This window comes from Bombina bombina, unplaced genomic scaffold (genome assembly GCF_027579735.1).
Source record: "Bombina bombina isolate aBomBom1 unplaced genomic scaffold, aBomBom1.pri scaffold_772, whole genome shotgun sequence".
In the NCBI taxonomy this organism is placed as follows: domain Eukaryota; kingdom Metazoa; phylum Chordata; class Amphibia; order Anura; family Bombinatoridae; genus Bombina; species Bombina bombina.
Window position 1 is genome coordinate 40,410 of NW_026510932.1, and position 144,179 is coordinate 184,588.

Genomic DNA, 144,179 nt, shown 5'->3' on the forward strand with positions numbered 1-144,179 from the left:
TGGCCGCCCTGATGTACTCGGCGCTACAATATCACGCACCTCCCGAGCGGGAGATGCAGGTACTGACACGTGAGGCGAGTTAGTCGGCATAACTCTCCCCTCGTTATTTGGTGAATGATGTTCAATTTGTACAGATTGACTTTTATTTAAAGTAGCATCAATGCAATTAGTACATAAATTTCTATTGGGCTCCACTTTGGCTTTAGCACATATAGCACAGAGATATTCCTCTGAGTCAGACATGTTTAACACACTAGCAATTAAACCAGCAACTTGGAAATACTTTTCAAAGCAATTTACAAATAATATGAAAACGTACTGTGCCTTTAAGAAGCACAGAAAAAAAGTTATGACAGTTGAGAAATAGTAAACTTGAGAAACTATAACATCAAATTCTTTTCGGTAAAAACACAATTTTAGCAAAGGATTGCCCCCATTAGCAATGGATAACTAACCCTGAGTAGCAGAACAAATGTATAGAAAATAAACGTTTTTTATCACAGACAGTCACAATCTCACAGCTCTGCTGTGAGTGATTACCTCCCTCAAATTAGCTTTTGAAGACCCCTGAGCTCTGTAGAGACGAACCGGATCATGCAGGGAAGACAAGAGACCTCTGACTGAATTTTCTGATGCGTAGCAAAAGCGCCAAAATAGGCCCCTCCCCCTCACACACAACAGTGAGGGAGATCAGTAAACTGTCTTAAATTAAATAAAACGACTGCCAAGTGGAAAAAACAGTGCCCAAAACAATTTTTCACCCAGTACCTCAGATAATTAAACGATTTAACATGCCAGCAAAAACGTTTAACATCAAATAAATGAAATGTCATTAGAAAGCCTGTTGCTAGTCACTGCAAATTAGGCTAAAGTTTTATGCATACAGTATTATCCTAGTGAAGTGCCATTCCCCAGAATACTGAAGTGTAAATATACATACATGACAGCCTGATACCAGTTGCTACTACTGCATTAAAGGCTGAGCTTACATTATATCGGTATGGCAGAATTTTCTCAGTCAATTCCATTGTTAGAAAATAATATGCTGCTACATACCTCTTTGCAGGTTAACCTGCCCGCTGTCCCCTGATCTGAAGTTTACCTCACTCCTCAGATGGCCGAGAACAGCAATATGATCTTAACTACGCCGGCTAAAATCATACAAAAAACTCAGGTAGATTCTTCTTCAAATTCTACCAGAGAAGGAACAACACACTCTGGTGCTGTTATAAAATAACAAACTTTTGATTGAAGGTATAAAACTAAGTATAATCACCACAGTCCTCTCACACATGCTATCTATTAGTTGGGTGCAAGAGAATGACTGGGTGTGACGTAGAGGGGAGGAGCTATATAGCAGCTCTGCTGGGTGATCCTCTTGCACTTCCTGTTGGGGAGGAGTTAATATCCCAGAAGTAATGATGACCCGTGGACTGACCACACTTAACAGGAGAAAGTTCTTAAGAAAACGGTCAAACTTTATTAACATATACAACAATAGTGCGCAAAACCTATTTCTTGTCCCTTTACAAAATTTAATTTACTTAAATCCATATACTGAGGGAGACTGAGCTCTAATCTCTTATTGATGCTACGCTGGTACTAATTGATGGGATGGTGTCCCTCATTTTCCCTCCCTCCCCCCCCTTCCTTACCTTGACCGTTTAATATTATCCTCAAGGATCGTAAAGAAGTGTCTTCTAGTAAACACCTTGAGCATATTCTTTAGAAGCTTAAAGGGACACTGAACCCAAATTTTATCTTTCATGATTCAGATAGAGCATGACATTCTAATTAACTTTCTAATTTACTCCTATTATCAAATTTTCTTCATTCTCTTGGTATCTTTATTTGAAATGCAAGAATTTAAGTTTAGATGCTGGCCCATTTTTGGTGAAAAACCTGGGTTGTCCTTGCTGATTGGTGGATAAATTCATCCACCAATAAAAAACTACTGTCCACAGTACTGAACCAAAAAAAAAGCTTAGATGCATTCTTTTTCAAATAAAGATAGCAAGAGAACAAAGAAAAAATGATAACAGGAGTACATTAGAAAGTTGCTTAAAATTGCATGCTCTATATGAATCACAAAAGAAAAAAAATTGGGTTAAGTGTCCCTTTAAACATGTTGACTTTCCTGCTATAAAATGAGAAGCCACTGATTATTGTTTGGACATTCTTTATATAGTGCCAATTTTGTATTTTAAAGTTTGTTGGAGTGAGACTATTTTGTTATCTTTATTTTATTTCCTTTCTGTCTATGATCTACGAATCACACTTCCACCTATTTTATTTTCTGAATGTCAATTCTATGATGATCTAATATGAATTTTCTTCTTTGTGGATTTCCTAAATTTAAAAATAAAAAAATATATTGTTTTGTTCTCTTGGTATTCTCTGTTGAAATCTAAACCTAGGTAGGCTCATATGCTAATTTCTAAGCCCTTGAATGCCTCCTATTATCTCAGTGCATTTTGACAGTTTTTCACAGCTAGACAGCGGCTAATTCATGTGTGCCATATAGATAACATTTTGCTCACCTCCGTGGAGTTATTTATGAGTCAGCACTAATTGGCTAAAATGCTTTTATCATCAATTTTCATTTGTTCTTTTGGTATTCTTAGTTGAAAGCTAAACCTAGGAGGTTCATATGCCAATTTCTTAGACCCTGAAGGCCACCTCTGCATTTTAACAGTTTTTCACTACTAGAGGGCGTTAGTTCATGTGTTTCATATAAATAACATTGAGCTCATGAAGATGAATTTACAGTGGAGTGAGCACTGATTGGCTAAAATGCAAGTTTGTCAAAATAACTGAAATAAGGGGGGGGGGGGATCTGCTGAGGTTTAGATACAAGGTAATCACAGAGGTAAAAAGTGCATTTACAGTATATGACAGTGTTGGTTATGCAAAACTGGGGAATGGTAATAAAGGGATTATATATCTTTTTTTTTAAACAATAAACATTTTCAAATAGAGATGAGAGCTGTTTCAGCGGTTCCCCCTCATGCTTTCTAAACACGTAGGCAGATTGGCTCAGCAGATGTCAGGTACTTCCAACAGAATGCAACTGCACAGAACATTTTTTTTAAAAAAAACCCCATAAAGCTTGGGAATATATCAGGGCTATAGATGATGCCTTCAGCCAGCAACAAATAAGTTCTTGAGGATCTTTCCATTGACTAACTGTCTGAGCATAGGTGTGCTACAAATGTGTAATGCAAAACAGATAAATATATATATTTACAAATTATGCATAAATGTGTTGTAGATGATCCATTTATATAGCCTATACAGATTTTTTTTTTAAAAAAAGTATAGTTTGGCTTATTTTGAAATAACATTACGCTGATTTTCAGACTCCTAACCAAGCCACAAAGTTTTAGAAGAATACTGATGTATACCTACTCCAGCTTGCTCCTGTTTGTGTAAAGGGTCTTTTCATATGCAGAGGAAGGGGGAGTGTCTATTTACCACTTACAGTGGAGTGGGTGTTCCAGCTAATTTTTTTTTAACAGAGCTAAACTGGGAGCTTTATTAAACATTTTATACTGGATTTTAGATCAGCATCTGTTCATATTATTCTTTATAGTAGTGTCTATTACATGCAGTTATATGAAAATTGGTGTATACTGCCCCTTTAAGCCCTAAACCACTTAAAATGTTGAATTTCAGCAATTTCAAGTATCAAATACGTCAGGGCCCTTTAGTCACTCAATTTGTTTAGGCTCATATCCTTCCTAAAGTTAGAAACTAAACACTTCCATAGGAGATAGTGTTTGTCTTAAAGGCACATGTAGCTGTTCTCCTTTATAAGGCTTCACACTGGTATTTAACCTCAATATTTTTTGATTGTTTTTATAAGCCCTATTAATGAATCATATATGACATTTCACAAAGATAAGGTTATTATTCGTATTGTCCAACAACTCTTACCTAAGTCCCAAAACAAGACAAACCTGTGAATATCCAGGGTCTAGTGAGAAGTTTATATATCTACCCAAAAGAACTGAAGATTTCAGGTTTTCTGATGAACTGAGATCCCTTAAAATGCTCTTACAACTTCTTGAAAAGCTAGTAGTATATGCTAGTCTATCCCATTTCCTTACATTAAACTCCCTCCTTGACTCATTGCAATCTGAATTTCGCCCCCTTCACTCAACAGAGACAGCAACTTTTAAGGTTACCAACTACCTACTTACAGCAAAATCAAAAGGCCACTTCTCTCTACTTATCCTCCTTGATCTGTCTGCAGCCTTTGATACTGTTGACCACCCTCTTTTGCTCCATACCCTCCAATACTTCTGCATCTGTGACACAGCTCTCTCTTGGTTCTCTTCCTATCTGTCTAACCGTACCTTTAGTGTAGCCTTCTCTGGGGTATCCTCTGCCCCGTTACCATTTTCTGTTGGGGTACCACAAGGCTCTGTCCTAGGTCCCCTTCTCAATCTACACATCCTCACTAGGTTCCTTAATAAAGTCCCATGGGTTTCATTATCATTTGTATGCCGACGATACCCAAATCTACCTCTCTGCACCAGAACTATCTCCTTCCTTGCTAACCCGTGTCACTAACTGTCTCTCTCATATCTCATCTTGGATGTCCTCTCACTACCTTAAGCTAAATCTCTCCAAAACTGAGCTCCTTATTTTCCCCTTTCTAAAATCTCCATCCCCATGTCTCTATAACTGTTGACAACTCCATCATTACCCCAACCTCACATGCCCGATGTCTTGAGGTCACACTTGACTCAGATCTTTCTTTCACTCCTCACATTCAGTTCTTGGCTAAAGCCTGCCGCTTCCACCTTAAAAACATGTCTAAAAACATAATTTATGCTTACCTGATAAATTTATTTCTCTTGTAGTGTATCCAGTCCACGGATCATCCATTACTTGTGGGATATTCTCCTTCCCAACAGGAAGTTGCAAGAGGATCACCCACAGCAGAGCTGTTATATAGCTCCTCCCCTAACTGCCATATCCAGTCATTCGACCAAAACTAGCTGAGAAAGGAGAAACTATAGGGTGCAGTGGTGACTGTAGTTTAATTAAAATGTAGACCTGCCTTAAAAGGACAGGGCAGGCCGTAGACTGGATACACTACAAGGGAAATAAATTTATCAGGTAAGCATAAATTATGTTTTCTCTTGTTAAGTGTATCCAGTCCACGGATCATCCATTACTTGTGGGATACCAATACCAAAGCTAAAGTACACGGATGATGGGAGGGACAAGACAGGTACTTAAACTGAAGGAACCACTGCCTGTAGAACCTTTCTCCCAAAAATAGCCTCCGAAGAAGCAAAAGTATCAAATTTGTAAAAGGTATGAAGCGAAGACCAAGTCGCCGCTCTGCAAATCTGTTCAACAGAAGCCTCATTTTTAAAGGCCCAGGTGGAAGCCACAGCTCTAGTAGAATGAGCTGTAATTCTTTCAGGGGGCTGCTGTCCAGCAGTCTCATAGGCTAAGCGTATTACGCTCCGAAGCCAAAAAGAAAAGAGAGGTTGCCGAAGCCTTTTGACCTCTCCTCTGTCCAGAGTAAATGACAAACAGGGAAGATGTTTGACAAAACTCCTTAGTCGCTTGTAAGTAAAACTTTAAAGCACGGACTACGTCTAGATTATGTAACAGACGTTCCTTCTTTGAAGAAGGATTAGGACACAATGATGGAACAACAATCTCTTGATTGATATTCTTGTTAGAAACAACCTTAGGTAAAAACCCAGGTTTTGTACGCAGAACTACTTTATCTGTATGGAAAATCAGATAAGGAGAATCGCATTGTAAGGCCGATAACTCAGAGACTCTACTAGCCGAGGAAATAGCCATCAAAAACAGAACTTTCCAAGATAAAAGTTTGATATCAATGGAATGAAGGGGTTCAAACGGAACTCCTTGAAGAACTTTAAGAACCAAGTTTAAGCTCCATGGGGGAGCAACAGGTTTAAACACAGGCTTAATTCTAACCAAAGCCTGACAAAATGCCTGAACGTCTGGAACCTCTGCCAGACGCTTGTGCAAAAGAATAGACAGAGCAGAAATCTGTCCCTTTAAAGAACTAGCTGATAGTCCTTTTTCCAAACCCTCTTGGAGAAAAGACAATATCCTAGGAATCCTAACCTTACTCCATGAGTAATTCTTGGATTCACACCAATAAAGATATTTGCGCCATATCTTATGGTAGATTTTACTGGTGACAGGCTTTCGTGCCTGTATTAAGGTATCAATGACTGACTCTGAGAAGCCACGCTTTGATAAAATCAAGCGTTCAATCTTCAGGCAGTCAGTCTCAGAGAAATTAGATTTGGATTATTGAAAGGACCTTGTATTAGAAGGTCTTGTCTCAAAGGCAGAGTCCAAGGTGGAAAGGATGACATGTCCACTAGGTCTGCATACCAGGTCCTGCGTGGCCACGCAGGCGATATCAAGATCACCGATGCTCTCTCCTGTTTGATTCTGGCAATCAGTCGAGGGAGCAGAAGAAACGGTGGAAACACATAAGCCAGGTTGAAGAACCAAGGCGCTGCTAGAGCATCCATCAGCGTCGCCTCTGGGTCCCTGGACCTGGATCCGTAAGAAGGAAGCTTGGCGTTCTGTCGAGACGCCATGAGATCCAGCTCTGGTTTGCCCCAACGATGAATCAATTGAGCAAACACCTCCGGATGGAGTTCCCACTCCCCCGGATGAAAAGTCTGACGACTTAGAAAATCCGCCTCCCAGTTCTCTACACCTGGGATATGGATCGCTGATAGGTGGCAAGAGTGAGTCTCCACCCAGCGAATTATCTTGGACACTTCTAACATCGCTAGGGAGCTTCTGGTCCCCCCTTGATGATTGATGTAAGCCACAGTCGTGATGTTGTCCGACTGAAATCTGATGAACCTCAGTGTTGGTAACTGAGGCCAAGCTAGAAGAGCATTGAATATTGCTCTTAACTCCAGAATATTTATTGGGAGGAGTTTCTCCTCCTGAGTCCACGATCCCTGAGCCTTCAGGGAATTCCAGACTGCACCCCAACCTAGAAGGCTGGCATCTGTTGTTACAATTGTCCAATCTGGCCTGCGAAAGGTCATACCCTTGGACAGATGGACCCGAGATAGCCACCAGAGAAGAGAATATCTGGTCTCTTGATCCATATTTAGAGGGGACAAATCTGTGTAATAAAACTGACTTAGCATGCATAACTGCAGCGGTCTGAGATGTAGGCGCGCAAATGGCACTATGTCCATCGCCGCTACCATTAAGCCGATCACTTCCATGCACTGAGCCACTGACGGGCGCGGAATGGAATGAAGAAAACTGCAGGAATTTAGAAGCTTTGATAACCTGGACTCCGTCAGGTAAATTTTCATTTCTACAGAATCTATCAGAGTTCCTAGGAAGGACACTCTTGTGAGGGGAGATAGAGAACTATTTTCCTCGTTCACTTTCGAACCATGCGACCTCAGAAATGCCAATACTATGTGCGTATGAGATTTGGCAATTTGACGCCTGTATCAGGATGTCGTCTAGATAAGGGGCCACTGATATGCCCGTGGTCTTAGGACCGCCAGAAGGGACCCCAGAACCTGTGTAAAAATTCTTGGGGCTGTGGCTAACCCGAAGGGAAGAGCCACAAACTGGTAATGCCTGTCTAGAAAGGCAAACTTTAGGAACCGATGATGGTCTTTGTGAATCGGTATGTGAAGGTAAGCATCCTTCAAATCCACTGTGGTCATGAACTGACCCTCCTGGATCATAGGTAGGATGGTCCGAATAGTTTCCATTTTGAACGATGGAACTCTGAGGAACTTGTTTAAGATCTTTAGATCCAAAATTGGTCTGAAGGTTCCCTCTTTTTTGGGAACCACAAACAGATTTTAATAAAATCCCTGTCCCTGTTCCATCTGTGGAACTGGATGGATCACTCCCATTACTAGGAGGTCTTGCACACAGCGTAAGAATGCCTCTTTCTTTATCTGGTTTACAGATAATCTCGAAAGGTGAAATCTCCCTTGTGGGGGGGAAGCTTTGAAGTCCAGAAGATATCCCTGAGATATGATCTCCAACGCCCAGGGATCCTGAACATCTCTTGCCCACGCCTGGGCAAAGAGAGAAAGTCTGCCCCCTACTAGATCCGTTACCAGATAGGGGGCCGTTCCTTCATGCTGTCTTAGAGGCAGCAGCAGGTTTTCTGGCCTGCTTGCCTTTGTTCCAGGCCTGGTTAGATTTCCAGGCCGGCTTGGATTGCGCAAAAGTTCCCTCTTGTTTTGAAGCAGAGGAAGTTGATGCTGCACTTGCCTTGACGTTTCGAAAGGCACGAAAATTAGACTGTTTGGCCCTTGATTTGGCCCTGTCCTGAGGAAGGGTGTGACCCTTTCCTCCAGTAATGTCAGCAATAATTTCCTTCAAACCAGGCCCGAATAGGGTCTGCCCCTTGAAAAGAATGTTAAGTAATTTAGACTTTGAAGTCACGTCAGCTGACCAAGATTTAAGCCATAGCGCTCTATGCACCTGGATGGCGAATCCAGAATTCTTAGCCGTTAGTTTAGTCAAATGAACAATGGCATCAGAAACAAAAGAATTAGCTAGCTTAAGTGTTCTAAGCTTGTCAAGTATTTCAGTCAATGGAGTAGCTGTCTGAAAGGCCTCTTCCAGAGACTCAAACCAGAACGCCGCAGCAGCCGTGACAGGAGCAATGCATACAAGAAGCTGCAGGATAAAACCCTGTTGAATAAACATTTTCTTTAGGTAACCCTCTAATTTTTTATCCATTGGATCTGAAAAAGCACAACTGTCCTCGACAGGGATAGTGGTACGCTTTGCTTAAGTAGAAACTGCTCCCTCCACCTTAGGGACCGTCTGCCATATGTCCCGTGTGGTGGCGTCTATTGGTAACATTTTTCTAAAAATAGGAGGGGGGGGGGGGAGAAAACGGCACACCGGGTCTGTCCCACTCCTTATTAATAATTTCTGTAAACCTTTTAGGTATAGGGAAAACGTCAGTACACACCGGCACTGCATAGTATTTATCCAGTCTACACAATTTCTCTGGCACTGCAATTGTGTCACAGTCATTCAGAGCAGCTAAAACCTCTCCAAGCAACACCCGGAGGTTCTCAAGCTTAAATTTAAAAGTAGACATATCTGAATCAGGTTTCCCCGAGTCAGAGACGTCACCCACAGACTGAAGCTCTCCTTCCTCAGCTTCTGCATATTGTGACGCAGTATCAGACATGGGCCTTAAAACATCCGCGCGCTCTGTATTATGCCTAACCCCAGAGCTATCGTGCTTGCCTCTATATTCAGGCAGTCTGGCTAATACCGCTGACAGGGTATTATCCATGATCGCCGCCATGTCTTGTAAAGTAATCGCTATGGGCGTCTTTGATGTACTTGGCGCCATTCTAGCGTGAGTCCCTTGAGCGGGAGTCAAAGGATCTGACACGTGGGGGGAGTTAGTCGGCATAACTTCCCCCTCATCAGAATCTTCTGGTGATATTTCTTTTAAAGATGAAGGCTGATCTTTATTATTTAAAGTGAAATCAATACATTTAGTACACATTCTCCTATGGGGTTCCACCATGGCTTTTAAACATAATGCACAAAGAGGTTCCTCTATGTCAGACATGTTTATACAGACTAGCAATGAGACTAGCAAGCTTGGAAAACACTTTAAATCAAGTTAACAAGCAAATATAAAAAACGTTACTGTGCTTTTAAGAGAAACAAATTGTCAAAATTTGAAATAACAGTGAAAAAAGGCAGTTAAACTAACAAAATTTTTACAGTGTATGTAACAAGTTAGCAGAGTATTGCACCCACTTGCAAATGGATGATTAACCCCTTAATGCAAAAAACGGATTGACAAATGAAAAACAACGTTTTTTGAATAGTCACAATAAACTGCCACAGCTCAACTGTGGCTTTACCTTCCTCAATAAACGACTTTTGAAGCCTTTTGAGCCCTTCAGAGATGTCCTATACCATGCAGGGGACTGCTGAGGGAAGCTGGATGTCTCTGTCTGTAATTTTAAGTGCGCAACAAAGCGCTAAAATAGGCCCCTCCCACTCATACTACAACAGTGGAAAGCCTCAGGAAACTGTTTCTAGGCAAAAATCAAGCCAGCCATGTGGAAAAAACTAAGCCCCAATAAGTTTTATCACCAAATCATATATAAAAACGATTAAACATGCCAGCAAACGTTTTATATTGCATAATTATCAGAGTCTATAGCTCTCACAGTAAGCCTGTTACTAGTCGTTATTAAATCCCTGTATTTAGGCTTAACTTACAATAATCCGGTATCAGCAGCATTTTCTAGCAATTCCATCCCTAGAAAAACTTAAAACTGCACATACCTTATTGCAGGGTAACCTGCACGCTATTCTCCCACTGAAGTTACCTCACCCCTCAGACATATTTGAGAACAGCAGTGGATCTTAGTTACTTCTGCTAAGATCATAGAAAACGCAGGCAGAGAAAATAGTACAACTCCGGTACCATTTAAAAACAAACTCTTGATTGAAGAAAAAACTAACTATTTTACACCACTTTCCTCTTACTACCTCCATCTATGTTGAGGGTTGCAAGAGAATGACTGGCTATGGCAGTTAGGGGAGGAGCTATATAACAGCTCTGCTGTGGGTGATCCTCTTGCAACTTCCTGTTGGGAAGGAGAATATCCCACAAGTAATGGATGATCCGTGGACTGGATACACTTAACAAGAGAAATTAGACATTTCCCTACACAAGACGCAACAAAGATTTTAATTCACTCTCTCATCCTTTCCCGCCTAGACTACTGCAAGTCTATCCTCTCTTGTCTCCCTAGCTGCCGCCTAGCTCCTTTACAATCCAGCAAGCTTTAAAAAGGTCAATCAAGTCCACATTAAACTTATATGGCTTAGATGTAAATTGTAAGGTGATTTTTGCTTGCTCTCTGTCAGGGTATGGCTGAGTGGCATTGGATATCACATGATTTAATATCTCATTTAGCTAATATCTACTCTGAATTGATTTAGCTGCATTGTGAACAAACGCTGGAATGGGTGATATCACCCCTCCCCCTTTTGTTCTCAACTACAGACTTGTAGAACAAAAGAAATAGACAGGACTTCAAAAGAAAAACAAACATTGGTCCCAAACTATAAGAGATAATGTCACATCTAAAGAGCCTTTGATCACGGTCTCAGAAGAGAGGTAATTTATATTGAAATATTGTTGGATAGCCTTCCCAGATTGAAATCTAAAAATTAATTTAGCCTAAGAAATTCATTACTTAGATCACAGGAACGCCTGTGGATAAACAGACATGATGCGGAGAAGAACCTATTTTTACAGAGGGAAGTGACCAGTTATACTTTGATACAAATTGGTACATGCTGAGATTTCAATAAACATCCTCCACCGACAAAAGGAAAACAGAATTTATGTTTACCTGATAAATTACTTTCTCCAACGGTGTGTCCGGTCCACGGCGTCATCCTTACTTGTGGGATATTCTCCTCCCCAACAGGAAATGGCAAAGAGCCCAGCAAAGCTGGTCACATGATCCCTCCTAGGCTCCGCCTACCCCAGTCATTCGACCGACGTTAAGGAGGAATATTTGCATAGGAGAAACCATATGGTACCGTGGTGACTGTAGTTAAAGAAAATAAATTATCAGACCTGATTAAAAAAACCAGGGCGGGCCGTGGACCGGACACACCGTTGGAGAAAGTAATTTATCAGGTAAACATAAATTCTGTTTTCTCCAACATAGGTGTGTCCGGTCCACGGCGTCATCCTTACTTGTGGGAACCAATACCAAAGCTTTAGGACACGGATGAAGGGAGGGAGCAAATCAGGTCACCTAAATGGAAGGCACCACGGCTTGCAAAACCTTTCTCCCAAAAATAGCCTCAGAAGAAGCAAAAGTATCAAACTGGTAAAATTTGGTAAAAGTGTGCAGTGAAGACCAAGTCGCTGCCCTACATATCTGATCAACAGAAGCCTCGTTCTTGAAGGCCCATGTGGAAGCCACAGCCCTAGTGGAATGAGCTGTGATTCTTTCGGGAGGCTGCCGTCCGGCAGTCTCGTAAGCCAATCTGATGATGCTTTTAATCCAAAAAGAGAGAGAGGTAGAAGTTGCTTTTTGACCTCTCCTTTTACCAGAATAAACAACAAACAAGGAAGATGTTTGTCTAAAATCCTTTGTAGCATCTAAATAGAATTTTAGAGCGCGAACAACATCCAAATTGTGCAACAAACGTTCCTTCTTTGAAACTGGTTTCGGACACAGAGAAGGTACGATAATCTCCTGGTTAATGTTTTTGTTAGAAACAACTTTTGGAAGAAAACCAGGTTTAGTACGTAAAACCACCTTATCTGCATGGAACACCAGATAAGGAGGAGAACACTGCAGAGCAGATAATTCTGAAACTCTTCTAGCAGAAGAGATTGCAACTAAAAACAAAACTTTCCAAGATAATAACTTAATATCAACGGAATGTAAGGGTTCAAACGGAACCCCCTGAAGAACTGAAAGAACTAAATTGAGACTCCAAGGAGGAGTCAAAGGTTTGTAAACAGGCTTAATTCTAACCAGAGCCTGAACAAAGGCTTGAACATCTGGCACAGCTGCCAGCTTTTTGTGAAGTAACACAGACAAGGCAGAAATCTGTCCCTTCAGGGAACTTGCAGATAATCCTTTTTCCAATCCTTCTTGAAGGAAGGATAGAATCTTAGGAATCTTAACCTTGTCCCAAGGGAATCCTTTAGATTCACACCAACAGATATATTTTTTCCAAATTTTGTGGTAAATCTTTCTAGTTACAGGCTTTCTGGCCTGAACAAGAGTATCGATAACAGAATCTGAGAACCCTCGCTTCGATAAGATCAAGCGTTCAATCTCCAAGCAGTCAGCTGGAGTGAAACCAGGTTCGGATGTTCGAACGGACCCTGAACAAGAAGGTCTCGTCTCAAAGGTAGCTTCCAAGGTGGAGCCGATGACATATTCACCAGATCTGCATACCAAGTCCTGCGTGGCCACGCAGGAGCTATCAAGATCACCGACGCCCTCTCCTGATTGATCCTGGCTACCAGCCTGGGGATGAGAGGGAACGGCGGGAACACATAAGCTAGTTTGAAGGTCCAAGGTGCTACTAGTGCATCCACTAGAGCCGCCTTGGGATCCCTGGATCTGGACCCGTAGCAAGGAACTTTGAAGTTCTGACGAGAGGCCATCAGATCCATGTCTGGAATGCCCCACAGCTGAGTGACTTGGGCAAAGATTTCCGGATGGAGTTCCCACTCCCCCGGATGCAATGTCTGACGACTCAGAAAATCCGCTTCCCAATTTTCCACTCCTGGGATGTGGATAGCGGACAGGTGGCAGGAGTGAGACTCCGCCCATAGAATGATTTTGGTCACCTCTTCCATCGCTAGGGAACTCCTTGTTCCCCCCTGATGGTTGATGTACGCAACAGTTGTCATGTTGTCCGATTGAAACCGTATGAACTTGGCCCTCGCTAGCTGAGGCCAAGCCTTGAGAGCATTGAATATCGCTCTCAGTTCCAGAATATTTATCGGTAGAAGAGATTCTTCCCGAGACCAAAGACCCTGAGCTTTCAGGGATCCCCAGACCGCGCCCCAGCCCATCAGACTGGCGTCGGTCGTGACAATGACCCACTCTGGTCTGCGGAATGTCATCCCTTGTGACAGGTTGTCCAGGGACAGCCACCAACGGAGTGAGTCTCTGGTCCTCTGATTTACTTGTATCTTCGGAGACAAGTCTGTATAATCCCCATTCCACTGACTGAGCATGCACAGTTGTAATGGTCTTAGATGAATGCGCGCAAAAGGAACTATGTCCATAGCCGCTACCATCAACCCGATCACTTCCATGCACTGAGCTATGGAAGGAAGAGGAACGGAATGAAGTATCCGACAAGAGTCTAGAAGCTTTGTTTTTCTGGCCTCTGTCAGAAATATCCTCATTTCTAAGGAGTCTATTATTGTTCCCAAGAAGGGAACCCTTGTTGACGGAGATAGAGAACTCTTTTCCACGTTCACTTTCCATCCGTGAGATCTGAGAAAGGCCAGGACGATGTCCGTGTGAGCCTTTGCTTGAGGAAGGGACGACGCTTGAATCAGAATGTCGTCCAAGTAAGGTACTACAGCAATGCCCCTTGGTCTTAGCACAGCTAGAAGGGACCCTAGTACCTTTGTGAAAATCCTTGGAGCAGTGGCTAATCCGAAAGGAAGCGCCACGAACTGGTAATGCTTGTCCAGGAATGCGAACCTTAGGAACCGATGATGTTCCTTGTGGATAGGAATATGTAGATACGCATCCTTTAAATCCACCGTGGTCATGAATTGACCTTCCTGGATGGAAGGAAGAATAGTTCGAATGGTTTCCATCTTGAACGATGGAACCTTGAGAAACTTGTTTAAGATCTTGAGATCTAAGATTGGTCTGAACGTTCCCTCTTTTTTGGGAACTATGAACAGATTGGAGTAGAACCCCATCCCTTGTTCTCTTAATGGAACAGGATGAATCACTCCCATTTTTAACAGGTCTTCTACACAATGTAAGAATGCCTGTCTTTTTATGTGGTCTGAAGACAACTGAGACCTGTGGAACCTCCCCCTTGGGGGAAGTCCCTTGAATTCCAGAAGATAACCTTGGGAGACTATTTCTAGCGCCCAAGGATCCAGAACATCTCTTGCCCAAGCCTGAGCGAAGAGAGAGAGTCTGCCCCCCACCAGATCCGGACCCGGATCGGGGGCCAACATTTCATGCAGTCTTGGTAGCAGTGGCAGGTTTCTTGGCCTGCTTTCCCTTGTTCCAGCCTTGCATTGGTCTCCAAGCTGGCTTGGCTTGAGAAGTATTACCCTCTTGCTTAGAGGACGTAGCACCTCGGGCTGGTCCGTTTCTACGAAAGGGACGAAAATTAGGTTTATTTTTTGCCTTGAAAGGCCGATCCTGAGGAAGGGCGTGGCCCTTACCCCCAGTGATATCAGAGATAATCTCTTTCAAGTCAGGGCCAAACAGCGTTTTCCCCTTGAAAGGAATGTTAAGTAGCTTGTTCTTGGAAGACGCATCAGCCGACCAAGATTTCAACCAAAGCGCTCTGCGCGCCACAATAGCAAACCCAGAATTCTTAGCCGCTAACCTAGCCAATTGCAAAGTGGCGTCTAGGGTGAAAGAATTAGCCAATTTGAGAGCATTGATTCTGTCCATAATCTCCTCATAAGGAGGAGAATCACTATCGACCGCCTTTATCAGCTCATCGAACCAGAAACATGCGGCTGTAGCGACAGGGACAATGCATGCAATTGGTTGTAGAAGGTAACCCTGCTGAACAAACATCTTTTTAAGCAAACCTTCTAATTTTTTATCCATAGGATCTTTGAAAGCACAACTATCCTCTATGGGTATAGTGGTGCGTTTGTTTAAAGTGGAAACCGCTCCCTCGACCTTGGGGACTGTCTGCCATAAGTCCTTTCTGGGGTCGACCAAAGGAAACAATTTTTTAAATATGGGGGGAGGGACGAAAGGAATACCGGGCCTTTCCCATTCTTTATTAACAATGTCCGCCACCCGCTTGGGTATAGGAAAAGCTTCTGGGAGCCCCGGCACCTCTAGGAACTTGTCCATTTTACATAGCTTCTCTGGGATGACCAACTTGTCACAATCATCCAGAGTGGATAATACCTCCTTAAGCAGAATGCGGAGATGTTCCAACTTAAATTTAAATGCAATCACATCAGGTTCAGCCTGTTGAGAAATGTTCCCTGAATCAGTAATTTCTCCCTCAGACAAAACCTCCCTGGCCCCATCAGACTGGGTTAGGGGCCCTTCAGAGATATTAGTATCAGCGTTGCCATGCTCTTCAGTATCTAAAACAGAGCAGCCGCGCTTACGCTGACAAGTGTTCATTTGGGCTAAAATGTTTTTGACAGAATTATCCATTACAGCCGTTAATTGTTGCATAGTAAGGAGTATTGGCGCGCTAGATGTACTAGGGGCCTCCTGAGTGGGCAAGACTCGTGTAGACGAAGGAGGGAATGATGCAGTACCATGCTTACTCCCCTCACTTGAGGAATCATCTTGGGCATCATTGTCATTATCACATAAATCACATTTATCTAAATGAATAGGAATTCTGGCTTCCCCACATTCAGAACACAGTCTATCTGGTAGTTCAGACATGTTAAACAGGCATAAACTTGATAACAAAGTACAAAAACGTTTTAAAATAAAACCGTTACTGTCACTTTAAATTTTAAACTGAACACACTTTATTACTGCAATTGCGAAAAAACATGAAGGAATTGTACAAAATTCACCAAATTTTCACCACAGTGTCTTAAAGCCTTAAAAGTATTGCACACCAAATTTGGAAGCTTTAACCCTTAAAATAACGGAACCGGAGCCGTTTTAAACTTTAACCCCTTTACAGTCCCTGGTATCTGCTTTGCTGAGACCCAACCAAGCCCAAAGGGGAATACGATACCAAATGACGCCTTCAGAAAGTCTTTTCTAAGTATCAGAGCTCCTCACACATGCGACTGCATGCCATGCCTCTCAAAAACAAGTGCGCCACACCGGCGCGAAAATGAGGCTCTGCTTATGCTTTGGGAAAGCCCCTAAGGAATAAGGTGTCTAATACAGTGCCTGCCGATATTCTTATATCAAAATACCCAGATAAAATGATTCCTCAAGGCTAAATATGTGTTAATAATGAATCGATTTAGCCCAGAAAGGTCTACAGTCTTAATAAGCCCTTGTGAAGCCCTTATTTATGATCGTAATAAACATGGCTTACCGGATCCCATAGGGAAAATGACAGCTTCCAGCATTACATCGTCTTGTTAGAATGTGTCATACCTCAAGCAGCAAGAGACTGCATACTGTTCCCCCAACTGAAGTTAATAGCTCTCAACAGTCCTGTGTGGAACAGCCATGGATTTTAGTTACGGTTGCTAAAATCATTTTCCTCATACAAACAGAAATCTTCATCTCTTTTCTGTTTCTGAGTAAATAGTACATACCAGCACTATTTCAAAATAACAAACTCTTGATTGAATAATAAAAACTACAGTTAAACACTAAAAAACTCTAAGCCATCTCCGTGGAGATGTTGCCTGTACAACGGCAAAGAGAATGACTGGGGTAGGCGGAGCCTAGGAGGGATCATGTGACCAGCTTTGCTGGGCTCTTTGCCATTTCCTGTTGGGGAGGAGAATATCCCACAAGTAAGGATGACGCCGTGGACCGGACACACCTATGTTGGAGAAATTTAGATCTTAATAGTTTTCAAATATTTAATATGTGCCTCACACTATCAAATTTTAGGTACAAATAAATGGATAGGAGATTGTTTGTATAATATTAAATGAGAATATCTGCTAAATAAAAAATATAAATAATATAATGTTTTTATACACTCAACAAGAGATATACAGATATGCAATATTTATATTGATATGGGATAGTAGTCCAATATAGATATAATAATATGAAACAACATCTGATTGCTGATCTCAAGGTATGAATGTGATATTAAGATAACTGAAAAAGTAATTGAGTCCATGATGAAGGTATTATAATCCTTTAAAAAATTTTCATAGAAAATATGATTTTTAAACGCATTTTTAGAGTATATTCATGTTTAATCTTGAAATACTCTGAATAAATTATATTAAACGGACCATATGTAGAACATAAAATTATTAAAACTAGATTAAAAGTATATAAAAATAGGCATTTGATAAAAATATATATAAGAACTGTATAGCAGTGTTGAAAATGAAACTGCCTTGTCTGCTGCCCCCGATGGCCTAAATCCAGAATTACAACCAATAGGCATTTGGCTGTTAAAAATGGCATTTTTCCAGTAGCCAATCAGAGAAGAGGTCGTATCCAAATCTATCGAAAGATTAATAAATGGGGGAGGAGTTTGGTCTAAAAAAAACCTCCCTGCACACAGAGAAAAGAAAATGTTTTCTTAGTAACTGTTGCAATCCTGCTTGCTGCCATTTTTGTAGAGAGACCAGTGTGCGAACACAGTTTTCTGTAAGACAAATACGTTGGGACACTCTTTGTGGATAAGAGACTATCAAGATTATTTCTCTTACTAATGTGCATAATTCTTCTAAAACATATGACGATAGACATTTGGATATTAGCTGAATTCTCAAACTGGTGGTCTTGTAAAGTTAAAGCAACTGTATATTAAATCAAAGAGATATAATACTTATTAATGTTTAGAAAGAATTTTGTATTTTAATATTTTAATATCATAAATTACAGTTATTGATATATATATATATATATATATATATATATATATATATATATATATATTGAATTTGCCTTATTGTAGCTAAATAAGAGATTATTTCAGTTCAGATAAATTGGCATATCAATTGGATGTTAAAGTATTTTGTTATAGTGTCTAAGCATTGTTAAGTTAACGGTCCATACTCTGGTATTTTATTGAATGTGATTATTGTGAGTAAAGTTAATTTTAAGGGTATATCTTTTATGATCTTTGCAAAGAATATTATAACAGAATAAGCGTGTATAATTTGATTCATAATCTGGTCTCTACAATATATATTGCAATATGTATATACATTTTAACTACTTTAAAAATGTAGGAATAATTATTAATTTCAATTGTTTTGTATATACATTTTAATTGGGGGTTTGTTTTAAACAAATAAATTGTATTATAACCCTGCTATATACTGACTTTGTTAAAGAGTAAAACCTTATGTAGGGTCAGAAGCGTGCATGTAGCATTAGCAGTCTATGGCAGCAGTTTACAACAATGTTATACATTGTTGCATACACTGCTGCTATAGAGTGCTGAAAATACACATGCACTCTATAACAAATGAGATCAAACAAAGCAAAGTAAACTGGATTATTAATATTTTTTTTAAACACAATACTCCATCTAAACCATAAACACTTAATGTTACCATCTCTTTAACTATAAAAATGTTCAGTTCACATCTCTACCCAGTTTAAATGGTAGAAAATGAAAATTAGGGCCTGGATGATGGTATTTAGTAGGTATGTGCATTCAGACTCTTTGGAAGCAAACTAATGCAGAGTTGGATTTCATCTTGTGAACGTGAAACACACTGAGCTTTGTGCAAAACCAGATCTTAGTGTGTTGCACTTCTACAAGAAGAAATCCAGCTCTGAAAATAGGCAAATGCCGCTGGTGGCCACTATATTTGGCCTTCACTTGCTTCCGAATAGTCTGAATGCAGACATTTCTATTGTTTAAATATATAGATAATCCCTTTATTACCCATTCCACAAATGTTGCACAACCAACACGGTTATATTAATACACTTTTTACCTCTGTGATTACCTTGCATCTAAGCCTCTGCAAACTGCCCCCTTATCTCAGTGCTATTTACAGACTTGCATTTTAGCCAGTTACTGTTGACTCGTGAATAACTCCACAGGCGTGAGCACAATGTTATCCAATGTGTCACACATGAATGAGCAGTGTCTTGCTGTGAAAAGCTATAAAAATACACTGGGGTAAAGGCAGCCTGTAGTGGCTTAGAAACAGGGAGACATTTAGAGGTTTAAAGGATATAAAGTATATTAATACAACAATGTTGGTTGTGCAAAGCTCGGGAAAGGGTAGTAAAGGAATTATCTATCTTTTTAAACAGTAACTATTTTGGAGCCCACTCTTCCTTTAAAACATGTAAAGATGACTTGCTATTGAAATTTTACTACTTTTTTTTTTTAAGACAGAGCAAGTATAATTTCTCGATTTTACATAATTAAATGCAAAATACTTTTAAATGATAAAAAACAGGAGTGTTACATGAACCTTTAAAGCCTATTAAACTGCTCTCCCAAATAACACAAGTGACCCGTTGTGTTTAAAAGTGAAAATATTTAGTGAAAAAAATGACACTTGCATAAAATATTTCAATCAAATACATTGTCCAATAATTATTAAATAAAGGAAGTAAATAAAAAGGATAAAACAAATGACTAATTGATAATAAATAGATTACAATACTACCAGATTTATTACCTTGCACATATGACATAACGTATAGTACATTGTGTGATTTGCTCTATTGTGCAATTAATAATGGCCGACTAGTCAACACCCTGAACCATCAACATTTTTTTCCGTCTAAAATATTGCATTTTGGTATGTAACAGATTAAGTTTTGTAGTCCAGAATAAATTGTTTTGATGTTTGTACAACATTTAACATGCACCATAAAAAATATTTTCGTTTAAAGATATATATTTGATATATATTTTTTAGGCTTGGGGGAAAAAAACAAACTTAACTGATAATTTTCTTTTCTTCAGATGGAAAGAGTCCACAGCTGCATTAATTACTTTTGGGAAATAAGAACCTGGCCACCAGGAGGAGGCAAAGACACCCCAGCAATAGGCTTAAATACTCCACCCACTCCCCTCATACCCCAGTCATTCTGCCGAGGAACAAGGAACAGTAGAAGAATACCAGGGTAAAAAGGTGCCAAAAGAATAAAAAGAAGACGCCCCACAGACAAAATATGGATGGGGAGCTGTGGACTCTTTCCATCTGAAGAAAAGAAAATGATCAGGTAAGCATAATTTAAGTTTTTCTTCATAAATGGAAAGAGTCCACAGCTGCATTCATTACTTTTGGGAAAACAATACCCAAGCTATAGAGGACACTGAATGCAAAAATGGGAGGGTACCATAGGCGGCCCATTCTGAGGGCACCAGGCCTGAAAAAACAAACAAAAACAACCCAACCAAACCAACCCCGCTTTGTCTGAGCCAGGCAAAAAAACTAGAATGAAAAAGGCCCCAAGGACATTGACCCGCAGATAGTCTGAAGCCTAACTAGAAACCACAAAGTCGCCCAGCAGTCGGTCCCCACACAACCCTTACTAGTACAGTACCAAAATCCCCAAAAGAGAGAGAGGACAAGGGTTAACCAAAGGGATACCCAGAAAGGTACAGCAAGATCCAATAAAGGAAAAGCCCCCTTCAAAAGAGGTCAAGTCCACAGAGACCCGAATGGATCCTGAGAACAAGGAGACGCCGCCCAACCCACAAGGAGCAACGCGCATCCTCAAGCAGAAGAACATCTCCTAAATATCGTGCAACAGCATCGAAAAGGCAGTTGAAGACAAAATCCTCAAAATGTCAGAACTCAGAGACTGAGCAAACAGAAAAATTAGAAGTAGCAAACTCAGAAATATAAACATCCGTGTCCAGAAACCTGCTGCCATCCGTAGGAAGACACGGAGAAAACCTTATCCGTAATAAAAAAGCGGCCAAACAAAATAGCAGACTGCCCCACTCCAGGCAATCCAGACCTACACATAGATCTCTAAAGGGAAGATGTACAGAACCTCTAAAAACCAAGGTCCACTGGCACCCCAAGACCTGAGGATGAACAACAGATCTCAGATCCTACACCTAGCTGGACCAGCCCAAGCAATGGAAGATCTGAAGCAAGGGAACAGAAAAGAACCCCAAGACCGGCCCCCAAAAGGGCGGAAAAATGGCACAGTCACTTCAACCTAAGACAATCGAGTAGGCGTTAGACCCAAAGAGATCCAGCAAAGCCACTCGACTAGGTCACAATGTGGAGCCAGCAGCTCCCCAAATGGAAAGGAACAACTCAAAGAGCAGACCAATCCCCGAACCAGATAAAACATCTGTTCCAACCTCCTGAACACAGGAGAGGCCCCTGAAAAAGTAACCACACCTCCGTAAGGAGAACAATGAGCCCTCTGAAGAGGAGAGCATTGATAAACACCTGTCCAAAAGACAGGAAGTCGTAGGAAGAACCGAGGAGACAAAAGGCCACGTTACTGACAAACACGGAAATAACCCCTTAAACACCATCGTGCTAGCACACATACCAGGAGCAAAAGAGACAGCTGAGCAACCGCAAACCTTCCGTTTGCTGGGCAGGAAGCCCATGATCAGGTCACATTAGATGGCTGCCTCAAGGGAACCGTCCGTATTGTCGGTACAAGACAAGCCCCCAAAGAGCCCCGGCTCTCAGTAAATCTGGCCAAGTTGTAAAACAAAAAAGCCAGAACAAAGGCTAAGCCCAAGTATCTCGGAAACTGGAACCCTCAGGCCAGTCCTAGGATCATAATGTCCGGTAACATCCCACAGCAGGATCCACAATGAGAAAACTGAGTAAAACCCTTGACAACCGGAAGATCAGGACAAAGAGCCCGGGCCCCACAAATGTTTAGATTAAACAATCTTTCAGGAACAGAAATGCCTCGTCTGATATAAAAAAAACAGACCTCCCAGGGAAAAAAAATAATCAAGAATAACACTGATAACAAGAGCAAGAAGCCCTTGTAAGTCTCGACCCAAAGGGAAGAGACCACCCCTTGCAGGACCCCAACACTACAAAGAGCCAGGGCCAGAAAAGGACACTATAGCCAACAGGCGTCCAAGCAACATTAACATGCCTGTGCTTGAAAGTGCGGCTAATCCCCCTAAAGGCCACAAGGCACTGTTCATTTTATCAACCTCGAAAGGAGGAAAGGCTGAGTAGACCTCACCGGGGATCAAACTAGCAACCCTCGGATTGCTACAGTACAGAGTAGCCTCATAGCATTGGTATGCTGAGCTAGCTGTCCAGGTAGCCACAAGGGTAACCGTGAAGACAAGTCACCCGAATGGAGCAACATCAAGACTCCACATCACCTCAGATTCGAAGTCAGAGGGCAGTAAAACATGGGTTTGGGTGTCACCTGGATGGCAATACCTGAACCATATGAGCATAGATGCAGAGCATTCCCAACACTGGTGAAGGACCCCTAACCGGAGCCCAAAAAGACCTCACTGTCTAATGTCCTGAGAAAGGAACAACCAACTCCCGAAGGGAATCCAAGTCTCCCGAAGGCGACCCATCCACAAGGAGAAGACAATCCAAGAGGTCTCAATGAAGAAGAGAACTACTAAAGGAACAAGTCCAAAAGGAACAAATTCCTAAAGCAACACCGCCCCGACCAGTGGAAAAGAGGCACTAAACCCTCTAATTTTCCCACCACGTGGGAAGGAATACTCTAGGCTCCGATGGTATCGGGAGCAACAGAGAGTGACGCAGCAAAATTCACTGACCCAGTCACCAGAGAGACGGCTATTTAAGACTGAAACAATCCCGAGAGCTGCACGGATCCGCAAGTCCTCTTGAGAATGCTTAGCTGAAACTTGTAAAATAAATAACAAAAAAAAAAAAAAACTAAAATAAAGCAAAGAGCACTCCCGTCTGACCCGCAAGGCGTAATAGGCGCCACGTGTCTGACTAAGCCGCGAGACAGAAGATCTGAACCCAATCAGGACCAGCCTGCAACCAGGGTTATAACTGCAAAGCTGGCTAAATCCTCAGAGAGGAGAAAACAGACAAATATGGGACTAATGTGTCCCGCACAACTGCCATAGAAGCAAAACAGCGAGTATCGATCCCAGTTAGTTTTAAATTCCCGCAGAAAACATAGTATGAAAAATAAAATTGATCCTAACCGGATTAAATAAAATAACAGACAACCCGAAGTTTAACGCCCAAGAACAATAGAAGGTCCGTAGGACCAGCCTAATGGAAACCCCGTACTTTCAACAAAAACTGGGAAGAATCTCGATAACAAGACAAAGGAAATTACTTTATCCCCCCATGTCTAACAAGGTGAGCCATTCGAAGGAGGAGAATTATGAGTCCCATACCAAAGAAGGATAGGGTCCCCAAGCAGCTCAAAAACGTGTCCGAGTAAAAAACCAAGACGAGTCCGCCGGTAACGAAAGGCACAACACTCAGGAACAGTTACACCAGCAGGGAACTGTACATGCCCTCCAGAGGCCGAGAGACCTGGGGCAATCGGGCATGAGCACAATCCCAAATAAACATCTGGACTTTGTAGACGGGCAAGCACCAAAAGTATGTAGAAGGGAAAACGTGCCACAACCTCTGGGGGGAGCAATCCACCCTCCGAGAAGGGAAACACATAACTTGGGTTACCTGCATGTGTAGCAGTAGAAAACTCGCCTCCCGGAGTTCAGAGCCCCCTGAGGCGGATGGCTCGGCAGTCTCTTGAATCCCAGAGCCCGAGGAACAAGGCGCTCTAGGATGGCCTAAACAACATAACTGACTGACCTGAGTCAATGGGGCCTATTCACATTCTTCACAGGACAAAGAATCTGAATCAGAAAGTTAACCAAACTCAACATCAGTATCCTCCATAACTGGATCAAGGATACCCAAAAATAGACTATATATAAAACAATTTAAACGGCACCGGACATGCACAATGGCTGTAGGATTCAACACCTCCTATGTACCAAACACCAGCAGACTACAATTTTCCGTCGCCACACAGTCAGGAATGCGGAAATAGGAGACCAGAAAGTAAACACGCTCGGTCACAAGGTGAACCGTACAGTCCAACAAAAGCGCACCCAACTGTGAGGTCACGTCACTTCAACACATCGTTATGTTCTAAGCCCCAAGCCCAGTTAACACTACACATAAGCAGGTTGAATCACATAACAAACATGATTAAATCCCCCTTTGTTCAATAATCCCCCTTGATTCCAAGATACTAAAGGAGTCCCACTGAGACCCTGCATTTTTCATGTGAGTTTGCAGGAACAAATGAGTTACAGTACATTCATGAAGATGTAAAATGAAACGATCTTACCGGAATCTACGCTGTGGAACAGGAACACAGCCCTTCAAGTGGGACGGATAGCAGCCTCGCCTCCGCCATGGACTTGAGAGAAGCAGGCAGCAAATCGAAGTTCGACAACGCTGATTGCTTGAGGAGCTGTTAACATGAGTCGGGATGGTTTCGCAGGAAGACTCTTCCTGCATCTCCAAACTCTTATGCAAGCCCTCACAGAGACTGACAGGATTACTTAAAACTCCCGTCCCATGTCGAAGAGTACTACTCTCCATAAGAGACAAAAACAACTTCTGACACTTCTCTGCCAACCTCCTGGGACGAAAGGCAAAGAATGACTGGGGGATGAGGGGAGTGGAGGAGTATTTAAGCCTTTGACTGGGGTGTCTTTGCTTCCTCCTGGTGGTCAGGTTCTTATTTCCCAAAAGTAATGAATGAATCTGTGGACTCTTTCCATTTATGAAGAAAAAGGTTACATAAAAGCTGTTAAGTTTTACCCGAAACAAATACTGCAGTATTACTTTTGTACCTCTTACAAATATTTACTGACTAATAAGTTAATGAGTAAGATTCTTACCCATTTCCACTAAAATAACTGACAAATACAAAAAAAAAAAAAAAAAAAGTGTATCTGAAATGGGCACGTGTAATCGTATCTAGATTCTAAGCTCTTCAGAGCAAACCCCTCCTCTTACTATATCTATCTGCACCGTCAAGTTTAATATCTGAATTGTAACAACATAATGTATGTATACACCATGGCCAGCAGAATATAGTGGCACTTTATGAATAAAAGATTAAAGGGACACTGAACCCAAATTTTTTCTTTCGTGATTCAGATAAATCATGCAATTTTAAGCAACTTTCTAATTTACTCCTATTATCAATTTTTCTTCGTTCTCTTGCAATATTTATTTGATAAATAAGGCATCTAAGCTTTTTTTTTCTGGTTCAGAACTCTGGACAGCACTTTTTATTGGTGGATTAATGTATCCACCAATCAGCAAGAACAACCAAGGTTGTTCTCCAAAAATGGGCCGGCATTTAAACTTACATTCTTGCATTTAAAATAAAGATACCAAGAGAATGAAGAAAATTTGATAATAGGAGTAAATTATAGAGTTGCTTAAAATTTCATGCTCTATCTGAATCACGAAAGAAAAAATATGGGTTCAGTGTCCCTTTAAATAATTATAGAAAAAAACAACAACAAAGAAAAAAAACGAAGAAGAAAGCTGTCTGTGGTTATGGGAAATGTGCACTTATAAAAATGATCCTGAAACCTACTACTATAAATTAATACTGCTAAAAACAAGCTCTAATTACGGTTACAAAAATCATTTACATCATGTGTTGTACAGATCCACTAAAAACATGACAAATAGAGGAAACAATATAACAATAAACGCTACTTTGTGTTTTACACTCAGTAGATAAAATGACAAATAAATAAAAAACATGCAGTAGAAATGTTTGCATAGGTACAATGACCATAACACGGTAAGAAGGAAGCCTGAAAACAATTCTTGTGCATGCACCAAAAGAAGTAGCAAGGTTACAATATCTGCATCCAGTAAACTGAGAAACAATAACAAATGCTCTTTGCTAACATACTGGATGTGCCTGTTGAGTCGAGCTATTTTAGTGACAGGTATTTAGTGTAACCTCACTGATGTTTGCAAAAATAAATAAATCACATGATCTGGATTTCTGAGGTCCAATCTCCTGGCTTATTACCACCCTGTGTATTATTTAATGTTTTTTAACAGAGCTGTCCGAGCATTCACAACCGCTTTAAAAGCATCTTCACTTCCTGGTGCCAAACACTTGTCCGGATGAAGCAGTACAGCTAATTTGCGGTAGGCTTTATTCACCTCATCCCTAAAAAACAGAAAAGACAAAACTTCAAAATCTATTTTTTTCTAAGTGATTGAAGGGACACTGTAGTGGGAAAAAAAAAAAGACTTGCAAAAGGGGCTGAACGCATAATGTCCCCGCCCTGGAACCACAAGCACAGCAGCTCCTGAGATGAAAACAGCCGTTGACTGGCACGGGATATGTGAATTCCGCTGCCGATTAGCTTAACAGCCGTTTCCTGCTTAGGACTAACAGTTCTCTATGGCTCTAAAGCAGGACTTTAACCGTGTTATGTTTAAAACTAAGTATCTGTCTAGTTCTTAAAGGAAAATGGCTACTTTTGTTAACATCAACATGAAACCTGTATATAATTTTAACTGAGGTCGACACAGACACAGGTTAGGAGTGTGGGTTTGACAGCTTTGCTGAATAGTGGTCGCTATGCAAATGCCGACTTCACAAATAAATGTTTATTTGAAAGACATGTAAATGCACTACTAATATATTTATTTTAGTACATTTAAATGAAAACATAATTTATGTAAGAACTTACCTGATAAATTAATTTATTTTATATTGGCAAGAGTCCATGAGCTAGTGACGTATGGGATATACAATCCTACCAGGAGGGGCAAAGGGCAAAGTTTCCCAAACCACAAAATGCCTATAAATACACCCCTCACCACACCCACAATTCAGTTTAACGAATAGCCAAGTAGTGGGGGTAAAAAAATAGGGAGAAAAAAAAAAAAGATACAAAAAGAGGAACTGGAAATAAAATTGTGCTTTTTATACAAAAAATCATAACCACCATAAAAAGGGTGGGCCTCATGGACTCTTGCCAATATGAAATACATGAATTTATCAGGTAAGTTCTTACATAAATTATGTTTTCTTTCATGTAATTGGCAAGAGTCCATGAGCTAGTGACATATGGGATAGCAATACCCAAGATGTGGGAGACCACAGAAGAGTCACTACAATGGGAGGGATAAAATAAAAACAGCTATTTCCGCTGAAAAAATGAAAGTGCCATTATACACTCATTTTTTCTTTGCATAAATGTTTTGTAGATGATCTATTTATATAGCTCATCAAGTTTTTAGTTTTTTTAATGTATAGTTTTGCTTATTTTTAAATAACATTGCTCTGATTTTCAGACAACTAACCAAGCCCCAAAGTTTTATGTGAATACCGTTAGCTACCTTCTCCAGCTTGCTCCTGTTTGTGTAAAGGGTCTTTTCATATGCAAAAGAAGGGGGAGGGGGGGGTGTCTGATATTTCCCACTTGCAGTGGGCTTTCCAACTACCTTTTCAACAAAGCTAAACTGAGAGCTTCTAAGTAAGTTTTTAAATAGTTTTATACTGGATTTTTATATCAGTATCTGTGCATCTTATTCTTTATAGTAGTGTCTATTACATGCAATTATATGAAAATGAGTGTATACTGTCCCTTTAAATCCACAAAAAAATAAGTCTCATAAATTTCAAGAAAGAAAAAAAAAAAATCATAAGCAGAAGAATCAAACTGAAACAGCTGCCTGAAGAGCTTTTCTACCAAAGACTGCTTCAGAAGAAGCAAATACATAAAAATGGTAAAATTTAGTAAATGTATGCAAAGAGGACCAAGTTGCTGCTTTGCAAACTAATCAACCGAAGCTTCATTCTTAAAAGTCCAAGAAGTGGCGACTGATCTAGTAGAGTGAGCTGTAATTCTCTGGAGGCGGAGACTGTCCAAATAAGCCTTGTGAATCAAAAGCTTTAAGCTTTAGTAGCTTCGACATAATATTTCAAAACTCTTACAACATCCAAAGAATGTAGAGATCTTTCAAGAGTATTCTTGGGATTAGGACACAAGGAAGGAACAACAATTTCCCTACTAATGTTGTTAGAATTCACAACCTTAGAAAGACATTTAAAAGAAGTCCACAAAACAGCTTTATCTTGATGGAAAATCAGATAAGGAGACTCACAAGAGAGCGCAGACAATTTGGAAACTCTTTCCAAGAAAACAGTTTAAGAACCAAAGAATGCATAGGCTCAAAAGGAGGAGCCTGCAAAGTCTTCAAAACCAAATTAAGACTCCAAGGAGGAGAGATTGATTTAACAACAGGCTTGATACGAACCAAAGCCTGAACAAAACAGTGAATATCAGGAAGTTTAGCAATCTTTCTATCAAATAAGACAGAGCAGAGATTTTTCCCTTCAAGGTACTTGCAGACAAACCATCCTTAAAAAACTGTACAATTCTAGGAATCTTAAAAGAATGCCAAGAGAATTTATGAGAAAAAAATATAGGTTTTCCAAACCAGATAATAAATCTTCCTTGAAACAGACTTACGAGCCTGTAGCATAGTATTAATCACTGAGTCAGAGAAACCTCTTTATGACTAAGCGTTCAATTTCCATACCTTCAAATTTAGCGATTTGAGATCCTGATGGAAAAACGCCCCTTGAGACAGAAGGTCTGGCCTTAAAGGAAGTGGCCAAGGTTGGCAACTGGACATCCGCACAAGATCCACATACCAAAACCTGTGAGGCCATGCTGGTGCTATCAGAAACACTTTCGATTGTTCAAATATGATCTTGGAGATCACCCTTGGAAGAAGAACTAGAGGCGGAAAAATGTAAGCAGGTTGGTAAAACCAAGGAACTGCTAACTCATCCACCATCTCCGCCTGAGTATCTCTGGACCTAGAAAGGTACCCGGGAAGCTTCTTGTTTAGATGGGAAGCCATCAGATCTATTTCGGGGAGACCCCACATCTGTACAATCTGACAAAATACATATGGATGGAGAGATCACTCCTCTGCATGTAAAGACTGACGACTGAGATAATCTGCTTCCCAATCGTCTACACCTGGGATATGTATCGCAGAAATTAGACAGGAGTTGGATTCCGCCCAAGAAAGTATCCAAGGTACTTCTTTCATCGCTAAAGGACTGCGAGTCACCCCTTGAAGATTGACATATGCCACAATTGTGATATTGTCGTCTGAAAATGAATGAATGATTCTCTCTTTAATAGAGGCCAAGCCTGAAGAGCCCTGAAAATAGCACAGAGTTCTAAAATATTGATTGGTAACCTAGCCTCTTGAGAATTCCAAACTCCTTGTGCTGTCAGAGACCCCCAGACAGCTCCCCAACCTGTGAGACTTGCATCTGTTGAAATCACAATCCAGGAAGGATGAACAAGAGAGGCCCCTTGAAGAATCCGATGATGGTCCAACCACCAGGACAGAGAGCATTGAATGCGGGGATTTAAGAATATAAACTGTGATATCCGAGTATAATCCCTGCACTATTGATTCAGCATGCAAAGCTGCAGAGGTCTCATATGAAAACGAGCAAAGGGAATCGCGTCCGATGCTGCAGTCATGAGACCTAAAACTTCCATGCACATAGCCACTGAAGGGAATGATCGAGACTGAAGGTTTCGACAGGCAAAAACCAATTTCATTAGTCTCTTGTCTGTTAAAGACAGAGTCATGGACAATGAATCTATCTGGAAACCTAAAAAAAGGTGACCCTTGTCTGAGGAATCAAGGAACTCTTTGGTAAATTGATCCTCCAACCATGTCAATGAAGAAGCACAAGTTGATTTGTGCGAGATTCTGCTAAATGAAAAGATTGAGCCAGTACCAAGATATCGTCCAAATAAGGAAACACTGCAATATCCTGCTCTCTGAATACAGATAGGACACCGAGAACCTTTGAAAAGATTCTTGGAGCTGTTGCTAAGCCAAATGGAAGAGCAACAAATTGGTAATGCTCGTCTAGAAAAAAAGAATCTCAGAAACCGATAGTGGTCTGGATGAATCGGAATTTGAAGATACACATCCTGTATGTCTATTGAGGACATGTAATAACCTTGCTGAACAAAAGGCAGAATAGTCCTTATAGTCACTATCTTGAAAGTTGGGACCCTTATAAATTGATTCAAAAACCTCAGATCCAGAACTAGTCTGAAAGAATTTTCCTTCTGCGGGACAATGAATAGATTTTAATAAAAACCCAGACCCTGTTCCAGAATTGGAACTGGTACAATTACTCCTGAAAGCTCTAGATCTGAAAAACACTTCAGAAAGGCGTGAGCTTTCACAGGATTTGTTGGAACGTGAGAGAAAAAAAAAAATCTTCTCACAGGAGGTCTTATTCTGAAACCTATTCGATACCCCTGAGAGACAATATTCTGAATCCAATGATTCTGAACGGAACCTGCCCAAACATCTTGAAATAATGTAAATCTGCCCCCCACCAGCAGAACTGGATTGAGGGCCGCATCTTCATGCAGTCTTGGGGGTTGGCTTTGGTTTCTTTTAAGGCTTGGATTTATTCCAACTCGAGGATGGCTTCCAATTGGAGCCAGAGTCCTTAGGGGAAGGAGTGGTTTTCTGTGCTCTATTCTGACAAAAGGAACTAAACCGATTAGAAGCTTTAGATTTTCCCCTAGCCTTTTTATCTTGAGGCAAAAAACTCCCTTTGCCCCAGTAATAGTGGAAATAGAATCCAACTGGGAACCAAACAAATTATTACCCTGGAATGATAGAGATAGTAACCTAGATTTAGATACCATGTCAGCATTCCATGATTTGAGCCATAAAGCTCTTCTAGCTAAAATAGTCAAAGACATAGATTTAACATTAATCTTGATATCAAAAATAGCATCACAGATAAAATGGATTAGCATGTTGAAGCAAACAAACAATGCTATGCAAATCAGTCTTTTTCCCGTTGTGCTAAGGTATCCAACCAAAAAGTTGATGCAGCCGCAACATCAGCCATAGAAATGACAGGTCTGAGAATATAGCCAGAATGCAATAAGCTTTCCTTAGATAAGATTCAATTTTCCTATCTAAAGGATCCTTAAAAGAAGTACTATCTTTCATAGTAATGGTAGTATGTTTCGCAAGAGTAGAAATAGCCCCATCAACCTTAGGGACTTTTTCCCAAAACTCTAACTTAGCCACTGGCAAAGGATACAACTTCTTTTGTTCCTTCTTCAAGGTTTAAGAAGTACCAGGCTTAGACCATTCCTTAGCAATCACATCAGAAATAGCATCAGGAACAGGGAAAACCTCAGAAGTAATCACAGGAGGTTTATAGACAGAATTTAAACGTTTACTGGATTTGTTATTAAGAGGACCAGACTCCTCAATATCCAAAGTTATCAACACTTCTTTTAACAAAGAACGAATATACTCAATCTTAAAAAAATAAGATGATTTATCAGTGTCAATATCTGAAGTAGAATCTTCTGAGTCAGAGATCCTCATCAGAGCAGGATATATCAGTATGTTGCCGGTCATTACAAATGTCATCATTATTAAGAGAAGTTTTAAAAGACCTTTTACGTTTATCTGAAGGCGGTATAGCAGCCATAGCCTTCTGTATCGCATCAGCAATATAATTTTTCTTATCAACAGGGATATCATGTACTTTAGATGTTGAACGAACAACAGATACTGTACTAGCACTAATAGAAACCTTTTCTGCATGCAAAAGCTTATCATGACAACTGTTACACACTACAGCTGGAGATATAATCTCCACTTGCTTACAACAGATACACTTAGCTTTAGTAGAACTGTGTTCAGGTAGCATGGTTCCTACAGCAGCTTCTGAGACAGGATCAGATTTAGACATCTTGTAAAATGTAAAAGAAAAAAATAACATTTTTTTTTCTTATTTCCACATATAGCAGTTTCAGGAATGGGAACAAATGCAAATGCTAAAATTGGCAAAAAAAGCAAATAGCATAGCTCTCTGAGAATAAAGAAGGCAAGGAGCATATAGGAAGTGGGGTAAAATTAAACTACATTTTTTGGCGCCAAGAATGACGCACAACGCAAAAGGAAGTTGAGAAATTCTTTGGCGCCAACAAACATCCGGTAATGACGCAACTCGCGTCATAAACACAATTTTGCGTCAACTAAGACGCAGGAAATTATGAACTTGCATCATTACAGGAGCACATTTGCGCCATAAAAAAATTATCGCGCCAAGAATGACGCAATAAATAACAGCATTTTGCGCCTTTGCAAGCCTATACCCCAGGTAAGAAAAACTTCCTAAAACATGATTCTCAAAACGAAACTGCCAGACTGCAAAGGGAAATACACATAGACCTGACTCATGGCAAATATAAGTAAAACACATATATTTAAAACTTTATAAATAAAGCGCCAAACCATAGCTGAGAGTGTCTTAAATAATGATACATACTTACCGAAAGACACCCATCTACATATAGCAGATAGCCAAGCCAGTACTGAAAGCTATCAGCAGAGGTAATGGTATATAAGAGTATATCGTCAATCTGAAAAGGAGGTAGGAGATGAATTCCTACGACCGATAACAGAGAACCCTTGAAAAGATTTCCCGCAAGGAAAACCATAAAATCAAATAGGCGATACTCTCTTCACATCCCTCTGACAAACACTGTACTCAGAGGAATTAGGCTTCAGAATGCTTAGAAGCGCTCATCATAGAATAAATCATAAAATCTAAGCACAAACTTACTTCACCACCTCCATAGGAGGCAAAGTTTGTAAAACTGAATTGTGGGTGTCGGGTGTATTTGTAGGCATTGTGAGGTTTGGGAAACTTTGCCCCTCCTGGTAGAATTGTATATACCATACGTCACTAGCTCATGGACTCTTGCCAATTACATGAAAGAAATATGGTTTACTTTCATCTTTGTTGTCCATATTTTCTATGTATTATACTTGCTTATTATCAGTAAGCAAAATATGTTATTCACATAAATATATGTAGCAAAGTAAGATAATCTGAATAAAATATTTCAATAGGGGGTCCGAACCCCATTCCCTCAAACATCCAAATCACATTCAAACCATAAATAAGGACTACCCCCCCGGCATCCCAAGAGGAAGCTGTATCATCACAAAAAAGGGTCAGAAGATTTCAGGAAACCTTAGAATAGCCACTTGTCAACCAATCCTGCCCTAATTGTACAGTCTCTCAATACAATATATCGCCACTGATATAGATCTCCACCGATCACATAGATATAGTATATATATATATATATATATATATATTTGTGTTAAACTACAGTGGTAACATTCTCCACAGTTCTCATACAGACAATATCATAAGCATCATCAGGTTATGTCATAGACCACAGTCTCTGCAGAAACGCTATATTTTTATCAGCACAACCCCTTAGGCATCACATGATATCCCAGCAATAATCACTTGTTTATCAGGTATCTAACTCACGGAACAACTGGCGATTCAATCCGCACATACTGTATATACGTTACTTGCTTTCAATGATAATGTTCGTATTATGTATAATCTATAAGCAGCAAATGTTTACTAATACTTGCGGTTGGCTCTCACTTTCTTACAAGCCATCTCCAACAGCCAGGCTTTCGATACCGTTACAGAGTGTAAACAGCTTCACTCTTAGGGCACCATCCACAGCATCTCTATTCACGTGTGATGACGTTGGCAACACTCTGGTGTGCGTTTTGGGACTCCGTCCTTTCTTAAGGAGTCAGACTGCCGCACCGCAGGACTGTCATACTGCTATTGTGCTGATAAAGATATAGCGTTTCTGCAGAGACTGATCTATGGCATAACTTGATGATGCTTATGATAAGATTGTCTGCATGAGAACTGTGCAGAATGTTATCACAGCAGTTTAACACACACACATATACATGTGATTGGTGGAGATCTAGAACTGTGGCAACATATTGTATTGAGAGTGAATAACAAGTAGAAAAATTTCCTGATCTTTGATAATCTAATTTAAAGGGACAGTGTAGTCAAAATTAAACTTTCATGATTCAGTTAGGGGATGCAATTTTAAACAACTTTCCAATTTACTTTTATTATCAAATTTTCTTTGTTCTTTTTTGAAAGCGAAACCTAGGTAGGCTCAAACTGATTTCTAAACTGTTGCAGATCGCTTCTTAGCTCAGAGTGTTTTGACAGTTTTTCAGTTACACAGCGCTAGTTCAGTGTGTCAGATAGATAATAGTGTGCTCACTCCCTTGGAGGCATTCATGAGTCAGCACTGATTGGCTAATAAGCAAGTCTGTCAAAAGAACGGAGATAAGGGGCAGTCTGCAGAGGCTTAGATACAAGGTAATCACAGAGGTAAAATGTTTATTAATATAACAGTGTTGGTTATGCTAAACTGGGGAATGGGTTATAAATTATATTTAATTCCCAGCATACATTACAGCTAATGCCACTGTTCCTGCAATGTATAAAACCTGACAAGTGACATAACTGTCCCTTAACCTATTGTATATCCACAATTTTGTACCTGGTGGCACCGGGTTTGACCCCTAGCATATCCCAGCTGTCCTTGCTATTGCGTATCCTGCGTATAGTGTCAGCTTGCTCTTTGGTGAATCCAATGTTTATGGCAGACACAGGCCTCTTCCCACCATTTTCACATAAATCCATAATGGCAGAATAAAATGTCTAAAAAAAAATAAAATAAATGTAAAAAACAAATAAAATTGTGCTGTCCGTATATTCACAGTTTTCTTTTTATGAAGAGTAGAATTGTATCATTACTTAAGAATGTAAAGCTGAGAAGTTTTTATGACGACAATATAAAGACATAAAAAACATTCGGCTAGATTACGAGTTTTGCGGTATGAGTGAAAAAGCAGCGTTAAGGCTCTTTTTCACTACCGCTGGTATTACGAGTCTTGCAGGTTTAGGGGCACCGCACACTTTTCTGGCCGTAATGCAATGTAATTACCGCAGCTTTCAAAAAGTCCTTTTTCAATGGGACTTCTATAGCGCCGATATTAAGACTCTGCCTGGGAGGCCAAAAAGTGAGCGGTACACCCTATACCGCCAAGATCCATACAGTAAACTGAAAGTCAGTAGTTATGAGTTTTACGCTACAAAGCTGTAACAAAACTCATAACTAAAGTGCTAAAAAGTACACTAACACCCATAAATAGGTGGTTTAACACCCATAAACCACCTATTAACCCCTAAACTGAGGACCTCCCTCAAATAATAAAACAAAATTATTAACCCCTAATCTGCCACTCCAGACATCGCCGCCACTATAATAAACACATTAACCCCTAAACCGCCTTACTCCCGCATCACAAACACTAGTTAAATATTATTAACCCCTAATCTGCCGCCCCTAACATCGCCGCCACCTACCTACATTTATTAACCCCTAATCTGCCGCCCCCAACGTCGCCTCCACTATACTTAATTTATTAACCCCTAAACCTAAGTCTAACCCTAACACCCCCTAACTTAAATATAATTAAAATAAATCTAAATAAAACCTACTACTATCATTACCTAAATAATTTCTATTTAAAACTAAATACCTGTAAAATAAACCGTAAGATGGCTACAATATAACTAATAGTTACATTGTAGCTAGCTTAGGGTTTATTTTTATTTTACAGGCAAGTTTGTATTTATTTTAACTAGGTAGAATAGTTACTAAATAGTTATTAACTATTTACTAACTACCTAGCTAAAATAAATACAAATTTACCTGTAAACACCTAACCTTACACTACAATTAAATCAATTACATTAATTAAATACAATTACCTAAATTAAAAAAAAAAAAAAAACCCCACTAAAGTACACAAAATAAAAAAAGAAATTATCAGATATTTAAACTAATTCCACCTAATCTAATAGCCCTATCAAAATAAAAAAGCCCCCCTAAAATAAAAAAACCCTAGCCTAAACTAAACTACCAATAGCCCTTAAAAGGGCATTTTGTGGGACATTGCCCAAAAGAAATCAGCTCTTTTACCTGTAAAAAAAAATACAAACAACCCCCCAAAAGTAAAACCCACCACCCACACAACCAACCCCCCAAATAAAATCCTAACTAAAAAACCTAAGCTCCCCATTGCCCTGAAAAGGGCATTAGGATGGGCATTGCCCTTAAAAGGGCATTTAGCTCTTTTTCAAGTGCCCAAACCCTTAACCTAAAAATAAAACCCACACAATAAACCCTTAAAAAAGCCTAACACTAACCACTGAAGATCCACTTACAGTTTTTGAAGACCCGACATCTATCCTCAACGAAGCCGGCAGAAGTCCTCAACGAAGAGGCAGAAGTCTTCATCCAACCGGGCAGAAGTCTTCATCCATCCGGCGTGGGTCCATCTTCAAGACATCCGGCGCGGAGCATCCTCTTCAATCGACGTCTTCTGCCGAATAAGGTTTCCCTTTAAATGACGTCATCCAAGATGGCGTCCCTTGATTCCAATTGGCTGATGGATTTCTATCAGCCAATCGGAATTAAGGTTGAAAAAATCCTATTGGCTGTTGCAATCAGCCAATAGGATTGAGCTTCAATCCTATTGGCTGATCCAATCAGCCAAAATGATTGAGTTCGCATTCTATTGGCTGATTGGAACAGCCAATAGAATGTAAGCTGAATCCTATTGGCTGATTGCAACAGCCAATAGGATTTTTTCAACCTTAAATCTAAGGGACGCCATCTTGGATGATGTCATTTAAAGGGAAACCTCATTCGGAAGAAGACGTCGATTGAAGTGGATGCTCCGCGCCGGATGTCTTGAAGATGGACCCGCTCCGCGCCGGATAGATGAAGATAGAAGATGCCGTCTGGATGAAGACTTCTGCCGGCTTCGTTGAGGACAGATGTCAGGTCTTCAAAAACTGTAAGTGGATCTTCGGGGGTTAGTGTTAGGCTTTTTTAAGGGTTTATTGGGTGGGTTTTATTTTTAGATTAGGGGTTTGGGCACTTGAAAAAGATCTAAATGCCCCTTTAAGGGCAATGCCCATCCAAATGCCCTTTTCAGGGCAAAGGGGAGCTTAGGTTTTTTAGTAAGGATTTTATTTGGGGGGTTGGTTGTGTGGGTGGTGGGTTTTACTGTTGGGGGGGTTGTTTGTATTTTTTTTTACAGGTAAAAGCCGATTTCTTTGGGGCAATGCCCCGCAAAAGGCCCTTTTAAGGGCTATTGGTAACTTAGGCTAGGTTTTTTTTTTTTTTTTGGGGGGGGCGCTTTTTTTTTATTTTGATAGGGCTATTAGATTAGGTGTAATTAGTTTAAATATTTGATGATTTCTTTCTTTATTTTGTGTAATTATAGTGTTTTTTTTGTAATTTAGTTAATTGTATTTAATTAATGTAATTTATTTAATTGTAGTGTAAGGTTAGGTGTTAGTGTAAGACAGGTTAGGTTTTATTTTACAGGTATATTTGTATTAATTTTAGCTAGGTAGTTAGTAAATAGGTAATAAATATTTAGTAACTATTCTACCTAGTTAAAATAAATACAAACTTGCCTGTGAAATAAAAATAAAACCTAAGATAGCTACAATGTAACTATTAGTTATATTGTAGCTATCTTAGGGTTTATTTTACAGGTAAGTATTTAGTTTTAAATAGAATTTATTTAGTTAATAATAGTAGGTTTTATTTAGATTTATTTTAATTACATTAATGTTAGTGGGTATTAGGGTTAGGGGTTAATAAATTTAGTATAGTGGCGGCGGCAGATTAGGGGTTAATAAGTATAATGTAGGTGGTGGCGATGTTGGGGCAGCAGATTAGGGGTTAATAAGTATAATGTAGTTGTTGGGGGCGGAAGATTAGGGGTTAATAAGTGTAAGATTAGGGGTGTTTAGACTCGGGGTTCATGTTAGGGTGTTAGGTGTAAACATAAATTTAGTTTCCCCATAGGAATCAATGGGGCTGCGTTACGGAGCTTTACGCTCCTTTAATGCAGGTGTTAGACTTTTTTTCAGCCGGCTCTCCCCATTGATATCTATGGGGAAATCGTGCACGAGCACGTAAAAACAGCTTACCGCAGCGCTGGTATTGGAGTGCGGTATGGAGCTCAAATTTGCTCTACACTCACTTCTTGCCTGCTAACGACGGGTTTTTGTAAACCTGTAATACCAGCGGTGTAGAGAGGTGAGCGGTGACAATAACTTGCAAGTTAGTACCGCACCGCTCTTAATGCAAAACTCGTAAACTAGCCGATTGCTAATTGTAATACTAGATGATGCAAATACTTGAACGCGTCTCATTATTTAGCAGATATTCCCCATCACTGATACAATATTATTACATAACTCTTCGTTACAATGGACTATTAATACATTAAAGAGCAAATAAATTCACACTTCTTTTTTGTTCCTCTTTATGTGTAAGTGTTGATTTATAATCATTTTCGACAACTGGACAAAGAATGTTTGGTATAACTAAATGATATACACTGTGTAAATTTGGTATCATAATTATACAAATTGTTTTATACAGCACCAATTCATCAAGATACTTGTAAAAAATGCATGATACTACAGCTAAAGAAAGGGTTAAATTCTAAATGATACTCTTAGCTGAAGAAAATGGACTCATGTATCCATTTGTTTGTTTGCTAATATTACTTACTGCAATAATTTTTTTTGTTCTATTGTATTTAAAAGGGTCAAGTCCAAAAAAAAAAAAATATGTCATGATTCAAATAGGGCATGTCATTTTAAACAACTTTCCAATTTACTTTTATTACCAATTTTCATTTGTTCTCTTGGTATTCTTAGTTGAAAGCTAAACCTAGGAGGTTCATATACCAATTTCTTAGACCTTGAAGGCCACCTCTGCATTTTAACAGTTTTTCACTACTAGAGGGCGTTAGTTCATGTGTTTCATATAAATAACATTGAGCTCATGCAGATGAATTTACAGTGGAGTGAGCACTGATTGGCTAAAATGCAAGTCTGAAAAATATATATCAAAGCGCCAGCTTATACGGCAGGGTTCAGAATAAAACCATAAGCACTTTACAGGTTAATGAAGGTAAAAAGTTTTATTAAAAACAATCTTTTAAAACAATCTTCTAAAAACAGCTGGTGATGCGATATCTTATACAGATACCAACAATATCTGGTACACATACAGTAAAAATGATTTATGACATACAGCAAGTCATCTTACATGGATCCACATATTAACAATCACTCTGGTTTTATTTCATATGTTTTTTATATTTTGTATCGAAAACAGTTTAAGGATTATTTGATTTTTTGTTTCTGATTTTATATTGTTAATATGTGGATCCATGTAAGATGACTTGCTGTATGTCATAAATCATTTTTATTGTATGTGTACCAGATATTGTTGGTATCTGTATAAGATATCGCATCACTAGCTGTTTTTAGAAGATTGTTTTAAAAGATTGTTTTTAATAAAACTTTTTACTTTCATTAAGCTGTAAAGTGCTTATGGTTTTATTCTGAACCCTGCCGTATAAGCTGGCGCTTTGATATATATTTTTCTGATTTTCCAAAACGCTTTGACCACTAGGGGTCATTTATCAGAGCCAAGGGTTTATTAGCAGTAGGTTATGCAAAACTGGGGAATGGGTAATTAAGGGATTAATCAAATTCTGGTGTTGACTGTCCCTATAATTAGGAAAGAAGCTTGCTAGTATATACGTTAAGTATTTATGCTAAGAATTACACAAACACATTGCTATATTCTAACATCGGTTTGCTATCCTTACAATGGCTTAATTATTGCTGAATACATGTCCCTATAGCTTTGATTATTGGTTCACTATTAATAATAAATTGCATTATAATTATTTACACTATCTTATACTAATAATACATTATCCTAGAAACTGTAACAGTAAACTACAAAATAAATAAATTCTGTACCCGAGGAAGATCTTTATTGAATTGGGTCATCATTTTGGAAACGAAAATAAATAAACAAATCAGTTATACCTGAAACATTTCATTAATTCCTTCCCCACTCTGTGCCGACGTTTCAAAATAAAGAAATCCTCTGCTTTCTGCCCAAAGTCGCCCTTCACTTTCATCAACTAGGCGATGCATTGAACAGTCAATCTGCAGCGACAAAACCTTTTAATCAACAAGGTTAGAACTTTCAGCCCCAATTCATACTTCTCTCTGTACCATGTATGTCTGTTAAAAGGGTATTCTAGTTTTAAAATAAAATACACTCTATAATGAAATGGAGAATTGTAATCTTTAAAATACATACCCACTTTGATAATTGAATTACAAATCTTACACTAGAACGCCTCTTCAATATGGTTTTCATTTGCAAACCAGGGCTATTAAAGGGAATTAATACTCATATGATAAATCACTTGAAAGTCATGCAGCATAACTGTAAGAAGCTGACATGAAACAATTACATGATCATACTTTTAGCTCAAAATTTCTTCAACTCACCAAAAACAAACAAACACAGTAGCAAATGAGCATCAGCAGTGCTGAGGTCTTGCATTGCTTTACTGTGATTTCACTTAAACCTCATGAGATTTCACAGTAAACATTCTTAAACCGAATAGGAAACACATAAATTATGCTTACCTGATAATTTTCTTTTCTTCAGATGGAAAAAGAGTCCACAGCTGCATTTATTACTTTTGGGAAATAAGAACCTGGCCACCAGGATGAGGCAAAGACACCCCAGCCAAGGGCTTAAATACTCCTCCCACTCCCCTCATCCCCCAGTCATTCTGCCGAGGAACAAGGAACAGTAAAAGAAATATCAGGGTAAAAGGTGCCAGAAGAATAAAATAAGGACGCCCCACATAAAAAAAAAAAATACAGGTGGGGCTGTGAACTCTTTCCATCAGAAGAAAAGAAAATCATCAGGTAAGCATAATTTATGTTTTTCTTCTTAAATGGAAAGAGTCCACAGCTGCATTCATTACTTTTGGGAAAACAATACCCAAGCTATAGAGGACACTGAATGCCAAGACGGGAGGGTACAATAGGCGGCCCATTCTGAGAGCACCAAGCCTGAAACCACTTCCTGTTAGCAGGAGGTTAATATCCCACAAGTAAGGATAAAATCCGTGGACTAGTCATATCTTTGTAAAAGAAATTCCTGTATCCGAGAAGGATAGGATCATTTAATAACTGAAAAACATGTCTGAGTAAGACGCGAAGGCACGCCACTCTGTAAGGAAAGTCACAACACTCAGGGACAGTTACACCCGCAGGGAACTGTACAGGCCCTCCCCAAGGCGGTAGACCCGGGACAATAGTAGAGGGACAATAGCGGAAATGGAGGACGTAACATAATCTGACCGGCCAGAAGGTAAACGTATAGTCCAAGAAAAAGCACGCCCATCCATAAGGTTGCGCCACTTCCAAAGGCCTTTATGTTCTAAGCCATGAGCCCATTTAACACTACACGTAAGCAGAATGAATCACATAATAAACATGATTAAACCCCCCCCCCTGTTCAATAACCCCCCACAGGAGATATTAACCCTTGATTCCAAGATACTAAAGGAGACTCACTGAGACCCTTATGTTAAGTTAGTCCCGCAAGGTGGTAGCCTCTCGGGAAAACATTAGTTCAGCACATTCACGAAGAAAGAAAATTAAACGATCTTACCGGAATCTACGCCGTGGAACAGGAACACGGCCCTTCAAATGTGACGGATAGTAGCATCGCCTCCGCCATGGACTTGAGAGAAAAAAGCAGGCAGCAGTGCGAAGTTTCGACAACGCCGATTGCTTGAGGAGCTGTTAACATGAGTCGGGATGGTTTTGCAGAAAGACTCTTCCTGCATCTCCAGACTAACTGTCATCCAAGCCCTCACTGAGAGACTGACAGGATTACTTAAAACTTCTGTCCCATGTTAAAGAGTACTACCCTCCATAAGAGACAAATTAAATTCTTACACTTCTCTGCCAAAGGCAAAGAATGACTGGGGGATCAGGGGAGTGGGAGGAGTATTTAAGCCTTTGGCTGGGGTGTCGTTGCCTCCTCCTGGTGGCCAGTGGTGTTACAGTGGGGTGTAATATTTTCTAGTAAGCTATTTACAGCTATGCTGCATCACTTTCAAGTGCTTCAACATTTTGGTATCATGTCCCTTTAAGAAACCCATAATTAAAAAATTACAACCCCCCCAGATTATTTTATTTGAAAAGCAAGAATGTAAGTTTAGATGCCTGCCCATTTTTGGTGAAAAACCTGGGTTGTTCTTGCCGATTGGTGGATAAATTCACCCACAAATAAACAAGTGCTGTCCATGGTCCTGAACCAAAAGTTGTCTGGCTCCTTAGCTTAGATGCCTTCATTTTCAAATAAAGATAGCAAGAGAACAAAGAAAAATTGATAATAGGAGTAAATTAGAATGTTGCTGAAAATTGCATGCTCTATCTGAATCACAAAAGGAAAAATTGGGTTCAGTGTCCCTTTAATTACCAAAATACATATAGCTAAGAGAAAGAAGTGATATGATAGCAACTTTCAAGTATATTAAAAGGGCTTAGTAAAAGATGAGGCTGTGAGTATTTTACATAAAAACTAAAATTCAAGAACAAGGGGTCGTGATCTCAAGGTGAAGGGTGATTGATTTATGGGATGAAGGGTGATTGATTCATGGAATAAACTTCCACAAGAGGCAGTAATGACAAACACTGTGGTGGACTTTAAGAATGCCTGGGACAAGACAAGAAAATATTGGGCAGACTTGCTGGGCCTATGGCTCTTATCTGTTGTCAAAATTTATGTTTCTATGGGTCCCTTTAATAATGTTTAATATTAAATGCATATATTTTTTCAGCTAACAAACATTTACAGTCAGATAGTGCCAGGACTCACATGGCGCTTAGCCGAATCGTGCTACAGCCATTGTTAGTGCACAGTACCTTGAGCACGCGCTTCTTCTCCAGGTTTGCGCATGTCAGGTCTAAACTGCGCTATTCTCCTCCAATGCACTCTGTCTTCTGAGCTGCGCTATTCTACTTGACCGATGCACGCTACTGTGTGAGTACGCACATTGTAATGCGCTAATGACAAGCTGATTCTCAGCTCACTATTATCTAATCGGCTTAGCACGCTATAAAGGCCTTTTCCGCTTTGTCATATAATTTATTATGGAAATCCAAAAAGCTAGAACAAGAACCCTACAAAAATAAACTTACTAAGAAATTTACGACAATTATGACAACTTAGGATAATTGTTTACTAAGAGAATAAAATTTAAACTGGTCTCTTTATTTCTTTCTCTCAATACTCTCTCTGCCATTAACACTTAAGCGATCTTCCTCTTCCTTTTTAATTATGGTTCAAATGCAACTGTTTCTTACTACACAAAATGAAGACGCATGAACATTAGAGGCAAAGTGTCTCACTAGAAACTCTCATACCTTGTTTGCACAAACAGCAAATACAATATTCTCAATATTTCCATGAGATCCAAGCTCCTGTTTCATCTCTGCCAGCCAAGAATCAAGAGCGTCAAATGACTCCTTTAAGCCAACGTCATATACCAGTAGTGCACCCTGTGTATCCTTGTAAAACTCGTTGCGGACCTACAAGGAAAGGAAGATACCAACAAGTGTATACTGTAAGCACATATGTAGGCTATAACCATTTATTTAACACATAAAAACACAGAATGCATTCAATATAGTATTATGGGTCAGTTCGAGAAGGGATGTTCTAGATACAAGTTAATCACAGAGGTAAAATGTGTATTAATATAACAGAGTTGGTTATGCAAAACTAGGGGAATGGGTAATTAAGGGATTATCTATCTTTTTAAACACAACTTTTCAAGTAGACGGTCCCTTTAAGCACTACACAGATTCAGTAATTGAAAAATCCTATAAATCAGAGCTAAAAAGAGGTGCAAAGGCCAAGCACACAAATCAGGGTGGATAAAAATCAATGATTTAAAAAAAAAAAATCAAAAAAAAAAAATCAGATTTTTTGGATTTAAAATCGGATTTGGGACATGCACTGTCTCCAGCTCATTTTTTGGCAAATATTGTCAATATCCAGTATCAGGGTCAAAACTTAAGTGCTGAGGAAGAGGAGTTAGCTATGACATGGGTATCCAGCAATCATCCATTTGTAATGCCAACTATAATAAACTTCAAAGCTAAGGGGGAACCATTCAAGAAATATGTTTGCTGAAGATATTTTAAAGAAAGTCACACCAGTGAACTGGTGGAAGTCACTTAAGCACTTGGATTTAGAGACTGTTCAAGTAATGATTTCACTTTTAACAGCAGTAGCTTCTTCTGCAGGCGTTGAAAGAATATTCTCTTCCTTTGGACTCATTCATTCTAAATTGAGAAATCGTTTCGGACCCGATAAAGCAGGAAAGCTTGTTTTTCTTTTCCAGATTATGAACAAAGAAGAAGCTGAAGATGACGAGTGAGCTACAGAGGACAGTATTTAAGTTTTTCATGTGTAGGCTGGGCTGACAGTCTAAGTTTCTTAAAATATATATATTTTGTTTAGCCAAATTAGTTAACAAACATGGAAGTTTGTTTAAGCAAATAACATATGCTGTAATGTTATTATTTCAGTTGAATAAATCTATTTAAATTGCTATTTTTAAGGTAATGATTATTTTTCTCCGTCCTAACTACAACAGAAAAGTTGTCCAAATATGAATTATATTGATTAACCTATTAAACTGGGGATAAAAAAAACTAATATGAAAAGTTGTTCTAAAAATCTTCATCTACTTGCATATTAAAGTTATACCAGCAAGAATTAGTCTTTATATAGAAAACTATTATTTAAATCAAGCCTTACTGACTAGTGATTTAAATTGTGAATTAAATCAGTTTGATTTAAATCAAATCCACCCTGACACAAATAACAGAATTTATGGTTACCTGATAAATTTCTTTCTCCTACGGTGTATCCGGTCCACGGCTTCATCCTTACTTGTGGGATATTCTCAATCCCTACAGGAAGTGGCAAAGAGAGCATACAGCAAAGCTGTCCATATAGCTCCCCTCAGGCTCCGCCCCCCCAGTCATTCGACCGACTGTTAGGAGAAAAAGGAGAACCATAGAGTGCAGTGGTGACTGTAGTTTATAAAAATAAATTTAAACCTGACTAAAATGCCAGGGTGGGCCGTGGACCGGCTACACCGTAGGAGAAAGAAATTTAGCCAACCGGATGATTCTTTTCAGCCAGAAAGACAGAGAGGTCGCAGTCGCCTTTTGACCTCTCCTCTTACCAGAATAGACGACAAACAAGGACGAAGTTTGTCTGAAATCTTTAAGTTGCTTTTAGGTAAAACTTCAAAGCACGAACCACATCGCGATTGTGTAACAGACGTTCCTTGTTAAAAGCTGGGTTAGGACACAGAGAACGAACAACTATTTCCTGGTTAATATTCTTATTGGAAACCACTTTTGGAAGAAAACCAGGTTTGGTACGTAAAACGACCTTATCTGTATGAAACACCAGATAGGGTGAATTACACTGCAAAGAAGACAATTCAGAAACTCTTCTAGCGGAAGAGATAGCAACCAAAAACAAAACTTTCCAAGATAGTAACTTAATATCTATGGAATGTAGAGGTTCAAACGGAACCCACTGAAGAAATGAAAGAACTAGATTTAGACTGCATGGAGGAGCCACAGGTCTGTAGACAGGTTTGATTCTGACTAAAGCCTGCACAAACTCCTGAACATCTGGCATTGCTGCCAGACGTTTGTGTAACAAAACAGACAGAGCTGATATCTGTCCTTTTAAGGAACTAGCTGACAAACCTTTCTCCAATCCTTCTTGGAGAAAAGCTAAAATCCTTGGAATCCTAATCTTACTCCATGAGTAACCCATGGATTCGCACCAACAAAGATATTTCCGCCATATCTTATGGTAAATTTTCCTAGTGACAGGCTTTCTAGCCTGAATCAGGGTATCTATAACTGAATCCGAAAACCCACGCTTAGCTAGAATCAAGCGTTCAATCTCCAAGCAGTCAGTTGCAGAGAGACTAGGTTTGGATGTACGAATGGACCTTGAATTAGAAGGTCCTGCCTCAAAGGTAGCTTCCATGGTGGAACCGATGACATATTCACCAGGTCTACATACCAGGTCCTGCGTGGCCACGCAGGAGCTATCAGAATTACCGAAGCCTTCTCATGTTTGATCCTGGCTACTAGCCGTGGGAGAAGAGGAAACGGTGGAAAGACATAAGCTAGATTTAACGACCAAGGCGCTGCTAAGGCATCTACCAGTGTCGCCTTGGGATCCCTGGACCTGGACCCGTAACGTGTAACTTTGGAGTTCTGACGTGACGCCATCAGATCCAGATCTGGAATGCCCCATAGCTGGGTCAGCTGAGCAAAAACCTCCGGGTGAAGTTCCCACTCCCCCGGATGGAAAGACTGACGACTCAGATAATCCACTTCCCAGTTGTCCACTCCTGGGATGTGAATTGCTGATAGACGGCAGGAGTGATCCTCTGCCCATTTGATGATCTTGGATACCTCCCTCATCTCCAGGGAACTCTTTGTTCCTCCCTAATGATTGATGTACGCTACAGTCGTCATGTTGTCCGACTGAAATCTGATGAATTTGGCCTCCGCTAGTTGAGGCCATGCCTGGAGCGCATTGAATATCGCTCTCAATTCCAAAATGTTTATCGGGAGAAGAGATTCTTCCCGAGACCATAGACCCTGAGCCTTCAGGGACTTCCAGACCGCGCCCCAGCCTAAGAGGCTGGCGTCGTTCATGACAATGATCCACTCCGGTCTTCAGAAACTCATTCCCTGAGACAGGTGATCCTGAGACAACCACCAGAGGAGTGAGTCTCTGGTTTGCTGGTCCATCTGAATCTGGGGAGACAAATCTGCATAATCCCCATTCCATTGTTTGAGCATGCACAGTTGCAATGGTCTTAAATGAATTTGAGCAAAAGGAACCACGTCCATTGCCGCAACCATTAGTCCTATTACCTCCATGCACTGAGCTATGGAGGGCTGAGGAATGGATTGAAGAACTCGACAAGCGTTCAGAAGCTTTAACTTCCTGACCTCTGTCAGAAAGATCTTCATTTCTACGGAGTCTATTATTGTTCCCAGAAAGGGAACCCTTGTGGACGGGGACAGGGAACTTTTTTCTATGTTCACCTTCCACCCGTGAGATCTGAGAAAGGCTAAAACAATGTCTGTATGAGCCCTTGCTTTGGGAAGGGACGACGCTTGTATTAGAATGTCGTCTAGGTAAGGTGCTACTGCAATGCCCTTTGGCCTTAGCACCGCTAGAAGGGACCCTAGCACCTTTGTGAAAATTCTGGTAGCAGTGTCTAAACCGAACGGAAGAGCCACGAACTGGTAATGTTTGTCCAGAAAGGCGAACCTCAGGAACTGATGGTGATCTTTGTGGATAGGAATATGCAGGTACGCATCCTTTAAGTCCACGGTAGTCATGTATTGACCCTCCTGGATCGTTGGTAAAATTGTCCGAATGGTTTCCATTTTGAATGATGGAACTCTGAGGAATTTGTTTAGAGTTTTTAAGTCCAGAATTGGCCTGAAAGTTCCTTCTTTTTTGGGAACTACAAACAGGTTTGAGTAAAAACCCAGTCCTTGTTCCGCTGTTGGAACTGGGTGTATCACTCCCATCTTTAATAGGTCTTCTACGCAACGTAAGAATGCCTGTCTCTTTATCTGGTCTAAAGATAAGCGAGACATGTGGAACCTTCCCCTTGGAGGAAGGTCCTTGAACTCTAGAAGATACCCCTGAGAAACAATTTCTAGTGCCCAGGGGTCCAGAACATCTCTTGCCCAAGCCTGAGCAAAGAGAGAAAGTCTGCCCCCTACTAGATCCGGTCCCGGATCGGGGGCTACCCCTTCATGCTGTCTTGGTAGCTGCAGCAGGCTTCTTGGCCTGTTTGCCCTTGTTCCAGCCTTGCAATGGATTCCATGCTGGTTTGGGCTGGGATGCGTTACCCTCTTGCCTAGTGGCTGTAGAGGTGGAAGTCGGTCCGTTCCTGAAATTGCGAAAGGAACGAAAATTAGACTTATTTTTAGCCTTGAAAGGTCTATCCTGTGGAAGGGCATGGCCCTTTCCCCCAGTGATATCTGAAATAATTTCCTTCAACTCTGGCCCAAATAGGGTCTTACCCTTGAAAGGAATATTAAGTAATTTTGTTTTGGACGACACATCCGCCGACCAAGACTTTAACCAAAGCTCTCTGCGCGCCACAATTGCAAAACCAGAATTTTTCGCCGCTAATTTAGCTAACTTGAAAGCGGCGTCTGTAATGAAAGAATTAGCCAACTTCAGGGCGTGAATTCTGTCCATGACTTCATCATAAGAAGTCTCCTTTTGGAGCGAGTTTTCTAGTTCCTCAAACCAAAAAGCCGCTGCAGTGGTTACAGGAATAATGCAAGAAATTGGTTGAAGAAGAAAACCCTGTTGAACAAAGATTTTCTTAAGTAAACCTTCTAATTTTTTATCCATAGGATCTTTGAAAGCGCAAATGTCTTCTATTGGTATAGTCGTGCGCTTAGCTAGCGTTGAAACTGCCCCCTCTACCTTAGGGACCATCTGCCATGCGTCCCTTCTAGGGTCAACAATTGGGAACATTTTCTTAAATATAGGAGGGGGAACAAAGGGTACACCTGGCTTCTCCCATTCCTTAGTCACGATATCCGCCACCCTCTTAGGTATCGGAAATGCATCAGTGTGTACTGGGACCTCTAAGAATTTGTCCATTTTACACAATTTTTCAGGGATCACCAAAGGATCACAATCATCAAGTGTAGCTAGGACCTCCTTAAGTAGGGCGCCGAGGTGTTCTAGCTTAAATTTAAATGCTATGGCATCAGGCTCTGCCTGCTGAGAAACTTTCCCTGTGTCAGAAATTTCTCCCTCAGACAGGCCCTCCCTCACCGCCAAGTCAGATTGATGTGAGGGCACTACAGATAAATTATCCTCTGCGTCAACTTGCTCATTTTCTGTGTTTAAGACTGAGCAATCACGCTTCCTAGGAAAAGCTGGCAGTTTGGATAAAAATGCTGAGAGAGAATTATCCATTACTGCCGCTAACTGTTGCATAATAATCGCAATTGGTGCGTTAGATGTACTGGGCATCGCTTGCGCGGGCATAGCTGGTGTTGACACAGAAGGGGAGGATAGCGAGCTATCCTCACTACCTTCAGCTAAAGAATCATCTTGGGCTATATCTTTAAGCGTGATTGTACGGTCCTTAAGCTGTTTGGACGCTATAGCACATTTCACACATAAATTTAATGGGGGAACCACCTTGGCCTTTGAACATAAAGAACATAGGCTATCTGAAGGTTCAGACATGTTTAACAGACTTAAAAGTAACTTCAATGCAATAAAATGTATTTTTGACAAAAACGTTACTGTCTCTTTAAATAATAAAAGTGAACACTTTATTACTGAAACATCAAAAAACCATCAAAAACACATCCGATTTTTATGAAATTTTCACCAGTGTCATAATGCTTTGAAAAGGTTGCACACAAATTTTCAGACCAATTAACCCCTAAATGCCCAAACTGGAGCTAATAACAGCAGTTAACCGGTTAACACACTACAGTACTCTGCCACAGCTTGCCCTGTGGCTTTTACCTTCCTTAGGGTTATTTTGGTAAGAATATAAGCCTCCCTGGAGCCCTTCCTGATGCCTCCGGACTCCCCACGTGAAGCTGCATGAACTGGCTAGTCAAAACAAGTGCACAATTGAGGCGCAAAAATGAGGCTTCCTTCCTCTACATACCAGAGTGGAGGGGCCTTTCTGACTAGATTAGGTGTCCAACTAAGTGCCAGGCGCAAATTAATCCCCAAAAGTGTTTTAAGTTGATAAAAAAAACGCCTATTTAAGTTGAAAACTTGCTAAAAAGCAATCGATTAGCCCACAATAGTGTCAACCAGCATAAGCCCTTAAAATAAGCCATCCTTTTATTGCTGAATCTAATAACAATGGCTTACCTATCCCAGAGGGAATTTCTGACAGTCTTCTAGCATTACTGGGTCTTGTTAGAAAAATGACTGATCATACCTGAAGCAGTTAAGCCTGCAAACTGTTCCCCCCAACTGATGTTATCTGGTTTCAACAGTCCTGCGTGGGAACAGCAATGGATTTTAGTTACTGGTGCTAAAATCATAGTCCTCTTAGCAGAAATCTTCTTCACTTTCTGCTGCAGAGTAAATAGTACAAGCCGGCACTATTTTAAAATAAACTTTTGATAGAAGAAATAAAAAACTACAACTAACACCACATACTCTTTACCACTCCCGGGGAGATGCTACTAGTTAGAGCGGCAAAGAGAATGACTGGGGGGGGGGGGGGGGGGCGGAGCCTGAGGGGAGCTATATGGACAGCTTTGCTGTGTGCTCTCTTTGCCACTTCCTGTAGGGATTGAGAATATCCCACAAGTAAGGATGAAGCCGTGGACCGGATACACCAATGTAGGAGAAATAAATGTTGTATTGGAACAGAAACCAATTATATGTATATATAGAAAACTCTCAAAGAAAGCAATAGTTTATAGCCTAATGTCCCTTTAAATCGAGACAATAGCTTACAATACTCACAGATTAATAATATAGGGTTTGCATTTCTAATCAGTAAATAAAAAGATATAATCTTGGTCCCCCTGGTAATACTTACCAGTGAGACCCCCTCTCCAGAGGGGCATGGACAGAGTTATCCACTCCCCTCATTTACTATATAAGCTTGTAGTAGGACACCACCCCTTCCTCCTCCTAGTTCTGTCCAGCCTGCTAGGTGGACAGGGCTGGTATCCCACTCCGTTTCTACCTTCTGGGCTGAAAGATTTTTTCCATTTGTGCATATGGCTTACTTAGCTGCATATTTGAGCTGATGAACCTTCCAGCTGTCTGGCGCCATGGTTTCTGTGATCGCGGTCACTGATATGGCGATAGGCGGTGGGAATACCGTTCATTATGGTTTCCTTGTGGGGGACGCCATGTTACTGTGACGTCATTGGTAAGGGACGTTGCGGGGGCCGCATCTGAGTGCTATCATGATCGTGTGTGTGAATCTTTTAAAGCCTCGGCATAGCCTTAAACAGAGAGCGTTTCTCCTTCTTCCCCATGAAAGTACTGACACTTCCTTTCAGTTTTGTGAACCGGCATTGTTGAATTTTCATTCCGGTAAGTGCTATAGCACTCGTTTTTGGCACACAAGTACTTTATAAAGAAAAAGGGGATAAATTGTTTTATAAGCTTCTAGGGCTTAATATATTTCGTTATGTGTTCAGCATTAACATGGAGGATAAGAATGATTAGTCTCAGCTTCAGCTGCCTTATGTACATACTATTTATTTATTTATTTATTTATTTATGGCTGGTTATGCTTTTTTCTTAGTGATACAGCCCAGCCTATGCTCACCAGTTCCCTTTGTGCTAATCCTTGCTGGCAAGACAAGAAACTATGTAAAGTGTGTATTGGGCAGATTTATGGTGGAAGCTTTTCTGAATCACCTGATTCTGCCTCTGATGGAAAAAACGCTAGATCTGATTTTCCTATAATATTTGACACTGCAACAAAATCTGAATTCATTAAAAGGATTCGAAGTTCTCTGGGAATTGAGAAAAAACTCTCTCAGGTTTTTATCTGATTGGTTTAGTTTAAGTTTTGCACCAGACCAGTATTCCCATATTTCTGACGCTATAAAGTTTAAATATTTTTGCAAGATCTTAAAAATATGCAAGAATTTCCCCCCTGCAAAAACCCTTTGCATAACCAATTTGCTGCTCCACCTAAGGTTGATGCTGCAATCTCTAAATTATGAAAATATGATATATTTTCCATTTTTATGATGCTGGATCTTTTTTTAAAGATGTATGGAGTAGAATTTGAAAGCAATTTATCTCCATCAGGGAGTCTATTTTCATTTTAGCAGAGCTATCTACAGGCAGTATACTATTCATTGTGTGATAAGCAAGACTATCTAACTACAAACTGTATACTTTTAATTGTGTGGTAATATGTTTTAAGCACAGTTACAAAAATGTAAAATATATTTAATCTACTTTTTTGATGGAAACTTCGCTTTCTTTTCAAGGCTTTTGTTAAAGGTCTGATAATATTTATTATTACCTTATTTGTTTCTCTGTTTTAATGCTGTAGGTTTTTTCCTTGGTCTAATTTTCAACCCATGCCCTTTTTTAATCACCTGCCTTTAATTATCTAGGGTGCATTTAGGAGACACACCCTGATTGATTTTCTCCTGTTGGTACTCGATTTTAAAAAAAACAAAAAACTTTTTTTGAGTATGAAATCTTTTTTTAGTTTTTCGGTTTGTTATTTACATTGATGGGTTAGAATATATCATTTGCAGTATGTATGTCCAAGAATTAAAAAAGTTTAATATCACTAATAGCTACTTACTATTTTAATGGGGTGTATGAGGTTGATGGGATGAACACAGTTTCTGAATATTTGGTAGAATATTAGATAAAGAGACTCGCATTTCATCATCAAGCATTTTTAAGCTTCCACTTCCCATTCATATATCAAGAGCAGGAACAACAATGCACTACTCGGAGCTAGCTGCAAAAAAAACCACACTTTAACTTCTGAGTTAAGTTCAGCATATAAGCTGCCGCACTCAAAGATCTGCGAGTCCGACTGACTACTGCCCGTGCTGCAAACACACTGCTGTCCCACTCACTGACTACACATGCAGCCAGGAGCCAATATGCCGCCAATGGGAATAGTTTCAGTTCCCACAGAGCAGAACCAATAGGTTACGATGATCTGTGACCCACTAGGTATCAGTTATGTGTCAACCACGTGACATGCATAGCAGGCAGACGGAAAAGTCGGAAGCCAAAAAAAAAAAAAAAATGTAAATAAAAAATTTGTGCTGTAGCAGGGACACACCTACACACTGCTGCCGACACACTAATGTGTCACGACACACAGTTTGGAAAGCGCTGCTTTAACCGTTTAGCCTGCTATGCATTTACTGACTATTATTTTTCTAAAACTAACAATCTTTTTACCTTATCTTGCAGATTTTCAGAAAACAAAATACTTTTCTCTGACAAACTATGTACTAGTTATTTTAAGATTTTTGCTGAAATTATGGTTTGCACAGATCTGGTAAGAGGGGTCTTAAAGGGACAGTATACACTAGGGTTGCACCGATACCATTTTTTTAAGACCGAGTACAAGTACCGATACTGGTTTTCAAAATACTCACCGATACCAATTACAGATACTTTTTTTTTTTAATGTCATGCGACAGTTAACCAAGCACAATACAGACTAATTATTTAAGATTCCTTCTTTATAATTATGAATGACTGTAACTTAAAAGACATTATGAAATAATAAAACAGTTTTATTTGTCACAGAACATGTTTATAAATAAAAATATTACAATAAAATATATTAATAATAACAACAAATAACATATATAAAATCACAACCAACCAAAAGTGCAATACAGTGAAAAATAGTAAAAATAGAACAGTGCACTGTTTAATCATGGGGAACAACACTATGGGCTAAATTACATTTGACTGGTAAGTTTTACCAATGCTATGCTAAAGTCTATGGAGTTGGAAATGTGAACAAAGCATTGATAAAGCTTACCAATCAAATGTAATCTAAATCTAGTCCTATAATTGCAGGATGAGTGTTCATTGGAATTAACTTAATTTTTGCCATGAGTATTCTTCCTGCAATTATATAAGCTAACCTATGGATGTTCCTCAGAGTACAGTATGTTTTGAACATTATTGTGCAAGATGAGAACTAGCAGTAAAAAAGGCAATTTAGCAATTAGAATAATTTTTCAAAAGTTAGTGGCAAGTTCTTTTTAAGGAACAGAACAGAAGCCTCTCTGCATGTTCAGCTATAAGTCTGTTTTTGCTATCAGTAAGGAGGTTTGACTCCAAGTTGAACAGTCTTTCACTTTCCACACTACTGCATGGGGCAGAAAGTTATTTTTGGACCATTTTAGCCAGAGCTGGAAATCTGTTTATTAACTGACCAGTACTTCAGGGGTTTGTCTGAACGAGGAACAGTGATCTCTCCTACAATAATACAAATAACAGCAATTTGTATTGGCAGAACAGTAGTAAACAATTTGTAGTTTAGTCTCCACTTCAGCTTAAAATGAAATGGGAACATGTAGTTTGAAAAAACGCCACAAGATAGCATATGGGTAGGAAGTGGAGGTATCGGTTTAAGTATTGGTGCATTTGCACGAGTACAAGTACTCATGCAAATACTTGGTATCGGTACTGATACTAGTATCGGTGCAACCCTAGTATACACTCATTTTCATATAACTGCATGTAATAGATACTACTATAAAGAATAAGATGCACAGATACTGATATAAAAATCCAGTATAAAACTGTTTAAAAAGTTACTTAGAAGCTCTCAGTTTAGCTCTGTTGAAAAGGTAGCTGGAAAGCCCACTGCAAGTGGGAAATAAGATACTCCCCCCTTCTTTTGCATATGAAAAGAGCCTTTACACAAACAGGAGCAAGCTGGAGTAGGTAGCTGACGGTATTCACATAAAACTTTGAGGCTTGGTTAGGAGTCTGAAAATCAGAGCAATGTTATTTAAAAATAAGCAAAACTAAACATTGTTTAAAAAAAATAAAAAATAAATATGGGCTATATAAATAGATCCTTGCTTTTTTTTAAAAACATAAATGGTTATGCTTGACATAAATTTGGTTTAAGTGTTTGTAACACCACTAAAAAAAATGTTTATTGCACAAAACTAGTGTTTAATATATTTTGTTATTATTCTTTCTACATATTTGCTTCATGAGTACATTTTTAAGATAGCCGTCTGGTTTGTGGTCTGATCCAGAGTACATCATTTTTCTGTAATGCTATTGTAATTTTTGGTTCAGGGCATTCTTTGTTAGTCATATTATTTACAGGCCTGTCACTTTCAATAACTGGTTGCGTGTTTCAATTGCAACATTAAACTTGTTTAGGGCAAGGCTCTATTTTTCTCTTAATTTTCAGGATAAAGATTATCTGTTCCAAACTAGGGGCAAGAGGGGTGGTTTTCCTTTTCAGTTCTTCATGTTTTTTTAATCCTATTAATCTGCTCACTTGCCTCTGCTTGTAAGCAACTTTCCAACTTGGAGACATTTTGAATTAGATTTTCATTTTTGCTCTGGTATATTTCCACTCGCTAAGAATCTTTGAAATTAAATTCTAAATTTCAGTTCATAAGAATTTTTTGAATAGCTGGGGATTATATTTACCAGTATTTTGATCTGTTATTTCTAGTTCTCCCTTTTTCAGTTGTATAAAAGCAGCTCTTCTTTTGTAAATTCAGAATTTATAATCTGTCAGAAGTCTATCCTCTTAGAGCCAAATTGGTTCATTTTGCAATGACATAAGAAGTCAGTTATATATATTTGCTCAATGCAAGTTTCTGAAAACCATTCATATTTCAGGTTTTATGTTTTCAGCATGGACTTCCTTTGCAGAGTGAATGTCTTTCCAACAGATTACTACATTTACAATTTAGTTTTTGTAAGGATTGTGGACAAATGGAATCTTCTATATATGAATCTATAACTTCTAGTTTTTTTTGTCAAATTCACAATAAGAAAATTTATGCTTACCTGATAAATTTATTTCTTTTTTCACACGATGAGTCCACGGATCATCGTAATTACTATTATTCACCTCCTGAGGAGGCAAAGAGCACCACTGCAGAGCTGTTAAATAGCTCCTCCCTTCCCTCCCACTCCAGTCATTCGACCAAAGTTAGGAAGAGAAAGGAAAAGCCAAGGTACAGAGGTGTCTGAAATTTACATAACCCACAACTTGTCTACAAGAACAGGGCGGGCCGTGGACTCATTGTGTAAAAAAATAAATACATTTATCAGGTAAGCATACATTTTCTTTTTTAAAACACAAGTCGACGGATCATCTTAATTACTAATGGGATTCAATACCCAAGCTAGAGTACACAGATGATACGGGAGGGACAAGACGGGGAACCTAAACGGAAGGCACCACTGCTTGAAGAACCTTTCTCCCAAAAATAACCTCAACCGAGGCAAAATTATCAAATTTGTAGAAAAAATGAGAAGAATAAGGACAAAGTTGCAGCCTTGCAAATCTGTTCCACAGAAGCTTCATTTCTGAATGCCCATGAGGAAGCAACAGTCCTAGTGGAATGAGCCGTCACTCTCTTAGGAGGCTGTTGTCCAGCAGTTTCATATGTAAAACGTATGATACTCTTCAGCCAAAAAAATAGATAAGTAGCCGCAGCTTTCTGTTCCTTGCATTCCCCTGAGAAAACCACAAACAAAGAAGAAGACTGACGAAAGTCCTTAGTCGTCTGTAGTTAAAACTTTAACTCACACTGTAATGCTGAGAGCTCTGGCACTTCTCCGAGCAGAAGAAATAGCAACAAGAAATAGAACATTCCAAGATAACAATTTCATATCTAAGGAATGCATAGACTCAAACGCAGCCCTTTGAAAAATGTTGAAAACTAAATGCAGGCTCCATGGAGGAGTAACTGGTTTGAACACAGGCCTGATCCTGACTAAGGCCTGACAAAATGATTGTACATCTGGGACAGCCGCCAGACGTTTGTGAAACAAAATAGACAAAGCAGAGATTTGACCCTTTAGGGAACTTGACGATAAACCCTTCTCCAAACTCTCTTGGAGAAAAGACAAAATTCTAGGAAACCTAACGCTACTCCATTAGTAAGCCTTGGATTCGCACCAATAGAGATATGTATGCCATATCTTATGGAAAATCCTTTTAGTTACAGGTTTACAAGCCTGAATCATGGTCTCTATGACCGAGTCAGAAAACCCCAGCTTGGATAAAATTAAGCGTTTAATCTCCAAGCAGTCAGCTTCAGGGAAACTAGATTTGGGTGAAGGAAGGGCCCTTGAATTAGAAGGGCCTTCCGCAACTGATGTCTCCAGGGTGGCAGAGATGACATGTCCACCAGATCCGCATACCGAATCCTGCGAGGCCAAGCCGGTGCAATAAGGATCACCGATGCCCTCTCCTCCTTTATCAGAGCAATGACCCGAGGAAGAAGAGCAAACAGAGGAAATAGGTATGCTAGACTGAAGGTCCAAGGAACCGCCAGAGCATCAATCAGCTCCGCCTGGGGGTCCCTGGACCATGACCCGTATCTCTGGAGTTTGGCATTCTGTCGAGATGCCATGAGATCTAATTCTGGCTGACCCCACCTGAGAATCGGGCTGGAAAACACTTCCAGATGGAATTCCCAATCCTCCGGATGAAAGGTCTGCTTGCTCAGAAAGTCCACCTCCCAGGTGTCCCCCCCGGGATGTGGATCACCGACAGGCAACAAGAATGAGCCTCCGCCCGCTGAATTATCTTGGTTACCTCTGTCATCGCTAACGAACTCCTCGTTCCTCCCTGATGATTGATGCAAGTTCACTGAAGTTATGGTGTCCGACTGGAACCTGATAAACTGGATCGAGGCTAACTGAGGCCAGGCCAGAAGAGCATTGTAGATCGCTCTCAGCTCCAGGAAGTTTATAGGAAGAACAGACTCCGACTGAGTCCACACTCCCTGGGACATTAGGGAACCCCATACTGCTCCCCCCCCAGAAGGCTGGCGTCTGTTGACACAATTACCCAAGATGGTCTGCGAAAGCAGGTTCCCTGGGAAAGATAATCCAGAGACAACCACCACTGAAGAGAATCCCTTGTCTCCTACTCCAGTAGTATTCTAGGAGACAAATCCACATAATCTCCGCTCCATTGCCTGAACACGCAGAGATCTGAGATGGAACCGAGCAAACGGGATGATGTCCACTGCCGCTACCATCAGCCTGAATAATTCCATGCACTGAGCCACTGATGGCCGCGGAGTGGACTGAAGGGCTAAACAAGAATCCAAAATCTTTGATTTTCTGACTTCTGCCAGAAACATCTTCATTGATAGCGAATCTATCTATTAAGTTTCCGAAGAAGTAACCCTTGTCTTTGGGACTAAGGAGCTCTCACCCAAATTTACCTTCCACTCGTGAAACCACAGGAAGGATAACACCGTGTCTGTGTGGGATCTTGCTTGTTGTAAGGATGGCGCCTGGACTAGGATTTCGTCCAGATAGGGCCCCAATGCAATGCCCCTTAACCAAAGCACTGTCAACAGTGATCCCAGAACTCTGATAAAATTCTGGGGGCTGTGGCAAGACCAAAGGGAAGAGCCGCAAATCGGCAATGTTTGTCTAGTAAGGCAAACCTTAGAAACTTGTGATGATCCCTGTGAATAGGAACATGCAGATATGCGTCCTTTAATTCCAAGGTTGATATAAATTGACCCTCTTGCATCAAAGGTAGAATGGAACGAATAGTTTCCATCTGAGGACAGTAATTTGTTTAGACCTTTGAGATCTAAAATAGGTCTTAAGGCTCCCACTTATTTGGGAACCACAAACAAGATGGAATAAAGTCCCAGACCCTGGTCCTGAAACCGAACAGGAACTATCACTCCCATGCCAGAGAAGTCTCTTACGCAAAGCAAGAACACCTCTCTTCTACTGCATATAATCTTGAAAACAAAAACCTGTCCCTGGGAGAAAAAGTCCTGAACTCTATTTTGTATCCCTGGGATATTGAATCCCTCTGGATTAGGGACAGGCCTGTCATGCTGACTTTGATTCATCAGCAAGATTCTTGGATTGCTTTCCCCTAATCCAAGCTTGACTGGGTCAACAGTAAAGTTTGGACAGCTCCTGCTTGAAAGAAAGAGTTGAACCACATCCTGTGAAAGATCGAAAGGAACTAAACTATACTGACAACTGCTTTCTTATCCGGAGGGAAGGAATGACCCTTACCTCTCAAAATATCAGTGAGAATTTCCATTAAAACAGGTCCAAACAAGGTCTTTCCCTTGTAGGGAATCACAAAAAGTCTATACTCAGATGAGGCATCCGCAGACCAATATCTATCCTCAAACGCTCTGCGGTCCTGTGGCAAGTCTGACATACACCCAATCCCTGGGTACCAATGACAAGACTCCTTGATAGAGTCTGCTATCACTGGGGGAAAAAAGGGAAACCCAATTTCTCCCTAACCTTTTAATCATCCTTGTAAAGGTTACTGGACTTATTAGGACTGAATACGCCGGTGATGTCGGCGTCGTCCAGGGAAAACAAAGACCTCCTAAAGTAACAAACGGAGGTGTTCAAATTTAAACTGAAAGAAAAACACTTCAGTATCAAGCAAAGTGAGTCAGATTTTTCCCCTAAATACCACCGAAGAATCCTCCTCTTCAGGCTTCAGGGAAGAAAATTCGGAATAGCTCCTTAAACACCAATCCTCAAGTGTTTTCCCATATTATGGGAAAAACACAGACAATGTATCAGAGATCACCCCAACGATTTTAGGAAGCAATGTTAGACAAGAAAATACTAGGTGGAATTTGTGAGGAAAAAAAATGCAGGGCACTGTATGAGATGGCTATATACAAACCGTTACTGTCTCTTTAATTTTAAAGAGAAACTTTTTTATGTAAGTGGCAGTTCTCTCACAACATAGAAAAACAGATAAAATATGATTAATCAAGCAAAAGTTTTAACTTTTGTAACATATAAAGAACCGTTACTGTCTCTTCAAATAGTAAAGAGAAAATTCTTTTATTTGAGTGGCAGTTCTCTAACAACATAGGGAACAAATAAAAGATGATTAATCATGTAAAGACTTAATCTTTTTAACACATAAAAAACTGTTGCTGTCTCTTTAAATTTTAAACAGTTACTTTTTATTTTTTTATTTTACTGGGGGCAGAAATGGCTGAGAAGGAATAAGTGAATTATAAAAAAAACCTCTACACCTCAGCTAAACCCAGCTGAGGTGTACAGGGAGTGCAGAATTATTAGGCAAGTTGTATTTTTGAGGATTAATTTTATTATTGAACAACAACCATGTTCTCAATGAACCCAAAAAAACTCATTAATATCAAAGCTGAATAATTTTGGAAGTAGTTTTTAGTTTGTTTTTAGTTATAGCTATTTTAGGGGGGTATCTGTGTGTGCAGGTGACTATTACTGTGCATAATTATTAGGCAACTTAACAAAAAACAAATATATACCCATTTCAATTATTTATTTTTACCAGTGAAACCAATATAACATCTCAACATTCACAAATATACATTTCTGACATTCAAAAACAAAACAAAAACAAATCAGTGACCAATATAGCCACCTTTCTTTGCAAGGACACTCAAAAGCCTGCCATCCATGGATTCTGTCAGTGTTTTGATCTGTTCACCATCAACATTGCGTGCAGCAGTAACCACAGCCTCCCAGACACTGTTCAGAGAGGTGTACTGTTTTCCCTCCTTGTAAATCTCACATTTGATGATGGACCACAGGTTCTCAATGGGGTTCAGATCAGGTGAACAAGGAGGCCATGTCATTAGATTTCCTTCTTTTAAACCCTTTCTTGCCAGCCACGCTGTGGAGTACTTGGACGCGTGTGATGGAGCATTGTCCTGCATGAAAATCATGTTTTTCTTGAAGGATGCAGACTTCTTCCTGTACCACTGCTTGAAGAAGGTGTCTTCCAGAAACTGGCAGTAGGACTGGGAGTTGAGCTTGACTCCATCCTCAACCCGAAAAGGCCCCACAAGCTCATCTTTGATGATACCAGCCCAAACCAGTACTCCACCTCCACCTTGCTGGCGTCTGAGTCGGACTGGAGCTCTCTGCCCTTTACCAATCCAGCCACGGGCCCATCCATCTGGCCCATCAAGACTCACTCTCATTTCATCAGTCCATAAAACCTTAGAAAAATCAGTCTTGAGATATTTCTTGGCCCAGTCTTGACGTTTCAGCTTGTGTGTCTTGTTCAGTGGTGGTCGTCTTTCAGCCTTTCTTACCTTGGCCATGTCTCTGAGTATTGCACACCTTGTGCTTTTGGGCACTCCAGTGATGTTGCAGCTCTGAAATATGGCCAAACTGGTGGCAAGTGGCATCTTGGCAGCTGCACGCTTGACTTTTCTCAGTTCATGGGCAGTTATTTTGCACCTTTGTTTTTCCACATGCTTCTTGCGACCCTGTTGACTATTTTGAATGAAACGCTTGATTGTTCGATGATCACGCTTCAGAAACTTTGCAATTTTAAGAGTGCTGCATCCCTCTGCAAGATATCTCACTATTTTTGACTTTTCTGAGCCTGTCAAGTCCTTCTTTTGACCCATTTTGCCAAAGTAAAGGAAGTTGCCTAATAATTATGCACACCTGATATAGGGTGTTGATGTCATTAGACCACACCCCTTCTCATTACAGAGATGCACATCACCTAATATGCTTAATTGGTAGTAGGCTTTCGAGCCTATACAGCTTGGAGTAAGACAACATGCATAAAGAGGATGATGTGGTCAAAATACTCATTTGCCTAATAATTCTGCACTCCCTGTATGTTAGCCTTTGTGCACAAATTGAGTCAGTGGAAGCGTTTTCTAAAACGGAATCACTCTGACCTAAAGTCTTTATTAAAGAAGCAATGTAGCTAGAAACTACAGCACTGAGCTGACACCGATAAGTCAACAGATGACATACATTTAGGCATATGCTCGCTCATATCCACTTCTGTGAGCAGTAGAAATCCCACAAGGGGTGCGCTTCGCTAAATGACTAAGTGTTCACATAACCCCAAGCGCCGACATCTACCCCTGTCTTCCGATAACCGGAAGTATTAAAGAAGAAGGCGCGCAACCAATTTGGCCCCACACAAGCTCCGCCCATTGTGGGCGTTTGAATATGCAGTTCCCGGTCACCATTATTTGTTACAAAATAAGCCCCAGGGAACCATGAGCAGACTATCAGCTTCCTTATTGTCAGATAGCTGCTGGCTAAAAAGTTACCGCGTAACACCCTCACACTGAGCCTCTCTGCTCACTGTTTGAAATATGTAATCTCCAGGTCGGTTATATTAGACATGAAACCGCCGGGAGAAAAGATGTCACCTGATACATTTTAGTCCTAGTGCCTGCATATCTGTTAGGTATCAAACCCAGGTCCCCAGCATCCTAGGCAGTATTGCTAACCATTGTGCTAGGGAGACACTTCTTGCCTACAGCCCCAGTGCCTGCATCCAAGCTGCCCTGTTTGTACCCTTAATACACTAGGACATCTATCTCCTTCACAATGAGGTCTGTAAAAAATTAAAGTGCCCAAACTATTTCTGAGTTGTCACTTATACCCCCAGAAATAAGTCAGCACTTACCTCATCTTCTGCCTGGCAGCAAGGCAGTTCCCAGGTTTAGGAGGTCCTCTCCCTCCCATGGACGCCTCACTTTACCTCTTCCTATCACTAACGCAGGCAAAGAGAATGACTGGAGTGGGAGGGAAGGGAGGAGCTATTTAACAGCTCTGCTGTGGTGCTCTTTGCCTCCTCCTGCTGACCAGGAGGTGAATATCCCATTAGTAATTAAGATGATCCGTGGACTCATTGCGTCTTAAAAAAGAAATATCTATTTTTTCCAGATGTCAAGCCCTAGGATTGGATACTCTGTTTTGGGGGTTCACCCTTCTTAGATTCTTGCACCTGGGCCCTATGGTTTCTAGTTACGCCTCTGCACTGTGATATATGTTTTCTCTATTTTTCCTGATTCCTTATCTACTAGAGAATTTTTAAGGAAAAAGATAACATTATGTGTATCCTTCTCTTTTGTCATGCAGACTTTAGTTTGCTCTGGGGCACTGATTTTCAGGCCTGTTCTCTGTCTTCCCTAAGTGGGCCTTGTTTTTTGGGGCACAGGTGAAATATCAGATGATTATTTATCATGTCTGTTTCTATTCTGTTGTGGAGGCAAATTTGGGGACAAGTGCTAAGGTCGACAAACTCCCATAGATATTTCATATTTAGAGTTTTTAGTTTTAAGACTTGGCTGCTGAAAATGTCTGTAAAACTGCAGTTTAATTTTTTTGCCTTAAAGTTTCGTTTGCACTCTTGTAAACTTACAACTTTTTGTATTGTTCAATTGTTGATCTGTTTTTCCTTTTGGATGGTCCTATATATTGCTTTCATATCAGATATTCTGCTTTCTGTTGGCATTCTGCAAATAAGACTATATCTCAAGTTAATTAAAAAGTGTTGGTCTTTTTGTAAGATGCTTGTGCTCCAACACCTGAAGCTTTAGATCTCTTGGTTATGGCAATCTTTTCAAGTCTTGGTTCATACCCAATTTATTTAGAACGTTACAATTTCATTCTGGGTTCTTACTTTTCGATCCTTCTTAGTTTTGTTTTTACCCGGTCTCTCATTGAAACCATTTTCCAGAGAATATTTCAACACTAGGAGATGTTTAGAATTGTAGTTACTTTATGTGGTACTGTCAGACCTTATTATTTTACAAGGAAAGAATAATCTTGAGAACTGTTACCAATGTTGTTTCTGACATTCTTTTTTCCTTCCTTCAGTCCTGATAAGCAGGGGTATCAAATTAACTAATTTTTAACCTCTTGATTGTGATCTGTTACGTTTTATGCTAGAGGACTCAATTCCTTTTGTAGATGTTTTTTCTCTTTGTTTTGTTACAAGGTCCTCATTTTGGGTAGACATTTGTAAGGTCTACCATCTTTATTTGGTTCATTTAAGTTATTTTGTGTTCGAATAAGTTATAGAATGAGCAAGTTCCAGAGGGTTCATCATAATCTTGTCAGGTTCCTTCTGGAACTACCATCTTTGGTTTGGTTGTACAGATATTCTATATAGCTTACAGAAAATAGAGAACTTTTGTCTCTATTTTTCAAACTCTTTGTTTGCCTGTCAGCTTCTGCTAGGTTTGGTTGGAAGATTTTGTCTTCAGTTTCATCTTTATGGATTTTTTGGTATCAATATTTTTTATATCTTTCCCACCCTTTCTTTTATTCTGCTTTGTATTCTCTCACTGGTAAGTATTACCAGGGGGGCCAAGATAACTGGAAATTAACAACCAAATATAAGTAATTTCTATATCGTGGCCCATACCCTGGGTAATACTTACCAGACTCCCTCCCTTGCTTGGTTCACCTGTTATTGGCTGGACATTTCTAGGAGGAGGAAGGGGTGGTGTCCTACTACAAGCTTATATAGTAAATGAGGGGAGTGGATAACTCTGTCCACGCCCCTTTGGAGAGGGAGTCTCACTAGTATTACCCAGGGTATGGGCCAAGATATAGAAATTACTTCTATTTGGTTTTTAATTTCCAGTTTTGATTCTCTGCAAAGATTGCAACACCGTTTTAGGTAAACTATTTTGCATTGTAGTGAGAGAGACCCTGAAGCAAACAGAATACACCCACAAAATAAAAATCCTTACAGAACTATTGGTACATACTGAATTAAAGATTTCAAAACATCCCATGTGAACTTAAAGAGACAGTCAACACCAGAACTTTTGTTGTTTTAAAAATTTTGCATAACCAACACAGTTATAATTATACAAGTTTTACCTCTGTAATTACCTTGTATCTAAGCCTCTGCAGACTGCCCCCTTATTTCAGTTATTTTGACAGACTTGCATTTTAGCCAATTAGTGCTCACTCCTCTGTAAATTCACGTGCATGAGCTCAATGTTATCTATAAGAAACACAAACTAATGCCCTCTAGTTGCAAAAAACTGTCAAAATGCATTTAGATTAGAGGAGGCCTTCAAGGTCTAAGAAATTTGCATATTAACCTCATAGGTTTAGCTTTCAACTAAGAATACCAAGAGAACAAAGCAAAATTGGTGATAAAAGTAAATAGGAAAGTTGTTTAAAATTACACGCCCTATTTAAATCATGAAAGGTTTTTAAGGACTTGACTGTCCCTTTAACTCCTTCAGGACGGGGGGCAAGTGTTGAAGATGAGAACAAGGACCCCCGATGTAAACATTTGAGAAAAAAATATGAAATCATGCAATCGTCAATGCAATCACATGATCACAACGCTGGGATCAGATCATGGAGGAATGCCTACTATGCTAGGCACGCCCCCCAGTCGGAGTTTCCAGTGTCTAATAAGCAGGAGGGTGCAGGATGCCAAAAAAAGTTAGGATGTTCCATGCCTTTGTAACGGCGTTAAAGCCCAGTTCTTTTAGGGCGGCATGGAACCACCTAACCGTGTCTTGGGGTTAAAAAGACATCGAATTTTCAAAATGTCAAAGTTTCCATGCATTTTCCTGTCCCCAGTATCATGTGATAGCCATCATCCAATCACACACGTGTGTATTCTGTGAATACTTGCACATACTTATTGTATGTGTGCATATATATAAAAAAAACCCCACCAAAAACAAATAAATAAATAAATAGTGGACAATTTGGTAATGGAAGTAATTTGGAAAGCTTTTTTTTTGTTAATTGCATTCTCTGCCTGAATTCTGATTTTAAATGTTTCTTTAAAAGGGAGGATGACCTTTAATTCCTTGATGCCCTTAGGACGTTCCATGCCGTCCTAAAAGAGCTGGGCTTTAACACCCTTGGGACGCCATGAAACATCCTCACTTTTGCGGCTTTCTGCTTCCTCTCGTTATTGAAGATCCAGATGATCCAACTAGGGGACGTGCCTAGCAATGCAAACAGTTCCCCGGAAGCCAATCAGAAAAGTTGGAGTCGTGATTGCAGTGAGGATGACGTGACTTCCTGTTTTCAATCGGAACTTGGTACTGATCTTGCACCATAGCCCCCGTCCTGAAGGGGTTAAAGGGACATGTAATAATCTTTCATTCTTGATTCAGACAGAGCATTTTATGTTAAATTTCCAATGTACTTCTATTATCTAATTTGCTTTGTTCTTTTAGTATTCTTTGTTAAAAGCATACCTAGGAAGGCTAAGGAGCATTAAGCCACCAATCAGCAATCGCTATCCAGGGTGCTGAACCAAAAATGGACAGGCTCCTATGCATAAATTCCAAAAAAACAAAAATTGATAATAGGAGTAAATAAGAAAGTTGCTTAAAGGGATACTGAACCCAAATTTTTTCTTTCGCGATTCAGATAGAGTATGCAATTTTAAGCAACTTTCTAATTTACTCCTATTATAAATGTTTCTTCATTCTCTTGCTATCTTTATTTGATAAAGAAGGCATCTAAGCTATTTTTGTTTCATACCCTGGACAGCACTTGTTTATTGGTGGGTGAATTTATCCACCAATCAGCAAGAACAACCCAGGTTGTTCACCAAAAATGGGCCGGCATATAAACTTACATTCTTGCTTTTAAATAAAGATACAAAGAGAATGAAGAAAATTTAATAGGAGTAAATTAGAAAATTGCTTAAAATTGCATGCTCTATCAATCAGGAAAGAAAACATTTGGGTTCAGTGTCCCTTTGAAATTTAATTCTCTATACGAATCATGAAACAAAAAAATGGGTTTAGTATCCCTTTAAATGTGTGAGCTGCGTTGTCAGAATAAATTGATGGCTCAGCCTCTTTGAATTTAAAAGTGGAAATAGAATGCTTGAGTTCCAAACTGAAATCAAGTAACTATAGTAATATAGGTAAAGTATGAAATATTGTTTGCACTTCCCTTTAGGTGCTCGCTGCCAGCCCCGGTTCTCCCAGACCGTATAATGAAGATACAATACTGCAAAAGTGACGGCACTGTGTCACCTCCAAGGGATCAAAGCTGCTCTCGTCCTCTGAGTATCTCAACTTCCTTCACCACCAAAATAAAAAGCTTACAATAGTGCAGCAGGTTTCAAACAGTTTGGAGGTGCATTATTCTAGCCGAAACGCGTTGAGCGGTACTTTTAATAAACCTTTGAAGCTGCATCTGAAGTCACCTGTTTGACGTTTGTAATAAAGGCTGATTTTAAACTGAAATCTCGGGATTATACTCAAATTATGTGCCTACAAACGGTTTGAAATCTGCTGCACTATTGTAAGCTTTTATTTAATTTATTTTATTATTTTGGAGGTGAAGGAAGTTGAGATACTCTGAGGACGAGAGCAGCTTTGATCCCTTGGAGGTGACACAGCGCCGCCACTTTTGCTATATTGGGAAAACAAGTAACAATTCTGCAATCAAACAACTGTAGAATACATACCAGATTTTCTTTAAAGGTTCATAAAACACTTAAAAAAAAAAAAAAAAAAAAAAAAAAAAAAAAAGGAGCATATCACGTGACCCTCACAACGACAAAAGCGATCTGTTGGATCAATAGGTGGAGGTTTCACTAATAAATATAAGATGCGAGATTTATTCAGTGTCAGATGGGCAACCAAAATTTTTGGCATTATAATACTTCATAGTGTGCATTTTTTTTTTAAAAAAAGTGTTTATTTCAAGATTTGGTTGGTGGTAAAGGTCCCTTTAAAAAGACTTCTAGAATATGTTTAGTATTTTTTTTTTTTTTAGAAGAAGTTTTTTTTTTTTTAACAAATGAAACCAAAGACATACCTCATAAAAGAAGGGATGCCCAGCCATGTCAAATATATTAACTTTGATCTCTCTGTCTCTGATTTGTACTCTAAAAACAAAAAGAAAATCAACTAGTTAAGTATTTCAACATTAACATTGCAGAAAAATAAATAAATGCACTTGAGCACAAAAAAAACTAGAAGAATAAAATGTAACAAAAGATTTTGGGGCGGCATTTTTCCTTATACACTGCTAGGGGCCCTAACACAAATAATCTAAGATATTAGTATATTTACTTACATAAAGAAAACATTCGAATTATTCCTTATGCAATTGGTGCCCCTTATATTTCATTTGCCCTTGAAAACTCTCAGATCAAGATTAAAAAGGGACATAAAACCGAAATTGATTATTTGATGATTAAGATGGAGCATACAATCTTAAACAACGTTCAAGTTTACTTCTGATAAATGTTTACTTCATTCTCTTGGTATCCTTTGTTGAAAAAGAAATGCACTGCTGGGAGCTAGCTGAACACAGGAGCCAATGACAAGAGGCATATATGTGCAGTAACCAATCAGCAGATAGCTCCCAGTAGTGCATTGCTGTTCCTAAGTCTACCTAGGTATACTTTTCAAAGGCTACCAAAAGAAAACTAGGCAATTAGATAATAGAAGTAAATCGGAATGTTTCAAAATTAATGCTCTATGTTTCCCTTTAAGAGACTAAAATTAAAAGGCCATTATAGCAAAAAAAAAAAGTGATACTCTAATTAGAGCATGTAATTTTAAGACTAGTGACCCTACATTACTGTGTACTTAATACCCGCAAAGGGGTTAAACACACAGTAGAAGTACCACTCGGGACCTGCAGAGCACTGCTGGCCGGAGTGGAAACTCAGTTAATTTCGGTACAATTATGGTGTAGCATGTTTCAAATTTGATGCTAGCCTAGAGCTGCTGTTTAAGTTTATTACTTCACTTACTGTTCTACATATAATGAGTTTTCTAGGACTATACTTTATTTGGATAATTGGGAAAAAAAACCCTGTTATATATGATTCTGTTACATAGAACTAAATGAAGAATAATACAGTATATTGATATTTATAATTGTTTTAAGTAGGGATGCACCAAAATTTTGGTTGCAGAAACATTTTGGCCGTAAATGGCATTAATTTTTGCCTGTTTTTTTTTTTTCTTGGTAAAATTATTGTGTAGCATATTATTGTACTAAGATATTTTTGTCCAATTTTAGTGTGTTACTTTCAATAAAAGGGTGGGCTTTTTTTATTGGCTCCAATTATGCAAAAAAATAAAATAAAAAAATTTATTTGAAAAACTACATTTTCGCTATCAGTTCCGGTTTTCGGCCAAGTGCATCCCGGATTTTCGGATTCGGTCCAGAACTTCTCTTGGGTAATGGACAGAACTGCAAATAGAAGAACACAGAGGCGCCACCATGGCCCAGTACCACCAAAACAAAGAAATAAATATATAGAAGGCACTATATATACTCACAAACGTCAAGCACCCAGGTGGTGCTAGTGGGGCAGGCTGAAACTTCACAGTAGTTCAGCTCACTGATATACCTCCAAATAGATCCAGTCGGTGTTCCTTGAGAGCCTAAGATCCTATGCCTCAATCCTGTCACGCTGCTGTCTGTGTCACAGCTGATACCGGTAACTCACAGCAGCTCCTGCTCTCTTGTTAAGCCCATCCCACTCCTATCCTGAGCTCAGGATAGGAGTGGGATGGGCTTAACAAGAGAGCAGGAGCTGCTGTGAGTTACCGGTATCAGCTGTGACACAGACAGCAGCGTGACAGGATTGAGGCATAGGATCTTAGGCTCTCAAGGAACACCGACTGGATCTATTTGGAGGTATATCAGTGAGCTGAACTACTGTGAAGTTTCAGCCTGCCCCACTAGCACCACCTGGGTGCTTGACGTTTGTGAGTATATATAGTGCCTTCTATATATTTATTTCTTTGTTTTGGTGGTACTGGGCCATGGTGGCGCCTCTGTGTTCTTCTATTTGCAGTATCTAACCATCAGGACGACCATCCTTTGACAGAGTGCTGCCGCCAGATAGTGGGACTTGATTGATGAATGGACATTAACATACCTATACCTACTGTATAGTTCACTGTTCTGTTGGTTTATCCTGTGTTACTGTGTGTATTGTTTTATGTCTAGGTTCTAGACTATTTACCTATCTGATTTTTTGGCAACTGGGAGGCGCACCCTAAAGGGTGTGGTGTGCATTTGTGTATACCACTCCCCACATTATAATGGACAGAACTGACCACTCCCTACAACTACAATATAAGAGTCCCTAACCCATTACTACTCTAAGTTTCGTTTATTGGAAAGCAGGGAGAAGACCTGGTGAGTTTTATCCAGAGATATGAGATGTATATTGCTGTGTTTTCAGTGTTCATTTCTAGTTATCTTGGCTCTCCCTGGCTAATACTCACTTTGGTGAGTAGTTCTAGCATACAACGTATCTTCATAAGAAAGACAAAGGGGCAACTCATAATTTAGAAGGCAATAATGGCAGAGGAAAGAGAAGCAGCTGAAATACTAAGCAGTCTATAGTATCAAAAAGCAAGTAAGAGTTACTGCAACTGTTGAAGAGAGAGATTGCCTTGGAAAAGACTGCTTTGTGCGTTTGATGCAGAACTATATGGGAGCATCTTTTGTTCTTTTGTATCCGGTGCAAGCCGTATCATTGTGTTGATCCCTCTGCCTAATCAGCGGTGATTGTTAAGCTGTATGATGAGCTGCCGTGCGTAGCAGTGATCTCACGTTCCACCTTCTTTCCTCCTCCTGACGAGCAGACAACGACGTGGGACAAATCGCCTAGGAGTGCAGGAGTTCTTGGTGACCATTCCCTGGGCCGTTGGGGGGGGGGGGGGGGGGGAGGAGAGAGAGAGAACTGGTGATCTCCAGGATGCTCCACAAGCACTACTAGTAGTGCCTTCAAAATCTTGAGTCTTTCTTATGATGATATGTTGTATGCTGAAACTACTCACCCTATGAGGCTCCTCCTTCTTCATTATAGTATTTCAGTTTTCGTGTTTTTGGAACTGTAGCCTCTTGATTTCCCTAGGACTTTGGACTAGTATATCTTTTGATATGCACATATTATTCTTTTGTATCTTTATTTAGCTTTTGAGCACCCCCTTGTGAGATATATATCTCACAAGGGGGTGCTCAAAAGCTAAATAAAGATATATATATAAAATCTATTTGCAGCATAACTTTATGATAAAGATGTAGACTTCTTACAGGCTTAAAGTAATGTTTGTATGACCTAAGTTGAAAGTTTTAAATCAGAGGAAGTTCAAGCTTCACCAATACCTGGATCTAACAGTTTTCATTGGCTAAAAATCTCTCAAACAATGGCTTGCACTCACTGGTCTTTTCAAAAACGTGCCTTTATTTTAACGTTTCTGGGACCGTATCCCTTTCCTCAGACAGAGAAACACAGTGAAAAACAAACATTTATAGGACACACATCCAATAAACACAAACTCCACCCCTAATTAGAACAAAAAAAACACCAAGTGGTAGTCCTAGCAACACTCGTGCTGTTTAGAGTGTGTCCGATCGGAGACGCATGTGAAGCTAGATGGGCATACCGTTTAAACACTATACAGCAACATGGATTAAATTCCATATGTGCAAACAATCAAAGTATAAGCGCACAACGGGACCCCAAAGTAAGAACGGTAAACAGTACCTGTGAGCACGCTGAAGTACGTTACACTGTGGAGAATGGGAGTGTTGCTGATTACAGGAGACCTGCAGCTGTGAGCGCTCTAAAACCCGGTCTGTAAGTCGTGTCAGAGGGAAATAGAGTATCCAAAAGAAGCAGAGCGCATAAAAGCGCAAAAGGACTCCTTGCTAGGTAAAACTTCCAAGTTTATTACAGAAATGCACAGAGTAAAAACATGACAGCTTCCAATGGCTGTAAAAAGCACTGAAGATAAAAACAAACACAATGTCTTGCGATCAGGACCTCACGCAGACATGTTTCGTGCGGTTGCGCACTTGGTCACTGCTTCATTACATTTCATGCTTGATTGGCACGGCTTCCTTTAATGAGTTTGTCCAATTGATCCAGTTTTGAGAGCTCACAATCCATTCTGTACATCTACTATGCGTTACCATCTAATTAATATTAAATTCATGCACTCACTATGTTATACCCTACAAGCGGTGTGGATCTCTACTACCCACCCATATGGGGGTCCACAAGCCCTTTACTTTAGTTCATATTTATTCTAATCCATATTTGTTCCAACACATATTGTTCATGAGACATTTCCCCCTACATTTGACTTACAGTCCTTGTATAAATATTTAGGTTTTTATTCTTATTTTTGTATTTGCTTATATGTAAAAAAAAAATAAATGCATACTTTTCCTTGTACTGCATGGGTATTGCCAGTATCTATTTGTTCTATTAATGTGCAGTATTTACATTCCCTTGGTGCTGTCCACCCCGCACAATGTAGCTTCCCCTACTGTAGGCTCATTGTGCATTTTGTGCAAATACTTTTTATTAGTGTCTATTACTCTTTATTCTCTATTGTCAGTTTTGCTCACTCTACCATTGTGCCCTTTCCTTGCGTTTGGGCCTTTTATCATTTAGTCAGCTCATTGCTCTATGTTAACCTTCCCTTATCTTTTCCCTCAGCGCCGTGCTGACAGTGCGTGTTTCGATCGAGCGAAGCAGCTATTGTGCATCTTGAAACAGCCACACCACATCTTTTCAGAGAGTCCTGTATTTCAACTGAAGTTATTTGTGTCTTTGCATCCCGAACAGTTTTCCTGGCAGTTGTGGCTGAAATTTTAGATGGTCTACTTGACTGTGGTTTGGTTTCAATAGAACCCCTCATTTTCCACTTCTTGATTAGTTTGAACACTGCTGATTTGCATTCTCAATTCCTTGGCTATCTTTTTATATCCCTTTCCTGTTTTATACAGTTCAACTACCTTTTCCCACAGATCCTCTGACAATTCTTTTGCTTTCCCCATGACTCAGAATCCAGAAATGTCATTGCAGCACTGGATGAAAGATGCAAGGGTCTGTCAGCAGTCTAGAAACTCATTGACCGTTTATACACACACACACACACACACTAATTACAAGCAAACAGATCACAGGTGAGGATGGTTACCTTTAAATATCCATTCAAACCCCTTTGTCAACTTGTGTGTATATATATATCAGACATTTAAATTGCATCACGGGCATCTGACAGAGTCAAGAATTTCTCTATCAGAAGATGAAATATTGCACATCCACGAATTTAACAATATTGCCAGAACTAATGGGGTTAGAGAAACTGTGAACGTAAATATGACTTTGTCCTGCCAAGCCTCATTAGAGCAAAGTGCAGAAGTTGGCTTTGGCAAAGGTTTAGGGCTAGAAACAAAATAATATCTAAATAACAAAACAAAAAAACTGCATGAAAATATATAGTGAATTACACAGTAAAACAAAAGAGAAAGCAGATCACAGACCATGGTTGTAAAGAGCAGCATCAATTTAGGAGGCAGCAACGAAATGGGTTAACTATCTGAAGACTGACAAAAAGTAGTCAGACAGTGCGCATAGTGTTATGTTGGTGGAAGAAGGAAATTGGTGAGAAGGAGCAGCAGTTGCAGCCATCAGTGATCAAGAGACCGTGTCTAAGCAAGGTGCATGATGCTAGAGGTTTGTGACGCTGTAATGTCAGACACAATGACCATGTGATGTCATTTCAAGAAGGTGCTGCCCACTGAATAGAGGAAACTGCCTCACAATAGTAACAGCATGACTCCAAGGCCACTCATGACCACACTTAAAGGCACAAGCCCCCACCGAGCACACTGCCCACAGTGGAATCATCCAGAGATGGAGAGGTAGGATAGGTTCAGCTCACACAGAAATGTACAGACCTAAGAGCAGGAAGAGGGGCTGGTACAGGGACTATTTGTATATTTTAGGTTTTGAGAGCACTTAGTTCTGTCTAATTCCCAAAAGGGAGGGGTATCGCTGGTATTAGCCAATATAAAATGTAATGCATTAACACCATAGATAAGCATGTAATTACACAGTGCAGGGATCATCACAGTTTAGGTTTTAAGGTCATTATACCCTTCCCCTCATTAGAAGGGGAACATTTGTACCACACTTGGGTTCTCATTTTCATTGCTTTAAAAAGAACTTGATGTTATCTTAAAAACACACTGAACTGTGTGCCGTAAAACATGTTTGCAGGGTTTTCATTTTTGAAAAAGATAGAGATTTCTGGATGTAGAAAAAGTAAAAAAAAATAAAGTTTCTCTTTCACGATACAGATACAGAAAACAATTTTAAACAACTTTCCAATTTTACTTCTATTGTCTAAATTGCTTCCAGGGTGGATAAAAATCCATTATTTTTTTTAAATTGGATTTTTATTTGAATAGGATTTTTTAAAAGTAAAAGTTTTTTAAAGAAAAATCGATCTAAAGATAGTTTTTATTTAAGATACATTATAATCTATAGGTTATTCATACAAAAATATAGATGAATTATATAGCCATTCCATTAATCCATTCCCAATGTTCTCCCAGAGGTTTCTGATTATTTTGGGAAATTTTGAAGATATTATCATATATTATTGGTTTTGTAGTTCTCAAAACTGTGAATTTGTGTCTGCAGAAACAACAACAACAACATGCCCCCTCTTCACAGCAAAAATGTTATAAAATAAGGAATAGGCCTTAAAGGGACATAATCATGAAATAAAACTTTGGGTTTCAGATAGAAAGACATCTGAAAATGGAATGCTCTATTATCAAATGTACATCATTCTCTTGATATGTTTTGTTGGAGAGCAATTGGGACACATTGGGTGAGACAGTGACAACGTAATTATTTTTCTCTTTCGAATAAAGCCGAAAAAAATGGAGATGGTTTACCTCCCAATAATTTCAATGATCTATGTATTTCTAATAGTATAAAACCAAATCAGTAATTGTCTGACATAACTGGAAAATAATATGAAAAGTTATTATTCTAAAAATGAAAACCATGACTTAAAATCTGTCTTACTGACTAGTGATTTAAATCAATCCACCATGCTTGCTTCATTCTCTTGGTATTCTTTGTTTCTCAGATTTATTCTTGTGAAAGATCACCACACTAAGATCTGGATTTCACAACAAGCTAGAATACCTAGTAGACACATAGATTTGCACCGATAACTAGCATACCTAGTAGACACATAGATTTGCACCGATAACTAGCATACCTAGTAGATATGTTGATTTGCATCGATAGCTAGCATACCTAGTAGATATGTTGATTTGCATCGATAGCTAGCATACCTAGTAGATATGTTGATTTGCATCGATAGCTAGCATACCTAGTAGATATGTTGATTTGCATCGATAGCTAGCATACCTAGTAGACACATAGATTTGCATCGATAGCTAGCATACCTAGTAGATATGTTGATTTGCATCAATAGCTAGAATACCTAGTAGACACATAGATTTGCACCGATAGCTAGCATACCTAGTAGATATGTTGATTTGCATCGATAGCTAGCATACCTAGTAGATATGTTGATTTGCATCGATAGCTAGCATACCTAGTAGATATGTTGATTTGCATCGATAGCTAGCATACCTAGTAGATATGTTGATTTGCATCAATAGCTAGCATACCTAGTAGACTCAGATTTGCATCGATAGCTAGCATACCTAGTAGATATGTTGATTTGCATTGATAGCTAGCATACCTAGTAGATATGTTGATTTGCATCGATAGCTAGCATACCTAGTAGATATGTTGATTTGCATTGATAGCTAGCATACCTAGTAGATACGTTGATTTGCATCGATAGCTAGCATACCTAGTAGATATGTTGGAAACGAGTTTGAGCAATGGCACTACACTCAGACACACTCCCCAGTATTTCTATAGTGGTCAATAATTTTACGTTAATATGAAATTAATCTATGCTGTTAGAGGGAGGGGTGCTACCGCACAACAATAGCATACAAACAAAAAGTGGAGGTGATGGAGTCACTTCCACAAAAGAATGCGGTTTTAGCACTCACTGTCTTAACCTCATGTGCGGCGTTTACTTCCAGAGTCTAAAACTTAACTTTTATTAGTTTGGTTAAAATAATTGGAGAAGGGGGAAAAAGAAGGGGGAAACATAAACGATTAAAAACCTAGGATAAAGTAGTCTTGTATAGATTGTGTTATATGCAATAATCTATGTAAATAGGCCTTTGGGGTATGATAGCCCAGATAATTGTATTACAGTATAATCTATACAGAAATCTCTGCGGTACACCGGTTCAATTCTATAAGACTGAGTAGATGTAGTGTAGGTTATTATAACAATACCCAGTAGAGAGTTTACTTAAGCTCAGCTTGGTAGCACGGATGTCTTATACAAAAAGAAATCAGTTAAATACTGATACAATATGTTTATGTATAAATATTGTTGTTATCCATCCTCTGAGACTTTAATTTATTTGAAATGATCTCTTACATATAGGATAATCTACACATAAAATGCTGGTTGTCTAGTGTAGGAAACGATAAATGTATTAGAGTACAGGGCTACTAGAATTCTCTAGAATATCTGAGATAAGATAGTTGCTGGTATTATTCTTCAGTTGTTTATTATTGTATCAATATAAGTCACTTAACAGGGGCTGAATTGTTGCTACTGCTATTTTTCCTTGCACTCTCTTTTATGTTTACTTATCATAGGGTTAATGTCAAGTAAATTGGTTTGTATGTAGTATAGTATCCCAATGCCTCATATATAGTTGCGTTTGACCCTCTGGTCTAAAGTGATTTTGTATTGAGAATAAGCTTTGATAAAGCCCTATACGGGCGAAACGCGTTAGGTGTAGAGATAGAGCATTGTTAAGCTCTTGTTTTAAAAATTAGGAAGAAGTAGTCGGTTACGATTATTGGGGTCCACCGGTACCAATAGGTTGTCAGCATGATACACTACTTAGGAAACTTTTGAAAGGGATACCCATTAACTAATACCATCTATACCAGTAACCTAAAATCATAACCTTTTATAGCTTACTAGTAACATATTGACGACTAACGGTTACAAGATGGCTAAAGTTGATATGGGGTATCTATATGGGTAACTGGGCTAATTTAGACTACAAACATAGCCAATAACAGCATAGATAACTGCTAATTCAGACTAAGAATTATGAGATAGATTCACAATAACAGACCAACATAACAAACTACACGCTGGTAGCGTGATACTATTTTGTGTACAATAAAATTATAGTTACAACAAGACCTATTATATTACATAAGTGTACTAAAGCGCAAATAGTAACAGAGTATTGAGTTACATATAGCGAGCTCCCTGCAGGCACACGATTGCTGCCTAAATAAATTAAAATTAACCACATTACAGTTCGTTTGGGGAACAGAATTGTACATCTGAAATGTTAACTGTGAATACATTAAAGTAACACTATCTATACTCAGAGAATTTGAACTCAGTAAAGTATAACTCACTATAACAATCACTTCAGGCGCTGCATAACATTATAAGCAGTACCGTTAAAACTTTAATGAAGTTCAGAAATCACAACTGACGCATAAAATACAGACCTATATATTTCACACTGTGCAGTGGTACTATTACACCACAATATTCTGATTTAATCATACCAATAACCAATAACACTATTTAAAAGTGTATTGGGATTTGCACAAGAATAGTAACTAAATCTCTGCTTCACAAAAATAAAGTGACCTTTTATGTTTAATGTTATGAAATGTTAACTGTGAATGCATTAAAGTGATAGTATCTATGCTAAGGGAATTCGAACTCAGTAAAGTATAACTCACTATAACAATCACTTCAGGTGCTGCACAACATTGTAAGCAGCACTGTTAAAACTTTAATGAAGTTCAGAAATCACAACTTATGCACAAAACAAGACCTGTATATTCTACACTGTGTAGTGGTACTATTACACCACAATATTCTGATTTAATCATACCAATAACCAATAACACTATTTAACAGTGTATTGGGATTTGCACAGGAATAGTAACTAAATCCCTGCCTTACAAAAATAAAGTTATCTTGTATGCTGAATATCACATCACTAGTCAACGTGAAAATACAGAATAGCTAGGGCTTCTCTAATATACACTTAGCTATTACGAAATAGAATTGAGTAAGATATATGTAAACTTGAAAGAATAATAGCTTGATTACACCATATCCTAGCTTATTCTCAATACAAAATCACTTTAGACCAGAGGGTCAAACGCAACTATATATGAGGCATTGGGATACTATACTACATACAAACCAATTTACTTGACATTAACCCTATGATAAGTAAACATAAAAGAGAGTGCAAGGAAAAATAGCAGTAGCAACAATTCAGCCCTTGTTAAGTGACTTATATTGATACAATAATAAACAACTGAAGAATAATACCAGCAACTATCTTATCTCAGATATTCTAGAGAATTCTAGTAGCCCTGTACTCTAATACATTTATCGTTTCCTACACTAGACAACCAGCATTTTATGTGTAGATTATCCTATATGTAAGAGATCATTTCAAATAAATTAAAGTCTCAGAGGATGGATAACAACAATATTTATACATAAACATATTGTATCAGTATTTAACTGATTTCTTTTTGTATAAGACATCCGTGCTACCAAGCTGAGCTTAAGTAAACTCTCTACTGGGTATTGTTATAATAACCTACACTACATCTACTCAGTCTTATAGAATTGAACCGGTGTACCGCAGAGATTTCTGTATAGATTATACTGTAATACAATTATCTGGGCTATCATACCCCAAAGGCCTATTTACATAGATTATTGCATATAACACAATCTATACAAGACTACTTTATCCTAGGTTTTTAATCGTTTATGTTTCCCCCTTCTTTTTCCCCCTTCTCCAATTATTTTAACCAAACTAATAAAAGTTAAGTTTTAGACTCTGGAAGTAAACGCCGCACATGAGGTTAAGACAGTGAGTGCTAAAACCGCATTCTTTTGTGGAAGTGACTCCATCACCTCCACTTTTTGTTTGTATGCTAGTAGATATGTTGATTTGCATTGATAGCTAGCATACCTAGTAGATATGTTGATTTGCATCGATACCTAGCATACCTAGTAGACACATAGATTTGCATCGATAGCTAGCATACCTAGTAGACACATAGATTTGCATCGATAGCTAGCATACCTAGTAGATATGTCGATTTGTTAGATCTTAATGTAGTGATCTTTCACAAGAATTAATCTGGCTCCGAAAAGAGCCAAACGGCATGAGCAGCCACTTACTTGCTCATTTATTTAGATCCTCACAAAGGATTTGAATGCACATATCTAATACCTAGGTAGTCTCAGAAGAAGCAATGCACTACTGGGATCTAGTTGCTCATTGGTGGCTGCTCTTATATGCTTGTTGTCATTGGTTTACCCAATGTGGTCAGTTAGCTCCCAGTAGTGCATTGCTGCTTCTTCAAGAAAGGATACCAAGTGAATAAAGCAAATATTTATATAAATAAATAAAAACTGCGCTTGTCCCACACTCCCTACAGAGGCCAAAAATCAAATTCTGTAACCTGAAAGTGCTGTAAAAGGAATAGCTGGTTTATGCAGTTTGAAGCAATTTGAAACTTTGATTTGACTTCGTCTCTGCAGGGACTGGGGGGCACAAAGAACACATTTTATATAAAACAAGAGGTGTTTGATGCCCCTCTTATATAAAGTTTCTTAAAATAGAAAGTTTTTTTAGGCACCCATTACATAATGTTGGCTATATATGCATCTTAGTTTAATGTACTTGGATTTGACATCAATATACTAAACATTACTAAAGTCATTTTTTTAATGGAACTATTAGATTGCACAGTAGATTCTGCAGACATTTGAGTGCTACACTGGTTGGAGATTCTTTCACCAAAAATACTGAAATTAGAATTGGCAGTAGGGTGGGCACAGAAGTGTCAGCATATGTCTCCAAGTTTTTACCTCTCGTACTGGGTAGGGAAATAAATTACTCATGTGATTAACACTTTACGCAGTCACAACACACAGCAGGACTGATTTGTGTACAAATACACGCACACATTAATCACAAACTACTTACTTTGTCACTCCATAATCAATTCCTATAGTTGCTTGGTATTTGGGGACAAATCTCTTCTCACAGTAACGCTTTATTATGCAACTCTAAGGAAAAAAAGAAAACAAATTTGATGATGCATATATTTGCAAAGTCACCAGTGAGTACATTTTGAAAAAAAACAACAAACTTAAAAAATAAAATAAACTACAATAAAGAGCCTAAAGTGTAATGTTTTGCTGTATCCAGAAAAGAAAATAACCTTGATTGAACATGGTTATTCAGCACAAGGATCAGTTACACATCTCCCGTTATGCATTAAGTAAAGATCCGTATAATTCTGAGCTTAAGAAATAGCGTGGATTAAAAAAAAAATGATTGTGTACAAAAGTGTTGACACATAAGTCAAAGGGAGATTTTACCAGCAGTGCTAGAATTCCGAGGTAATGGAATCATCCCTAAATTATAGTGGTCCTACCAGCGGGAAAGGAATTTACAACTAAAAGTGCGATAACCAAATGGGTTAAAGACATAGATAAAATCTTGCTTGGGAGCTGCAGAGAAATGCTGGTCTCACACTGTAAAAAAAAACCAGGTAAGCCAACTACTGGCTGTATTCAGCTCGGTAGCTGTAACATTCGCACATCCGTGTGTTTATATGCTCTAAAGAATTGGTTATGCAATGTTTACACTACAATGTGCTGAAGATATTTACCTGAAAAAAAAAACAAAAATGATTAGCAATAACTGCGCAAAGGGGCATTCTAGTGTAAAAATAAAATGGTCTATTTAGTTAAGAGAATTATATATATATAAAATGATGTTCCAAATACACACACGGCCTTAGTGTGTCTGGTATCCGGAAAAAAAGCAGGCAACACAAGGAGCCTTTTATTCCAAAAAAACAGCAGGGACTTAACCCATAACGTTTCGGTCTACACTTAGTCCTTTATCAAATCGAGCCCATGTGAGAGATACAGAACCTAATACGTGACCCAACATATATACACACAGTAATCAAAAAATATTTACATAATCCGCGCCAAACCGTGTACTAGCGATCCGCCCGAAAAGAGGTTTCTAGATTAAAACTTAGTCAAACAAGAAATTGCCACTGTAAAAGATACACTGATCAATATACTTACAGCAGACAAAGATACTGATTGGTTATCTAAATTACAAACTCAAGTTAGCAAATACAAACAAGACCTCCTGACATTTAAAAACAAAAAATTCTCTACTGTAGAAAACGATTACAGAGAGAAACGTGTCTATAGGTGGCTATACGGCAAAGACAATAGTGCTCCTTTTGGCCGCAGAAGGAATTTAAACAAAAACAGAAGGGTTAATTTTACCACTGTGGACAGCAATGGTGGTGATTCCTCTGAAAGAGATACTGCCACTCCTTCCACCAGTCAACAAGCAGGCGTTAGCACTAGATCTTCCCAGAAACCCCCTTTATCACAGGCCCCAGGCACAGACACTTCAGGAAGGGGGGGGGCGACACAAGAAAGAAAGTCACCAGCAAAAAATTGAAACAATAGTATTCAATTTAAGTACACGCCCTTTGAGCCCTGAGGAAAATAGTGTCCTTAATAAAGGTCTTTCATTTGTGTCACATTCTCATAACACTTTGTTTGATCTCAAGGATTTCTTTAAGGAGAAAGGTGATTTCACCAGGAAACAATTTAGAGGACATAGCACATTTGAACCCCCTAATACCCATACTTCCATCAAAACTTTTCATCAAGCGTGCCTTTCCAGTATTTCTGAAACCCAACCACTCACTGATAGGACTCGGGACAATCTTACTAAACAGGAGAGAATGGCCATAAAAGCACTCTCTCAAGACCCCAGTATAGTCATAAGGCCGGCTGACAAGGGTGAGGCCATAGTCATTCTTGACTATGAGGCATACAGGTCTGAAGCACGCATACAACTATTTGATGGGGAGACATATTCCAAACTCACAGGTAATCCAACTATGGGGTTCAAAAAGGATGTGGATGACCTATTATGTTTAGCACAGACTGATAACATAATGGACGATGACACTTGGTTATTTTTGACTGTGGACAAACCTATTTGTCCAATTTTGTATCTGCTCCCTAAAATCCAAAAGTCCATAGATAACCCCCCTGGCAGACCGATCGTTTCTGCCAGGGGTTCTTTGTTACAGCCTTTGGCTGAATATATAGATTTTTTTCTTCAGCCTGTTGTTCAGGCCACGGACTCCTATCTAAAAGACTCCTTTGAGCTTATCAACCTCCTAAAATCTTTGGAGGTGGACAAGCAACTTGATTTATTGGCAACTATGGATGTGGTTAGCCTTTACACCGTCATTCCACACAACCATAGCAAACAAATGATCCAAAAGTGTCTGATCAATAGTGAGCACTATTCGGGCCCACCTATTGAATTTTTTATGAATCTGTTGGGACTGTGCTTAGAGAAAAATTTATTTTGTTTTGAAAATGAATTTTTTCTGCAAATACTAGGTACGGCCATGGGGTCAAGCATGGCACCTGTGTATGCCAATCTATACATGGCTCAATTTGAAAAATATCATGTATTTAATCCTAAACACAGCTCCATCAGATTCTACCGTCGCTACATAGACGTGTTCCTTGTTTGGAGAGGCACCCCGGCATCACTGATTGATTGGTTTAAAGCCCTTAACGAGTTAGACTCGACAATCAAATTTAAAATTGAATGGAATCTAGAAAAAAAATCATTTTCTTGATCTAGAGATCTACAAAACCGACTATGGGTACTGATATTTTACATACCACCTTATTTCATAAAGACACTGACAAAAACTCCATACTACACTACAACAGCTTCCATCCTCACACTCAGAAAAATTGTGTCAGCTCCTCGCAGCTCCCGAGAGTAGTTCGGAATAACACTGATGAGCATTATAAAAAGGTGCAACTGACTGAAATCGCGTGATAGTCTTATGGTGCGGAACAAGGAAAAGGAAGAAGATCTAAGAATGAACTTTGTTACCACATACACTCCACTTTCGGATGTGATATCTAACACCATCAGAGATAATTGGAAAATTGTGGCTAAAGATACTAGCCTACCATTTTATGACCTCCTGCCACCACGTATGGTCTATAAGAGGTCTAAGAATCTGCGAGACCTCCTGGTCTTGAACGACCCGGTGCACTGTTACAAACGACGGACCTGGCTACCTAAAGCCAAATTGGGATGCTACAGATGTGGCAATTGCGTCACTTGTAATCATATGGTGACTGCGAATAGCTTCCATCATCCTCATACGAACAGGAAATACAAGATGAATCACAGATTGACATGTACATCAGAGTTTAGAATTTATGCCATAATTTGTCCGTGTTCTATGTACTATATTGGCAAAACAGTCACCGCCTTCAAGGAAAGACTAGCCAATCACAAATCAGCCATACGTCAGGCTATCAAATTGGGTGAATCCGAGCAACCAGTTGCGAGACATTTTGCACAAGCAGGACATTCATTGTCCTCACTGAGGGTGATTCTGATTGACCATGTACCACGACTACGGCGTGGTGGAGACAGAGCATTGACCCTATTACGCCTGGAGGCCAGGTGGATATTTAATCTTAACACCATGGCTCCTAAAGGTCTAAATTCCATGATTGATTTTGGATGTTGTTACAAATGACTGTTCATACTAATCTTCTACCTATGCAATATTTTTGCATAGGGAATCTGTATGCAAATTTCTATTTATGTCCCTTATTCAATGTTTTGATCATGGCTCCTATGATCACAATTTTGAGCAATTTCTATTTAAGTGTATTGGCATTTTATGTCTCATATGCATTTTAAGTAGTCTCCCATTGATACTTGATTGTATAGATTGGTTGTGTAGCTACAAACGTAATTGACTACTTGCTTTCGGTGGCATCTATATACGGGGTTTATTCTGTATGCTGCCTATTTGATATTGTCACTTGCGTAAGTTTCTTTCTTTTTTTATTTTCTGCATTTTCACATGTTTAGATCCACTTGTCCGTTCCCCTGCCTTACCGATGTGTACACTCCCTTGTGTACACCCCCTAGCACTCCGCCTCGCTCTGTCTCTTGGCATACGGTCCTATGTTTACCGTTACCATGAGTCCCTGACACGGCCTCGTTCTGGTTTCCGTTACGCGTGACGTCATTACACTGACGTAGACGCATTTGGGACTTTCACTGAATCGGGCGGTAGTACACGGTTTGGCGCGGATTATGTAAATATTTTTTGATTACTGTGTGTATATATGTTGGGTCACGTATTAGGTTCTGTATCTCACATGGGCTCCATTTGATAAAGGTCTAAGTGTAGACCGAAACGTTATGGGTTAAGGCCCTGCTGTTTTCCTTGTATTGGAATAAAAGGCTTGTTGTTTGAACTCCCTGTGTTGCCTGCTTTTTTCCGGATACCAGACACACTAAGGCCGTGTGTGTATTTGGAACATCATTTCTATGCAACACTTTGTCCTGCAGTGCACCGGGTAGCTGCTATATTGGTGTGTGCCACTTTACCCACATGTACGTACATACATACATATTAGAAGAAAAAGACAAACACATTAAGAGGCTTTAAAAAAGGTATTTGTCTCTGGAATAAAGACAAATGCTAAAAGTTTAAATGCTTTTAAAGCTTCTTTGAATGCAGTTCTATTGCAACGTGGTGATATATCATGTGCATAAAGGAAACCCCACAATCAGATCATTAAAAATAGGAAGAAAAAAAATATACACACACAGTATATAAAAGTCAAATACATAGACAATGTGGCCATAAAAATGCATAACAAAAAGTGAATTTAATATGTGCACACAAAAAAAAAAACTGTCTGCATCCTGTATAAAGGGCTTGGGGCAAGCTTTGGCACGTATGTGTACTTTGTACACAAGCACCGAGGTACTAAATGAGACAGAAAAATGTCTTTCAACATATTCCTATTTTTTTTTTTTAAAGGGATACTGAACCCAAGTTTTTTTATTTCATGATTCTTCAGATAGTGCATGCAATTTCAAGCTTCTTTCTAATTTATTCATATGATCAATTTTTCTTCAAATCTTTATTTGAAAAAGCAGTAATGTAAGCTAACGAGCCAGTCCATCTTTGGTTCAGCTCCCGGGTAGCACTTGCTAATTGGTGGCTAAATGTAGCCACCAATCAGCAAGCACTACCCAGGGTTCTGAACCAAAAACATGGGATGGCTTCTTAGCTTTACATTCCTGCTTTTTCAAATAAAGATAGCAAGAGAATGAAGAAAAATTAATAGGAGTAAATTAGAAAGTTGCTTAAAATTGCATACTCTATCTGAATCATGTAAAAAAAATTGGGTTCAGTATCCCTTTAAGTTCTAATTAACATTGAGGATGTTTTTTTTTTTTCTTATTAAAAATAAGAAAAGAATGTGTGTATACTTATATACACACACATATACATAAAAAAGGAGATTACCTCTTTTCAAATGAGGACTTGCATGTCCCTTTAGATAGCAGGTGACTACCACTTCTATGGCAATCACCTGCTGACAAATGAGATATGGTCACATGTGGCTACCAGCTAATAAACACGGCAACAGTGATCATATGATGGAACCATAGGCATATTAAAAGGAACATGTGTGCCGCCATGTTGAAATCTAGCTTCTATTCCAGTGAGGACCTGTCTGCACATGTGCAGTAACTCTCCTTCAGATACCTGCTGTGTAATCTAGGTTCCATAATGGCAGCACACATGATGAGAGGGAGGGGCATGAAAAGTATTTAGTGCCAAGATTTATCATGAGCCGAATGCCTCGATCGGTTGCTGGCTTGTTCATTTGAGCATGCAACTGAAATTTATGAAGCAGAGGTTTAAACCCTATCGCCAATTTAGAGTTGGCAAATGAAAATCTCCTTTGATTCATTTGGCCAGAGTGATTTACAAGCCCTACTCTAAAGGCTGTGACACACAGAGCGGTGCGGCGCACAGCGTGATGCTGCTGTGCGCACTCAGTGTGTCCTGCCTATTTATCTCTGCGCGTACAGCCACGCCAGGTTGCGTAGCCGAGCGCTCAGAGTTGAAATATTTGAACTTCAGAAGAGGTGCGAAGCAGCAGCTTTGTCTTGCGCCGCATTGCTTGCAGTGTGTCACAGCCTTAACACAATTGTTTGCGTCAGGGTAAGGGCGACATTGCACAAGCATTAACCCATACAATGTTAAATATGAAGGAACAAATGAGCCCCACAATACGGATAGGTTCACAACATGCAAACCATGTCTGTTTGATGATTGATAAATCTTTAACAACCTCGGGAGCATTTAATACCTCCTCACCAAAGCAATATAAGACCCTATACTGTATTTGAAAGACTGAGACCCCAGAATTCAATAAGTCCTTTTAGCTATCAAGTGATTGACATAGTAATAATGGTCACCTGGCAGTAACTGCTAAACTTATTTTATTGTGTTCTTGATGTTAGGGATTATAGATCCATGTTTTTCAGGAATAAAAATAAAATCTGGGAACTGAATGAATGTAAAAATAAATAGTTTGTCAAATTCGATATAGGATAATTTTTTGTATAACTATTTTATGTCCCCCACAAACAAAATATATTTTTTTTACGCTGAGTGAGTTTAGACAGGGGTAGCAGCATGTACACAATGTCGGAAACGGTTAAACCCTGGGAAATAAGAATATTGAGTCATTTTAAAATGTATCTAATAGTTTGATATTTTAGAACTATTTTAATTTTGTACATAAATGGTAAGATGGTGCAAAGTCATAAAGATAATATCTCATTTTTAATCGTTTATTTTTAGTGAACAACACAGCTCCTAAATTTTGGCATTTCTGGAAGTTGAATTAATTCTAAACGTGACAATAAAACGTGTGTTTGAAATATTTAGGAAATAATGATTTTATGCTGCTATTTACCACTTACGCCATAGAAAAGGACACAAAAATGAAATTTTTTGGGATTTTGTATAGTAGCATTTTCCAATGTTGGGGTATTTCTGCACACTAAAGTCATTTTCTACAATGCTTGGTATGCTGGAAAACAAAAATGAAATAGGATTTGTGTGGGTACCTCAGAAAAAAAACATTACATTTTTTTCTATAAATGCAAACACCTACAAAAAGTACAGGGATGTGTCTTAGTGGTGAAGGGGTTAATGCTGACATCTATTTACCTGTAAACATTACAGTCTCTTATTAAAAACGTACCTTGCCCACTTCAGCATTACCCATGCTGATCACCTTTATGCGCAGAGCTTTCCTGCTCTCCTTCCTCTTCTGCAAGTTGGTCTCCATGGCTCTGCTGTGTTTGGAATTCTTTACTGTCTGACGAGAATCAAGAGAAAAAGCAGCAGTGAGTAGGAGTGTAACAGAGAGAGTGGGTGGTTAGGTGATTGCACATGTACACACTGGTTAATAAAAAATGCCCAGGTAAACATCGGGGGACGGCTTTTAATTGTATAGATATTTACAGGATGTTTAAAGCACAAATTTGCATATGCTTATTATAGGATTGATTATAAATTAAGTGCATGAACAAATACAGATTACATTAAAAGTACAAATGAAAGGATAATATATTTGTCCACCCCCTGGGATAAGCTATTTATAAAGTTAATATACACAACGCATCTCTATATATACACTCATACAATATATACACACACAACGCATCTCTATATATACACTCATACAATATATACACACACACACAACGCATCTCTATATATACACTCATACAATATATACACACACACACACAACGCATCTCTATATATACACTCATACAATATATACACACACACACAACGCATCTCTATATATACACTCATACAATATATACACACACACACACACACACACAACGCATCTCTATATATACACACTCATATAATATATACACACACACACACAACGCATCTCTATATATACACTCATACAATATATACACACACAACGCATCTCTATATATACACACTCATACAATATATACACAACGCATCTCTATATATACACTCATACAATATATACACACACACACACACACAACGCATCTCTATATATACACTCATACAATATATACACACACAACGCATCTCTATATATACACTCATACAATATATACACACACAACGCATCTCTATATACTCATACAATACACAACGCATCTCTATATATACTCATACAATATATACACACACCTCTATATATACTCATACAATATACACAACACATCTCCATATATACTCATACAATATACACAACACATCTCCATATATACTCATACAATATACACAACACAACTCTATATATACTCATACAATATACACAACACAACTCTATATATACTCATACAATATATACAACACATCTCTATATATACACACACATCACATCTCTCTTTATTTATATATATATATATATATATATATATATATATATATATATACACACACACATATACACACACATATACATACATACACACACACAACACATCTCTATATATACACAACACATCTCTATATATACACAACACATCTCTATATATACTCATACACAGAAATATCCCTCTATAAACACACCTCCACCTCTCTCTTTACACAGACACATTTCAAACTCTCAATCAGCAGCAGCAATCATACGGCTGGGTCCATTGACCAAAACTGCTGACTGGATCAGCAGCAGTCTCCGTTTGGGACTAGCAATTCTCTGTGGCTCCAACTGAGTGTTTAAATTGGTGGGATTTCTAGTGGTAGAATAACATGATCTAACAAATTAAAAGTTTGATTTTATAACAGCCTTGATAAATAAGTGCCTCCTCCGAACAATACATTTATGGGTGTCTGAATGGGGGACCAAGGGAGAAGATCATTTTGCCACAAAGGTGCAGAGGATTTGAATTCCCCCCCATTTAGAAAAGGTCACCCATGAATACATTCTTAGATTATAATAGAGAAGATTGCTATTATAATGCATAACAATATATGCCTGTACATTTGTTAGGATGGATCTCCCAACCCAGCTTGCTCTATAATTAAAAATATCAGAGAAACCTGTATCAGCCCACGTTATAAAGAGGTCTCAGATAACTTATTCTACTCATCTTGCTTACATGACTTAACTAATTACATGCTGATGAACTACTGGAACAGCCATAAATTAATATCAACATACTTTTATTTATATATATTTCCACTTGCTCTGGAAATTGAACTGTGACAAGGAGATAATTGCTGTGTATACATTGTGCCAAATGACGTATGTATGTATGTATATATATTATTAATTGCATTAAAATTACTTAATTTGTTAAAAGGTACATCATATGAAAATGTTTTGCACAAAAAGGTGTTTTACAATTGATAAACATATGCAAAGTGGGGGGAGTAGTGGGTGTGTAGTGTGTATGATCTCGGCACATTGATGGGTGGGATCAGACATTTGCAAGTGACATTTTGACCTGCCCAGTAGCTTAGAACTTGACACTTTGAGATATATATATATATATATATATATATATATATATATATATACACACACGCACATACTGTAATATGAATGGACATTATCATTTATCATTGTAGGTTTATTTTGAACTATATTTCGCAGTAAAGTACAACACATAAAAAAATAATGTAATTACATGACATGCATTAAATCGCATCTTATCACTCACTAGTAATTCTATATTTGTTTTTACATATAATACCCTTGTGTATTGCACTGCTCGGTAACGACAACCCCACACCCCTGTCACACAATCACACGGTACCTTCACATTAGCAAATCCCACCTCATCCGCAGACCGCTACCCGGGCTCCCACATGCCACCTGCTGCAGTAGCACCTTCACCGGGCTACCAATGGGCGGAACAATGTGACGTCTCGTACAAGCATGAAAACAAACGGTTAGGATAGCCCTAGAAATGCCAATCTTATTTACCACGCCCACTTCTCTGTGCGTTTCAAACCTCGATGTGATGTGAGCGTAATTACCCAGCATGCCAAGCCAAAAACTAAAAACTCGTATCTTAGCAACCTGAACACACTACTTGAGAGCTTCTTAGGATAATTTCTTATTATAGAATAAAGCTAACATGATTTCTCCCCATACTAATTTGTTTCTTATAGGATTAAAGTATACATTTAACCAACACATTTTATTGCAAAATATTTTAATAAGTCAAACCTGTTGGGCAAGTTTGTATTATTTAGCATTACTTAGAAATTAAAAAGTGCCAGGGCCGATTAAATCTGTCCATATATTACAAACTATTTGCCTTAAAGGGACAGTAAAGTCATAATTAGACATTCATGATTTAGACAGAGCATACAATTTAAAACAACTTTCCAATTTACTTCTATTCTTTAATTTGCTTCCTCCTTTGTTATCCTTTGCTGAAAGGTTTATCTAGGAAAGCTCAGGCGCAGCAAAGAACCTAGGTTCTAGCTGCTTATTGGTGGCTGCATATATATATACCAATTTTCATTGGCTCACCAATGTGTTCAGTTAGAAACCAGTTGTGCATTGCTGCACCTTCAACAAATAATACAAAGAGAATTAAACAAATTTAATAATAGAAGTAAACTAGAAAGTTGTTTAAAGTTGTATGTTCTACCTAAATCATGAGAGAAAAAAATTGAGTTTCATGTCCGTTTAAACCATGGACCAGACGATGCTGGTAAACTGTTGTGACTGACTTTCATAGCTGGTAAGAGGGTATGGTTTATATAGAGTTGTGTTTTAAAGGGACGTTGTAATTACAGCATTTTTCTGGAGTCTTTTGAATATAGTAACATATAAGCAGAGTCTGACCGTTATTTGAACAGATTAACATTGTTTGCTGGAATTGTTTTTAGAGTCCAAAACCCCAGCTACAACTTGCCTTATTTAAAAGAAACAATCTGGAAAATACTTGCTAAAGATTCTCTAATTGACCACAGCAATGGAGATAAGAATAAGATACTTACATATACTTTAATGGGGAAAGTAAACACCTTACATTTACAAAAATGTTTGTTTCTGTTGTGCAATAAAGTAACATATATAAGTATTGAAAATATTTTGAATGAGTTAACACCTTGTTTGCTGCAACCCTTTTTCAATATCCAAACTCCACCCAACATGTGCTGGAGCCAATAATCTGGACTTGTTGCTGGAGAAGGCACAGCTAAGCAGTTATTTCATAGCAAAACACAGTTTGTTTTGCAATTCTTATCATCTCTGATAAAGCCAATTAGGGACATATGTGCAGGGTATGTGATGCCAACATACAGAAAGAGAAGCGCTCTACCAGGAACGAACAACAGCTCAGTAGTAGCCTCTTTTAGCCCAATTGTGCTTTTTACAGAGGAGAACTTTCCTGAAGTATATCAGTCCGATCCCGCCTATATTTTACAGTAACTATAATTATTATTAATAATATTTTTTCAATATTTTTAATACTTACATAACGCACCTTAAGATAACTAATTATTCATGTATGCTAACCCGACACCGCGTTAGATCTACACCGTGAAACCATAAGTGTGTTACGCATATTTTACATTCCAATATTCTTCACAAAGAATTTTTTTTTTAAATATATATTTATATATCTGATGATTTTAATGTAAAATATATATTTATACCTATATATCTATATGAATATATATACAGGTATAAGTATATACAGATATATATATAGAAACAGGGCCGGCTGTAGGCGAGTGCGGTAGGTGCAGCACACTTGGCCTCACAATTTGACAGGCCTCACACTTGCAGTATAGTAAATGTTTTTTTGTTTTTTTTAAATTGACTATTGCCCATGCTCAGGCCGTAAACCGGTACAGGTGGCCCTCGTTTTACAACGGTTCAATTTACACTGTTTCAGAATAACAACCTTTTTTCCAGTCATGTGACTGCTATTGAAAAGTATTGAGAAGCAGTGCATTTATTAAAATAGCCAGTAGGTGGAGCTGTCCGCTTGTGTTGCAGCAAAACCAAGCAAGATGAAATTAATCAGTTTAACCAGACCTGAGCTATCGAGCAGATTTCAAATGAACAAGATCTTCCTGTCTATAAATCAGTCCAGATTGGAATGCATAGAAATAACTGTTTGCAGAAAAATGCAAGTGAAGTCTGTGTTGTGTGATTATTTTATTAGGTTTATAATGCTGTTTAGTATTTAAAGTCTTAATTTCAAAGCTTTAAAAATAATGTATTAAGTGTTACTTATGATAATTGTGAGAGGGGCCTGGAACCTAACTCCCTCACTTCCCATTGACTTACATTATAAACTGGGTTTCAATTTACAACGGTTTCGATTTACAACCATTCCTTCTGGAACCTAACCCCGGCGTAAACTGAGGGCTACCTGTACTGCATACGGCGTTTTACAAAGCAAAGAGTGGATAGGGGAGGAGCAGGGCTGTGCAGGCTGCAGAATAAGAGCCACAATTCCAAAATACTCCACAGCACCTAGGATATATTCACAACTTTATTGGAACATCTGGGTCAAACAGATATTATAACCAATGTTTCAGGTTAACAACCCTTAATCATGCTAGCATGACTAAGGGTTGTTAACCTGAAACGTTGCTTATAATATCTGTCTGGAAATATCTGTCTGGGATTATCTTTGGGTGTCTGCAGTAACCCTTCCAGCGTGCACTAGGACTAAGGTGTTGAGGTGCTGTGTCTATTGGGATTGTGCAGAATAAGAGCAGCCAGTTCTGAATATGGCACTAGTAGCCCCCGTGGCCCCTCCTTGCCAGCCTCACATCCTGCAGGATACCACCACCTAACAGATGTACCATGCTTGCCTTTCGCAGCGGATCCTGCCTACTTGGGAATGCCTCACACAACTAGGCAAACCAACCTCTTCATCCACAATGAAGGCACCACACCTAGGACTCCAACCTATGGAGGAGATTGAAACAAACCCACACGTGAAGCCCCCTTACTCGTATGCTAATCTGATCTTCATGGCCATGCAAGCTAGTAAGAAGACAGAGATCACACTCTTGGCCATATACTAGTGGATCAGAGATAACTTCTGCTATTTCTGCCATGTTGACCCCACCTGGCAGATATGCCTCTTGATCTGGGTCATTGGGGTGACACATAGATAGGGCATGACAAGAAAAGGAACAGGAAGACAGCAGGTAATAAAAAGGAACAAATAACTGGAGTAAATGTTGAAGACTGCAGAGGAGAAGGGCAATATAATGGAAACTGCATACACACTCACCTATTTATCTACAAGTAAAGTACTATAGATGTTGCATTTTACTAATCTGCAATGAAGCACCCAGTGTATCCATTTGCTTATATAATTCCCCTATGTATAATTACTTTTATGTCCTGTTGCTCGTTGGTTGCCATTAGGTGCATGCTACAGTAGCAACATCCCTTAGCATCACAGACTATTTTTTTTTTTTTTATAAATAATTTTTTATTGAGGGTTTTTTATAATGACAACATAAAAATATGACATATAGATATTGCAGAACATAACAGTGATTGTCACAACAACAATATGACCAAAAAAGGAAACATATAATAAATGTCAAAATATATTTGAAAACCTCCTTTTATGTTTTTTATATCATAATGGGAGTAGCTATTATTCCAGGCCATTATGCTAAAAGACGCTCTGGAAGAGCCCTGTAGCTACTAAGTAGACCCAATTTATTATGGACTTCTTGAGAACTTAAATAACTAGTTCGTCATAGAATTGAATACTTCTTATTGTTAAAGGGTCATGATACTAAGAGCAAAATATAGAACAGGGGGAAGTAGGGGAGATATCAGCGGATAAGCACTGCTATATAAATAATTTTTCTATATAACAATATTATTAAGTTATATGATGAATATAATAAGAACAGGAATGTAAATAGCAATGATCAACTACAGTTGGGGGGCGGAAGATCATAGAAATGTTAATTGACTAGGTCAATTAGTTATCATAACATAATGCGTGGCGTGTAGTACTAAACTATACGAGAGTTGCAGTGAGTATCAAGAAAGAGCAGGTATAGCTCCAATCCAGTCAGGATGAAATCAAAGTTTCACTATTGGAGCTCTATAGTAAAAGGATCTATGGAGTATTTATATAGTATCTATGGAGTATTTATATAGTATCTCCCCTCAGGGATATGGTCACCACTGGACACAGACGGTTAAGGGATGGTGGATATGACCCGCTCTCAGATGTAGAGCGGGAAAGGGTGAGGGGAGATACAGTCGGTGGAGAAATGTTATGGGAGCTGATGGTCCTATAAATCAGAAGGCTGGGGGTATTACAGTAAATAAAAAGTAAAAATATATGGGGATTGAGGTGTTATAGGAAGCAATTTCTAATGCATATTAACCTTTAACCTTTAGTATAGTGAGTGTTAGCTTGCATATTCTAATTCTCATAATATGTCTATATAGATACGACAGTCAAGTCATCTAGCTAATTAGGGTATCAATTATTTAGATCTCCTTCAATAAGCTATATCTGATATATTACTGCCATATATAGAGATATTTAGGGGAAATAGTAATAATAGATAACAAGTAGAATAATAATAACATAGCATTTAAACAGCAGAAACAGGTGCCAATTAGGGATGGGCGAATGTTTCGCAACATTCGAAAAACGGCACGAATTTTAACACATTCGTTCGTTCGAATCGAATTTCGAATGTTTACATAACATTCTAACATTCGATTTTCGAATTTTCGGTTTCGAATTTTACGATTACATTCGAAAAAATTCGAATTCGAAAAATTCGAATTTAGATTGTAATAGTATTTCTAATGCTTTTTCTTTAAATGTAATATTCGAATTATGCAATATTCGAATTCGAAAAATTCGAATTTAGATTGTAATAGTATTTCTAATGCTTTTTCTTTAAATGTAATATTCGAATTATGCAATATTCGAATTCGAAAAATTCGAATTTCGATTGTAATAGTATTTCTAATGATTTTTCTTTAAATGTAATATTCGAATTATGAAATATTCGAATTCGAAAAATTCGAATTTAGATTTTAATAGTATTTCTAATGCTTTTTCTTTAAATGTAATATTCGAATTATGCAATATTCGAATTCGAAAAATTCGAATTTAGATTGTAATAGTATTTCTAATGCTTTTTCTTTAAATGTAATATTCGAATTATGCAATACGTGTATTCGAATTCGAAAAATTCGAATTTAGATTGTAATAGTATTTCTAATGCTTTTTCTTTAAATGTAATATTCGAGTTATGCAATATTCGAATTCGAAAAATTCGAATTTAGATTGTAATAGTATTTCTAATGCTTTTTCTTTAAATGTAATATTCGAATTATGCAATACGTGTATTCGAATTCGAAAAATTCGAATTTAGATTGTAATAGTATTTCTAATGCTTTTTCTTTAAATGTAATATTCGAATTATGCAATACATGTATTCGAATTCGAAAAATTCGAATTTAGATTGTATTAGTATTTCTAATGCTTTTAAATGTAATATTCGAATAATGCAATATTCGAATTCGAAAAATTCGAATTTATATTCGAATTCGAAAAATTCGAATTTATATTCGAATTCGAAAAATTCGAATTTCGAATGTAGACATTCGATATAATTATAAACATTCGAATTCGAAAGTGACATTCGAAAACTGTAAATAACATTCGATTTTCGAATTTTTAAGAATATTCGTTCTTATCGACATTCGAATTTAGAATTCGAATTTCGGTAATAACATTCGTTCTACATTCGAAATTCGAAAATTTGCACATTCGCCCATCCCTAGTGCCAATACAACTGAATACAGTAATATAACTGTATATAAAACCAGGATAGTAAGTGTTAGCTTGCATGTTCTAATTCCTATAATATGTCCATACAAATATCACAGTCAGGGCATCTAGCTGATTAGGATAACTATTATTCAGATCACCTCCAATAAATCATATCTGATATATTACTATCATGTAAATAAATATTTAGGGGGAATAATGATAGTAGATAACATGTAAAATAAAAATAACACAGCATTTAGACAACAAAAACAGATACCTATACAACTGAATATCAAAATGGTAGTATTATAAAAAGGGATTTATTCTGGATACGCAAACTTATGTTACTTAAAGGGGTTGTATATAAAAATGTAAGGAATCCAGGACATAAGCCAATGTTAGTTGCTTGGGGTATATAGGCTGTTGGATAAAATTAAGGGTATCTGATATGAACTACTAGATTTGGGGGGGGGGGTAACTAATTTAATAATGAATTATGCTAAAGGAGAGGTAGGTAGATGGGACGTAGGGTAGATAATAGATATCATGAGAGAGCAAGAGGTTATAGATAACAAAAGGAATATAATAACAGTTAAGGTGCATTATAACATGCTTTACCCTTCTACTTCTATGGGACCTCTATAAATATTTAAAAAAAATTAATAGAGAGATCAGTTCCTATCACTAATAAGTAGATGGGTGTATCATAAGTTGCACTGAATGATGCGTTGCATAACTTGCATTCTACCACATAGGTTAACAATGGACACATATATGTATATGGATAGACCAGGCGTAAACATAAAGGATGTCAACCGCATAGGACCAGCATAAGCATGCCCTGAGTCTAAATAGCATACAGTATGATAATGCTGATGTAAAAGGGATTATACCCAACTTGCTTAAGTATACGTAGATATAGACACCTAACCCACATAATCCTGTCCACAAAAGCTGCACAATCATATAGGCTGTGTCCAATTCTGAGTCATGGTGTGAATATTAATTTAGCTAGCTGACACTCTGAAGATATGTATCTGTTGCGTTCCATCACAGGGTTAACTAAAAAAGCAGACAATGTACGGTCCCCTACAATTAAGCACAAGAGGAATGGTTCAAATAACATAACGGCATCCCATTCACTCTGAAACATGTATCCTAGCAGTCATAACAGATGACCTATATACTATTAGAGCCTGAAACAATGGGCTAAAAAATATCTTCATAACATCCACTCAGAAGAAGTAATTGTCAACATATAAGTAAGATAGAATATTAATGTTAAACAGCAACTATCTAATATCCAGTTTACACATTGTTTGGCAGAATAACATAGGAGAAAAACGAACCAATCTATTTTTAACAGTAGAAAATGACTGTGTTGGTATGGTGGCAGCGGCCCCTAAGAGGGGGTATTAAACACACAAGGAGAGCCTGTTTGCTTTTGAGCTATACTTCTAAGTCACCCATCTCTGACTAAACAGCAGCTAGCATATCTACCGCCGTTGACAATGAAGGCTAAGTGCAGGGAAGTGTAGATAGCAATTAAGGGAATATTAACTGAGAATATTAGATGAAGGTTCAGCGATATCAGATATGATGAAAAATTGTACCAGACATTCGCCCAACTTAATAATTTAGGGGCTCTGGCAGATATCCAAGTTCTGACCTATCCAACACCTAGTCTATAGGAAGTCATGTTTGTGGATGTTTGGCTTAAGGTCACCTCAGCTGTAGAAATTCGGTCAGGAGACTGCGCCATAATTGTGCTAGTGAGTCCCATTAGCAAAGAATAGTCAGTCCGCCAGTAGTAAACCTGTGTGGGGAACAGTAGAGTAGGCTCCAGATCTCCACTGCCGTGAGTATATATCTTTCCGCTGCTAAATGCCAAAAGTGGACGAGGCTCTTCCGTTGTTAGAAAAGACATCTTGGGGTCCGATGGCTGCCGCGGCTCCACCTTCTGCGAGGTCCGTTCTGATGTTCCTGTTCTACTCCCTGCGATTGTTGCACCCTCCACAAATAGCCGGTCACTTTGATCTTTTAGAGGGTAATCTTGATCTTTTAGAGGTGAAGCGGCGGTAAAGGGTGTCGCGTTACCGAGGGGCTGTCTAATGGAGGTTCTCTCCCTGCATCTCCGGCCTCCTCAGTAGCAAGCATGCTCTTGGTCTTTCCTCTGAGGGCTGCTCTCAGAGTGTCTGTTAGGTCCGTAAAGCAGTTTGTGATCTGCCGATCTAGACCTTGCAATAGGGTATACAGTAACTCCTGAGTCTCCTCCATTTTTTAGTCGATTTCAGGCTCCGTCCTGTAGTGACTCAGGCTACTAGAGGTGGAGGTAGGCCCAGGTCTCCCGCCACTTACAATACAGCGGCACTCCCTCCTATGGGTTACTAGAATCGCAAATAGCAATACAAATTATCTCAGGCAGGGTGTCCTTCCCTTTTAGATTAGTTGAGAGATGTCTATACATGAATTTAGCTTAGTCTCTTTTTGCAAATAAGTGGTTTATCTATGCATAGCTTAGGAGCTAATGAAACACACGTCTGATCACCACGGCTGTTGGCTCCGCCCATCACAGACTATTTTAACCTTTTGATGGCAGTAGATTATTTGAACCTCTTGGAAGTCAGACTGCATGTTATTGTAGTGCAGCTCTTTTTGACAACCAAGAGGGTTAACTTTTTTTTAGACATAAAACATATGATCTTCCTGTACACATTGATAGTATTAATATGTATTGTGGTTATTTCACCTATGAATTCCTCTTTTTTTTTAAGTTTCTTTTTTATTCCAATTCATGAAACAGCAAAAGTAAAAAGCGTCAGAAAGAACATCAAGACAACATATGGCATTACAAAACGATGACGGATGCGTAAGCACTACATCATATACATTACATAGACAACAAACGCGTCAGCAGGGACAGCCAAAATCATAGAAAATTATACTTAGCTTCCATACTTTAACCAAATTAAACCTGCAATACCAGAATGTAAAACATTTCACAGAGGAGGATATACCAGACGCTTTGTCAGATATATCGAAAAAATGCTTAAACATAGAATTATAATTGAACATATAAATTACATCAAGGATAGACCATAGTTTTATGCTAGGACTAAATTTACCTCTTCTATGGGTTGAGGATGAACCAACTAAACCTTTCTCATGATTTGGAAATTTGTCAAAATGCATAAGAGATACAGAAAAGACATAGAACAAAAAAGAGAGAAAAGGGGAAGGAATACCCTGCAGCACAAACGCCCAAATCCCACCACAACCGAACATGTTCAAGCATTATTTTCCTTTCTTGTTATCCTTCCTCTTTTAATACCAAGATGGCGGGAATAGATCCTGTAATATTAAACTTTCGAAATATGCAGACCTATGAAATTGCTTAGTAAGTATGTATTGTGTCAATATGGTATAAGACTGAATTATTTTCAGCCATTTCTTAAAGAGGGAAGTTATTTGCCTGTTATGCAAATTGGATATATTGTATTGTTAAAACATGATCTGTGATTTAATTGCCTGACTGAACTGCCCAAAAGGAGGGGCTGTGCGGCTTTTCCAAAATGTTAAAATCAAATTACGTACAATCATGATGGCTGTGTTTACAAGGTTACAATTCTGATTGTCTGAAGCCTGATACAGAAAAAAAAAATTTTTTTTAGCTCTAATACAAAATTATCCAGTGTATTTTTATTTAACCAAAAATTAACTTTCTGCCAAAGCTGCATAATTTCCGTGCAGTACTAAAAGCAATGGAGAATATCAGCTGCCGGAAAGTGACATTTATAACAATTATCGTGGCGGTCATGTGACCATCTAGCTAATCTAGTCGGCGTGATATAAGCGTTATTAAGAAGCTTTAAATGTGATTCTTTCCAGGAGGAAGAAAAAGGAGCCTCACGGACCCATTTAATACCAGTTTTAATTATGTCAATATCAACATCCTCTAAACTCTTGACCCAATATAGGGACGTCTTATCCAAACTTAACTGACCTTGTTTTGCCAACAATATTTTATAGAGTAATGAAACTGAATGGTTCCCTTCCCTGTAAAGATTAATATAGTTGCCCAATTTCCCAAATCGTTCCTCCCACTGACCTAATTTCATCTTCTTATGGATATAATGGCGTCATTGAAGATATGGAAAGAAATTGTTATTGGGTAGGCTATACTCAGTGTCAATTCTCATCCCATGTTCCCCATCCAAAGTTTGTATCACAATAATTAGACCATTATAAGCCCACCTATGAAATATCTCAGACTGAGTCCCAGGCAGAAATTCTGCGTCACCTCTAATAGGTAGAAAAGCAGATATGGGAAACTTAATCTTCAATGTTGTACAAAATTATTGCCAGGCTTTGACCACATTATATATACTAAACAATGTTTTGACAGCTTCAGGAAGTTGTGTATGTGGACTGTACAAAATAGCTTTAATATTAAATTAAATAGCTTTAATAGCCATAATTATGTTGGTCAGGTAAATAGATGACAAAAGCCAATCCACTGCATATCTTGCAAGTATTGAAATATTACAGGATCTAATATCCGGAAATGCCAGGCCACCAAATTCTGTTAGCTGGGAGAGTCTGGAAATAGATAAAATATGTATTTTCTCTTTCCAAAAAAATTTAGCACATTCCTGATTAAAAATCTTAATATCCCAGTTAAGAATAAAAAGCGGTAGGTTATTCACTAATCCATTTAATTACTAGGGGGAACCAATACCAAAGCTAGAGTCCACAGAATGGAAGGGAGGGATACACAAGACAGGCAAACCTAAACAGAAGGCACCACCGCTTGAAGAACCTTCTTCCCAAAAGAAGCCTCAGCTGAGGCAAACTTTTTTGGAAAAGTATGCAATGATTACCAGGTGGCCGCCTTGCAAATCTGTTCCATAGAAGCATAATTCTTAAAGGCCCAAGAGGAAGTGACAGCCCTAGTGGAGTGATTCCTCATTTTCTCTGAAGGCTGCTGTCCAGCTGTTTCATAAGCCAATCAAATAATACTTCTCAACTAGAAGGAGACAGTAGAAGAAGTGGACTTCTGACCTCTCCGTTTACCAGAAAAGACAACAAAAAGAGCAGAAGATTGACGAAAATCTTTCTTAGCCTGTAAATAGAACCTTAAAGCATGCACAACATCCAGATTGTGCAATAGCCTCTCCTTCTTAGAGGAAGGATTAGGAAAAAATAAAGGAACAACAATTTCTTGGTTAATATTGCGTTCCGAGACCACCTTAGATAGAAATCCTAATTTAGTACGGAGTACCACCTTATCTGCATGAAGAGTAAGATAAGGAGAATCACACTTTAGAGCCGAAAACTCAGAAACTCTACGGGAAGAGGAAATTGCCAGCAGAAACAAAACCTTCCAGGACAATAACTTGATATCAACAGAATGAATAGGCTCAAATGGAGCCTGCTGCAGAACTTTAAGAACCAGATTAAGACTCCAAGGAGAAGCAATTGACCTAAACACAGGCCTGAGTTTAACCAAAGCCTGGACAAAAGATTGAATATCTGGCAAAATTGCCAGATGCTTCTGCAGAAGAATCAACAGAGACTAAATCTGAGCCTTTTGGGTACTGACTGATAAACCCTTCTCCAGGCCCTCCTGAAGAAAGGACAGAATAGGGGAATGCTCACCTGACTCCAAGAAAAACCCCTAGATCCGCACCAATGAAGGTATTTACGCCATACTTTATAATAAATCTTGCGAGTAACAGGCTTACGAGCCTGAATCATAGTCTTAATAACTTTCACAGAAAAACCTCAGCTGGACAAGACTAAGCGTTCAATCTCCAAGCAGTCAGCTTTAGAGAGACTAAGTTCGGATGAAGGGACCCTGAAGTTGAAGATTCTTCCTCAGATAAAAATTTCCACGGGAGAAATGACGACATCCTCACTAGGTCCGCAAACCAAGTTCTGCAAGGACACGCTGGAGCTATTAGAATCACCAAAGCCTGCTCCTGTTTGATACGAGCTATCACCCAAGGAAGGAGGGCAACCGGAGGAAACAGATAAATTAGACCGAAATCCCATGGCACTGCCAGGGTGTCTACCAGAGCTGCTTGATGATCTCTTGATCTTGCTCTGTATCTTAGAAGCTTGGTGTTTACACAAGATGCCATCAGATACAGCTCCAGAACTCCCCACTTGAGGGTTAACATCGAGAAAACCTCCGGATGGAGAGCCCATTGCCCTGGATGAAACGTCTGCCTGCTCAGATAATCTGCTTCCCAGTTGTACACCCCTGGCATCACAGACAAAAGCCAGCTTTAGAGCCTTGATCCTATCCTGGATCTCCTCTATAGTAGTCTCCTCTGAAATTAGATCAGACAAACAGTCACACCAATAAGAGGCTACATCAGCAACTGTCACAATACTAGCAACTGGTTGCCACTGCAAACCCTGATGAAGAAAAATCTTTCTTAAATAACCCTCCTGTTCCTTATCCATAGGGTTTCTAAAAGAGGAACTATCCTCGAGAGGAAAAGTTCTCCTGGCTAAGGTAGATATAGCACCCTCTACTCTAGGAACAGTGCGCCACAGATGTTGCACTGAATCAGCCACAGGAAACCATTTTAAACACAGGAGATGGGTTAAAAGGAACACCCGGCTTCTTCCATTCCTGAGATATAATGTCAAACATGTGATCTGGAACAGAAAAAACCTCCACAGATTTAGGTTTGACATAAAAAACTCTATTCAGTTTATTAGCCATTTTTAGGAGCCTCTGCAACAGTTTCAGAGTCATCCAAAGTAGCTAAAACTTCCTTAAAAAGTAAAAGGAGATGCTCCAGTTTAAATCTAAAATTAGCCTCCTCAGAATCTATTGTACTAGGAACTGCGGATTTTGAATCAGTGATCTCGCCCTCAGAAGCTGCAGAGGTATGATCCTCGCTAGTTAACTGAGAAAGACTAACCAAATAAGTCTTGACGGAAGCAGAACCCATATAAATGTTCTTAGATTTCCTCTTCCCTTTACCAGAACTAGGTAAAGAACTTAGGGCTGCAGAAACTGCAGAAATCAACTGCGCAGCAAAATCTTTAGGCAAACTCTCCCAGAGACCGACTGAGAGGATCCTGTCAGGGTATCTGTGAAGTAACCTTGAATAAACTACAGATATATCATAGAATCTAATATTTCATTTTTAGCTAAAATTTAATTTGATATGAGTTGGTCTCACTATATCCCCAACCCCCTTTTTCCTGATTGCAATACATCCAAATGGGTACAAAGGGAAAACATTTGGTTCAATTAGTGAAGGCAGTTTATTTCAAAGAGATGTTCACCATATGGCTCTGTTTAAAGTTTGATTTCCTGACCTTTCCTCTATGTAATAAAAGGTTATCAGGTAATGGCCCCTGTAAATAAACAGACATGGTTTGTCTGTTGGAAAATCCCTTTGAGGCTTAAAGGGACACTGAACCCAATTTTTTTTTATCATGATTCAGATAGAGCCTGCAACTTTAAGCAACTTTCTAATTTACTCTTAGTATCAAATTCTTTTCATTCTCTTGGTATCTTCATTTGAAATGCAAGAATGTAAGTTTAGATGCCGGCCCATTTTTGGTGAATACACTGTGTTGTTCTTGCTTATTGGTGGGTAAATTCACCTACCAATAAACAAGTGCTTTCCATGGTCCTGAACCAAAAAAATAGCTTAGATGCCTTCTTTTTCAAATAAAGAAAGCAAGAGAATGAAGAAAAATTGATAATAGGAGTAAATTAGAAAGTTGTTTAAAATTGCATGCTCTACCTGAATCACAAAAGAAAAAATTTGGGTTCAGTGTCCCTTTAAGTGTATGCAAGAGTTGATTACCCCTGCCGAGTTGAATCCACAAATTCCAGATGTTACGTCTATGTGAAGATTAACTAGCAGAAACACATGTTTGAATTGTAGCTTTGAAATTCATTTTAAAGTACACCCTATGTTTAAATTTCAATAAGGTATACCCCAGTCTTGTATAAAAATGTATATCTCCATGGATCTGAGAAATGCATTTCAGGTTTGTAAACAATTAAATAAACAACTATATAACCTTATTTTAAAGATGTATGAAACAAATAACATCTTCTTGATTTTTCCAGGAGTATAGTGATACAATCAGCAAGAGATATACAAAGATGTAGGCTATATTTATATTGAAAAGGAATGAGACTCCAATAAGCATATTTTAACATAGAATTAATAATATACTCGTGATTGTACATTTTCAATGTATTAAATGGGATATATATGCTGACCAGATTTATTAATACAAGAAGTTATACGGCTAGATTTAGAGTTTTGTCTGTAAAGACCCGCGTAGCTAACGTTGCTTTTTTTTCCAGCGCACCCTTAAGACAACGCTGGTATTGAGAGTTCTCTGAAGGGCTGCGTTAGGCTCCAAAAAGGGAGCGTTGAGCCGAATTTACCGCCACTTCAACCCTCAATACCAGCGTTGCTTACGGTAGCGGTAAGCTGGAAAAACGTGCTCATGCACGATTCCCCCATAGGAAACAATGGGGCAGTTTGGGCAGAAAAAAAACCTAACACCTGCAAAAAAGCAGCGTTAAGCTCCTAACGCAGCCCCATTGTTTCCTATGGGGAAACACTTTCTAAGTCTGCACCTAACACCCTAACATGAACCCCGAGTCTAAACACCCCTAACCTTACACTTATTAACCTCTAATCTGCCGCCCCCGCTATCGCTGAGACCTGCATTTTATTATTAACCCTAATCTGCCACTCCGGACACCGCCGCAACCTACATTATCCCTATGTACCCCTAATCTGCTGCCCCCAACATCGCCGACACCTATATTATATTTATTAACCCCTAATCTGCCGCACCCAACGCCGCCGCTACCTTACCTACACTTATTAACCCCCTCACCGCCACTATAATAAATGTATTAACCCCTAAACCGCTGCACTCCCGTCTCACAAACACTATAATAAATAGTATTAACCCCTAATCTGCCCTCCCTAACATCGCCGCCACCTAACTTCAAGTATTAACCCCTAATCTGCCGACCGGACCTCGCCGCTACTCTAATAAATGTATTAACCCCTAAAGCTAAGTCTAACCCTAACCCTAACACCCCCCTAAGTTAAATATAATTTTAATCTAACGAAATAAATTAACTCTTATTAACTAAAGTATTCCTATTTAAAACTAAATACTTACCTGTAAAATAAACCCTAATATAGCTACAATATAACTAATAGTTACATTGTAGCCATTTTAGGATTTATATTTATTTTACAGGCAACTTTGTATTTATTTTAACTAGGTACAATAGCTATTAAATAGTTATTTACTATTTAATAGCTACCTAGTTAAAATAATTACAAAATTACCTGTAAAATAAATCCTAACCTAAGTTACAATTAAACCTAACACTACACTATCAATAAATTAATTAAATAAATTACCTACAATTAAATAAACTAAACTAAATTACAAAAACAAACAAACACTAAATTACAAAAAATAAAGAAAGATTACAACAATTTTAAGATAATTAAACCTACTCTAAGCCCCCTAATAAAATAACAAAGCACCCCAAAATAAAAAAACTTTCCCTACCCTAATCTAAATTACAAAAGTTAACAGCTCTATTACCAGCCCTTAAAAGGGCTTTTTGCGGGGCATGCCCCAAAGTAATCAGCTCTTTTGCCTATAAAAAAACCCACAATACCACCCCCAACATTACAACGCACCACCCACATACCCCTACGCTAACCCAAACCCCCCTTAAATAAACCTAACACTACCCCCCTGAAGATCTCCCTACCTTGAGTCGTCTTCACCCAACCGGGCCGAAGTCTTCATCCGATGGACCAGAAGAGGACATCCAGACCGGCAGAAGTCTTCATCCTATCCGGGCAGAAGAGGATATCCGGACCGTCAGACATCTTCACCCAAGCGGCATCTTCTATCTTCATCCATCCGACGAGGAGCGGCTCCACCTTCAAGACCTCCGGCACGGAACATCCTTCCTGCACGATGACTAGACGATGAATGAAGGTTCCTTTAAGTGACGTCATCCAAGATGGCGTCCCTCGAATTCTGATTGGCTGATAGGATTCTATCAGCCAGTTGGAATTAAGGTAGGAAAAATCTGATCAGCCAATCAGATTCAAGTTCAAGCCGATTGGCTGATCCAATCAGCCAATCAGATTGAGCTCACATTCTATTGGCTGATCGGAACAGCCAATAGAATGCGAGCTCAATCTGATTGGCTTAAAAAATTTATTAGAGTGGCAGTGATGTGGGGGGACCTCGGTTTAGGGGTACATAGGTAGTTTATGGGTGTTAGTGTACTTTAGAGCACAGTAGTTAAGAGCTTTATAAACCACCGTTAGCCCAGAAAGCTCTTAACTACTGACTTTTTTCTGCGGCTGGACTCTTGTCGGTAGAGGGTGTACCGCTCACTTCAGCCAAGACTCGTAATACCAGCGTTAGGAAGATCCCATTGTAAAGATAGGATACGCAATTGGCGTAAGGGGATCTGCGGTATGGAAAAGTCGCGGCTTGGAAGTAAGCGTTAGACCCTTTCCTGGCTCACTCTAAATACCAGCGGGCGGCCAAAAGCAGCGTTAGGAGCCCTTAACGCTGCTTTTGACGGCTAACGCCAAACTCTAAATCTAGGCAATAGTATATTAAATAAACATTTTAAAGGTTAGATAGTAAGCTGTTAGCAGTATTGATGGTGAAACTGCATTTCTGGTCATATGCTACCCCCTAGTGGATTAAAACTGGTATGACTGCCAAACGAATTGACTCTAGCCATATGTTCCCAGCAAGCCAATCAAATGTTTCAGCTCAAAGGGCCTATCAAAAACACAAGCTCCGAGGGCCAATGGAAAGACAAGCATCCATTAAGGGCGTATCCAACATTCACCAATGATTACAAAAAAGAGAGGAGCCTATCACTTGAAAAGCTCATGCATAGGAGAAAGAAGAGGTCTTTTGTTTGCTAAAATTTTTACTGATAACGTTTTACTGAAAGTTACTGATAACTTTGCTGCCATTTTGGAACACAGTCACTATAAGCGAAATTGGGCTACCTTTCTTATCCTTATTACAAAAATATCTCTCTTATTTTATGAGGTGAAATTGGACTTATCGGAGAAAGCTGAAACACTCAATTGGTTTCATGTGTTGACGTATGACTGTTCTATATTTTTAATATCTTAAACAAAGGTAATGGTAATCTAAGGCTATAGTTAAATTGCAGCTAGTAATTTAAAAAGCATATTTTGTGTTTTAAGTTATATCCACAGCCCTGTGTAAATTTGAACCAGTCATATTCAGTGTTAAATAATTTATTTGCTAGACAGGGTTTTACACTCCAGATTTATAAGTCAGTCATTATAGTGAACTCTTTCAGAACTGTACATAAACTGGTTATTGTGATTAAATCCCTGGTTGTTATTAATTAAGCATAGTAAGTTGGTAATCCATATTGTGCATTGAACTAGAGTTATTGGTTAATAACAGAAGATTCTGGTATTTTATTGTGGTATCTTAATGCGAATATTGTGAGTAAAGTTAATTTTAAGGGTATATCTTTTATAATCTTTGTAAGGAATATTACAACAGCATAAGTGTATGGTTGATTCATAATCTAGTTTATATAAATATAATTCAATGTGTTTATAAATATTAACTAATCTAAAGAATTTCGGAATAAATATTGAAATAATTATTTTGTATATACATTTTAATTGGGGTTTTATTTTAAAGAATAATATTAAATAAATTGTATAATAATCCTGCTATATACTGACAACCCGCAGGGCACTGCATGTGAATCTGTCAAAGACTGGGACATGTTAACAGAAGGCTGAGACACCCCCTGAACAGCATTATCCTGAGAAAAAAGAAGGCTCAGATAAGGAATCCTTATCCTTAGATAATAAAACCTTATTAAGGCAAGGGGAACACATTTGCACAGGAGGTATAAACTGGGCATCTGCACAATAAAGACATTTATCAAATGACAGAGAAAGTTTGGGATCGGCTTAAATTAAATAGCCCCTTATTTCCCTTGTACTCTAATTTCAATACAAAAAAAATAGAATAAAATTCTAAGCATAGATAAATAATTATTAAAACCGGCACCTCTACACCCCAGCCAAACATCAGAGAGAAGCGACAGGCAGGAAAAACAATCTAATGCTAGAAAATCCAGTCTGTCTCCTTGAAAATCCGACTTCTAAACAGCTGGCTAGAAACAAACTGTTCAGCACTCAAGAAGTAACAGAGTGGTCACATGATCGCAAATTCAAAAGTAAAGTGCAGTCCAACAACTCTCTTAAAGAGATATTCCCTAAACTAAATAAAAGGTAAACAAATCCCCATAGCCAAAATCAAAAAAGTCTTCACATGACAGAACAGTGCCCTGAACTGCTGCCCAATAATTCCCCAACCTATAAAAGGGATATTCAGTCCCATAAGGATCCACCTTGTTCACTAAGTATCCTTTTTTTTCTTCTCCTTTTTTTTTTTTTTAAACAAGGAACTCCTAAATGCTGTGGATCTGCTGTAGGGCAGGTACAGCAAACAGGTGTGACAGAATGCTCACTGACATAGACCTGTAGAAAAAACAGCGTAACCAACCCTGGTTTTCTATATAGTGGTAGCAAAAATTATGGAAGGTAAGTAAAGACCACCTTGCCATCTTCCAACTGCTAAAACCCACCATTACTCTTACTAAAGAGAATTACATGGACACAGCATAACCCCAATCCTTGCTTGCAGGGAAAAGTACCCATTAAATAATTAACAACTTGATTTCTTCAGATACCTTCTTCGCACATTACCTACAATGTTACACAGGCAAATAATGACAGGGTATTGTGGGTAGTGGGAGGATACTTGAAGCTTTGATAGGGTGTTCTTTTCCTCCACCTGGTGGCCAGGAGTTGAATTCCTACTAAAATTGAATGGATTTGTGAAGAAATATATATACAGTCGTATGCAAAAGTTTAGGCACCCCTGACATGATTTCTATGATTTTCATTTATAAATAATTTGGTGTTTGGATCAGCAATTTCATTTTGATCTATCAAATAACTGAAGGACACAGTAATATTTCAGTAGTGAAATAAGGTTTATTGGATTAATGGAAAATGTGCAATTTGCATCAAAATGAAATTAGACAGGTGCATAAATTTGGGCACCCCAACAGAAATATTGCATCAATATTTAGTAGAGCTTCCTTTAGCATAAATAACAGCCACTAAACGCTTCCTATAGCCTGTAATGAGTGTCTGGATTCTGGATGAAGATATTCAGGACCATTCCTCCTTTCAAAACATCTCCAGTTCAGTTTGGTTTCATGGTTGCCGAGCATGGTCAGCCTGCTTCAAATCACCCCACAGATTTTCAATGATATTCAGGTCTGGGGACTGTGATGGCCATTCCAGAACATTGCACTTGTTCCACTGCATAAATGCCAGAGTAGATTTTGAGCAGTGTTTTGGGTCGTTCTCTTGTTGAAATATACAGCCCCGGCGTAACTTCAACTTTGTGACTGATTCCTCAACATTATTCTCAAGTATCTGCTGATATTGAGTGGAATCCATGGGACCCTCAACTTTAACAAGATTCCCAATACCGGCACTGGCCACACAGCCCCACAGCATGATGGAACATCCACCAAATTTTACTATGGGTAGCAAGTGTTTGTCTTGGAACGCTGTGTTCTTTTGCCATCATGCATAACGCCCCTTGTCATGATCAAATAACTCAATCTTTGTTTCATCAGTCCACAGCACCTTCTTCCAAAATGAAGCTGGCTTGTCCAAATGTGCATTTGCATACCTCAAGCGACTCTGTTTGTGGCGTGTGTGCAGAAAAGGCTTCTTCCGCATCACTCTCCCATACAGTGTCTCCTTGTGCAAAGTGCGCTGAATTGAACGATGCACAGTGACACCATCTGCAGCAAAATTATGTTGTAGGTCTTTGGAGGTGGTCTGTGGGCTGTTTTCGACCGTTCTCACCATCCTTTGCTTTTGCCTCTCCGATATTTTACTTGGCCTGCCACTTCTAGCCTTAACAAGAACTGTGCCTGTGGTCTTCTATTTCCTCATTATGTTCCTCACAGTGGACACTGATAGCTTAAATCTCTGTGATAGCTTTTTGTAGCGTTCCTCTAAACCATAATGTTGAACAATCTTTGTTTTCAGGTCATTTGAGAGTTGTTTTGAGGCCCCCGTGTTGCCACTCTTCAGAAGAGAGTGAAAGGGAACAACAACTTGCAATTGGCCACCTTAAAGGGACACTGAACCCAATTTTTTTCTTTCATGATTCAGATAGAGCATGCAATTTTAAGCAACTTTCTAATTTACTCCTATTATCAATTTTTCTTCATTCTCTTGCTATCGTTATTTGAAAAGCAAGAATGTAAGTTTAGAAGCCGGCCCATTTTTGGTTCACAACCTGGGTTGTCCTTGCTGATTGGACAGCACCAAGAAAAAAGTGCTGTCCCTGGTCTCAACTTAAAATTGGCTGTCTCCTTAGCTTAGATGCCTTCTTTTTCAAATAAAGAAAGCAAGAGAACGAATAAAAATTGATAATGGCAGTAAATTAGAAAGTTGCTTAAAATTGCATGATCTATATGAATCATGAAAGAAAAAATGTGGGTTTAGTGTCCCTTTAAATACCTTTTCTCATGATTGGATGCACCTGTCTATGAAGTTCAAGGCTTAATGAGCTCACCAAACCAATTGTGTGTTCCAATTAATCAGTGCTAGGTAGTTACAGGTATTCATATCAACAAAATGACAAGAGTGCCCAAATGTATGCACCTGTCTAATTTTGTTTTGATGCATATTGCACATTTTCTGTTAATCCAATAAACCTCATTTCACTACTGAAATATTACTGTGTACTTCAGTTATTTGATAGATCAAAATGAAATTGCTGATCTAAACACCCAATTATTTATAAATGAAAATCATGGAAATTGTCAGGGGTGCCTAAACTTTTGCATACAACTGTATATGTGTGGGTTTATCATTGAAAAATTACCGACAGTAGTGCTTAAATGTGAGCATTATCTAAAAACTCAAAAAAAGCTAGGCATATGGGTTGAAATAGCCCAAAAGTTAAAGGGTTAAGGTATGACGGAATGTTTGTCAATACATTATCTAAAAGGACATATTAGTACTATAAGTAAATACCCCTACAATGAGGCTAAACATGTAGTTAATGGGATACTAAACCCAAGTTTTTTTATTTCATGATTCAATTTTTCCTAGTTCTTTTGCAAACTTTATTTGAGAAAGCAGGAATCTAAGCTAAGAAGCTGGTCCATTTTTGGTTCAGAACACTGGATAGCGCTTACTGATTGATGGCTACATTTAGCCACCAATTAGCAAGCGCAATCTAGGTGCTAAACCAATAATGGGCCGGCTCTGAAGGTAACATTCTTGCTTTTCAAATAAAGATAGCAAGAGAACGAAAAAAATTGATAATAGGAGTAAATTAGAAAGTTGCTTTAAACTGCATGCTCTAAAGTAGTAATGCACTTCAGCTCTAGAGCTAAACAATGTTGGTAACTAGCCTGTATGCACATCTACCTATTATCTTTGGCTATCTGGCTGTGTTCAACTACAGATAATTAGTGCATTCTGGCTCCAGAGCTGACTTTGCAGGTGTTAAACATATTTATGCAAGCAATAGTATGAAAACACATATAACACTTACCTTTTTTTACTATGCTATGTTGCTTCAAGAATGTAAAGAGTTTTATCAGATTTCTTATCCAGTTGTACAATGTGCTTTTCTCATATTTAGCCAGAAGATGGCAGCATAAGACCTAAGTTGCTTGTTTGCTTTGACAGCAGTAAAGTGCTGTATTTATTATTCAGCTTTTAAATAGACATTGTATTAAAGCATTTCCCATCATGTCTAAGACAGAGGAGTGTTTACACATGTCAAAAATATTAATGGAATTTGTGACTAATATTTCTGTGTTGTTTTTGTACATGAGAAATTAAAGTATAGGTCAACAGGCTAATACTGATGTCAGGTTCCAGAAAATAAAACAAGAAAAGTATACCCTCAGTAGTAAGAAGCTATAACTGGTAGCCAAGTTCTAAGACTTCAGGCAAAAGTACAAGATTGTCAGGCATGGATAGTCAATATACAGGCCGAGGTCAGGTTCCAAAACTTTAGGAAAAAGTATACTGTCAACAGGCAAAAGAATGGGCAAAATCAGTCTCAGACCAGGTTCCTGGAAAGAAACAAGCACCGTCTAAAAGGTAAAGAACCATAAATAGACATTGGATATGTGTTAGAAGAATATAAACCTAAAGGTGGATACCACATACAGCTGAGTTCTTTATGACATAACCCACATTTTTTTGTGTAAAATATATATGTATCTATACTTATATATTGGTAAAGCCTTTCATGCTGCAAAATCTTGCCGAGGCGGGTGTCCTAGCAGATCCCAGCCGATGCTGCCTGGCAAGGAGAGGGCGAGAAACCTTCAAGGCCAGGATCGAGCTCAGAGCTCCGTCGTCCTGCTGCCTCTCGGTCGCCTCACACACCGGAAGTCATGATTTAACTTTTCCTTATTTAGGGCACTAATTTATTGCACGTCTGTAAACAGGCAAGTTCATCCATTTACGGGCGCGTCATAAATAACCAGCCATTACAAGTGGCTGGTTATTGCTACCGCAAGCTCGTGGGAGCAATACGAGCTCTGAAAATTAACCAGAGATCATATATCTGGTTAATTTTCCAAAAGTGCCACAATTGTTTGTTTTTTTAATTATTATTAAAAAAAGTAGCATTTTTTTAAAATGAAAAATAACTGTTGGTGGGTGTGTTAATTAATGTTGGCGGTGTGGGGTGTTAGAAAAAAAAAAAAAACGCACTGAAAAGTCCCTTTACATTGCGTTCTATGGGAACTGTGTGTGTAATAATATGTATATACTCATAAAAACACATCAATATATATGTATATATTGATATACATATATATTTAAATCTGCTGCCCATCACTGTGACTTAACCCCTGCGCTGCACTTGGTTCTTTGCCGTGTCTCAAAGCATGAGAATGAGGCTCCCATTGGAACCTATGGAAGTGCGCTCATGAGCAAAGCACTACTTTCGTAATCTGGCCCATAATGGTCTAATATCACAGCTGTTAACAATCCTTTACTATTGATGACATTATAAAATACAACAATCACATTGCCAAATCAGTCACTTACAAAACTGATCATGCTACGCTTTACGATTTGGTCTTAGTGTGGAGAATAATAAGTCTATAGTCTGTGAGAGGGTGAGACGTGGTCGAATGAGAGGCTTGAGGCTGGTGCTGACAGTGAGAGTGGCAGTGCCTGTGAGACGGGTGCACCCAGTCCACAGAGTCAGAGGAGTGAGTGTGGTGGAGTTGTTTAATTGCCAGTAAAAGGGATGGGTTGGTTAGTGCTAGTGTGTGGCAGAGGCTGAGCTGCAGAGGGTGAGAGGTGTGTAATCCAGTGAGTTCAGGTGTGATAGAGGTTTATGCCCATGAAATGTGATCCATCCTGGAGAAATCAGGCTCATACTGTGCTCATACTGTGTCAGAACATTCTGCTTCAGGGGCTAAAGATTGTGGAATTAAAATATATGGCCTTAGATGTCTAAGGGCCCCATGATCAAAACTTTGTTGATGTTAAAGATGTTAAAACCCTTCCCGAAACTCACAGGGGTTGCTGTCATGGAATTATCTAGAAAAGAGACTGATCCTGCATGATGCGAGATGTCTCCCAAAGAATGTAATGAAGCTCACTGGAAAGGGAAACTTCGCCTCTTTTTTCATATATATGTTTTTCTATTATTGTATTTCTTTTTTACACAATCTTATAGTTTTCTAGAAAAACAGCGAGTTCTGCAGGGGGAAAATGTTTAGAGAATTTGCTAGACCTGGAGCAGAAATTTCAGCTACACCCCTATTCAGCTCTCTAGCAGAGGTGGGGAAACTCATTTTACTATAAGGAAAACTGTATGCTTTGAATTTTGTATTATAAATTCAAATTTCACAGTGAATTTTTGTAATGTAGTTTTATTAGGTTTTCTACTATGCGCCTTAAACAGGTTTTCCTGCAAAATTTCAATACACATTTAAATTTTTCCATAAAATACAATTTATGCAGAACAAGTTAGTTACAATTTTTAATGCATTAAACAATCCAATTTATACTGAATATTTTTATTTCAATATTTAATTTATTCATTTTATACCATTTTTAAAATATGATTTTTGTGAACCCTATTATAAAGTATGCATTGTGTTCACATACTTCAAAGCAGGGAACACCCCCTTTGCAAGATGCACTGTTCTGAAGGTAAAAAAATGCTTTAAAGGGACATAAAACCTCAAATTTCTCTTTCATGATTCAGATAGAGCATACCATTTTAAACAATTTTCCAATTTACTTTTATTATCAATTTTCCCCCCAATTTTTTGTTATCCTTTGTTGAAAAGCAGGAAAGTAAGCTCAGGAGTGTGCACGTGTCTGCAGTACTATATTTCAGCAGTTTTTCAACAATATTATAAATTAGCAAGAGCACTAGATGGCAGCAGTTTTATAACAATGTTATACATTAGCAAGAGCAATAGATGGCAGCAGTTTTATAACAATGTTATACATTAGCAAGAGCACTAGATGACAGCAGTTTTATAACAATGTTATACATTAGCAAGAGCACTAGATGGCAGCAGTTTTATAACAATGTTATACATTAGCAAGAACACTAGATGGCAGCAGCTTGATAACAATGTTATACATTAGCAAGAGCACTAGATGGTAGCAGTTTTATAACAATATTATACATTAGCAAGAGCACTAGATGGCAGCAGTTTTATAACAATGTTATACATTAGCAAGAGCACTAGATGGCAGCAGTTTTATAACAATGTTATACATTAGCAAGAACACTAGATGGCAGCAGTTTTATAACAATGTTATACATTAGCAAGAGCACTAGATGGCAGCAGTTTTATAACAATGTTATACATTAGCAAGAGCACTAGATGGCAGCAGTTTTATAACAAAGTTATACATTAGCAAGAACACTAGATGGCAGCAGCTTATAACAATGTTATACATTAGCAAGAGCACTTGATGGCAGCAGTTTTATAACAATATTATACATTAGCAAGAGCACTAGATGGCAGCAGTTTTATAACAATGTTATACATTAGCAAGAGCACTAGATGGCAGCAGCTTTATAACAATGTTATTCATTAGCAAGAGCACTAGATGGCAGCAGTTTTATAACAATATTATACATTAGCAAGAGCACTAGATGGCAGCAGTTTTATAACAATGTTATACATTAGCAAGAGCACTAGATGGCAGCAGTTTTATAGCAATGTTATACATTAGCAAGAGCACTAGATGGCAGCAGTTTTATAACAATGTTATACATTAGCACGAGCACTAGATGGCAGCAGTTTTATAACAATGTTATAAATTAGCAAGAGCACTAGATGGCAGCAGTTTTATAACAATGTTATACATTAGCAAGAACACTAGATGGCAGCAGTTTTATAACAATGTTATACATTAGCAAGAGCACTAGATGGCAGCAGTTTTATAACAATGTTATACATTAGCAAGAACACTAGATGGCAGCAGTTTTATAACAATGTTATACATTAGCAAGAGCACTAGATGGCAGCAGTTTTATAACAATGTTATACATTAGCAAGAGCACTAGATGGCAGCAGTTTTATAACAATGTTATACATTAGCAAGAGCACTAGATGGCAGCAGTTTTATAACAATGTTATACATTAGCAAGAGCACTAGATGGCAGCAGTTTTATAACAATGTTATACATTAGCAAGAGCACTAGATGGCAGCAGCTTTATAACAATGTTATACATTAGCAAGAGCACTAGATGGCAGCAGTTTTATAACAATATTATACATTAGCAAGAGCACTAGATGGCAGCAGTTTTATAACAATGTTATACATTAGCAAGAGCACTAGATGGCAGCAGTTTTATAACAATGTTATACATTAGCAAGAACACTAGATGGCAGCAGTTTTATAACAATGTTATACATTAGCAAGAGCACTAGATGGCAGCAGCTTTATAACAATGTTATACATTAGCAAGAGCACTAGATGGCAGCAGTTTTATAACAATATTATACATTAGCAAGAGCACTAGATGGCAGCAGTTTTATAACAATGTTATACATTAGCAAGAGCACTAGATGGCAGCAGTTTTATAGCAATGTTATACATTAGCAAGAGCACTAGATGGCAGCAGTTTTATAACAATGTTATACATTAGCACGAGCACTAGATGGCAGCAGTTTTATAACAATGTTATAAATTAGCAAGAGCACTAGATGGCAGCAGTTTTATAACAATGTTATACATTAGCAAGAACACTAGATGGCAGCAGTTTTATAACAATGTTATACATTAGCAAGAGCACTAGATGGCAGCAGTTTTATAACAATGTTATACATTAGCAAGAACACTAGATGGCAGCAGTTTTATAACAATGTTATACATTAGCAAGAGCACTAGATGGCAGCAGTTTTATAACAATGTTATACATTAGCAAGAACACTAGATGGCAGCAGTTTTATAACAATGTTATACATTAGCAAGAGCACTAGATGGCAGCAGTTTTATAACAATGTTATACATTAGCAAGAGCACTAGATGGCAGCAGTTTTATAACAATGTTATACATTAGCAAGAGCACTAGATGGCAGCAGCTTTATAACAATGTTATACATTAGCAAGAGCACTAGATGGCAGCAGTTTTATAACTATATTATACATTAGCAAGAGCACTAGATGGCAGCAGTTTTATAACAATGTTATACATTAGCAAGAGCACTAGATGGCAGCAGTTTTATAACAATGTTATACATTAGCAAGAACACTAGATGGCAGCAGTTTTATAACAATGTTATACATTAGCAAGAGCACTAGATGGCAGCAGTTTTATAACAATGTTATACATTAGCAAGAACACTAGATGGCAGCAGTTTTATAACAATGTTATACATTAGCAAGAGCACTAGATGGCAGCAGTTTTATAACAATGTTATACATTAGCAAGAACACTAGATGGCAGCAGTTTTATAACAATGTTATACATTAGCAAGAACACTAGATGGCAGCAGTTTTATAATAATGTTATACATTAGCAAGAGCACTAGATGGCAGCAGTTTTATAACAATGTTATACATTAGCAAGAGCACTAGATGGCAGCAGTTTTATAACAATGTTATACATTAGCAAGAGCACTAGATGGCAGCAGTTTTATAACAATATTATACATTAGCAAGAGCACTAGATGTCAGCACTATTTCTGCACTACAATTATGATTTACGCTGTGCATATTTAATTTGATTTATTTCTGTGTAAATTACATACACATTTTACATTTTTGTTAAAATACGATTTTTGGTGAAGAATTTCGTTATGATTTTTGATGCACCTTAACGATACAATCTTTCCCTGCTTATTTTTGTTTGAATGGTGCAAATAATTGTTTTTTATCACTTATGGTATATTCTTACAAAAGGATCTTTATTTTCTTTGAATACACTGGCTAACATGGTACTGCCCCTTTTTGCTTAGATTAAAGTAATCAAATTCTGTATAAATGATTAAAAACATCACAATGCAATTTTACCTTGTAATGCCAATTTTATTTGATTGAATTGAATGGACCCTTTACTGTTGCGTCCTTCTGTCCTCAGGTTACACAGTCTATAGATGCAGGGCTTGGTTACCTTCAAATAACTTATAAATTACTTACGGCTAGATTTGGAGTTTGGTGGTAGATGGGTTGCTAACGCCACGCGTGTTTTATGTCTAACGCACGGCATTGTTTGACTCCGGTATTTAGAGTTCAAAAAAGACCATCTAACGATGCTCCTAACGCGTGTATGTCACACGCGGAATCCTGCCCGCGTTAGACAGTCTCCCATAGAGATCAATGGGAAAGCAAAAAAATAGCTTTTTTCACCTAACACTCGATCTCGCGAGAATACGCACAGCTCGGTCATATGACGCATACCACATCATGCACAACAATAACACGCCGCAAATGTCACAACAACAATCAATCAACAATGCACACAAGCATTACACATTCACAAGCGGGGGGATTTTTAATAAAATTTAATACGGGGAATACGCATATACTTTAAGATGCGGAAATTCGCAAAATAACAAGGAATAAAAAATATAGACATACACTAGAAAAATAATCGCATTCAATATCACTATATATTAGGACAAACATACATATACAACACTTCACTAATACCACACCATTGCAAATTCACATTTAAAAAGAATACTATTGGACAATGTTAGAGAAAACGACCACTATGACATCATCGCATTCTACACATTCCACAAATACTAACTCCAAATGAGCATGCGCAAATTCACACAACTAATACACATTGCACTAATATTAATTGCTAATAAAGCACACCTGAACACAATTTACAACGGAAATTGGTACATCATTAAACATTTACACAGGGTATATAAGCTCCACACAAGCAGGGCTTCTTTGACTGTGTTGCTGGTGGGTCTTTGGAGATTGGAGGTTTAAGATTAGAGAGTTGGTGCATTATTGTGAGTGAGTTAGTGTTAGCGTGAGAGAGTCAGTTGTTAGTGTTATCGTGAGTGAGTTAGTGGGAGTTAGTGGGAGTGGGAGAGAGTCTGTTAGTGGGAGCGTGAGTGAGTTAGTGGGAGTGGGAGTTGTTAGTGAGAGTTGTTAGTGGGAGCGTGAGTTAGTGGTAGTTAGTGAGAGTTAGTGGGAGTGTTTGTTAGTGAGAATTAGTAGTAGTGTGTTAGTGAGAATTAGTAGTAGTGTGAGTTAGCGAGCGAGTGATTTTTCTGTACACGTAACACATTTACACGCAAACACATTCAATACATACATACACTTATCAATAACACTACATACACTCCATACCCCCTACCCCCTCATACTACACTCCATACCCCATTCCCTGTAGTCCCATTCCCTTTCATCCCATTTACTCTTATCCCATACCCCATACCCATCCCATACCCATCCCCTAGTTACATTTAGTTTACATATCCTCCTTTTAGTCTTCTTCTTCTTTTGGTTTATTTAAATACTCCTTACCCTCTTTGTTTTTTTTACATCCCTCTCACACTTTAAGCACTTTTTTTGTCTTTTTAGTTCTTTATTTTGACCCCCTTTCATTTCATCACACTCACTTTTTGTTTGATTATTTGGGGTTTAGTTTAGGGAACAGATGGAGGCCAGGCAGGGGAGAGGTAGAGGGGGGAGGAGAGGGAGGGGGAGAGCAACAGGGCAGGAAGGGGGGCAGGAAGCGGGGGTGGAAGCGGTGGGTGGACCCAGCCACTTGGTTCAAGATGAACAAGTGGCTGGGCCCAGTGGCGGACAGAGTAGGGCTTCACAGTCCGGGAAACAGAGGGCATCGTCACAGGGGAAGGCCAAGGCGACTAGGGAGGCAAGGTTTTCGATGGAGGAGAAGGAGGCCCTCGTAGAGGCCTATATGGCCAGGTATAGGAGGCTGCAGCACCAGAAGACTACCCCGACTGACAAGAGGAGGCTCTGGAATGAGATAAGAAATGCAGTCAATGCAGTGGGTGGCCGGAACAGAGATCTGGATTCGATAAAACATCGCTACCGGGACTGTAAGATGGATCTCAAGAAAAAGTTAAGCCTGGAGGCCCAACATGCCGCAGGAACCGGTGGCGGACCTGCCCTGGAAATAGAGTACTGCCGATGGGAGGAAATGTTGCGGCCCAGCATCTCCGAAGTGGAAATAGTCAGTATCGGAGGAATTGATACCGGGAACCTGCCACTCTCATCTGACGGTAAGCTCATTGAACAATAAATTCACATACGAATGTATTTCAAGGGACACTATACGCAAACATTTACTTTCATGATTGATGTAGCGAATACAATTTGACAAAACATTCAAATGTACTTATATTACCTAATTTGAATCATTCTTGAGATATATTTTAATGAAGAAATAGCCATGCACACGGTGAAACAATCACAGGAGGCAGCTATATTCAGCTAACAATAAGCATCTTATAAGCATATTTAGATATGCTTTTCAGCAAAGAATATCCAGAGAATGAAGCTAATTAGATAAGAAAAGTACATTAGAAAGTTGATAATAAATGTATGCTTCTAAATCATGAAAGATAAAACATTGGGTTTCATGTCCCTTTAAGGATCAGATTAATGCTATAACGTTGTTTACACGCATTCAATTACTTTGCGGTTACATCAGTATCTAGGCTATAGGTTAGGTGTGCATTTAAACAGACTGAAAACAAACGCGAAAACATTCAGATTGACCAGAGATATCACAAACACGGTTTAGAAAATGCGGAAATCGTATTGATTGTTTATTAGATTTCAAAGTGGATGAATGATTCTGCATTTGTAATTGTATCGTAAGCTAAGTCATTTAAAGCTTGATTTGCAAATATGCTAATATATACATTTTTTTTTTTTTTTTAAATATACAGAGTCTGGGGAGGAGGCAGCACAAGAAACACAGCCTCATCCATCTCCCCGGGATGAGAGTGGTGGGGAGGAATTTCCACTTCGGAGGGAAGAGGCCCCCCATGACGAAGAGCGCACGGAAGCTGATGAAGAGGCCCCAGAAGCAGAGGAGGAGCCCGCGGAACCAGAGGACCCTCAAGGACCCGCACACCGCCGTGCACGGGCACCCCGCCGTGCACGGGTACCCCGCCAAGCACAACAAGAGGAAATAGCAGAGGTGCGGGTTCTACTGGACTACATAGACCAGATGCGTAACTCCCGGATACAAAATATCGAAGGCCGAACTCGAATTCTTGATGGACAAAATCAAATAATTGAAGGCCAAACCAAATAATAAACATATTTAGTAGAATTGAACAAGGCCAAAACAGAATCATTAATCTGCACCAAGAGATGTTCAATTTTTTCCGGGAGGCGCATGCTGGTCTACCTCCTGGTCCGCCTCCTGCTGCTGGGCCTCCTGCTGCTGGGCCTCTTGCTGCTGGGCCTCCTGCTGCTGGGCCATCTCCTCCTGCCGGCCCATCTACTCCTCTTCAGCCATCTCCTCCTCTTCAGCCATCTCCTCCTCTTCAGCCATCTCCTCCTCTTCAGCCATCTTCTCCTCCTCAACCATCTTCTCCTCCTCAGCCATCTTCTCCTCCTCAGCCATCTTCTCCTCCTCAGCCATCTTCTCCTCCTCACCTTGGTCGTCCCAGTACTCTTCCTTCCACTCTTCCCACAACATCTCCAAGGAGAACTCTTCGGAGTCGGCAGTTGCCCCTCCCAGAGCCTCAGCCCTGTGGGAAGAGGGGAAGGAAGAGGAAGTAAGTATTTATTTTCATCTTTAATGTTTTTTTTTATTTAATGTGTAATGGATAGGTATGTGATGATGTGGTTTTCATACACTTGTGGACCACACTCTGTATATAATCTACTTCTATGGGACCGGGTCCATGGAGGCAGATTATTTGCAGAGTGTGGGTTATAAGTGTGTGAAAACCACATCATCACATACCTATCCTTGTTCATGATATTGATTGGTTTCTGTGATGTGATGTCCAAACTGTTTCCCGAATCGCAAACAAAATTACCATTACAATTATCCATGATGGCATATTACTGTTTGAATGCCAATAACGCAGCTTAAAGGGACAGTCAGAAAATTATTGATTACAAAGAAAACTGTTATCAAGTTGGAAACAACAAAACATGGAGAAATACGTGTGACTTATGTGCTTAACCTTGTATCTATGACTAGGAAAAATGACCACTTATTTGTTGTTCTGACATAACAACATTTTAGATATCAATGATCAATACATGGTAAATAATATGCTGTATGAGCACAAGGTTTTACATATACAAATGCTATCCAAATGCCCTCTAGTGGTCAAATTGTATAATGATTACATGCACTCTTCAAGCTCGAAGAAATGAGCACACGAACCTCATAGGTTTAGCTAGCAAATTTAAATAAACACAGACAAATGATTAATTGGTGAGAAACATTTGATATCATTGATATTACAAAATTGACTTTTAGAATAATGAAAAACATTATTTGTTTTCTAAACTGTCCCTTTAACAAAATTACATATGCTAACACATATTTGAAGCTTGTTGGTATATCTACATGTACTTGTTAAAAAAATAAATATTGAAATCAGATTTATATTGACGTGTTAAATAAAGTCTATTTTCTTAAAGAGACATTATTGTGTTAATTTTTTTTTTGAAAGACATTTGTTTTAACAATGAATATGGTTTAAAGTCCTTTTAGGAGTGGGGGGTGAAAATATGCTAACAATAATATATTTGAAGATTAAACAATGTGGAACTCATACATGATACAAAAATCAACATTTGCATTAAAGGGACAGTATACTATATTTTTAACAGAACTGTATGTAATAGACACTACTACAAACAACAAGATTAACATATACTGATATCAATATTACAAAGCTTCAAACACTTTCAAAGAAAATCGGGTTAGCTCTATTGAAAATATAGATGAACCCCCATTACAACCGTAAAACAAGACAAAACACCATCATACACAAAACAGGAGAAAGCTGGAGATGTTACTCACATGAAACTTAGAGGCTTGGCGAGGAGTCTGATAATTAATTACATTTTATTTGAACAGAAGCAAAATGAAACGTGTATTTGTTAAACAATGGACTATCTAACTAGAGACCAAATTAAAAGATTTCATTTATAATGTGAGTGTCTAATGAACCTTTAATAAAATATACAACGAAATTACATTTAGAAGAAGTCGGCATCATATATTTAGCATATGATAAAGCTAAATGCATATTGATTACTTTATTCTAACACAATAGCACATATTTATTAATTAGATATCTTTAACATTAAACACAACAGTAATTTTTCTGAAAAAGGAACATATTTTTGACAAACATATTAAACAACATGGACTATAGAGATTTGCACTTGCCTCGAAATATCATATGCATGAAAACATTTTGCTTTCGTTCGTTTATTCAACCAGACATCCAGCAAAAGAGAATGTGGTGGTCTTTATCTGCTACGGGTCAACAATGTAACATGATGCAAATAATACATATTCGCAAGGTTTTTAAAATTGGCTGCAGTCACAAACGTGTTTAACGTGCACAAACAAATATTGCGGGACTACGTAATTCAATCAGACATTTTTTTACCTTTGCATGTGACGTCTTAACATGGCGCTTCCTTGATCACGTAAGAACGCCATCCAATAAAAGGCACATTCTTGATCACGTAAGAACGCCCAAAAAAAAGTCGCATCCTTGATCGCGTCAAAACGCCATCCAATAAAAGGCACATTCTTGATCACGTAAGAACGTCAGTCAATACAAGGAATCATTGGACAGCCTGGCAGGTGACGTCTTAAGCAACATGGAATATCCGAGATCGCTGAAAAACCGCAGCCAATACAAGGACTCAGTTGACAGCTTGGCATATCACTAAGAAACGTATTTATATTTTAGGAACTAGTATGTGTCTAGATTGCTATCTAGGAATGTCACCAAATCATGAATCATCTTTTTGGACTTGACTGTCCCTTGAACTATAGCTATGGTGTATATCTTTAACATTTAAAAGATACACATGAGAAATACATATGCCATTGATGTTTTAAGATATGTTTTGATTGTTTTGGAATAACAATAATTATACATGGATTGATTAAACGTGTCATTTATTCAAGTTTAAATATGGTCAGCCTACCTATAGCCATATATGGGAGGAGAAGTATTTTGTTAACATATTTGTTAAAAAATATTCATCATCTAAAATATTTGCATTACACACAGAGATTTATTTGGTTACACTTTTACAATAAGATAGAATTGAAAATGAAATACATGTGCTGTCAACATTACAATAAGATTGTTTATTAATAAGATTATATGTCCTTGTTCATGTAAAAAGGACAAAAACGCTTTAGAAATGGAAATACATTCATTAACAATTGTGCTCACCATCACTTAAAGGGACATGATTTTGTTTTTAAAAAGAGGATACACATAGACAATACTATTTCAATAAAATGAACACTTTACAGGGATTATATCATTGTATCAATCGTCAGATCATTTGTTAAAGGTGCATCAATTCATGCAGAGTTTCTAAATACACACATGGATGTGAAAATTGAAATATACATATATACACAAATAACAATCTATATATACATATATAAAACAATTACTATGCTAATCATAATCATGCAATGATAAAGCTAAGAGAAAAATATATAAAGACAAATAATAAAATTACATTGGAGATGTTAATCTTAAAGTCATTTACAATTGTCTTACATATATGATTTTTTATAAAAAATTATTTTTGGTAGGTCCCTTTAAGGATCAACAAGATAAACTAGAGCTTTCAAAAAATAACATGAAGAATGAGGACAAAGAATCGTGCAATGACATGTCTTTTATTAGTATGTAAGAAAACATCAACAACGTTTAGAAATAATCTTGTAAAAATAAGGAATATTTGAGCCATATGACAAGGTAACAGAGTGCATCACAGTCCATGTAGAGAGTTACCAAGGGCCAGCATAGCCCCATTGGAGACATATGACAAGGTAACAGAGTGTATCACAGTCCATGAAGAGAGTTGCCAAGGGCCACCATAGCCCCATTGGAGACATATGACAAGGTAAAAGAGTGCATCACAGTCCATGAAGAGAGTTGCCAAGGGCCACCATAGCCCCATTGGAGACATATGACAAGGTAAAAGAGTGCATCACAGTCCATGAAGAGAGTTGCCAAGGGCCACCATAGCCCCATTAGAGACATATGACAAGGTAAAAGAGTGCATCACAGTCCATGAAGAGAGTTACCAAGGGCCAGCATAGCCCCATTGGAGACATATGACAAGGTAACAGAGTGCATCGCAGTCCATGAAGAGAGTTGCCAAGGGCCACCATAGCCCCATTGGAGACATATGACAAGGTAACAGAGTGCATCACAGTCCATGAAGAGAGTTGCCAAGGGCCACCATAGCCCCATTGGAGACATATGACAAGGTAACAGAGTGCATCACAGTCCATGAAGAGAGTTGCCAAGGGCCACCATAGCCCCATTAGAGACATATGACAAGGTAAAAGAGTGCAACAGGCACAACAATAAACTTTGAAAAAGGCCAAATGGCAACAATAAAAAAAAACATCAACATGTGGACGGAGGATTCTTATCTGTGACCTTGGAGCATCTCCAGATCCTCCACTTACTGGTCATCCTCTTCATCGTCCTGTGCATGTCCAGCTCCAGATTCAGGCCTTGAACTTAATCGCATGATTTCACGCAGAGTCAAGTCCTGAACCCGGAGCTGGGCCTGCATGGTGTCGTTCATCCCTCTCAGTACAGCTGCGTTCCTCAACACGGCCTGCTCTACTCTTGCTATACCTTCTAGCATGAGCCATGCTGAGTCACAGCCTAAAATAAAGAATAAATTAAATATTAAGGATAATTACACAACAGACGAAAAAATAAGCAAAGATACATTGTCATCATAAAGACAAATCATTCTTTACATCAATTAGTTTAAATTGATTCTTTACACATGAAATATGTTATTCAGACAGACCGAAATCATTAAAGGGACAGTTTACTCAAACATGTTGTCCCCTTTAATTGGTTTTCGATGATCCACTTATACAGCTTGAGTGTATAAAATCTTGTTAAAGGATTTACATTGTACTTACATTAGCAATTTAAATATTTTAATTATACTGTGGTAGGCACACCTATCCTTAAACATTTTGGCATTGAGGACAAGCTGTGTAAACATAGCAACCTGAAGAAATTACATTCCCACTGGGTTAGACAAGAGATAATGTATAAACATTTGTACATAAATTGTTGGATCCAAGTAGTGGTGATTGGTATATGTAGTGATATCAAATTAAAGGGACACTGAACCTAAATATTTAATTGACTGATTCAGATAGAGCATGACATTACAAATATTTAAAAATTACACATATTCTTTAAATGTTAGAATTCTATAGCTAGATTTTGAATGCAAGAATGTCGGTTTTTAGGGCAGGCCATATTTGTTTATCAACTTTGTTTGTCCCTGCTGGTTGATGGATACATTCATCCAACAATAAAGAAATGATGTCCACAATTATTTTCTATTTAAAATTAATTATAGGCATTTCTTTGTTTCAATAAAGATAGCAAGAGAATGAAGAATAATTCATAAGAGTAGTAAATTATAAATTTGATTAACATTGCATGCTCTATTTGAATCACAATAGAAAATATTTACCTTCAGTGTACCTTTAAGTATCTTATAATGTTGATTTTGAATGATACTTACAGCTGTGCCTGGGAAGGACAATCCGACACCCAGGACAATGAAGGTTGAGACAGGGGGGAGGGATGGGATTGGGTTGGGGAGGGATGGGATTGGCTTGGGGAGGGATGAGCTGCTGCTCCGGGGTAGGCCGTACAGCTGGGGAGTGGGGAGTTGGGGTCTGGGCAGCTGTACGGGCCATAATACGGGGAGAGTGGCGAAGGAGGTTGTAGGGGCGTTTTTTGGGAGGGGCAGGAAATGACAAATGGGAAGGGCCGGCAGGGGTCTGGGCATGGGCAGGAGTCTGGGCCTGGGCAGGGGTCTGGGCCTGGGCAGTGGTCTGGGCCTGGGCAGGGGTCTGGGCCTGGGCAGTGGTCTGGGCATGGGCAGGGGTCTGGGCCTGGGCAGTGGTCTGGGCATGGGCAGGGGTCTGGGCATGGGCAGGGGTCTGGGCATGGGCAGGGGTCTGTGACTGGTCAGGGGACTGGGCAGGGGCGGAAACCAGATGACCAGAAGTGGCGGATCCATCTGAAAATTTAAAAAATATATATTAACATCTCATACATCATGAAATCAAATCAACGCATTTCAAATTGATTATGTTTTCAATATACTTCGAAGTGTGTTTGAATTTATAAACAATTATGAAATGAGGATATGGTATGCATATAGGCACTCAGATGAATATCAATTACTGTCTGTACAATTATAACATCATTATTGTGTTTTGGCCTGGAATATGCATGTGACATAATGATGGCATGAATTATACATTTTTAAAAAAAATAATATTTTCATGCTGCCTGATATAGAAAGGGGGCAGTAGTGTATTTGAACAGACAAATAATATTCCTTTTTAAAGTGCAAAAGCTGTAGACTTTGAATGTCTTCAATGAAATGATTTCAAATAAAGCAACATGTTGGAAACATGATAGATATATTTCACATACCATTAGACTCCAAGGCAGCCTCTTCCTCCTCCGTCACATATGTTAAATCAATCTCTGTAAAACATAACATGTTGTGTACACGTTAAGAACAGATATTATAACATATGTTACTGTTGTTCAAAGACACACATCAATGTTGCATTAAAGATATACACACCCAAAGTTATGATTTACATCATTTTGATGGAGCATACAAATTACATTAGATTTGTTATTCTCAATGATTCAGATTTTCGATGTATTGTTTGTATTAATTTAAAAATCATAAAAGCATAGTACATAGAACATTTAAGATTTCTCATGTGTGTATCACTTGATGACTGTTGTCAAAAATGAACATGGAAACAAACATATGCTATACATCTTCTGAATAACAAATGTGTAGACTAATAAAGTTTTAATTATTAATCTTTCAATATTAAAAGAAAATTAATATATAATCAGAAGAGAAAATTATATGTTTGTTTCAAATGTTATGCTTTATCAGAATCATGCTCATAATATTGATTACCAATACATCTTCAATGACATATAAATGAGTCAATGGACTTACCAGGAGACCGCAAAGGCGGCTCTGTGTCACTGCTGGATTCCTGTGGGCTCCCCACACCAACTCTCTCTATGAATGATATAGATATATATTAGTAAACACATTTGGGATATCACTAAATCACATCTGTATCGAATTTTAAGATTAATCAACTTGAAAATGTGAAGAATAGAGCAGTCATTAAACCAAAAAATGCTTGATTGAATCAAGGGGATTCTGTTAAAAATGATGTATTGAACATATGTTTAATTTCAGACTATATTAGACATCAAACTCATCTCATACGATGCTATTGCATATCTAAATATACCCATTGATCAATGTTCTTAAAAGAATACACACAAACCACATTTTGAAGAACAGCTGTTGACAAATCTAAACAAACACATGTGCACATCGAGCCATTTGTGCAATGTACAGTAATCTTGTTTAGGACACAACACATATTTATCACAATACAAAACCAAATTGATTAGTACAAATATGTAATCATGGTGCTGTTAGAGTATGCTGATATCTATAAAGTAACTCCAACAGTGAATAAGTGAATTATATATCAATATTGTTTAATCCAAAGAATGTAAAGATGAATGAATCTATTGTTTATTAAAGGGACACTGACATGATTTATTTAAATCATTGATTTCTCTGTTCAAACTGTTCAAAATGATTTAACATTGACTCCTATTATAATTTTAATGTTGCTACATTTTAATCTTAAAGGCAGATAAGCAATATTGTATTCAATAAATATTGTTTGTTGAAGGTATCCACCAATCATCAATAAAAACCCAGGTTGGTCAACCAAAATTGAGATGCAGATAAACGTACATTCTTGATTTTAAAATACATTTAGCAATAGAATATTTCACATATGATGATAGTATTATATTTAAATGTTTATTAATATTGCATACTCTATCTGAATGACAACATTAATAATTGTAGCTCAGTATCCCTTTAATATAAAATTATATTGATTTGACAATGTTGGTGTTAATGAATTCTCTACTCCATATGTTGATGTAATGAATGGGATTGAGCATGCAATTCAAATCTAATTTGTTATTTAAGGATATCCGAAGAATTATTTAATTTTCATCTATTAAAGGGACATTACATATAAATATTGAACAATGTGGATTTAGTATGTAATGTTCTGTCCATGTTTCTAAGACAAATGTCAATTAAAATGAGACATACCATACTGTGACAAGCCCTGCCTTAAGGATCCAGCAGCAACATCCATATCTGTAATATATTAAATGAGGATTGCATATCATTAATACAAATCATGCCATGTTTAAAATCTTTACATTATTAGCAAATCAATTTAAAACTATTAATCCTTTGGTAGTCCCATGAGTTAATTGTTTCCTCAATTCAATTCATGATAAATATATCCTGTACTCTTATTTTCAATCAGTTGTGTTGTTTACTGTAGCTTTAATTATTTTTTGGTGTTATTTCATTCTCATCAATTGATGGGCATATGTTATAATTTATTTGGATTCTTCTTTTTTTATTATGTATAATATTGAAAATAAGAATACTGTATTCTTCACATATATAATAATTCACATTTCATTTTGACCAACATGTATAAAGCAATGCCACTTACAGCAAAGCCATGTTAACGTGTATGCGCAATTCCATTTTCGCGATCATTGTGCAATGATTCAAAGCGGAATTACGCATCCGTCATTTGACCAACATGTATAAAGCAATGCCACTTACAGCAAAGCCATGTTAACGTGTATGCGCAATTCCATTTTCGCGATCATTGCGCAATGATTCAAAGCGGAATTACGCATCCGTCATTTGACCAACATGTATAAAGCAATGCCACTTACAGCAAAGCCATGTTAACGTGTATGCGCAATTCCATTTTCGCGATCATTGCGCAATGATTCAAAGCGGAATTACGCATCCGTCATTTGACCAACATGTATAAAGCAATGCCACTTACAGCAAAGCCATGTTAACGTGTATGCGCAATTCCATTTTCGCGATCATTGCGCAATGATTCAAAGCGGAATTACGCATCCGTCATTTGACCAACATGTATAAAGCAATGCCACTTACAGCAAAGCCATGTTAACGTGTATTCGCAATTCCATTTTCGCGATCATTGCGCAATGATTCAAAGCGGAATTACGCATCCGTCATTTGACCAACATGCATAAAGCAATGCCACTTACAGCAAAATAAAGCAATGCCACTTACAGCAAAGCCATGTTAACGTGTATGTGAAATTCCATTTTCGCTCTGTGACGCATATTCTGTAGAGCGCAAGACACATCATTCCTATTTCATGTGTCACTAATCTAAAATCAGATATCTAAACATCATATGTAGTGTATGTTGTGAGATCTGTATAGGTTTAGTATCTGACTATATACACATTTTTTGATAAAAAAACAAATATTAAGATATTATATGAAGTTGGATAATTACCTGGTTCAGATTCTCCATCTCCTCCCAGGCCACCGGACGGAGAAGCAGCTGCCCTGGCCCCCGCGTCAGGACTTTCAGATCCCGCAGCTGGGAGGGAAGAAGTGGAGGCCGAGGATGGCGAGGATCTGAATCTTTTGGGGACCCGGAGATTGAGGAGCTCGCATAAAGTCACCTCATAAGGGAGTAGGTACAGTTTCCGCGGGGCCTCTCTTTTGCCACCTCTTTTACGGGCTTGTACCCAGTCCCTTATGAGGTTGACTTTTTTTGTTAACCGCAACCTCATATCTCCGAATCTCCTCATGATCTGATCCTGGGTCCTCTGGACGTCACACACCAATCTAACCGCATTGGTGATAGACTCCCAGAGGGCCTTCTTAACAGGCGCATCTGTCAACCTCCTCTTGTTCCCAAACAGCTGGGGATAAAAGTCCTTGACGGCGTGGACCAGTGCAGCGCTCTCATCCTTGGTGAACCTGGGAGCTGACATGCCTGCTGGGTTGTAGAATTTTTGGTGAAAAAAATATCAGATATACTGCCTGCAGGCATTAGAGAACTGACAAAGATGGCAACGTGTAATGGACTTTTATATGGTGAAGTAAACATGAGATGCACCATGGGACAAGTTATCTGTACATCTGATTGGATAAAAGTTTGAAATATTGTTAGAATGTCTGTGAGACCATCCTGACTCAAGTTGTGTTTGTGTGATGAACTCTGATTGGCCGTTCCTTAATGTTTCATATCTTAGTAACTTCCTTACACATACCTCATGGTGGTGCTGTTACTTCATTTTTCATGTAGACTTATTTGTAACTCATGGGCCTGTCATGCGGATATGTGTGACGCAGATTTAATATCCGTGATCCGTTAAATATTAATGATTAAATTCTCTTTAACATCTAATACTGTCACATTATTAAATGTTGTAGACATTTCTCAGTTTAATAACGGTCTGTTTCTTTAATACAAATACACATTTAATATTGTATGTCTTTATTGTTCATAAAATCCATTTATTGACTTATTGTGAAGTATTGATATTGCTCTATTAAATGTATTTCATAATGCACATTGATTGTGTGCTATTGCGTGACATTAGACTCTAATGTTTAAAGATGCTAATCTGGTGTTTCAAGATGCGTTTCCCACGCAATATTTCTGAATGTTCAAATTCAGGTTATAAGGTCAGTAACTTGGATAATCTGTTTATATATGTTAAACTACAGGTTTGTTTGTTATTAGTAAATAAACCTCGAGCTTGTATTTGTCTGAAGTGCTCATATATGTTATTGTGCAATGGCGTCTTTATTTTTAAATAGACATTACAAACAAACAATTGTATCAAATGATCTGTAGAGATAGAAGATTGTTTAGACTTTAAAATGTAAATCAATTTATCTTAGTATTTAGATATCCTCAACAGAAGAAATTTAAATGCACATGGTTGAGACAATCACATAAGGCATCTCTGTGCATCCACCAATCTTCATCTACTGAGCCTATCTCGATATGCTTTTCAAGCAAAGTATGTCAAGATAGGAAGAGAAGTAAATACACTATTTAAATCTCTTAAAGGGACACTGTCCAAACAAATTTAGCGTTGGTGATTCAGATTGAGCATGAAATGTTAATCAACGTTATAATTTAATCCGATTCTCAAAAGTTAACAATTATCTTGTTATCTTTCTTTGAAAATCAATAATGATATTTGAGATTACGGACAATTGTTTCAAAAAACTTGGGTTGTCCTTGATGATTGTTGGATAAATTAATCCACCACAAAAAACCAAGTTCAGTCCAGAGTACTGAAGCAAATAAATTATCTATTTAATGCATTATTTTTAAAGTAATGATAGCAACATCACAAGGAGCATTCATAATATGAGACAATTTTTAAAGTTGCTTAAAATAGAATACTCATTCAGAATGTATAAATCATTAATTTTTTAACTGTCTCCCTTTAAGTATATTTTTAGTTCATGTCCCTTTAAATAAACATTTCACAATAATGCTTGAAATATCAGAAACCTAGGCACCTTCCTTTTGATAAATTAGTATAACATATGAGTAAATAAAATTTAGATTAACTTCTGGATTGTTTTACACACTGACTGAAATATATATTGTAAAGGAGGTATTTCGGAGTCTTCAGCTTAGAGGGACATTAAGCTATATGTTATGTATGCATTTTGGATAAGATTATAATATTTGAACAACTTAATATGTTTTGGTATTCAATCATTAGATTGTAATTATATATATTTTTGGATTAAATACATATCTACATAGGCTATTTTGATGCTGATTGTTGGTTGCACATAGATACCTTATGTAATTGACTAAGATATGTGCATTGATGGGTTTTTTTTTCAAAGTATATTTAAAGACTGAATGTAATTCTATAGTACTTTCTAAATATGTTTAAATTATTTTATGAATTATTTAAAAATCAATACACAATATACTTTGTGAATGTCCCTTTAAGGACAAAAACATTTGTAATGTTGATTTAACATTGTCAAAATAAACTAAAGGGGAATGAGAATTATATATAGATATGTGATGTCTAACCCAAGAGGTAAGATTTTAAAAACTACATAATATTATTAACTATAGTTAAATGACTCCACTAGAAAATCAAATCGATTAACCTGCCATTCAATAACTAGCTTATGAAAAATATCAAGTTAAATGACCTAACATTTATAAATGTAAAAATTAAAATAATTTAGCAAATAATGTTTTGAGATACCTAAGGAAGATACAAGATCTTATAAAATTAATTTTACATTCAACAACACTGTCACTTTAATGTAATTGAACCACTTCCCCTTCTTAAAAGTGAAAACAAATAATTTTTGAGAAATTGACTACATATCCAAAATTATTTTAACATCTAAGAATTTCAAAAGAAAAGCATCGATGGATCTCACTCCCCAATGAATGTTAAAAAAGATAGTTTAATGTAATATTCTCGGAATCAGTGGATTTTCCACAATTAATGCATTATTTGATCTTATGCATGTGCTTGTCAAATAGACAACTACCAGTCATGGGAGTCAAATTGTTTTTTATTGACAGATTATATGGATATTTATTATAATCTGTTCCAAAGAGTGTATTTAATACTAAAATGTTTATTATTACCATTTTAAAAGTTAATAGTTTCTGAACCAAAAAGAAAAAAATATTCCTGGAAGTCATCAGATGCCAATCTGAAATTAAATTTTTTTTTTTTAACAAAGTTAATACACACGTAGTCAAAGATTCATAAAATACATTTACAATAATCTTGTGTCTATGCTCTAACTTTGTTCAACATTTTTTAAAGATATTTATTAATTAAATTTAAAAAAAAACCCCCATTATATTGTGTAATAAAAAAAAATAAAAAAATCTGATTTTCTAATTATACATAATAATGTATATCACATTTCAATAATATATATGTTGAACATAAATGTCATATTTCATGTCCATTCAAATACCTCTATATCAACTATAATATGTATTCCTTTTTCTGATTGTGATCCCTAAATATCTAATGATGAAATATGTATGACTAATGTATGTAAGCTACCAATAATCAACATTCTTCCTGTGATTCTTAACTAGCATGCATTGGTACACCAACCTGGATAATGCATGGTCTTTGAAAGTCAATTCAGGGGTAAACAGTTGATCTTCAATAGGTGTCTTATTCATCATTTCAAAAATAGAGGACTGAAATCCCATCTAAAAATTAGAAATTCATCTAAGTGTCTGATTGTGATCCCTAAATATCTAATTAAGAACTAAATATGACTAATGTATGTAAGCTACTAATATTCAACATTCTTCCTGTGATTCTTAACTAGCATGCATTGGTACACCAACCTGGATAATGCATGGTCTTTGAAAGTCAATTCAGGGGTAAACAGTTGATCTTCAATAGGTGTCTTATTCATCATTTCAAAAATAGAGGACTGAAATCCCATCTAAAAATTAGAAATTCATCTAAGTGTCTGATTGTGATCCCTAAATATCTAATTAAGAACTAAATATGACTAATGTATGTAAGCTACTAAGATTCAACATTCTTCCTGTGATTCTTAACTAGCATGCATTGGTACACCAACCTGGATAATGCATGGTCTTTGAAAGTCAATTCAGGGGTAAACAGTTGATCTTCAATAGGTGTCTTATTCATCATTTCAAAAATAGAGGACTGTGAAATACCATCTAAAAATTTGAAAATCATCTAAGTGTCTCCAATAGGATGCCTCAACAGCCTTATTCTATCAAATAGTTGGCACTTACCATGTGAACATGTCTTTGTATGGTTTTCAAGGTCAGCAGATTTGAAAGATAATGCCAGACATGATCCCATTGGTATACTTCAATTTCAATCTTGGCTTTTTCCACTGTCAGTCTGGGCAATCTTCACTGTCAGGCTTCTAATTCTTCCCTTTCAGTCTTTAGATTAAGTCAGCTCCCTAATGGCATAAAAAGTTTATTCAAAATTACTACAAGTGTGTGAATCATTTCTGTAGCCCTCTCCCACCCCCCATTTCATAAGAAATTTCTGTCACTAGCTTACTGTGTAGCATCTTGTGTTATGTTCTATCAAGTGTGAAGATGAGTCATATTGAGCAGAACAAACCTCTAATGTGTGACATTGAACCATAGTCATGCTAGAGGATCCCTTTCTGAGTATTTACATTTTAAGTAATGTGTAAACTAAATACTAGTTTATAAAATGTATGCCATATGATGTATTTGTGTACAATTCATGCCAGCAACAGTCCAGACATTTATACTTACCAGCTGATGTCCTCTTTAAAAACCAGGTGGCAAAGACTCGCTACAGGACCCAATGGCCAGAGCATCACCTATATTAATAAATGAAACACATTTTTAGCATTTGATGAACAATCCTAACATGTTTGCACAATTCTCTACTTGTCATTTCCCTAGAGTTCACATCTATTGATAATACTCCAGTCTAACTTCTATTCTTTACCGTCTAAAGTTGCGGTTGATGATGTCTGCTCTGACATTGAGCCCCTCGTCCCGGAATGGCCCCTCTAGAACAGGATCATCCTCCTCATCTCTGAGGAGGTTTCTGTCCGGCCGGACGGCCTGCAGCATCCCAGCCCGCTGTGCAATATTATGCAGGACGCTACAGGCTACAACGATCTTAGCCACCTTCTTTGGGTTGTACTGGAGGGCTCCTCCCGACCTGTCCAGGCACCTGAACCTCATCTTCATGAGCCCGAACATCCGTTCAACCACTGCCCTGGTTCTCTTATGAGCCCTATTGTAGCGCTCCTCAGACACATCAGTCGGGCTACGCAAGGGGGTAATGAGCCAAGGCCGGCTCATGTACCCAGAATCACCTATAAATTATGAACAGAACATAATTCTAACAGAATCCTCAAAATAGTATTTGTAGTACAATAAAAAGTTTTGTACACGATAATCCATTAACAAATGTTTATTTTAAATTTAAAATATCTAGTTCAATATTATTCTCTATCTTCCCATTTCAGCTAAGACATGCTACATATGCGTATTTCTCCTAAATCAAGCCTTGTGTAAAATGCTAACTACATGGTTACATTGCATTCTCTATCTGATCATTTAAGGTAAGACATGCTACATATCTGCATTGAACTAAAAGACATTAGCGGAAAGAGACAATGACATGGTTAAATTGCATTAGCTAATATCTTCCCATTTCAGCTAAGACATGCTACATATGCATATTTCTCCTAAATCAAGCCTTGTGTAAAATGCTAGCTACATGGTTACATTACATTCTCTATCTGAGCATTTAAGGTAAGACATGCTACATATCTGCATTGAACTAAAAGACATTAGCGGAAAGAGACAATGACATGGTTAAATTGCATTAGCTAATATCTTCCCATTTCAGCTAAGACATGCTACATATGCGTATTTCTCCTAAATCAAGCCTTGTGTAAAATGCTAACTACATGGTTACATTACATTCTCTATCTGAGCATTTAAGGTAAGACATGCTACATATCTGCATTGAGCTAAAAGACATTTGCGGAAAGAGACAATGACATGGTTAAATTGCATTAGCTAATATCTTCCCATTTCAGCTAAGACATGCTACATATGCGTATTTCTCCTAAATCAAGCCTTGTGTAAAATGCTAACTACATGGTTACATTACATTCTCTATCTGAGCATTTAAGGTAAGACATGCTACATATCTGCATTGAACTAAAAGACATTTGCGGAAAGAGACAATGACATGGTTAAATTGCATTAGCTAATATCTTCCCATTTCAGCTAAGACATGCTACATATGCGTATTTCTCCTAAATCAAGCCTTGTGTAAAATGCTAACTACATGGTTACATTACATTCTCTATCTGAGCATTTAAGGTAAGACATGCTACATATCTGCATTGAACTAAAAGTAGACATTAGCGGGGGGAAAATATATGGTTAAATTGCATCCTATAGCTGAACATTACGCTAACATTTTAAAACTACAGTGGCAATTGTCAAACTAATTAACCATGTTGTGCACAAATACTCACCAACGAGATAACCAGGGGGCATTTGTCTTTCCTCAAACTGTCTCCACAGGGACGACAGAGAGAGGATGCGGGCATCATGACAAGCCCCTCCAAAATTCGCACACACATGCATAATCCTCATCTGTGCGTCACAAACATACTGCACGTTGAGGCTATGAAAATGTTTGCGATTTCTGAAGGGCGAGTCATCAATTGGAGCACGCAGCGCAATGTGGGTACAATCAATGGCTCCCAAGACATTGGGCAATTGAGCAATATCAAAGAATTCCCGCTTCAGGCGCCTCCAATCACCATCATTCTGTGGGAATCCTATGTATTGCTTACTGATACGTACCATGGCGTCCAGAAAGTTATCAAACACCCCAGAGAATGTACCTTGAGCAAGGCCATGCATGTACAGTTCTCCGGATTGAAAACTCCCGGAGGCCAGGACGTATAGACAGCTTAGCATCTTACTCATGGCGGGAACAGCAGTCCTTATTCTTATACGTGGCTCCAAATGAGGTTTAAGAAGATCGAAAAGGCCAATGAGCTGTTCGCAATCGAGCCGATACTTATCATAAACCTCAAAGTCGCTCATGTTTTCCAAGGTGGGTCTCACCCTGTAGACACGAGGACCTCGAACCAGATGACCCCTTCATCTCAGTCTGAGCCGCCGAGGCTGCCTGATTCGACCAACAGCTAGTTCGCCAATAGCAGCACCAGCAGCGTCTACCATGTCATCGTCATCCATCTTTCAAAACAGCGTAACAAGGTAAGCACTTGATCTTTTTTTTTTTTTGAGGTGGAAAAGAGTTCTTTATTAGGCGCAGTCCTTTTCCTCTGTAATGCGACTTGACATCTCTCCAATAAAACATTCAATAATACAAACAAAAAGAACAGACAAATTCAGAATATAGCTATCATTATAATTATAACTATTATTTATGAAACTATGAAGAACAGTGTAAGAAGGTCTATGTATTGGATCAGACAAAAGGTAATGTGTAATTTGATGGGTTTGAGTTCTATCTAGCGTAGATTCTCGGGGGGCTCTGCCGTGGGTTGTGTATGTGCGAGACCTGTCAATAAGTGCGAGTAGTGCTGGGGGGTTCTTTTTTTGGGGGGGGGGGGGAAGATACTCCTCCCATATAAGGCGGATGGAAAGAAAGTCTTCTAATTTGCGTAGTTTTATATAATGGTATTGTTCCAATGCTAATGCCGTGGACACCCTCTCTTGCCAGAATTTTACAGATGGTAGGGTGGACTGTTTCCAATAATATGGAATATATCGTTTGGCTGTATTGATCATTATTGTGGCTAGTTTCAGTCTTAGTGTACATGTTATCTGTGGGAGATAGTTAAACAGGAAGGTCCAAGGTGTGAATGGAAGAGAGGTCCCTATCACTATTTGTATTTCCCTACTAATGTCTATCCAATATGCTTGTGCAATCGGGCAGGTCCACCATAGGTGAGTGAATGTGCCCCGTTGTGTGCAACCTCTCCAGCAATTGGAGTTAGTGTGTGGAAATAACCTTCCCAATCTGTCGGGGGTATAGTGCCATCTGCAGAGAAGTTTTGTGTTCATTTCCGCTATGTTCATGGATGAGGCGGAGGAGCTCATGTGTGTTTGTTGTTCATTAAGCTCTTTCTCCCAGCTTATCGTGTAGGATGGGGGGTGAGTTGATCTGTCTGCAACCAATAATTTATAAGATATGGAAAGGATACCCGTGTCCGGGAGGGGCAGGTAGCATAAGGATTCAAATGGTGTTAATGGTCTGGACAAATTACGTTTCTCTATGTGTGTTGTGAAATAATGAACAAGTTGATGGTACGAGAGCCAATCCCTAAGGGATAGTCCCAGTATCTCAGACACTTCCTCTCTAGGTTTTAACTTGCTATCCCGTGTAAGGGAATAGTGTGGGATCATTTGAGTTAAGTTAGGAGTGTCGGTGAAGTGAATCGGAAGCTGAGACGGGAATATGGGGTTGCCTATGGTGGGAGTTAAAGGGGAGCAAGGTGTAGAAATGGATTTATATTTTTTAAGATTTTTCCCCATATATTCAGCGTTTCCTTCACTAAAATGGGAGGGTCTAATGTATCTTTATCCCGTCCCATTGGGAGCCAACACCTACCCCCCAATTGAATCTCTCCTGTAGATACATGTTCCAAGCCCACCCACTCTTTATGTCGGGCATGTTTACACCAATCTACTATTCTGGTCATGAGTGTAGCATAACGATACAAAAGTATATTGGGAACTCCCAATCCCCCCTCTGATTTAGAGCGGTATAAGGTTTGCGTGGCAATCCTAGGGCGCTTGTGGCCCCAGATGTATGAATTAATAATTTTCTGTAAGGAGTGGATAGTAGAGTCGGGAATGGGGTTGGGTATTGCCTGTAAAATGTACAGGATTTTAGGAAGTATAACCATTTTAATGGCATTCACCCGTCCTAACCAAGAGATTGGTTTATTGGACCAGGAGGATAGAGTAGTTTGGATGTGGTTTCTAAGAGGGTTAAAGTTTAAAGGAATTATCTCCTGCAGGAATGGTGTAATGAGGATCCCTAAGTATTTTAAGGCCTTTGGTTGGTGTTTAAAATTATGCACTAGTAATATATTTAGGTCTTCAGGGGGAGAGTTTAAGTTAATGTATTCTGATTTAGTGTTATTAATGCGGAAATTGGATAGCATTCCATATCTCTGAAAAAGATGCATTATGGAGGGAATAGAAGTAGAGAGATTCGTGAGAGTAAGTATGATATCGTCTGCGTATAGGGAGACCTTATATTCTTTTTGTCCTATGGTAATTCCGGAAATCTGAGGTATTGTCCTGATTTGGGTTGCTAGCGTCTCCATTGCCAAAATAAATAAAGTTGGGGAGAGTGGACACCCCTGTCTGGTGCCATTGTTAATGTGAAAAGGGTTAGATAACGAGTCGTTCAGCTTTATTTTTGCCTTGGGGTTATTATATAGTGCAAAAATTATATGGATAAATTGATTATTGAAGCCAAATTTTTTCAGGGTCTGAGTAAGAAAAGGCCAGCTAAGACGATCAAACGCCTTTTCGGCATCAAGTGAGAGGACTATAGATGGGATATGGCGGGTATTAGCATGTTCTATAATATTTATTATTTTCATGGTGTTATCACGGGCTTCTCTGCGTGGGGTAAAGCCCACTTGATTAGTATGGATGAGGTCTGGGATGACTCTGTTCAGTCGGGTGGCCAAAATTTTCGCATATAGCTTGATGTCTAAATTTAACAATGATATGGGTCTGAAGTTGGAGGGTGTTGTGGGTGGTTTGCCAGGTTTGGGCAGTACCACCACATGTGCCTCTAGCATGGGAGGGGGAAATTGTGCTCCGTCTATTATAGATTTAAATAAGTTCGTTAGATGGGGTACTAAAATGTCTCTAAATGTCTGGTAGTATTTAGCTGAGAGCCCATCGGGGCCTGGACTTTTTCCTGTTTTTAATTCCTGGATTGCGTATATGATTTCTTGCGGGGTAATATATGAGGTGATATCTTTTAATTGTGTGTCGTTTATGGATGGGAGTTGGCATTCTTGAAGAAAATTGTGGGTGGCTTCAGAAAGCTGGTCTGCTGGCGACTCGGGTTGGATGTTATAGAGAGTTGAGTAATAGGTGTGAAAGGCCTCTAGGATATCTGGGGTAGTTTTTTGAGGGGGTTTATTTGGTGTGTGTATTTCAGTAATGTATGATTTAAGTTTTCTTTTTCGGAGTGATCTCGCTAAGTATTTACCTGCTCTATTCCCCTCAAAATGAAATAGGCTGTTTGTCTTCTGTTTAAGGGTATGGTATTCTATCTGTAAATAATCGTCTAGTGCCTTTCGTGTAGCTGTTATTTCGTCTAAGATAGAGGGATCTGTTGGAGAGAGCTTGTGTTGTAAGGTGATATGTGCGAGTTTAGTGGTAAGGGCTTTGTATTTTTGTTGTTTCACCTTATTGATCTTAGATTTGATCTTGATAAGTTCGCCTCTGAGGAAGCATTTGTGTGCCTCCCAAACCGAAAATTGGTTTGGTGTTGAGGGGACATTAAGAAGAAAGTATTCCTCCAGGGTTTTGCTCAGTTTCATGACATTATCTGTGTCACCCAGTAGGGTGTCGTCAAGTGTCCAGTGGTGATAATGTGTGCTGCGTTCCGGCCAGTTAACATGTAATTGAACTGCACTGTGATCTGACCATGGGGGTGGGTGTGATTGAGCATTTGGTGATTTGGGAAAGGCCGAGTTGGTTAGTGAAAATATAATCGATCCGACTATATGATTTATTTGGGTATGAATAAAATGTGTAATCCCTGGTTTCTGGATGTATGTATCTCCATGTATCATGTAAGTTGTGTACTTTGAGGTTCTTCCAGAAATATGTTAGGAATTTGGTATTTCCTCTAGTAAGGGGATTAGTACAGTCTAGTTGTGGTTGAATTGGGAAGTTGAAATCTCCACCCAGGTAGATTGGGCCTTTGGAGGAATCGAGTAGTTTGGAAAATAAGTTGACAAAGAATGGTTTAGGAGTGGAATTTGGTGCGTATATATTTACTAGGGTTATGGGTTGACCATATAGAAGACCTACCAAGCCCAGGAGTCTGCCTTCCTTGTCAGATATTTTCTTTAGTAGTGTGAAGGGCAATGTTTTCTTAAGTAAAATGCTTACTCTGCATTTTTTAGTGGGGCCTGTGTTGTGGTAATGTTGGGTGTATGTTCGGCCTAGATATTTTGGATAGTTTTGTTTTTTAAAATGCGTCTCCTGTAGATAGATAATATCTGCCCCTCTCCTCGCTAAATCAGCAAGTGCTTTGAAGTGTTTGCTTGGGGAGTTTAACCCTTTTGCATTTTGTGATAAAATTATTAGAGGGTATGGTTCCTTATTTTTTCTATGAGCCATGTGTCTAGTGTTTAAAGAAGTGTGAGAGAGTAAATGTATTATATATTATATAGGAGCTGTGTTGGGAGTGTTGGTGGGTTGTTTCTGCGCTAAGGGAACAAACCTTATCATAGCCTACACATCTTCTGGAGAAAATAATATGATACACAGTAAGAGCATATTCTGAAAACTTTGACAAAAAAAACAGTAACAAAGACAACAATACAAACAATACAAACATGACTCTAAGTCTAGTAATAGACATAAATTAGAGTTCCAGTCCTTTGTGGGGGTACTATATGAAAGAATGGGTCTCTTATTTATTATGTTGACGCTATTCCAGCAAGTCACCACATTTGGGTTAGTGGGTCTGTCATGGAACGAAAACTGGGAAGTGATGACTAGCTGTATAAGAGTGACCTGAGGTAACACAGTACTATAAGTGATCTCGACAAAAGAAAGAGAGAAGGAGAAGGAGAAAGGGGATTGCAAGTACATTGAGGGAGGGCGGAGGGGAGGGAAAAGAGACTATATTAGTATTTCAAATGTCTTTAATATTACCTGACCATGTCTCTCTCACCTTCCCAGTTCCACCCAGTCAGTGGGGGATGTCCATAAAGATCCAATAAGAGGAGAGGAAACAATAAATAAAACCCTCAAAAGAGAAAAAGAAAACCAAGCAGAATTTGGTTAACCATTCTAAGTGTAGGGCTTAAACTCAATCTTCATCCGAATCAGGGTGTGGAGAAGGTTTCTGGAGTGGTGTGGTCTTGCGGACCTTGCCTTGTTTTGCTTCGGGTGCTTTGCGTGTCCCTTTGGTTTGCCATCGTGGTAGGTTGGATTGTGGTCTTTTGTATGATGTTTGAGTAGTGGGTAGATCGGAGGGGTCCATAGTAGGTTGTTCTATGCCTAGATCCCTGCAGAAGGCTGAAGTGTCTTCAGGTGTATGGCAGGTGTAACGTTTGTCATTATGGATCACCATAAGATGAACAGGGAAACCCCACCTGTAGGGGATTTTCTTATTCCTGAGTAAGGATGTGAGCGGGGAAAATTCTTTCCTTATCTGCAGGGTTCTGGGCAGAAAGGTCCTGATAAAACTGTATCACGTTTCCTCTAAACTTGACAGGCTGATGTCTACGGGCTTGGTTAAGCAGCATCTCTTTTCAAGAAATTTTTAAATCTGATAATGATGTCCCTGGGAGGGGTGCTATCAGGAGGTTTAGGCCTTAATGCCCTGTGAGCTCTTACCCATAGTATGTCGTTTGGGTAAGCGGAGTCTTTGATGGAGGTAAATAACGATTGTAAATATTCATGAAAGTCCTTCGGTAAGATAGACTCTGGAATGCCTCGTAGCCTCAGGTTTTTCCTCCTACTCCTATTTTCAAGGTCGTCAATCTTATCCATTAATGTGGTGATTGTTTCCTGATGTGTTGTAGTTCTATCCTCAATTCTATGGATATCTTCTCTCACCTCCTCAGTCTCCGCTTCCAGCATGTCAACTCTAGAACCTAAATTGTGCAGGTCCTGTTTCATTTCTAGTAGTTCTTCGCTCAAACATGTCCGGAAAATCGAAGAAATCTCTTGTTTCGTTGCGAATTGAGATAGGAGTGATGTAGGAATATTGTCAGGTAGTTTAGGTGAGGCTGAGAGCTCCGTTGTAGGTTCTTCTATGTTTGGTGTAGAAGTATGTTTGTTTTGAGAGAGATTGGGAGACAGGGAGTGTTCTGTAGCAAAAAAGGATGATACAGTATGAGATTTTGTTGATGCATGCTTCAGGGCTTTTTCAGGTTTGGTATGTCTTCTAGCCGCCATCATTATAAGATTAGTTATAGGAGGCAATAATTTTTCACAAGGAGCAGGGGTTATTCAGCTCTGATATAGAAGATAGTGAAGGATGTGAATGTGGTCTTACGTAGACTATCTGCAGCACCTTTCAGTATATCTAATGTGCACTGTCTGCAATCACCCTGCTTCTAGTTGTTTGTTGTTTTTACGTGTTAGTTAGGTAAAGTGCAGTCAGACTGCTAAAGGACACAGCAATCTATAAGCAGTTGTAGTTATGAATGCTTCTAAATTCTTCTCAGCACAGACAGGTTCCGTATATACTGCATAAAGAAGTTCTTGGAGAAGTTAGTGGTAATTCTCAGACTGTATTAAAGTTTATATTTTGATCTCCCCTCTCTCTCTCCCATGTAATAGATGGCGTGGGAGCAGGGGGACGCTTATCCTCAATAAAAGTCGAAAGTTAACAGGCAGCTGTTATAGGTCTTATGTGGGTTATAGGTGGTATATCGTCTAGCAGTCCCTGTAGCTGTGTGTGTGAAAGGCCCTTCTTTGTAATGACGATCTTGTCCTTTCCACTTAAGCAAATTAGGCCGCAGTTATTATGGCGGGTATTGTGGTGCCTTATTTTGTCCCTCTTTTTGGTTTATAGGAAGTGTATGGTAGTCCGCAGGCTATTTTAAGGTGATTAAGTATTAGGTTAAGGCACTGTGTACTTGTGGGAGTGTGTCAGGGTTACCTGAGTTATCGGAGCGGCGTTACCAAGATGGCCACCGCCATTCACAGAGCCCTGCTTATATCGGTGGTTTTCGGTCTCACTTCCACGGCGATTGCGGTGACCTGTCCTCAGGGACCAGGTAGAGGTGGTTAGTGTGGTGAGATGAGATCAAGGATATTGCCGTTATGTCTTAATAAGCTGGTGGTAGTCCGATATGTCTCAAGCAGCGTGTAGTAGTCTGGAAAAAGTAGCGTGGTGTCCCACATCGCTGCAAAGTGTCCTGCGTCTCTTATACACCAGTGAGAGGTGATAT

General features: G+C 38.5%; 1 protein-coding gene across 3 annotated transcripts; it reads right to left on the reverse strand.

Moving 5' to 3' along the window:
* Nucleotides 1-19,886: 19,886 nt before the first annotated feature.
* Nucleotides 19,887-89,723, reverse strand: LOC128643531 (dnaJ homolog subfamily C member 27-A-like). 3 transcript variants are annotated; one of them, XM_053696374.1, is made up of 8 exons: nt 89,590-89,723; nt 87,024-87,140; nt 79,825-79,907; nt 67,684-67,753; nt 43,698-43,862; nt 40,281-40,418; nt 34,837-34,997; nt 19,887-26,555 (listed from the first exon to the last, which is right to left on the reverse strand). In XM_053696374.1, the coding sequence occupies exons 2-8, from the start codon at nt 87,108-87,110 to the stop codon at nt 26,423-26,425; spliced, it is 837 nt and encodes a 278-aa protein (XP_053552349.1). In that variant the 5' UTR covers nt 87,111-87,140; nt 89,590-89,723; the 3' UTR covers nt 19,887-26,422. The 3 variants fall into 3 exon arrangements, with proteins under 3 accessions (XP_053552349.1, XP_053552348.1, XP_053552350.1); XM_053696373.1 differs by having other exon boundaries at nt 89,611-89,717; XM_053696375.1 differs by having other exon boundaries at nt 40,281-40,403; nt 89,611-89,642.
* Between the last annotated feature and the right edge of the window lie 54,456 nt (nt 89,724-144,179).

Excerpts from the sequence above, each read along its gene's own strand:
- LOC128643531 (XM_053696374.1), bottom strand. The coding sequence starts at position 87,110 with ATGGAGACCAACTTGCAGAAGAGGAAGGAGAGCAGGAAAGCTCTGCGC. Across the intron at positions 43,863-67,683 it reads GGCATCCCTTCTTTTATGAG|GTCCGCAACGAGTTTTACAA; the intron begins GTATGTCTTTGG and ends CTTTCCTTGTAG. Across the intron at positions 26,556-34,836 it reads GTCAAACCCGGTGCCACCAG|GGATGAGGTGAATAAAGCCT; the intron begins GTACAAAATTGT and ends TCTGTTTTTTAG.